This window comes from Neoarius graeffei, chromosome 17 (assembly GCF_027579695.1).
Source record: "Neoarius graeffei isolate fNeoGra1 chromosome 17, fNeoGra1.pri, whole genome shotgun sequence".
NCBI lineage: Eukaryota > Metazoa > Chordata > Actinopteri > Siluriformes > Ariidae > Neoarius > Neoarius graeffei.
In genome coordinates, this window is record NC_083585.1 from 1,179,761 (window position 1) to 1,323,939 (window position 144,179).

Here is a 144,179-nt window from a genome sequence, read left to right on the forward strand (position 1 = left end):
CATTTTGTGATTCCCAAGTGGCCCTCGTGCAGTTTCTGTAGAATGTCTGCTCTAAGCGATGCTGGGATTACTATTCTACAGCCGTAGAGTAGCAGACCGTCATGAACTGTCAGCTCACCTGAGAAGGGCAGATAGGGCTGGAATGCTGGTTGGATGGAGAATTTATCCGGCCAGCCCTCCTTGCAGTATGTTTTCAGTGTGTGGAGTAGAGTGTCTTTGTCCTGATGTGTCTGTATTTCTTCAAGTCTCCTTTCTGTTGCAGGCAGGTTTGCAACGACAGAGTTCACATACAAATTCACCTCTTCCTCCTGCAGTCCATCAGCTGTGCTACGCACTGGTGCTCTGGAGAGCACATCAGCGGTGGCAATGCTCTTGCCTGGCACATGTGAGATGGTGTAAGAGAATCTCATGAGCCGCATACGTAGGCACTGTATGCGAGGTGGCAGTTCGTCCAGACTCTTTGAGCTTAACAAGGGAACTAAGGGCTTGTGATCTGTTTCTACATGGAATTCTTTCCCTATCAGGAACTCAGCAAACCTCTCGCAGGCCCAGGTAGTAGCTAAAGCTTCCTTTTCAATTTGAGCGTACCACTGTTCGGTGTTGCTCAGGGCTCTTGAAGCGTACGCTACCGGCTTCCAGTCTGCTCCATTTTTTCGCTGTAGAAGAACGGCCCCCATGCCATAAGACGATGAATCCGCTGAGACGAGCGTGTCTGCATTCGGGTCATATAGGGCGAGACCCGGCGGTGTTGTCAGCTCTTCCTTGATTTTGTCGAAGGCTTGTTGCTGCTGGGGCCCTCAGGCCCACATGTTGGACTTCCTCAACAGGTCTCGGAGAGGACGCGTTTTCTCTGCTAGATGAGGCAGGAATTTACCCAGGTGGTTGGTCATTCCCAGGAAGTGCCTAACCTCACTGACATTGCTGGGCTCTGCCATGACTTTCACAGCACCCACCTTGTCAGGGTCGGCACTGACTCCAGTGGCATCAATGACTTGTCCCAGGAACTTTATCCTGCTCTTTGTGAATTCACACTTGTCATTGAGTGTCACTCCGGCCTCCTGCAGTCGCATCAATGCCTTCCTCAGCCTCTCGTCGTGCTCTTTCTGTGTCGCACCCCAGATGAGCACGTCGTCCATCTGACACAGAACACCTTCCAGTCCTTCCAGGGTGCGAGACATGCGCTTTTGGAAGTGTTCTGGGGCAGAAGAGATTCCAAAACACAGGCGATTGTAGCAATACCGCCCAAACGGTGTGATGAACGTGGTGAGGAGAGAGGACTCTTTGGAGAGCGGAATCTGCCAGAATCCTGATTTGGCGTCAAGTTTTGAGAAAACCCTGGCGCCGGCAAGCTGTCTTAATGTGTGTTCGACGGACGGCAAAGGATGTTTCTCCCTCAACACTGACTTGTTCAGCTCTGTGAGGTCTGTACAGATTCTGACTTTCCCTGAGCTCTTGGGCACCACGACCATGGGCGCACACCATGCTGTAGGCTCCTCCACCTTCGAAATCACTCCTTGCTGCTCCATACGGCTCAGCTCCTCTTTGACCTTTGGCATGAGAGGGAGCGATATGCGACATGGTGTGGAGAGGGAAAAAGGCTTTGCACCTGGCTTCAGTACAATGGTGTACTCCCCCTCCATTTTCCCTAGTCCAGAGAAAAGCTTTGGGAACTCTCTTTTCACAGTCTCTGTGCTGTCTAGGCTGATGTTGTTTACTCTGGTGACCAGCTGAAGTGTCATGGCAGCTGCTCCACTGAGGAGTGGTGTGCATAGTCCTTCCACGACATACACCTCCTCACGTGTGCTATGCTTGCTGTTGCTGAGGGTGGCTGCGAATTTTCCTTTCAGCTTTAAAGGTATCCCTCCTGGACCATAGAGAATCTTTGTTGCTCTGACCAGCTTGCTGAACTGGCCTTGGACGTACAATTGTTCTGGGACTGCTGTAACATCAGCTCCAGTGTCTATTTTAAACATTGTCTTGTGGTTGTCCACTTTCACTTCAGTCATCCATGGACTGGCCTCTGCATTCTCGGACACAGAGCCTAAAAACGCAACATCCTTGTCGCTGTTCTCATCGCAGTACTCAGCCACAGTGGCTACATTCACTCCTTGTCTCTTTTTTGTTTTGCACACTCGAGCATAATGTCCTTTCTTTTTGCATTGGTTACACACAGCGTCTTTCACTGGGCATTGCTGAGGATGATGCCCTCGAGGGTCTCCGCATCTTGTGCACTGTGAATGTTAATCCTGACTTGTCTTTTGAGACGTCTGTTTACTCTTTTGCTGCTTCTTCCTGAAGCCCGCGGTGCTGGCGCTGCGTGATTGCACACTGTCTACCTGCGTATTGCATGTTTCTGCTTTAAAGTTCGTATTCAGCATTGCAAGCTGCTTTTTGACACTTTCACTCTGTCATGCTTTGTCAATTGCCGTCTCTAGCGTTAGTCTAGAGTCCAGTTGCAATTGTTCTGACAACTTCTTGTCTCTCAGTCCCACGACAAGACGATCCCTCACCATTTCATTGTGCAAAGCACCGTATCCGCAGTGTTCTGCGAGGCAATGCAGTGTGGTGTAAAAGCTGTCTACAGACTCGCCAACTTCTTGTTGTGTCATATTGAATCTTGCCCTCTTGATTATAACATTCCTGCGAGCTATAAAGTGACCATCCAATTTGTTTTTAACTGTCTCATATTCCTTTGCCTCTGCAGGAGTTAGGTGCAGGGAAAGTAAAATGTCCTCCGCTTCTTCCCCCATCGAGTAAATCAATGCATTCACCTGATTTTCCTCATCTTCTTCCTCTAATCCAGAAGCGATGTGAAATCTTTCAAATCTTTTGATCCATTTCGTCCAGTCTTCCACCTTGAAGGAAAACTTCTCGGGAAGAGAAACTCGGTAATGAGCCATGCTGCCGCCGTGTCGGGTATGCTAATTTCTCATCTAGCATAGAGGGTTCACTTCCTCGTTGATGCGAGCGACTTGTGTGAAAAGTGCACTCCAAAACAACACGCTCTACCTATCTAAACACTGGTACACTACAACTTATTAAACATATTAAGCGTCTGACTTATCTTCTGACACCATGTTTAGTTGGCCGTGCCAATATTATTATAATTCAGTCAGAGACCACAACGCGCGTGTCCCGTTGGTACTGGTGTACCTTTTATTATTGAACTCCCCCTTCCGGTCCCCCAGGTAACAATACAAAGGTTCCCCCTTAGTATACCTAACACTACAATAGTAAGACACCCCCATCCGCTTGTTCTGACCCACTGGAGGTAGCGTCACAGTGCTGTTAGCCAATCAGAGGTAACACATTTACATGTCATGAATATTAATGATAAAACCCGCCCCTACCCTCTACCCTTCCCCGCCTCCATGCTTCTCATTAGCAAAATGATGCACTGGGAAAAGGGCTGAAATGGGGCTTTCTCCCAGGAGGCTATATCTACATGCCGAGGGTTCATTTCGAGAAAGGCTGCAGATATAACATCCAGAAAGCTCCACAAGCCCGTTTAAAGCATCAACAAACCACCATGCCATGGGTCCTTTAAATTCTATTCAGATAAATTTTTATTTATTTTTTTTTCAGTTTGTTGTGAATATCTGCCACATATTACAATATCAGTAGGTATTTTATATTTTTAGATGTAAAAATATAAAGTTTTAGTTTGTGGAACGACATGCGACCTTTGACCTGGATTTTCATGTGGTTACAATATCAATTGCCTGTTGACATTGATTGATAAACTACAAAACTAGAAATTAATACAAACAACAATGAATGATTAACCATGTAGCCAGCAGTTCAGGGTTCCTTTAATTTTTTTTCCAACAGGTTGACGATTTCAGGTAAAACCTTCAATCGTGTTTATGTGCTGCTGGAATTTCATTATGTCCTTCAAAGGTTTGACAGTGAAAACAACACTTTTAGCTGTGTCTTGGTTCTATGGTGTAATGGTTAGCAGCCTGGACTTTGACTCCAGTGATCTGAGTTCAAATCTCAGTGGAACCTCTGAAGCCTTTGTTTGTGGCTTCTGAATGCACAGGCTGTCTCAACTGTATGCTCCGTTTGGTCAAGCAAGCTGTCACATCCCAAACCCTTTGTTTCCGTTAAAGTGCCAGTCTTCTGAAAGTTATATTACCCCTGGGAATTATACCTGATAAAACTAGACATGTTTGATAGTTTGCTGTCTAAATTGTATTTTAATACGAGACCAGGAACATGTTCTGTTTATTTGGTAAAGTTTGACTCTTTGAGTCCACCATTACATGAACGCGTTCCTGGTAAGTTACTGTTCGTTCAAAGAAGTGACATCACACACACACATCACATTATCTCTAGCCGCTTTATCCTTCTACAGGGTCACAGGCAAGCTGGAGCCTATCCCAGCTGACTACGGGCGAAAGGCGGGGTACACCCTGGACAAGTCGCCAGGTCATCACAGGGCCGACACATAGACACAGACAACCATTCACACTCACATTCACACCTACGGTCAATTTAGAGTCACCAGTTAACCTAACCTGCATGTCTTTGGACTGTGGGGGAAACCGGAGCACCCGGAGGAAACCCACACGGACAACATGCAAACTCCGCACAGAAAGGCCCTCGCCAGCCCCGGGGCTCGAACCCAGGACCTTCTTGCTGTGAGGCGACAGCACTAACCACTACACCACCGTGCCACCCCAAGAAGTGACATCATATGCGAAATGCTTAAAAGTTCGTTGGCATCTCTGGCTTTGTCTGTTTTGCAAATTGGAGCACGTTTTTAAAGATTTTTTTTATTTATTCTGCAACAAAACTAAAACCAAAGCATGCCTCCTAAGGGGTGTGTCCTTCAAGGCTGTTCAAGTGTCGCCGTTAAAAAAAAAGCAGAATTTTGATCCATTGTAGCCCAAAAGTCAGCAGGACACTTGCGGAATGAATGGGTTTGAATTGTACCAACAAAGAGAGGTAACTTCAAGCCGACAGGACGGTTTGGTGTCTGCTCCATACATTTTGAAAAAGATACATTTGTGAGGCAGATTCACATAGAAGGATTTGAGCGATGTCTGGTACATGGAGCAGTTCCTACGATCTGGAAACAAAAGTCAGATGTGCCATCCCAAAGAGCTCACTGCACAGTAAGTGTCAAGCTTGTGTTTAGCCTGTCGCTCTGGGTGAGGATAAGCAGGGTGGCGGTCTTCTTTTGGTCACCATACATGTCAACCTATACGGAATGTCCGTATTTTATACGGATTTGATTCAATAAACGTAGTATACGGGCGTACAAATAAAGTTATACGGATTCTTTAAAAAAACTTCAATATTTATTTAGAGCTATAATCAATTCCCATGATGATAAAAGAGCACATAACATTTACAAACGTACTGTACACCACAGAAAGCACAGACAGCCAGTAAAGAGTCTTATGAAATCGCGCGTTTTGTGGTAGCGAGACTTCGTTCCACTTCTGATCATGCGCACACCGCATTGCGAGAATCCCGCCAACCGTGAAGTAACATTTTGTTTGAAACGTGTATTTCCACCTGAGCGACTTTCAATAGCGACTGAAAAGATTCTGAATGGGCACTCCGGCAAAGAAATTCAAAACACAATACAGCGGTAGGTTTCTCCCTGTGTAAAGTCAAACTGGTTTTTAATGGTGTTTGTTTACATTTGGGAAACACAGGGGAAAAAATGTGTTTAGAAAACTGGAAAAAAAAAGTGTGTGTTTGAAAGTGAGATCACTACAACTCAGCTGATTGGCTGGAACGAGCATTGCCAGTCAGCTGATTGTCAATTCCAGCTGGGCTCGCTGCAGCTGAGTGTGAGCTGCAAACTGAAGGCTCGTAGGTGTGTTAATCAGCTGATTAGTTGTGGGGTGGTGGGAGACTAGTAAGAGTTACTTTAAAACTGTTGTGCTTCTGACCTACTTGAGCTAACACTGTGCAAATGTGGCATTTGGGAAACTGGAGAGGCAGCCAGTAAGCATTTGTATTTTGTTCTGCTTTATTTAATGTTGAAATTTATTGTGCTGCATCTCTGTGTTTGTATTTGCTTTGACAATGCATGGCCGTGCAACAGTGTTGGGTGTTGGGCTTTCTATTTGAATACACGCAGTGTAGTGTTTGTACTCCATTGTTGGCATCTTATTGTGTGGTTAAGTATAAACCTGGGCCGGGCCAGGCCCGACCCTTACCAATTTGACACCCTAGGCAAGATTTTAAGTGGCGCCCCCTCCCCAACACCAGTTAAAGCCACTGATAGTGTATCTATACTAACAAGAAATGGAATAGCTTTGTCTTAAAACATTCTTTTATTTAAACAAAAAAATTGCATGTTCAAAATACTTAATTAAAGGCATTAAATAAAGAAATTGCACATTCAAAATAGGCGGCATGGTGGTGTAGTGGTTAGCGCTGTCGCCTCACAGCAAGAAGGTCCTGGGTTTGAGCCCCGGGGCCGGCAAGGGCCTTTCTGTGTGGAGTTTGCATGTTCTCCCCGTGTCCGCGTGGGTTTCCTCCGGGTGCTCCGGTTTCCCCCAAAGACATGCAGGTTAGGTTAACTGGTGACTCTAAATTGACTGTGAGTGTGAATGGTTGTCTATGTGTCAGCCCTGTGATGACCTGGTGACTTGTCCAGGGTGTACCCTGCCTTTCACCCGTAGTCAGCTGGGATAGGCTCCAGCTTGCCTGCGGCCCTGTAGAAGGATAAAGCGGCTAGAGATAATGAGATGAGACGTTCAAAATATTTAATACTGAATTAAAGAAACAAATACAAAATATGAACTGAATATATGAAACAATATAAATGGCTTACATAAAGTATTACATTTACAGTACTCCCAAAATAAAAAATTTAAACAAGTGTTGTAATTCGTAAATGCAATATAAATAAGGCATTGCACAAAATAAGATATTAAAGAAACCAGTGTGCATGAAAAATACAAGGATTTAAATAAAAATAAAAAATATATAAAATTGTGATATTAAAAAGACCTCTAGTGGTGTTTTTTGGTACTGCCTTCAACTTCAACTATTGAAAAACTAAATGTAGAACAGGGGGGAAAAACTGTTGATATGTAACTATATGTGTATATGTTGATATTGAATATAGTACAAGGGGAATACTAGTTTACTATATGTTGATATGTTGTGCTGCTTTCCTATTTTTTTTTCTCAGCACTTTGATGTCTGTCCTGTCTCTGTCCATGTATGGGAGAGTGAAAAACTTAATTTCAGTTCCTTTGTATGACTGGTGCATGTGAGGAAATTGACAATAAAAGTTGAACTTGAACAACACCAGCGCGTCCTCAATCTCACATAACCTGCTACAGCTTTACCCTCCTAGTCTTTCTTGCAGCAAAGTCATCTACAACATCATATGATAACTGATTTGAGACCACATGGTTGATGCTTATAATGGCAAGTCCACTGAGGCGGTGCACTCTTTATTATGCAAATTATATTAGTAATTCATACTGTATATTAGTAATGGTAGGCTATCAATTGTATTGTCTAATTGTTTATTACAGTGAAATGCAAATTAGCAGAAGGCAAAGAATTAGTTAACTGCAGTATAATATAGCATGTGAGAATGCCAAGTTATGCTCTAACATTAATTATGTACACTGATATAATGTTATCCATTGCTTTGCTGCATAGCCTAGAAAACAAGTGGTTAATGATGTTATCAATCATGGTTTTGCAACAGAAAAATAATATTGACATCACCTTTACTGAGTGTGACATTACCTCTGTCTTTGTCGCGTTTTTCCTCCTCTTCTTTCCTTTTCTTTCTCCCCTGGGCTCCTGACAATTTTGGACGTTTTGACATTTTTTCAGCTTGCATTAAAGCACAACCATCCTCCCCAAGTAGTAGTCTAGCATAGGTAAAGCCTGGTCGGACAAGAGGGGGCGCCTTGGGAAAGTAACAGGTCTATTAATAATAATAATAATAATAATGCAAATTATATTAGTAATTCATACTGTATATTAGTAATGGTAATAATAATAATAATTATTATTATTATTATTTACTGAATTCCTCACCACCCGCTCGGTGAGTTGCTTTTGTGTCTTCTTCCTTTACAGGAGAGAAAGTGTGCCATTTATGCTATTTGTAAAGAGAACACATCTGAGTGCTTGTTTCGTTTCCCTGCAGTCTTGACGCACTGAGATTGTTTCTTGTTTTCAACGCGTTTATTATATTTTCCTCCAGGAAGCTCTTCGCAACATGGTTGCTTGAATGAGCTGCTAAACTGTCATTTTAATGAGAACACAGATCAACAAAGCAACTTTGTTTTATTAAAAAAAAAAAACGTGCCAGGCACCATTGGAATATCTCGCTGTGAAACGTGTTCGGTGCATAAAAGACCTTTACTTCAGCCCAGACTGCTCAACGACACCGACAGACTGCTCCAAGTGCAGCCATATTCAAAACAAGCAACAGATCTATGTCAGTTATCTATGTTATGCAAAAACACTCTTTAGCCAACAACACTTAGGCTATTACATGGCCAAAACAGAGAATAGCCGCGGATGCGCACTTGCGCACCCGAAGACACACTATAGACAGGGCGAACCACTGTTGAGCGCTTATTGTTTCATGATTAACAACCACCACCCCACCACACTTTTTTTGACAAATCGCACCATGACTACATGCTTTGCTGTACAATTAAATTAGGCTAAGACATTATAATGCTGACTTGTTTTCAGAATAGTGGAAGTCATAATTTTTCTCCCCCTGTTTCTGCGCCTCTGGATGGATGCAGTGCCCTTAGCATTTGCCTATATTGCCTATGCCACGGGCCGGCTCTGAACTGGGCACAGATTCCTTCATTGCAATATTTATCTGCATTATATGGTATTGGTAGTTGCAGTGGATTTGTGGGCTACTTAACGCAGCTGTGAATGGCCAGATTGAGCGTACTGCTATGGCTTGTGTGATTGTATTGGTTCTTCTGGTAGTTTATTTCCTTGTGACTTTAATGTGTATACTAAGTAGTTAAATCTTATTTTTCTAAAGTCATATTTAAGTGTTATCTGGTTTGTAGTTTAAAATATTTATTCTCATATGTCTATTTTGGGGTGGCACAGTGGTGTAGTGGTTAGCGCTGTCACCTCACAGCAAGAAGGTCCTGGGTTCGAGCCCTGGGGCTGGCGAGGGCCTTTCTGTGCGGAGTTTGCATGTTCTCCCCGTGTCCGCGTGGGTTTCCTCCGGGTGCTCCGGTTTCCCCCACAGTCCAAAGACATGCAGGTTAGGTTAACTGGTGACTCTAAATTGACCGTAGGTGTGAATAGTTGTCTGTGTCTGTGTCAGCCCTGTGATGACCTGGCGACTTGTCCTGGTTGTACCCCGCCTTTCGCCCATAGTCAGCTGGGATAGGCTCCAGCTTGCCTGCGACCCTGTAGAAGGATGAAGCGGCTAGAGATGATGAGATGAAATGTCTATTTTGCATAAGTATTTAAGCATACCTGTCAACCCTCCTGTTTTTCCCAGGAAATCCCTTATTTTGACTTATTTCCCGCTGTCTTCCCGTTTTTTTTATTTTCCCGAAAATATCCCGTATTTTCACATTATATAAAAGTCGGTAGGTCCAGAATTCATGACATTGACCTCTGACAAGAGTTTACAGCAGGAAGTTGGGCCATGAATTCACGTCCCTGCCCTCTCCAGTACAGCAGGTGGCAGTCTAGTAATTACACATTGATTTTAATTGCATGTCTGTGAAGAAGACTGTCAGAACCATAGCGTTAGTCTGACCCATAGATTTACATAGAAGACTAGATTCCTCACCGCGTATTCCAGAACGTCCGCACAGGGCGGCCATCTTACCACAGGCAAGGGGTATGAACATAGACATCCTATGGGTATGAAGACTTATGCAAGCACAGCCCAGCACTCACATTATGATTTACAGGAAATCAAAGTACTGACTTTGATGACAAGATGATGTGTGTGTCTGTGTGTGTTTTAATTGTAGATGTTTATATCAGTATGTTTAGTTTTATTTTAACTGCACATTGGAGCCTAGTCAAATGAAATTTCAATCTTCTGTGCTAACATATATTGACTTTGACATGATAATCAGCTTTGAATGTTCTTTTTGTAAATGTAAAGATATCTTTTTATCCTTGGAAGTATAACCACGTGATTAATTAAGTGCTTTTTTGTCACAAACTACCGTGAGTCGCTGTCACTGTTTTATACTATTACTTACTCGGGCAGTGCATTTGTTATTATGCTATGATGCGAGTTTACATTTGTTATTATGCTATGCTGTGTGTGCATTAGGTTTTTGAGGTGGATGAAGTATTTCTGAAGTTTCAGAAGTGAGTAAGCTGTTTATTTAACTTTAGCTTCCCCTACGGCCCTATCACATGTAAAAATATTTTCACTAAAAATTGGAAATAAATTGTATGGTTATTTGTCCTAAGGCCGCAGTTATCCATAAGTATGCAGTGTTAGGCTTCTCACAGCATAGGAATTTCAGCATGCATCCTGTCTTACAGTCTGTAGTATACTGAAATATTTTCGCCAAGCTATGCGTATTTTTTTAAAACATAAAATGATTATTCTTCATTAATATCATAAATACATACTTCCGTTTGTTTTTTTTATATAACAAACCAAACCGTTTGAATATCGATTGAAATTTGAGGAAGTTACGGACATCTAAAAAGTACATATTGCTACCAACACAATGTAATGGGTAAGCCAGCTGTCTGAGGTAAGACGGCCGCCATGTGCGGACGTTCGACTTCGTTGACGGGCAACGGGGACGAGGCATCTAGTCTTCTATGTAAATCTATGGTCTGACCAAGGTCACTGCTCGGAACTTCTCACAAAACTAAAAGATGGTCGTAAATCTTTCCTCAGGGAGCGAGTTTCAGTAGACGGCGAGACTAGAGACATGAATAAAGAAAGGAGCGAGGCAAAACCAAAAAAGGTGTATTGCCACTACTTGCCCAAATGGCAGGACGAATTTAATTTTGTGAAGAAAAGTCAGTTCGATTACCGACTTTCCGAAATTTTCCCTTATTCTGAGTTAAAATCTGGGAAATATCCCTTTTTTTTCAAACCTCAAAGTTGACAGGTATGGGTTAACGCTGAACTTGCAACAGTGTTACACTGTTCGAAGTGTGCCCCTACCAGGAGAGAGAACTCCCGACCAGGATTACCCCCTAAAACAAATAACTAAAAGGCAAAATAATAACCAGTGCACCGAAGGAAAGGCAATACCCAGCTGGAGCACTCTGCCTAACCAGAGACTGCAATAAAGCCAAACAAACCAAACAAATGGGCTCACCTGAGACCACTTGAGTCTATGATCCAAACCAATTAAAACTCCCGGATGAGCCCCCAAATGATGTAACGGCAGGCTCATTTACCATCACGTAATGACGGAGACAACAAAAGTAAGTTTTAAGAAATTTATTTAAACAACAAAAAAAACATGTCTAAGGATAAAATACAGGAGTGAGGTTATGCACGAGTGGATACAAATAAAAAAAGGTCAGTATATAAGATTGTGTTCAAAATAAAAGAATGAGGCACAAGGAGAAAGAATAAGAGCTGAGGACAGAGAGAGAACAAGCAGGTAGTGCCAGTCAAGACAGAGAGAGAGAAAGAGCCTCGTGAGGCCATAGAAGCCAGCCCCTTTATAGCCCCAGCTGGCATTACAGGTGTACCAAATTAGGTAATCAGGTACCAGGACCCAGCCCTACCTGTGCACTGACAGTGCTGGGCCTGAAGGGGGCATAAATGGGCGTAACAATACACATAGTGTATAGTGAATGGTCTAACGGTAAAATAGCACGAGCTATTTTACCATTAGACCAATATTATGGCCTACACAATGCAATGTCATTACGTTGCAAGTGTTTGACTTTGGTGCAGACCCAGCAAATTATTTCAAACTGAGCAAACACAAAAGAAGTTTCTGTTGTGGAGATGAGAGACGGCTGAGGAACGAGCCTAGCTATTTTTGAGTGGCTGCCCTTTTTTGTCCTGTTGTGGCAGAGCCTCAGTGGCCTAATGGATAAGGCACTGGCCTCCTAAGCCGGGGACTGTGGGCTTGAGTCCCATCTGGGGTGTGAGGTCAGCAGAGTGGCGCAGCGGGAGCGTGCTGGGCCCATAACCCAGAGGCCGATGGATTGAAACCATCCTCCAATCATGTAGTCTTGATTATTTCAACTGTTATCCACAGTGTCAAGTGGGTAATGATCTCCCTTATAAGTGCAGAGAGAGAGAGGTTTTGATCTGTGTGCAGTAAATAAAAGATTGTGAAATAAAAAAAACTGAATAAAGAATAGAGAGACACAGCCAAAAAAGAGAAAAAAATCTCTGACTAAGGCACTCCAAATTAAAATGTCTTTAATATTTTAGACAAGTCCTACATGGACAAATTAAAAACAAAGCCCACGCGTAGCGGCATGGGTGCCTTCTTCAGGGCAATATCACAAAAGAACAAGGTAGCTTTGTTCAAGATGTAGAAAAGGACAGGTGAAGACAACCAGAAGAAGAGTGCACGGTAATCAACATCTCTAAATGTGCTTTGACAAAAGACTCGGTGAGTGTACTATCAAAAGGTTTGACCTTTGCCCCTACATGTGATTCTGATGTATTTAAAATTAAGGTGGATCTTTTTAGATTTTATAGAAATCTTCACCTTAAAGTGTGGTACCATCAGAATAATGTACATTTGAATAGGACATCGACACCTATTTCAGACTCCATTCAGGATGCCAAGAGACTTTTTAAACCCAAGTCTAACTTTATGCCCATGTGCTCTAACCCTACCTTGATTGCCTTTACTAAAAAGGTTTCTCATGATATGGACAAAATGTTGGAGAATAGACAAAACAAACGCAGAGACAATCTATCAAAAAGTGAGAGAGATGCACTCAATTGTTTGGCAAAAAATATTATTGTGAAACCAGCTGACAAAGGTGGCGCTGTTGTGGTTATGGATAAGTTACTACATCACTGAAGCTTTGAGACAATTGGAGAACAATGTTTATTATGAACGATTACGGAATAACCCAATTGAAAACATGAAAAATGAACTGAAGGACATTTTACTTCAAGGTAAAGATCGGAACTGGATTTCCGATAATGAATTTGCCTTTTTGTTGAATGAGAAACCCCAAATCCCATGCTTCTACATGCTCCCAAAAGTTCACAAGAACTTGAGACATCCTGAAGGGAGACCCATAATTTCAGGCAATGGATCTTTAACTGAGCCTGGTTCACAATTTGTGGACTATTTCATCAAGCCTCTAGTGCGAGACCTTCCGTCTTTCATTGAGGATACAACTGATGTACTATGTAAACTCAGAGAGATCACAGATGTTTCAAACTGTTATATGGCGACACTTGATGTAGCCTCTTTATATACAAATATTGACCACCAGGGGGGTCTTGTGGCCCTTCAACATTATTTGTCATACAGGTCTGATGTTTTGCCACCTAATTATTTTTTACTCCTCCTCACAGAATGGACTTTGCACAATAATGTGTTTCTTTTCCAAGACTCTTTGTATAGACAACTCAAGGGCACAGCCATGGGTGCATGTTTTGCGCCAAATTATGCCAACTTGTTTTTGGGTTCTTGGGAAGAACAATACATTTATAATCAATCTAAAAATCTTTTCTGCGATAAGATGGTGTTCTGGGGGCGATTCATTGATGATATTCTGTTGATTTGGTCAGGAACTGAGAGTGAGCTTTTGCAGTTTCATGAGTACTTGAACCTTACGAATCCAAACATAAAACTGTCTATTGAATACTCAAGAACATCAATCAGTTTTTTGGATTTGTTGATTTCCATTGATGAGAATGTCTTGCATACTTCTATATATAGGAAGAGTACTGACAGAAATATGTTATTGAGGGCTGATAGTTTTCATACAAAGAGTCTCAAAAACAATATTCCCTTTGGCCAGTTTCAGCGTCTTAGACGCATCTGTGATAAAGACACTGATTTTGAGGAGCAGGCCCAGGATATGAAATCGAGGTTTTGTGTAAGAGGTTATTCGCCTGAGCTAATTGATAATGCCATAGTGAAGGCTCGCTCAATACCTCGCTCTGATATTTTAAAAAAGAAAAATAAGAAAACTGATCGAGCCAAGACCACTACTAGATCATATTTTGTCACCCAATATAACAGTTATGCCCAAAGAATGAAAAGAATAATTACATCTAATTGGAAAATAATGCAGAGTGATCCACTTTTGAGACGTGTCTTTTCAGATCCACCTATTACTGTATTCCAGAGAGCACCAACCATAAAAGATAAACTCGTAAGGAGCTATTTACCAGCTCCCAAACAAAAAACATGGTTACAGACAGAGCTAAGGGGAACTTATAAATGTGGTTCCTGTAAACACTGTGGAGGAGTTGTCCAAAGTAAATGTTTTCATGACCTGAGGACACAGAGAGTACAAGACAAATGGGTTTATTAATTGCAATTCAGAATATGTGGTGTATTGCCTGAGATGCCCATGTGGATGTTTTTATGTGGGTAGGACGAAAAGAAAATTAAAAGAGCGTTTTTATGAACATAAATATGCAATAAGAATTCAGAATGAGGATTATCCTATGGCCAAGCATTATAAAGATGCACATCACAGTGACCCTTCAAGCCTGAAAATCCAAGGCATTGAAATTGTAAAAACATCAATCCGTGGAGGTGACAAACTGAAGTTACTATTACAACGGGAAACTTTTTGGATTTGGAAGTTAAAAGCAATGGAGTTTCCAGGCTTGAATGAGGAAATAGACTACACACCTTTTTTGTGATGGTTTTTGGCTTTGCATGGTTCTATCTGAAAGAAAAGATTTTTATATTTTTTTCTCTCTCTCTGTACCCTTTGTACATGTATGTGGGTTGTGTACACTTGCAGTGACTGGAATATATGTGTATTTTTGATGTTTTTGCAATATTTTGAATGATGGCTGTCTTGGATTGGGAGCCGTGTGAGACGCGGGCCCAAGCCATTGATTGACAGTTTTTGATGAAAACTTTTTAGTGCTGGGAGCTGTGTGAGGGGCAGACTCAGCAATGTGTAGAGCTTCAGGACTAATTATCCAATTGTCTTCACCTGTCCTTTTCTACATCTTGAACAAAGCTACCTTGTTCTTTTGTGATATTGCCCTGAAGAAGGCACCCATGCCGCTACGCGTGGGCTTTGTTTTTAATTTGTCCATGTAGGACTTGTCTAAAATATTAAAGACATTTTAATTTGGAGTGCCTTAGTCAGAGATTTTTTTTCTCTTTTTTGGCTGTGTCTCTCTATTCTTTCAGTTTTTTTTATTTCACAATCTATTTTATGTACTGCACACAGATCAAAACCTCTCTCTCTCTCTGCACACGTGCACTTATAAGGGAGATCATTACCCACTTGACACTGTGGATAACAGTTGAAATAATCAAGACTACATGATTGGGGGGTAACAGTGAAATGAGCGAGCACAGAGAACACATTTAGCTTATTATTTGCTTTCTTTTGTGTGAACATTTGTTCATTTAGTTAAAAACACGCTTGGTAAAAAAGAAATTGGCAAAAACATAAGAGTTTCATTCATCAGTTACAATATTACATATGTAATACTTCCAGATGATATGATATATTATTTTAAACACTTTATATTTCATTAGATTTTGGTTAAAAAGGAACACCATGTGACCTGACCGATTGGATTTAGCAACTCCTAATGTTTATATCGGGGACGTGACTGGTGACATGACCCGGTTATAATGAACTTGCTGAAATAACTCAATATGGTGAGTGTTAGACTGAAGATCTAAAAGTCCCTGGTTTAAGCCCAGGTTTCAGCAGTGTGGTTTGTGTTCATGGAAGCCTTTGACCAAAAGTGTGTTTGAGCTTTTGCCAGGTCGATGCCAGTAATTTGGTGCTGAAAACGATCCCACATCTATGTCTTGGTTCCATGGTGTAATGGCTAGCACTTTGACTCCTCTGATCTGAGTTCAAATTTCAGTAGAGCCTCTGGAGGCTTTGTTTGCAGCTTCTAAGCAACCATATACAGATTGTCTTAACTCCATGCTCTGTTTGGTCATGTCCCAGACCCTTTGTTTCCATTAAAGTGCTTGTCTTATGAAAATTACATTACCTCTGGAAATTATACCTTATAAAATTAGACATGTTAAGTTTACTGTCTAAATTGTATTTTAATATGAGACCAGGAACATGTTCTGTTTAGTTGGTAAAGTCTGGCTCTTTGAGTCCGCCATTACACAAACGCGATCCTGGTAAGTTACTCTTCATTCAAAGAAGTGACGTCATATGCAAAATGCTTGAAAGTTTGTGGCATTTCTGGCTTCGTCTGCTTTACATTTTTAACTTTTTTTTTAAATATTTATTTATTTATTTATTTTATTCCACAATAAATCTAAAACCAAAGCATGCCTCCGAAGGGGTGTGTCCTTCAAGGCTGTATAAGTCTCATTGATAAAAAAAAAAGCAGAATTTTGATCCATTGTAGCCCAAAGTCAGCAAGACACTTGCGGAATGAATGGGTTTGATTTGTATCGACAAAGAGAGGCAACTTCAAGCCGACAGGACAATTTGGTGTCTGCTCCATACATTTTGAAAAAAATAAATTTGTGAGGCAGATTCACATAGAAGGATTTGAGTGATGTCTGGTATGCGGAGCAGTTCCTACGATCTGGAAACAAAAGTCAGAAGACCAATCCCAAAGATCTCACCACACATTAAGTGTGAAGCTTGCATTTAGCCTGTTGCTTGAATTTATGAGCTGTCCATCGGCGTCACCAGACCCATTTTACTGGGACACGTGCCCCAGTATATATCTGCTGTGCCCCAGTAAAATTTCCTGATCACATTTCAGAAACAGTAATGTATTTGGCACTGTGGAATACGACTGATGCGTCCAAATTGCACCCATCTTTCTCTATTAAATTGCTGGTGGAACACTCATCACACAATTAACCCACATGTATCATGTGAAACCACACGACTTGAGCTTCCCAAAGCTGCTACCCACTAGTCGCTGTGATACAGTTTGTGACAAAATTAAAATCAATGAATTCACATCAAATTTAATCATTCTGCATACAGCTCTGCACCCATCTCCATACCCATTGTTATCGACACAATACCTCACTAACTCCTGTGTTTACATGACAAACCATACATCAAAATAAACAACAGTTCCTACCATTTCGAATGGTATAAATTATTCATCTGTGCCTTTTGCCTTTCTCAAGTAATCTGGTTTTGAAGTTACAGCAACAGCAAATTACAGCAACAATTTGTCTCCAACTTCGGACTGATATTCTAATGTAGCGTACATTTTGGAGTTATAGAAAAGCTTGATGTAAATGTGCAAATAATATGATAATCTAGACTGTCCTAAAAAAAAAACATAGATTATATCAAGATAGCATGTAGATGGATGGCCCAAAATCACCATGAGCTTAAAAGATATCAGGAATAAAGTGGATGTTTTTCGACTTCAAGGTGCACCAACGGAGGCAGCTGTCTGTCCCTAAATATAAGGTGCACATTCTGTGTGTCTGTGCGTGTCCATGTGAATGTAGGGAATGCCCATACAACCAAGTGCATGAGATAGGAAGAGGAAGGTACAGTGAGGACATGCAAGTTAACACAACAAAAGGATATATTTTTAAAAGAAGCTGTATGTATTGCATATTTCATATTCAGAAAGCTTTAAAAAATGATAGAGGGAAGGTTTTGGTGGGGTGTTTAAATTTCAAAAAGGTTCAATTCACCTTAAAATCATCTCTCTGTAAAGGGACACCACAAGAAGATCTTAGGTTTTGGAATTTTGAGAAAAAAATATTTGGTTGCAGAGATGATTTTAGTAAAAAATAAAGAACGGTTATAGCGCGCTGACCCCCCCCAGATTGCTTTCTGAAGATTAGTGGTGGTCATGTTCTCCTACGTGCAGATGACCATTGGGACAAAACCTCGTTTGCACGGTGTCCCTGCCTCTCTGGTTTTCAATCAAGCTCCATGACAGCTGCTTTAAAAACAAAATCAGGCATGATCTACATTTCTGTTGACTGTGGAAGCATGGACATTTGCAATTCGTCACGGGGAGGCGGTGTTCCCAAATACCACTTCGTTGCTCATTTACGGAGTGAGGTCAGGTCAACAGGGCTGCACACGGCATCAGAACGCTGCAAAGTGGCATTGACTCTGGAATGGTTCATCATGTCTCAACGAGTATTTGCCGGCCAACATTCAGACACATTTGCTTATTAACTCTCAAACCGTGACTGCACAGTCCTCTGTTTGTGGAAAACATGCAAAGAAGCAGCTTGAAACCAACGAAAGACAAGCACGCAGGTGCCCGTGTCCTTGAAGCATGCCCAGGTTTGTGCAAACCGATGCTATTCAACTGCATGCAACACGAGCGGAAAGCAGAAGGAGCAGCCCTCAGTCACCTCCTTGGCAAGACAGTGACAAGCAACCGATCCATTGCTGCTGTTTCCTCCCGGGTGCCTCGCCATGCTCTCTGCCTTTCATCAGAGAAACGAAGCGTTAAAGGGTGTGCATTGGCCAGGAATCAAACCCCGGTCAACTGCTTGGAAGGCAGCTATGCTAGCCAATATACCACCAATGCTGCATGCCTGGCCTGGGGACAAATGCCTAAGTGCCATGGCTTCTGAATTTGAGGCCCAGGCAACAGCTGATCAATCCTGGAGCTGTGGTTTCTGTAGTGTAGTGGTTATCATGTTCATCTGACACACGAAAGGTCCCTGGTTTGAAACCGGGCAGAAACACCAATGGGTTGGTTCATTTATTTATTTTTTGAGTGACTGCTGAGCTGTGATCTCTGCTCTGACCGTGCCAACTACGGAAGCAAGTGTTTGCTTTTCACCAGCCAAGGTATGGGCACATTTGCTGAACAAATCTTACACAGTGACTCTCCAGTTCTCTGTTTGTGGACAAATAGACACCTGTCGCTTGTTGCCAAAGAAAGGAAAACACGCAGGAGCCCATGTTGTTCACCGCTTCATGGGTCGAACGTACACAGGGGCAAACTGATGTCATTCAAACCTGCAAACAACTACTTACGTCGCTCGTGGAAAGCGGAAGGAACAGTCCTCAGTCACCTCCTTGGCCCGTCCAAACAAGGCATTTGATTTCTTCCTGTGATGTTGTTGCAGCGCTTTTCAATACTGAACCTTGTCACACTCGACCACCAGCTCGACCACAGGAACAACTTGATAAAGTACATCCTGTGTGGAATGTTTACAGTGTTTATGCACAAAATATGTGCCCTCAAGTTTAAGAAATTAGGCTGCAGGTGTGTTGGAAGCAGGAAAACCTGAATCACTGTAAGACAGGAATGGTGATGAAAATTACCATCAGCATTTTAAGTAATATTCAACAAATAAACCATGTCTTTGCTGATGATAGTCTGTTAATGAACAGCATTATACTATGTGTTAAATAGAATATTACTGTTCTGTAGTTCTATGTATCACTCAAATTTAATAATAAACTGTTTAAGTCGTCTGCTGTCTGATCAAAATCTAAACAAGTATTTAATCACAACCCAGTTGACTAATACAGGAAACACCTGAGGAAAATTGATACAGTTAGGCTGATATACAGTGGAATAGGCTCATTAAAATAAACTTTAGCCAAACAGTTAAATTGTGGGAGTTAAGTTCTGTTATGCAGCAGCTCACCTCAACTGGGTGGCACGGTGGTGTAGTGGTTAGCGCTGTTGCCTCACAGCAAGAAGGTCTGGGGTCGAGCCCCGTGGCCGATGAAAGCCTTTCTGTGTGGAGTTTGCATGTTGTCCGCGTGGGTTTGCTCCAGTTTCCCCTGAAGACATGCAGGTTAGGTTAACTGGTGACTCTAAATTGACTGTGAATGGCTGTCTGTGTCAGCCCTGTGATGACCTGGCGACTTGTCCAGGGTGTACCCCGCCTTTCGCCCGTAGTCGGCTGGGATGGGCTCCAGCTTGCCTGCGACCCTGTAGAAGGATAAAGCGGCTAGAGATGATGAGATGAGATTAGAGAATCCACAGAAATTGTCACTAGAGCTCAACAACCTGACCCAAGACTGTCTATCAGACTTCATAAAAAGGAAAAGAAAGTGGATCTGGAGATCTTTCCTGCTGCAGTATCAGACTCTGCACTGTACTACTGCGCCATGGAGCCCACAGGGACACAAAACTCAAACACACTGTACAAAAAGTGCAGACTGATTTTTTTTTCCCTCAGGAGGGAGAGCTGTTTACCTGTTTCATTCAAATACAGTTTTCTGTCTTTGTTCCCAAAGTTTGATATTTATTTGCTTTGAATATCTACAGCCATCATCTTTGGTAATGCTTTCTTTGAGCAATCAATGGAAAACAAACTTTTAAAATGTTACACTTCCTATGATGATGTAACACAATGTTCAGAGACCTTAATATGAAGAAATAGTTTAGGATTCTGATTCATAATTCAACACGATGGTTTCCACCCTCATTATTTAACAGATTATAAAATAGCACTTGATCCAGTACACTGATGTTAGCAGTCAGCTTTCTCAGGCAGCTGTCTGTTCCTCCTATTGATTGTTCCTCAGAGGTCTGAAGAAGAAGAACTGGCAGCACAAGCTCACAGCTAACAAGCAATCAAGTTCAATAAACACAAGGCCTTATTGAATAGAAAAGGCCCAGAGGAAAAGAAAATTAGAAAAGAGCTCTAAATATGTTTCCTTTTTCTTTCTCCAAAACAACTATGAGGTCTGTGTGAAACCAAAATGAGACTATGGCTTATTTCTCATCTCTATCTTTTTTTTCTCCAGAGCAAAAAGATGCACAAAATCTCAAATTAGATTCTAAGTTTCAAAGGAAATTTCATCAAGGTCTAAAATAATTCTCAGATTTTTTCAACTTTAGCGCCTCTTGTTGATCTCAAGCAGAGAAATCTGAGATCTCTCTCTATGAACTCAATCCATTCTCATCCCAGCCTCGTTCATCCGTCTCATGCTGAGCTCAGACAGCAAATAAAGAGCTCTCTGCGAGCACTCACTGAATTCTCATCTAAACTTAATGTTGTTGGGGTTTTTTTCTCTCAGCCCTTCATGCATATCTTGATATCGTGTTGACTTTATTATTATGCACAATTAATTTTAATGATTAAATATGTTACATATGCATCCTCTGGCCATGATGAGGAAGAGGATAATTTGTTTCATATTAGGTACAGTAGGTGAGCTACATTTCACACAATGCCACTGCTTAAAAACAGCTTCTGTTCAAACACAGGGCAGCAAACGGGAGAGTAGAGCCAACACCAGTGCACAGCTTTCTCCTCATCCTGCACTGCGACGACCTCATGCCATCTCTCCTGCACATCTCACATTGTGTTTGTATAAGAGGTCAATTCAGCCTCCTTAGATCCACACTACACACAGATCAACCCCTCTCTCTCGCTCTCATAAGGGAGATCATTACCCCCTTGACACTGTGGATAACAGTGAAATAATCAAGACTGCATGATTGGGGGGTAACAGTGAAATGAGCGAGCACAGAGAACACATTTATCTCATTATTTAGCTTATTATTTGCTCAATATTTCATGTGAACGTTTGTTCATTTAAGTAAAAAACACACTTGGAATAAAAGAAATGCCCCAAAACATAAAATAGCTTCATTAATTCATTACCACATTACATATGAAATGCTTCCTGATGGTACTATATATTATTTTAAACACTCATTAGATTTTGGTTAAAAACAAACACCATATGAGTTTATTGACTGCATTTAACAACTACTAATGTTTACACTACCGTTCAAAAGTTTGGGGTCACTTTGAAATGTCCTTATTTTTGAAAGAAAAGCACTGTTCTTTTCAATGAAGATCACTTTAAACTAATCAGAAATCCACTCTATACATTGCTAATGTGGTAAATGACTATTCTAGCTGCAAATGTCTGGTTTTTGGTGCAATATCTCCATAGGTGTATAGAGGCCCATTTCCAGCAACTCTCACTCCAGTGTTCTAATGGTACAATGTGTTTGCTCATTGCCTCAGAAGGCTAATGGATGATTAGAAAACCCTTGTACAATCATGCTAGCACAGCTGAAAACAGTTTAGCTCTTTAGAGAAGCTATAAAACTGACCTTCCTTTGAGCAGATTGAGTTTCTGGAGCATCACATTTGTGGGGTCGATTAAATGCTCAAAATGGCCAGAAAAATGTCTTGACTATATTTTCTATTCATTTTACAACTTATGGTGGGAAATAAAAGTGTGACTTTTCATGGAAAACACAAAATTGTCTGGGTGAGCCCAAACTTTTGAACTAGGGTGACCAGATTTCCCGAGTCTAAAACCGGGACACATTTGTGCACGCACACGCGTTTTAATGTAAACATGCGCCGGCTCAAACCATGGCTCAGACAGGTGCTGTTATCATTTTGTAGAAGCTCACTTTTATCAACATTTCAGAGAATAATCAAGTATTTTCTTGTTATCTATATGTACTTCTATCACAATTCATCAGTTAAAGTAAGAAAATCAGACAACAGATGTGATGATAGGGAATAGGCCAACAGCTTAAATTTCAACTGATTTATTTCACCTTTGTGAAAACACCAAGAAAATGCATTGCTTGCATATTAACATCAACATTTTATGTGATTAACTTTTTTTTTAAACAATAGGCTATGCATTGTAACAGCAACGAGTGCATGAGCCTAATCGTTGTCACCTCTGAACCTTTACCCCAAATGTCTCTGTTTAATCTTAACCAGTGTAGGCTATTAACGATTTTGAAAAAGTGAACCCTGAGTTGACAACAGCATCAAACAAGTTAAGACAATCTGTGATACAGATTAAAGACACATGAAACAGATGAAAGACAACAAAAAATGTTTCAGAAACACAGCCACCCACCCTAAAGAAGATGCCATTTTATTGTATATATTTACATGATGAGTGAATTTGCTCCAGTAGCGCTTTATTGCCTGAGAGCCTGCTGTGAAACTGCGAGCAAGTATCATCGAAATTGTCCCGGGTAATGAGCAAGGCTTCGAGAGTAGGCACGATCATACAATTCCTCTCATCAGTCCAGATGTTGCTCATGAGTGAAAATATTTGCTCAACTGGAGCATTGGTGCCAGGTAGGCATATGGCAAACTGGCAAAGCTGGCTGACATTGCTGTAAGGAATCTCCCTACTCTTGAAGTGCGCAAACATCTCTGCCCAGCGCTCATCCGTGTGGCATTGTCGCGTAGTAGTTGACAGCCGCTAGCACAAAAAAACATTATAACGCGGCCTCTATATTGCAACACTGTACAAATAGATACATTGTAAGGTTGACTGCGCACACGCACATTGATGCTGAATTGCTAGAAGCTTTATTGACATCTCGTTGGCTATGTATGATCACTGTAACCGGGACAGTTTGTTAGTGTTTGGTGTAAACTGGGAAATTTCAGTGTCCCGATGGACCTTTGTCGGGACTGTCCTGGTCAAACCGGGACATCTGGTCACGTTATTTTGAACGGTAGTGTATATCAGGAATATGCTGTAAAAATGCTCTTCATCTCTTTAGACCCCTTCTTACGAGTGAATTCAGGAAAGCTACATATAGAGACACCGTTTGCTGCTTAAGAGAATCTTTCAACTCTCTCTTTAGCCCTTAAGAGCAACGTTATGCGGAAACCCACCCCAGGTTAGTGAAACTATTGGAGGTGCAGAAAGCTGGTATAGGGTAAGGTGGCCTGGGCCAATCTCTTACACCTTTATAGCTTTGTTAGCCATTGCACACAGGCAGAGAAATGTCTGTCCAACATAGAGAAAACCAGGAAATGGGGAAAAGGTAAGCTGAGCAAAGAAAGAAAAACAGAATTTTTTTCTTTATTTTTTTTAACAAGGTCATAATTCCTAGAACTATTAGAATACCATTTTGATGTATGAAACAGAAGAAACAAGCCCCTGTTTAACTACCTGGTCTAAAAAAAATCAATTTGATATATCATCATCATTCAGAACACCTACCAAACACTCAATTAACACATATTAACAAAAGCTTCCATCATTTTTTATTAAAAAAAAAAAATCCTGAAGGTATTACAATACCAGGTTGATGCAGAGAGCAAGCCCTTATTCTAACTCCCTGTCCCAAAAAGCTGTTTAATATAAGAGTCAAACAAAACACCAGATATTAAACAGATAAAAAAATAGATACTACACTTGATTTTATTCAAAAGACTGAGAACCTCCTATGTTCAATGGCTTTAAATATACCACTTCCAAATATTAAAATCCAGAAAGGTAAACACAGCTAGACTCCGCCCCCAACAGCTGGATCCTTTTGAAGAGAGATATCACCTTGGGAGTGTGTGTGTGTGGTTTCCATACAAAAAGCTTGATATTTCTAACATTTGACCACCAAAAATGTGCAGCTCTACCAGAGCAAAGCCTGCAAAAATAAGCTGAACTCATTAACATTCCTCTCCCCGGAAATCTGTAATATATAGATTGAGGCACTGCCTAAAAGCAGAGCTCCATCTGTTTCTGGGTTGTAGAATTTTCTTATATCATAGCCAGCCTCTTTTGCTTTATTTCTTTACCATTATAGTTACTATACTGTTTCCTTATGTTGTACAAAACATACACAGAAAGAGAATAGCTCTGGCCTGATGAGTAGAGTCAGGGCACTGCGTTTATTTACAAATTTGATTTCACCATTGCTGAGAGAAGAAAACAAAACAAAAAAACATATTGGAAAAATAATATCATATTGAAAACTAGATATAATACAATCAATACGTTTTACGCCACCTGCTCCTGCAGCTCCAGCACTGTAAAGTGAGAGTAAAGGCCTCTGCATGCTCTTGCGGCAAGGCTTTCGCAGATAGCTTTTCGCAGACAGTTGTAATTTATTGTTGAGCGGGGGAATAGGCGTGCGCGATGTTATTCACCGGCACAACGCAAGGGGGCGCGAAGTCGCTAGGAGTAGTTGGTGGGTGTGGTTAGTGGAGTGTTTATCCTCCGGTTACTTATAATGACTAGAACTTTTTTTTTTTATAATGACTAGAACTGGAGTCGTGTAGATGTACGTACTTCCTCACTTCCTCGATCAGCCGCTCTTCATGCTGCTCCATCTTCGCTCGTGTTTTTAAAAATGCCGGTCATGAAAACAAAACAAACCGGGAAAGTAAGGAAGCGGAAGTGCGTGTACAGCGGATGTAGAGTGGACCAATCAGAGCCCTCTTGTCTGCGGCGCTGTCTGCGAGGCTTCTGCGGTGGTCACAATTTTTGGGAGGTGCGCACAGAGCGTCTGCGAAGGTGGGGGGGCTACGCAGACACTGTCTGCGACACTGTCTGCGAGGACTGGGTTGTCAGCATAAATTGGCCTTTAGTGACTATTTACTGCCATTATTGAGCCTTCTGCCGAGCAAGTGAGCTTACAAAGATGACAATTACAAAGAGACACTGCTTTATCATAACTGTGAAGGCTGAACACCAAATCAGTATTTAAAAAATAATAAAAAATAAAATAAAAACCACGCAAACTATGATTTGTACCATGTATTAACTTCCAGGGTTCCAGAAAACAGCTGGTGCAGTTGTTGCTCTTCTTCTTCACGAATGACTTGGCTTGTGTATTCGTCCGCCTCTTTCTCTGTGGCTATAGGTTCTAAATCATCCTCAGACAACTAACCAAAGATTGAGAACGAATTTTTTAGAGCTTTCATGTTTTTTTTTTAAAAAGACTCGGTATCAAGAACGCACGCCACTACAGAGAGGAGTATACTGTAGAGTCCGTGTGGAAACAAAAGAAGGCACTGGCGCAAATGACGTCACGCGTGCAGCGCCGCCGACCTGAATCTTGTCGTTGCCTTTTTGTCCACTGAAACAGGTGCGACGTGATCGTGCATCTAAAAGCATGATTTCTATATAAAATGAATGGACACGGCATGCAGTTATCTCTCACATGTGGGTCATGCACTAGGCTAACTATTGCAATACCCTGGGCAGTGCTTTTACAAGTTTGCAGAAAAGACGGACTTTTCTGCAAACGTTTTACGACAGTGCTTTGACTCGACCTGTCGGGGAGAGAAGCCCTTTCCGTTGAGGACAGATACCTGGATTTGGAACCGCTCCCTCTTTTGCCAGACAAGCTCGGGTAAAAGCCACCACAAACCAAGGCTTCGGCTGCCTATCGGCAAACCCAATTTCAGATGGAGTCAGCAGCACATTCAAAGCAGCATGGGAGACGTCGAGTGGACGTCAAGGACATCACTTTAACCAGGTGGCGACGACTGCACACGGGGCCTCGTGACAGCATGGACCAATGTCAGGAGATGCTTCGCTGCACTTCGTTTCAAAACGCATACGCTTCAGGGAGGCAAAATCCTCAGGTTGGACGTGAACGAGTCTACGACCTAGCCTAGTTGATTCACTGGATGTACAACTGTCTAAGGGCAGCGCTGCTAAATAAATCCAGCGCTGTAAAATGAAACCCTACAATGGACTGCAATTACCAGTTTTCACTCATTGTATGGCAAAGAGAATCTCAAACTTACTCGTAAGCATGCTGAATTGCGTAGGGAATCATCAAGGCATCTGTTTCAGTACCTTAAGATGCAAAACTGCATTTTGGCGTGGTATCAGTACACCATCCCGAACATCAGTAAGCAGGACTTAACAGACCTCAGGATCAAGATAGAAGAATGCTTCTCCACTGGATACCACTAGCCAAACACTGCTCCATAGTCCGCTTGGCTAGACACCAAAGCGAGACGCGTCGTTGACCGCACGCAGGTCTTGTGCTGACCATGTGAGTTGGCAATGTACTTGGGTCACTGCTCAAATACCTATGTGCAGTGATCAAAAGAAGACCACTGCCCTGCTTCACACCAAGAGCACAGGGGCCCAGGCGAAACCAATCCACCGCCAGCCGGACCAATACGGGTAGCACTCAACGGGCCTCAAACGTCACACCGCACATAGCCAGCAAGATTTGAACCTTGTGCAAGGAAGCCCCAATGGACTTCAAATCCATCGCCTTCACCACTCGGCCATGACTAACAGAGGGGCCGCGAGTCATGTGTGACAAAAAAAACATTTGCAGCGCTTACTTTCGCAAAGCCACGTCACAAGGCTGTGTTTGTTTTTTTTTTGCCTGGGCAATGTCAGTATATGCTGGTAATTTGGTGCTGAAAACAATTCTACAGCTATGTTTTGGTTCCATGGTGTAATGGTTAGCACTCTGAACTTTGACTCCAGTAATGTGAGTTCAACTCTCAGTGGAACTTCTGAAGCCTTTGTTTGCAGCATCTGAGCTAACATGCCCAGATTGTTTCAACTGCATGCTCCCTTTGGTCGATCATGAGTTCTACTCATGATTGGGTCATACCAAAGACCATCATAAAAATGATACCTACTGCTGTCTGGCAAGGCACGTTGCAATACAGATGCGAGTGGGGAGACAAACTTTTGCAGTTCTCAGAGGACTAGCCCCCCACTGTAACCTGAGCTATGTAATAGGCGAGAGGCCGAGGGCTACGGAGATCGGTGCTGCCCTTTGCGCCGCATGGTATGGGAAGGATTTTGATTTACAGGTCAGCAGTGCTGCACAGGTGATGTCATTTGCACCAATGCCTTCTTTTGTGTCTACACAGACTCTATAGTATTATTTGCATTGGTGTGCATTCTTGATCCGCGTGAGTGGAGCCCCATAGACAGAGTGTGGATGCATAAAGAAACTCATCAAGTTGTATTCTGATGGTTTCAGTCCCGTGCATGCTTGCCACCATACCAGTGTTATTGAGGTATTTCACCTGACGTCACAGGGTCACGTGACGCCCCGGTGTCCGCCATTTTGAACGTCAAGCTACATACTAACGCTGCAGACAGAGAGGGAGAACCAGCTTGAAAAAAAAACGTTACAGACACCTAGAATACTGTGGGTGGTAGAAAAGGGCAACTGGACTTGCTTGAAGATTCTTGAAAACGTTTCACCTCTCATCCAAAAGGCTTCCTCAGTTCTGTCTGACTAATAGGGAGTATCAGATATTTATCCTCTCCTGGCTCAGAATCAGAATTCTGATGACCAGCTCATCTAAGGTGTCACTGAGGCATCATGTTGGTGTGGGTCGCTGGAGGCTGGGTGTGAATGGCGAGTCATTAGGGTGATCAAAGGATTGCCCGTTAGGGTGATCAATGGCAATCTGACTCTCTCTGTCCTCCTGTGAGTCCCCGAAAACAGCTGGGTCCTGGCGTACACCCAGCCGTCTGGGAAGAGTGTCCAAGACCACCTTGTAGATGGTTGACAAATGATGTCTTAGACCCCCACCTCTGTTCAGTGATGGCTGTTCCAGGTTTACAAAAATGGCTTCTTTGACTCCTCGCTCATACCAACGATCCTCTCTGGCTAAAATGCGTACGTCACAATCCCGAAATGAGTGTCCTTCATTGTTAAGATGAATGTAGACAGCCGAGTCCTGGCCTGAGGAGCTGGCTCTCCTGTGTTGGGCCAAGCGCCTGTATAGCGGTTGCTTTGTCTCCCCAATATACGAATTTGTGCAATTCTCACTGCACTGAATTGCATACACTACGTTGTCCTGTTTGTGTCTGGGTATTCTGTCCTTAGGGTGGACCAGTTTCTGCTTCAGGGTGTTATTGGGTCTGAAATGTACTGGAATGTTGTGTTTGTAGAAGATCCTCCTGAGTTTCTCAGATAGACCAGAAATGTAGGGAATGACAATGTTCTTGCGTTTGTTCCTGTTATCATCCTTGTCAGTTATGTTCCTTTTTATGCTCTTTAGGAAAGCCCAGTTGGGATAACCGCAATTCTGAAGTGCTTTCTTGATATGGTTCCGCTCCTTCTCTTTTCCCTCTAATGTTGTAGGAATGTTCTGAGCCCTGTGTTGCAAGGTCCTAATGACCCCCAATTTATGTTCCAGTGGGTGGTGAGAGTCGAAAAGTAGGTACTGGTCTGTGTGTGTGGGTTTCCGGTAGACCTCGATACTAAGGCTTCTGTCTTGTCTAATGTGTACATCACAATCCAAGAAGGCTAGATTATTCCCACTGACATCCTCCCGAGTGAAGTTGATGTTGCTATCCACTGCATTGATGTGTTTCGAGAAAGCTTCCACCTCCTGGATTTTGATTTTAACCCAAGTATCATCCACGTATCTAAACCAATGGCTCTATCCAGTGCGAAAGCACCCCCCTCCAACCTCACCAGCCAAGAAAGGAGGGCTCTTACAGTGCTTCAAAGAGACCGGAACATCACCATCCTTCCTGCTGACAAAGGGAGATGCACAGTGGTGCTAAACACAGCAGACTACCACTCCAGGATGACCAGTCTCCTCAGTGATACAACCACTTATGAAACATTGAGGAGGGACCCCACAAGTGGTTACAAAAAGAAAGTTGTTAGCTGCTTGCAACAACTAGAAAAGGACTAAGCCATCAACCGAGCTCTTTACTACAGATTGTACCCTGGGGAAGCCGTGCCTCTCATATACGGACTCCCCAAGATTCACAAAGAAGGAGCTCCTCTCAGACCTATTATCAGCAGTATAAACTCAGTCACATATAACATTGCTAAACACCTAGCCACAATCTTGGCTCCTCTGGTTGGGAATACACCATATCATGTCAAAAATTCCCAAGATTTTGCTTCTAAAGTTGCAGACCTCAAACTAGATTCAGATGAAACCATGGTTTCCTACGATGTCACTTCTCTGTTCACCTGCATTCCCACCACAGAAGCAGTCGAGTCTGTAAGAAAACGACTCCTTCAGGATAGCTCCTTACTGGATAGAACGAAACTCACCACGGATCAGATTTGCACCCTGCTTGACCTCTGCCTGACTACCACTTATTTCCAGTTTAATGAAAGTTTCTACAGACAGAAGCATGGATGCGCCATGGGATCACCAGTGTCCCCTATTGTGGCTAATTTATACATGGAGGAAGTGGAACATATAGCTTTGACCACTTTTGCAGGAGTTGCTCCCAGCCATTGGTTTAGATACGTGGATGATACTTGGGTTAAAATCAAAATCCAGGAGGTGGAAGCTTTCTCGAAACACATCAATGCAGTGGATAGCAACATCAACTTCACTCGGGAGGATGTCAGTGGGAATAATCTAGCCTTCTTGGATTGTGATGTACACATTAGACAAGACAGAAGCCTTAGTATCGAGGTCTACCGGAAACCCACACACACAGACCAGTACCTACTTTTCGACTCTCACCACCCACTGGAACATAAATTGGGGGTCATTAGGACCTTGCAACACAGGGCTCAGAACATTCCTACAACATTAGAGGGAAAAGAGAAGGAGCGGAACCATATCAAGAAAGCACTTCAGAATTGCGGTTATCCCAACTGGGCTTTCCTAAAGAGCATAAAAAGGAACATAACTGACAAGGATGATAACAGGAACAAACGCAAGAACATTGTCATTCCCTACATTTCTGGTCTATCTGAGAAACTCAGGAGGATCTTCTACAAACACAACATTCCAGTACATTTCAGACCCAATAACACCCTGAAGCAGAAACTGGTCCACCCTAAGGACAGAATACCCAGACACAAACAGGACAACGTAGTGTATGCAATTCAGTGCAGTGAGAATTGCACAAATTCGTATATTGGGGAGACGAAGCAACCGCTATACAGGCGCTTGGCCCAACACAGGAGAGCCAGCTCCTCAGGCCAGGACTCGGCTGTCTACATTCATCTTAACAATGAAGGACACTCATTTCGGGATTGTGACGTACGCATTTTAGCCAGAGAGGATCGTTGGTATGAGCGAGGAGTCAAAGAAGCCATTTTTGTAAACCTGGAACAGCCATCACTGAACAGAGGTGGGGGTCTAAGACATCATTTGTCAACCATCTACAAGGTGGTCTTGGACACTCTTCCCAGACGGCTGGGTGTACGCCAGGACCCAGCTGTTTTCGGGGACTCACAGGAGGACAGAGAGAGTCAGATTGCCATTGATCACCCTAACGGGCAATCCTTTGATCACCCTAATGACTCGCCATTCACACCCAGCCTCCAGCGACCCACACCAACATGATGCCTCAGTGACACCTTAGATGAGCTGGTCATCAGAATTCTGATTCTGAGCCAGGAGAGGATAAATATCTGATACTCCCTATTAGTCAGACAGAACTGAGGAAGCCTTTTGGACGAGAGGTGAAACGTTTTCAAGAATCTTCAAGCAAGTCCAGTTGCCCTTTTCTACCACCCACAGTTTACTATGACCTGGATGATTGAGAATCTTCACAGACATGACACCTAGAATAGATTAATTTGTCAGTAAGCACTCTATAAATAACCATGGTGTTTGCTTGTTGTGCTGTGGGCTGCCACAACAGACAGGGACAGCATGCAGGACGCTCCTTTTACCGGTTTCTAGTGATGGGAATTTCGGCTCTTTTTCGGGAGCCGGCTCTTTTGGCTCTTCTTACTATAAGGAGCCGGCTCTTTCGGCTCCCAAACGGCTCCTGAGATTTTATTTTTGATTTAATTGCTGCAATTAACTAGTTAATTAATTACATTATTATTTATATTTTATCAATAGGATGTTTTCCATTTTATTTTTTAGTTTTTGTAGCCATTGTAAAGCTTTGTAAAGTATAGCAGTGTAACAATGTTCTAGCTATAGAAATAAAACTTACTTACCAATTAATAAATTATTTTCTCACAAACATAATGCAAAACTGTGTTATATTACCAATATAAAATATACAGCTGATTTTCCCCTCCTCAGGTGCCTCACAGACTCCTCTCCCCTGCGCGCCACAGCTTTAAGCATTACACCAATTTTCGTATTTTCGCAGCTGTGAATGACATCAACCCCCCCAACCAAAAAAAGTAGGCGTACACCATGCTACTTTTTTTCCTTTGAATGGTAATAGACAACACAAAGATGCAATCGGACAGCAACTTTTTTTGTGAAAGTCTCTCTCTCTCTGAGGCACCTAAGGACAAAAAACTATTTCGGCTCCCACCGAAGAGCCGGCTCCCGTCGTTCACTTCAAAGAGCCGGCTCTTTGAACCGGATCGTTCACGACCGACACATCACTACCGGTTTCCTGCTGACCCAGACAAGAGGGCCAAATGGATTGCAGCTGTGAAGAGACAGGATTGGGAGCCAACAGAGTACTCCAGACTTTGCAGTGATCATTTCATTTCAGGTTAGTTTATCAGTTAACGCAATTTTGATAAAATATATAGCAAAAAGTAAATGGGTCAGTGTTTGTTAACCCATCTGAGCAGTGAAACAAGGCAGTGTTAATTTGTCTAGGGTTGCATGTAGCAGACATCAGACATAAAACGCAATAACAGGCTAGAAAGAAAAGGGACACAGAAATAAATAAACAGGGCTCCATACCAAGGCTGGGTACAGTGTTTGTGATAAAAGACAGATCCAATTTAACACGAATCACAGCTTACTTTCTTGTTAAAATGTGCAAAGATCTCCACCATCTCATACCACCTTGCACTGAAGGACTTAAGCGTGCTGTCCAAAATGGCTGCATCACGTGACTTGGTCACGTGGGTGAAATACCTCAATAGTAATTACCAGTCATACACACCGCCTAGTGGTCAGTGTAAGTAATTACCAGTCATATACACCGCCTAGTGGCCAGTGTTATAATAGTAATTGCCAGTCATACACACCGCCTAGTGGCCTGTTAGTCTGGAGGATAAAAATGGTATTATAACTCCCTGCACATCTAGGGGTAAAAGCTGCCAACCATGTTTTTTTAGTTAAAATGGTTCCAAAGAGACAGAAATATGGTGGTTGGCATCTTTGGAAATGCCTGTGACTATCCCTTGGCAGCCATTTTGAAACTGACTATTGGACAATCTTGAATACCTAATGGACTCCTGGAGCAATCTACACCATAAAAGTTGTGGTTAAACCTAAGTTTTTTGTTCAATAGATGTTCTGGTATCTACCAACAAGGATTTTATCTGGTGGCCCTCTTGGAATTCAATATGGCTGCCAGAAATGTAATAAAAACATGTAATTTTACCTTCCAGGAAGATACAAACATGATCTTAGTGTCAAAAATTATATGTCTTTGATGGTTAGAAATAATGTGGTTATATTAAATAACATCCACACTTATCATTAATGAAGAATTTCCAATATAAAATAATGCTAAATTCCAAATTAAAAAATATATATATATCAGATCTGGTCCACCATTCACTTCAAGCATACTGAAATAAAAAACAAAAAAACTACAAATAGAATGTTTTAAAATATTTCAAAAGTCATGGAAAAGCAGAAAAATATAATAATTTAACAACTTTAAATAACCAAAATAACAAGTGTAAGCCATAGTTCATACGGTAACTGCCTACAGGTTGACCATTGAAGCATTATGGGTATCAAATAAATTTCACTCCATTACCTGCAATAGATATTGTTTTTTATGAGTGTGCAACATATGTTATGTTGTCCAATCAGAGACCTCCTTTTATTCGCTTAAAAATATGATACTTCAAACATTTTGGTTTGATTTTTCTTGGAAGAACTGGAAAAAGCAGCCAATAAGGTCACTTGTTCCAGAAGCAGCAATCTAGAAGATCCTAGAAGGTGTGGCAGTGTACCTGAAAACAGAGAAAATCAGTGGCTTTATTCAACATGAAAGTAGTTTTCCTCCGCCAATTAAACACTGATGTGTTTTGTAACATCTCATCTCATTATCTCTAGCCGCTTTATCCTTCTACAGGGTCGCAGGCAAGCTGGAGCCTATCCCAGCTGACTACGGGCGAAAGGCGGGGTACACCCTGGACAAGTCGCCAGGTCATCACAGGGCTGACACATAGACACAGACAATCATTCACACTCACACCTATGGTCAATTTAGAGTCACCAGTTAACCTAACCTGCATGTCTTTGGACTGTGGGGGAAACCAGAGCACCCGGAGGAAACCCATGCGGACACGGGGAGAACATGCAAACTCCGCACAGAAAGGCCCTCGCCGGCCCCGGGGCTCGAACCCAGGACCTTCTTGCTGTGAGGCGACAGCGCTAACCACTACACCACCGTGCCACCTGTTTTGTAACATGATGCATATTATTTATAAAATGGGAGACAAGGTGCAGATGTGATATTGTACAAGACAGTACAAGACAGCCTTACAAGACAGTGTAAACTGGACAGATTGCCTGCTTGCCAGTTTTTAACACAGCCTGGATGAAGACACCTTGGAGCTGGAACAAAGACAAGAACACGTGAATTTGGTGAAGACATATATTTTATATAAAGTAGTAGGTCTCTATAGGAATGGAGCTAACGGATCCAAAGCTACATTAAGTATGAGTTTTTGCACTCATTTCTAAGTCTCACATTTTTAAAAACTGTACACTGAGACACGACTATTTGTATTGTGGATCCCTTGTTTTTTAGTCAGTCATGGAACCCTTATTCAGCTCCAAGAAGAGAAAAAGAGGAAGGGATATTGACTTCAAGAAGTGCTTCATATGTCAACGAGGCTGTGGAAGGAACAAGAATGACAAAACTTTACGTTAAGCAAGTGAATCAGGAATGATGACTTTAAAGACCAAAGCTGAAGAACACATAAGATATAAAGATGAGGAATATTTTGAGTTTTTTGAATATTTACAAAAGCACATGAATCTGGACCCCAATAGCATCAAGTGGCATAAAACATGCTATTCTCAATTCACAAATGCAACAGAAATAACAAGACTGAAAAAGCGGTTTGAAGCAACAAGGTCAAAACCCATGGTGAATGTGAATGGTCCACCAACTGCATAAACAATTGTGACCCTGAGGATGAGTAGAGTATCTAGCTAAGAACATGCTCTTGGGTCAGTGATAATTAAGTGTTAACTGTATAAAATGTACATTACTGAAGCTGTTTAAAAGCATATATTAGTGTTATTAATCTTCAGCCCTGTTAATATTGAAGACATTGCTATGATGTTCACAATAAACATTTCATACTTTGCAGAAATAAATGTTCTTGTATGTTCCTTAATTCTTAATTGGTGTCAATACTGTTAATGTCACAAGTAAATTTATTAGCTGTTGAAATGTGTTTAAACAACAAAATTCTTTATCTCTTTAAAAAATTAATTTCATAATATCGTTCTTGGGCGGCACGGTGGTGTAGTGGTTAGCGCTGTCGCCTCACAGCAAGAAGGTCTGGGTTTGAGCCCCGTGGCTGGCGAGGGCCTTTCTGTGTGGAGTTTGCATGTTCTCCCCGTGTCCGCGTGGGTTTCCTCCGGGTGCTCCGGTTTCCCCCACAGTCCAAAGACATGCAGGTTAGGTTAACTGGTGACTCTAAATTGACCGTAGGTGTGAATGGTTGTCTGTGTCTATGTGTCAGCCCTGTGATGACCTGGCGACTTGTCCAGGGTGTACCCCGCCTTTCGCCTGTGGTCAGCTGGGATAGGCTCCAGCTTGCCTGCGACCCTGTAGAAGGATAAAGCGGCTAGAGATAATGAGATGAGATGAGATACAGTATCGTTCTTCAGCAGCCATATTGGAATACTAACATGGCTGACATTTCATGAAAATGTAAAAACTGTACAATTTTGTCCTCTGTACAAGAAGGATTGTGTTTTGCAGCATATTAATTGTTCTTCATTGCTCCCAAGATCCTATTTTATTAAATATCTATGGCAGTTTCCAAAATGGCTGCCAAAGCAGGGTCATAGGCATTTTCAAAGATGCCAACCACCCTATTTCTACTTGTTAGGACCCCTTCTGACTAAAAAAAAACAGTTGGCAGCTTTTACCCCTAGATGAGCATGAAAGTGTTATGGAGTGCCCTATTGAGAAATAACCACCAGACTATGTGTTAGCGGAGCTCTGGCCCGCATGAGGGGAGCCCCATAGACATAGAGTGTGGATACATAAAGAAACCCATTGAGTTGTTTTCTGATGGTTTCGGTCCTGTGTGTTCCTGCCACCACAGGAAACCCAACAACTAGTGAAGTGAAGTGTGAAGTAGAGTAGTAGTCGGGACAGTATAGTAGTGAGTAACTTGTCGCTGTTGTCGCCCGAGGTCACTGTGTGTCGTGTACTCGCGTACCTGCCATCACAGGCAACCCAATGATGGCGGGAAAATCTCCATGCACGATGTGCGCACGTCATGCTTGAATTTTTATTTGTAATTTTTTTTAAATAATTCTCGATATAAAACAAAAAAGGCTGGCTATGACATAAGAAAATTCTACAACCCAGAAACAGCTGGGAGCTCTGCTTTTAGGCAGTGCCTCAATCTATATATTAGTATTACCAAGACCAGCAGCTGTTTTTTCTCTCACTTTAATGAAATACTCCAGAAAATGTCTGTTATAAAATAAACAACCAAAAATACCGTATTTTGAATTGACTGTGAGATTACACTGCAGACTTTCAGTTTGAAATTGTGTGTATTTAGAGGAGGGTTTCTCTTTCTATCTGCTCAACCCTCTCCCTCTCTCGCTACACATGCGACTCCTGAGATACCAGTGACCCCGTCTTGCCACCATCGCCTTCTGGCTCGATCCTTCAGGATAAATTCTATATATTATATGTAAAATTTATATCTGGAATTTATATATTTCTGTAAAGCTGCTTTGTGACGATGTCCACTGTTAAAAGCATTTTACAGGTAAAATTTAATTTAATTGTATTTTATTGTCATTCTTCTTCCCACCATCCATTTTTATCTGTGCAAAATGGGGCAAAGTGGTAGGGATGAGTGAAAGAAAATAGATAGATAGATAGATAGATAGATAGATAGATAGATAGATAGATAGATAGATACTGTATATAATAACTTCAGTGTGTTAAAGTCTTTCTCCTTTCTACACAAAATGGCATAGTCCGTTATCTTACTGTGGGCCAAGTACTAGGATCCTGCATCCCCCCCCCCCCCAGAGATATAGACTTCTATCATTATATAAATAATACTTTTCACAATTATACAGGCTCGATCTGTTCTTCAGTCATACATACATAGTACATTTATATTCACCGATCAGCCATAACATTAACACCACTGGCAGGTGAAGTGAACTACATTGATTATCTCGTTACAGTGGCACCTGTCAAGAAGTGGGAAATATTAGGCAACAAGTGAACAGTCAGTTCTCAAAGCATTATTGCCAACTTAGTGACTTTTAAAAAAAAAAAATACTAGCGACAAATCTTGTGAGTTTTTGGACAAATCTTTGCTACTTTCGATAGACGATATCTTTGTCTCCAGAGGATTAAAAGGTTTATTCACTCCAGGGCAGATGAGGCCGAATCATCCCTGACTGAAAACGAAACATCCTTCTTGTGGTTGGTTTCCCAGGCAGACAGAGGCTGTGCACTGTGGGAGAGAAAGAATAAGGAAAACACCTTGTCTCTTCAAACTTTCTCTCTGAGTAATCATTTTATATGGAAATATAGTAACTATCACTGCACAGTTGTTTTCTTTAAAATTATGTGTATGCTGATTTTGTCAGATGACACTGAGGTTATAAAATAGGAATTTTCTCGGTGCAGAGCAGCAGCGTGAAAATGGCTCGGATGTGACTGCTGGTGAACATGTTGTTTTAATGGGCCACGTTTTAGTCACTGTTTCATACTCGTTCCATTCTCTGATAACAGAAACAGAAAAAAAATATAAATGAGAACAGCTTTATTGGGAATTAGGCTGTATTAAAATCATGTCTGTCGCCAGCTATAAGGTCACTGAGGTCTGGACCTCAGTAATTTTTTTTAGAACTAAAAAAATAAAAAATAAAAAAAAGTTTAAACATAAAGACAACTGGATAAAAAGCAGACTTCTCTGATAAGATGACTGCATACGTCTGCTCACCAGCCATCATCACATGGTCCCCCTTGAAGTCATTTTTTTATTGATTTTGTCAACTGTGCATTGATAGAGACTTGAATGCAAAGTGTTTTGTGGAAATTGCACACCAAAGACACCTTCAGGTTCTCAGTAATCTCACTGATCTTCAAACTGTCCAAATGGGGCCTTTCTCACCAGCAGAAAGTGGTCTTCAGGTGATGAAGACCACTCACCACTGAAGACTTGCTCACCTTCTGGTATCAAGGTCCTCAATATCCCCTCTTTTGTCTGGATCACCTTTCTCCATTCAAAGTGTCCCTTACAGGCCCCAGTGAGGATTGAACTCACGACCTCTGGTTTACGAGACCAGCACTCTTACCACTGAGCTATGGAGCCCTGACTTTCACAGCAGCTGAAGATTGGGGCCACAGCAGAACCTTGAAGCCCCTGTGTCAATCCTCAAAACAGCCCACAGAAACTGCTGTAACACCACTCACAACTTTAGTTCCTAGCTGCAGTTAGCTTGTTTACTATTTGCCTCGCAAAAAATGGACACACATTTTAAATAATGTGGTGTGTCAATCATAGAGTGGGCTGTGGGCTGTACATTCTGGCTACTTTCTCATTTTATGCCGCTTTTCCACTACAAACGCGGCTGAGCCGTGCCGTGCTGAGTCGAGCTGAGTCAAGCTGAGCGGGGCTGTTGGAGTTGCATTTCGACTACAACCGCGCTGAACCGTGCTGGCTGGAAGTGGGTGGACACATTGGGTGGAGTTAGCGAAAGTGGGTGGACGTCACGTGATGTCGTTAAGCAGTGCAAACAGTGACATCAGTGAGCTTTTAAGCGGTAGTCTCACGACCCGGATAGTAAACAATAAACATGGAGGACATGGAGTCGTTAGTGTTGCTGGTCTTGGTGCTGTGGCTTGTTGTCACCGACAATGCCAACAGATACTGGCAAGAGCGTATAGATGAGGCGAGGCGCATAAGGCTTCAGAAATTCTCGTAGTTCGTAATTATTCTTCTTCCGGGTTTGCGGTGTTTACAGATCCCAGCGCGCTCGTGGGGCGTGTGTGGGCATGTGAGGACACTCCTCCTCACCAATCAGTGCACAGGGGAGTGTCTGCTCACGCCCCCAGCCTCACTCGGCACGGTTTGGCTCGCTTCAGCCCCACTCCAAAATGGTGCGAGTTTTAGGGGCTAAGCAGGGCTGAAGCGAGCCGAGTCGTGCTGTTTTTTGGTAGTCGAAATGCGAGCCATGTCGGGCTGAAGTGAGCTGAAGCGAGCTGAAGTGAGCTGAAAAAGGGTAGTGGAAAAGGGCCATAAGCTAACAAAAAACACTGGACAGGCCAAGCCCTCAAGAAACATGGTTATAAGCACCATGAGTGACTTCACTGACCTTTAGGCTCTTCATGTGGGGCCATCCTCAGCAGCAGCCAGTGGTTTTCAGGTGATGAGAACTCCAACCAAAAAAAGCTGACCAGTGTTTTTCGTTCTTTTAATATGATAATTTCATTTAGGAACTGCTCTGCATACCAGACATCACTCAAATCCTTCTATGTGAATCTGATGAGCATGCAGTTGAGACAACCTGGACATGTTAGCTCAGATGCTACAAACAAAGACTTCAGAAATACCACTGAGATTTGAATTCAAATCAGTGGAGTCAAAGGCCAGATTGCTAACCATTACACCATGGAACCAAGACATAGATATAAGATTGTTTTCAGGACCAAATTACTGGCATCGACCTGGCAAAAAAAAAAATCAAACCTGCCCTTGGGCAAAGGCTGAGACGTACACAACCCACACTCCTCAATGCCAAAACCCAGAATTGAAGCAGGGACCTTTAGTCTAATGCTTTCCCTACTGAGCTATTTCAGCAAGCCCACTATGAGTAGGTCATGTTGCCATCCAAGCAGTTGGATACAACATTTGGTCCTTGTCAAATATATGCAGCAAGCAGAATTTTTTTTTTGAGATCACATTGCATCACATAGCAGGCATTTTACACAAGTGCAAAAGTCAGGTACAAGAAGTGCTGAACTTCTAGAAGACAACTTGTAAGCACTTACATTCAAACTACACTAAATATGCTACAATTAGGGTAACAGCCAGAGAAACGTTGCAGTGCTCACAGGAGACACAAAATTCAAATACACAGATGAGACTGCCTCAAGGAGAAGCACTTATGAATCTCTTAAAAATCAGTGCTCTTCTTTGAATTAAGAACAACTTTATTCATCACACGCTTGTGAAATTCCTCTCTGCAGTTAACCCATCCGAAGCAGTGAACACAAACCTGAGCAATGAGCACACACACAGAGCAGTGGGCAGCCATGCTAACAGCACCCAGGGAGCAGTTGGGAGTTAGGTGCCTTGCTCAAGGGCACCTCAGCCCACGGCCATCCCATATTAATCTAAGTGCATGTCTTTGAACTGTGGGGGAAGCCAGAGCACCCTGAGAACCCATACAGAACATGCAAAATCCACACAGAAGGGCCCCCACCAGCCACAAACCCAGAACCTTCTTGCTATGAGGCAACTGTGCTAACCACTTACACCACAATTAATCTAACTGTGCTTCATTTTGAAAGTAACTTTACTTTAATCAACTATAAAATGTATCTTGAGTTGCTTGAATCACTCAAAAATAGAGTATTTTCACATGTCGTCATCAAACTGAAAGTCAGCCATATTGGAGGCATTGGATACATCAAATCACAAAATGTTGATTTTAACTTTGGCTAGGCTGCGGTTAAACCTTTCTTCAAAATACCTTGCGTATGGGTTTGGTGTATCACAAGACAAATAGCATGTGTAAGGTGTGATGGAGTGCCTGTCACTACAGTTGAGTATGTGCTCTAACTGCCATATCAATGAGCCTGGCACTTTGGTCAGGTTAGCCATAGAGATTTTCTGAAGAAAGCAAAAGTAACATGAACCTGCTTTCCTCCACACATCTCATGCAACCATCTCAAATGTTGAGCAGGATCCTGCAGACATGAAAAGTCAAACCTTTGAAAGATATAATGAAATTCCAGTAGCACATAAGCACTTTTGTGTGGGTCGTCTAGGTTTGTCTGGTATGAGTTTTGCTTCGCTTGTGAGAGGTCCAAGTTTGAAATCCTGGATAAGCCCAGGGTTGACCTTAAATTGTTCACCTGTTAGAAAAAAAAAAAAAAGGAATGCTGGCTGCATCATTCTTAAAGTGCTAGTCTCATGAAAATTACATCATAAACTCTCTGGCTTTCTGTGTGTGATGTGCTCAAATAGGCTGCAAACTTATAGGGCCAGTGGCGCAATGGATAACGCGTCTGACTACGGATCAGAAGATTCTAGGTTCAACTCCTGGCTGGCTTGAAAATTTTAAAGGGTTGTGTAGTGGTTCGCACTGTTGCCTCACAGCAAGAAGGTTCTGGGTTCAGTGGCTGGTGGGGGCCTTTCTGTGTGGAGCATGTTCTCCCCATGTCTGCATGGGTTTCCTTGAGGTGCTCTGGTTTCCCCCACAGTCCAAAGACATGCAGTTAGGCTAATGTGGAGTGCCCTTGAGCAAGGTACCTAACCCCGACTGCTCCCCGGGAACTGCTTTTTGTACAACAGTAGACACAGATGCTCCAGCTGTTTTGGCTATAGCACACTTGGATGAAATGCCAAAAGGAGAAAAGAGTGGTTGTTGAGAGAGTTTATTGTGTTTCCAGGCAGTGTTTGACAGAAGATGGATATGATGTGTTAATAGTAGCTGAAGATACAGTATTAATTGAACAGCGCATATTTTGCTCATGTTGTGAGAGAATCTCTTTCAGAGCCTATAAATACAGAAAAAGTTTTGTGTAGCTTCCAGTAGCCTGAATGACCATGCTGCTCCACAATGTGAGTGGTCAGATGGTTTCACTCCAAACAGCGCTCCAAACATGATTTACCGAGGCTAGTGGAGCTCGTGGACATATTGCTTCTAAATTGTTGTAAACAACCCTAAAGATGCTGAGTGTCAAGCATTTGGGTGTAAAATAAACCTGATCACTGATCATTTTATGTGACATGCTTTTGTTTTTATTCACGGAGAAAAGAGATCTTTTTAGACAGCAAGAATCACACTGCGATGACAACAGGATTGTTTATTAGTATCTGTGTCAGTACTTAACGTGTTATCGAGCCGAGTAGATTTAAGAAGAAGAAGCCATTATTTGTTACGTGTACACTCAAGTACAGACTGAAGCACACGGTAAAATTTCTCCTGTGCATTTAACCAGTCTGAAGCAGTGGACACACACAAGTGAGCATTGAGAACACACACATACCCACAGCAGTGGCCAGCTATGCTACAGCACTCAAGGAGCAGTTGGGGGTTAGCCTAGTAAACTAGATCCACCCGCCTAGTGGCCAAAAATATTTTTGCCTACGAGTGGGTCTAGCCTCGGACCATATCAACAACACACCCCGGGCATCAAATCGTGCCCGCCAATCACAACGCAAGGTTTTTGTTTGGATTCTTTGGGCGGGCTTTTGCAGGAGTGACGACAAGGCTGTGCGATGCTGGAGAAAGCACAACAGGAAAGATGGCTACGGCTATTGAACAGCGCTCTTTTGACTCTGCTTTGGAATCAGTTTTAGACGAATTAGACTTGGAGTTTTCATTGAAACATGAGCAGGAAGAGGCTCTCCGCTCATTCCTTTTCAAGAAGGACATTTCACTGTCACATTTAGTCTGGCTTGCCAGGCTACTCCCCCACTGCTTTCTGTCACTCTGACTACGTCACAGTCACTGTTGCGCTGATTGGTCAGAGCGTTGGCCTATACGCACAGAGACAGTTTGAAAGACAACGGGTTGTTCCTACCCACACCCTTCGGAAATGTCTACGACCGAGACCAGACTAAATATTCACATTTAGTCTGGCTTGCCAGGCTAGTTGGGGGTAAGGTGTCTTGCTCAGGGGCACCTCAGCCCAACCTCAGGCCATGGCTCCTATATACCTAACCACATTTCTTTGAACTGTGGGGGAAACCAGAGAACCTGGAGGAAACCCACACAGACACAGGGAGATCATGCAACCTCCACACAGAAAGGCCCCTGTCAGCCGCTGGGTTCAAACCCAGGAACTTCTTGCTGTGAGGAGACAGTGATAACCACTACACCACTGTGCCACCCTTAACATTGAAACATCAAAACAAAAAATGTTAGGAACATGTAACATCACCTTGTTAACATGCATACCAGTGGCGGCTGGTAGTCTTTCAAACAGGGGAGGCTGGTCGGTTACGATATTTCCAGATTTTAAAAGAAAAAACACATCAATTTTGCCCAGATCAGCCTCTGATCTGGCTGATTGTTGGCAGGGTCACAAACTGTGAAATAACAGGTTCTTTTGGCCCATTAGCCTACTGTCCAATATACATGATGGTGGTGTTGGAGGGGGGGTATATTTTAACATTTTATATTTTAAAATTGTGGCATGTGGTTTAAAAATTGATCATTATTGAAAGCAGCTCTTTGTCAGGAACCTCAGCAGTAACAGCAGAGTGTTCTGGAATAGGCACAAGCACTGACCTTGGGGAGCCAAACATAGAGCACATTTCATTCAGTGACACTTTCCCTATGTTTTACTTATTTTGACTGAGAAATGTTTTATTGACAATTTTGATAACCCTTCACTTGTAATCCAGGTCTGTAGTGTGAAATGTTCTCGGCTGTGTTTTTGTTTAAAAATGTTTTCCAAATTGTAGCTGTGTTTAATTAATATCCAGAAAAATATATATTCCAATATAATATACTCAGCATAAACATTTTAAATAGATTCTATATTTTTGGTCCATCCATGACATATTACTAAAGTAGCCTATTTACTGTTGTTGATGTAGGTCACTTGCTGTTAGCCAATTCACTTTCTCGTACCAGGAGAGCTGAAAGGAACGAGTATTATTCCCTACCTTTTTCACCAAGTCAATTTGAGGCGTTGGTCTACCCTGCTCTTTAATTTTAATTTTTTCCTCGAAAGGAAGACTGGCAAATGGCTTCGCCAAAATTAAATCAGCAATGCTTGGCATCCGTGCGCAGCTTTCTTGCTAGCTGACTAGCCCCCTCAAGTTCAAGTTCAGTCACTCAAATAAACGAAATTTCTGGAACTAAGATAGCAAACTTGACAACACTATATTTACACTTTATTTACAATGAAAATATATACAAACTAAAAAAGCTGGTAGAAACCGTATGTAATGAATGAAATCGAAATGTAAGCTGATCTCTTACAATACACCACAGCACTTGTGAATCTGCATGGGACTGAACTGAGATTCACCGCTGCCTGTCTATATTTGAAACGAGCTGTCAATCAAAGAAACTATCCGGCCACTTTCACCAATCACCAGTCTCCTCGCAGAACGTTTTGCCATGTCCCTCCCACTGTGAGGCTGGGAGTCCGTGGGGCGGGCGTTTTCGCAGTATTTGTCCAATAACCGTCTTGCAATTTGATACTGAAAAGCGCATAGCTCCCAAATGCCATTGAAGTCCACTGAGGGTGGGAGTCCGTGGGGCGGGCGTTTTCACAGTATTTGTCCAATAATCGTCTTGCATTTTGATATTGAAAAGCGCATAGCTCCCAAATGCCACTGAAGTCCACTGAGGCTGGGCTGCATCATGCTGTCACGAGGGGGAAAAACTCACGCACACATTAGGCGAACTGGGGAAAGTTATAACGGAATGATTTTGCACTGTAGCTGGGTTGAGCACATATATTTCTATGATTCTGGATCTGAAATAGCAATGTTATAAAGTCAGCTATAACATAAGCCTAGCGCAATTCATCCTACACGATGTTCGTCATTTTTAGAGGAGGCTGAGCCTCCCTCGTTGTCTTAGAGCAATCGCCCATCGTAGGTACAGCCGATATAGGACTACAAATCCCATCAACCAACTTCCGCAATGGACTATGTCATGCTGGGGCGGGATCACCTACGTCACATCCTCCATGACCCTATAAGTGACTCAGTAAACTTCCGTTCTATCTCTTTGGCTCTGTGAACTTCGTCTACAGACATAAAGAGGCACTCTCTCCAGACTGTTCGAAATCACGACTTCTGCCTGGCAAGAAGGAAGATTCAGCGCGTTTTTTGTTTACCACTGGCCACGGTAAAACTACTTAAATCGCACTATTTCACTCAGATTGAGTTACAACCGGTTTTTACTTTATTTGTTCACTATAAGTAACATTACGACTGCCTCCCAAAGCAGTTAATTAGAAGTTAGAAGTGGCCAGATTCCTTCTGACTTAATCGCTGTGCACATTATTGAGCAGAGACTTTTCTTCACGAACTACAAAGCATCAGACCAAGAATTCTCTGCTTCTTCACGGAAGCGACTCACATGCTCCTGTGGACTCCAAAAGTTTCGGAACATTTCTGCATTCCTACATAGGAGCAAAATTACTGGAAGTAAGACTGGCATTTTGGGAAAAACTAGTCTTAGGAATTAGCTTTATGAAGCAGTGTGAATTTAAACTCAGGAATGGTTTAATTGTGCACACTGTAGATACTCAGATCATTGTTCTATGTGTCCTCTCAGTTGTTTTTAATAGATAGGTTGTTGCATGCTCTATCCCTATCCTTCCTAACACTTTTAATTTCATTATTACACATATTTGGATCTCATCAAGGTTTCAGTGGATTTAGTAATGTTATAAGCTAGTGGGTTAGCTGCCACGGCTAATTCTTTTTGTCTCAAGGCAAGCCACGAGGTAGTCTCACCTCCCCCAACACATAGATAAAATTCCAATCCCTGAAACACACACACACCTTTCTCTCCCTCACACACACATAGACACACCTTAGATAACATTCCAAGGCCTGATTTATTTCAAACTTTACAGTGCATTCTCCCGCACTCACATTCAAACCCTCTTTGTCTCCTCATTCCCATACTGCGCAGTCGCGTACGGGACACCCCCCCTTTTGCTCTCTCTCCCCTTGCACACACACACACAGAGACACACATTCACACACACGCTCATCACGTATATGACCATATTGTACATAATGTATTCAACTGCTATTATTCAATTTTTATCATTGCTATAATAAATTCAGTTAATTGTTAAACTGTGTCTGTTGTTGTACTAATATTTTTGAAGTCACACAATCTCAAAGAACTCCAAAGTGTACATGAGTGCTATTGCCTGTCTATGTAATACGGTAAGTAATACATTAGTGCTGCATCGGTAGTGATCATAATAATTTGGAATATACCATAATCTAGCTGTTTGGTAATTTATTATTAAATGCCAAAATTAATGGTATTATTAATGAGACTGATTCAATGAGACTGATTCAATGGTATGAGTCAATGAGACTGATTCAATGAGACTGATTCAATGAGACTGATTCAATGAGATTAATCGCTTAAGACCAATTGCACCTACAGGCATCTTTTTCGGATGCCTCCTGGACGCCTCCCTGGGGAGGTGTTCCAGGCATGTCCCCCCGGGAGGAGGCCCCGGGGAAGACCCAGGACACGATGGAGGGATTATGTGTCTCAGCTGGCCTGGGAACGCCTCGGTGTTCTTCCCGAGGAGCTGGCCGAGGTGTATGGGGAAAGGGAAGTTTGGGCTTCCATGCTTAGACTTCTGCCTCTGCGACCTGGCCCAAGATAAAGCGGAAGAAGACGAGACGAGACAAGATGATATAGTCATAGAGAATTGATATCTGAATAGTTTAGTAATAAGTAATACACAGTGTATGTATGTATGTGTGTGTATATATATATATATATATATATATATATATATATATATATATATATATATATATATATATAAGGAAGCTCGATAATCAATTTATATTGACTAAAGTAGAGGGGTGGGATTAAATAAGTTTTTAATTCAGCCCACTCCATTTCGGACATGTAAACTCAAAACTGCTTAGTGCGTCCTTGTTTGTATTTTTGTCTTGTTTTCTTTTGATTTTGATATATTATTATTCCCTATATTATTTAAGGTTTATTTTCTAATTTAGTGGCTTTTTACGTGTTCTTGTTGCAAATGCTGTTTTGTTTTTCTTGTTATCTGCTTATTTATTCATTGTTTGTTTACATGTTTGAAATAAACTATCATCATCACTGCAACCGCACTTGCTAATTGACACGGTCGCCAAAAGTGCTTGCTGTTTTTGCGACCACGCCCCCAGAGTGAATATTCATGAGCGAATTGGGCGTGGTGTTTTGCCCAGTGGAAACCTACAGTAACCCTTTGTGTACCGCGCACGGGGCGGGATTTTTTTTCTTCAAACAGAAATATTGGTAGGGACACGCCCACACCGCCCACACCCAATTCTACACCTGTGTTGTTGAGCATGGAGAAAACCAGAAAATAGGGAAAAAGTTAGGGCAGGCAAAATAAAGATTTTTTTTCTTTCTTTTTTAAAATAAGGTAACTATTCCTAAATCTACTATAATACCATATGAGAGTATAGAATAAAAGGACCAAATTCCTATTTTTATTCTCTACTCTAAAAAACCCATTTATCAACTTCATTTAAAGAGTGTGTCAAATAAGAAAAAAAAAATTTCCTAGAACAAAGATAGAGGTACTGCAACATCAGGTTGGCATATGGAGCTGAAAGCGTAAACTCCTATCCCAGCTCCTTGTTCTAAAAAAAACCTGCTGGATATAACACTCTCATTTAGAGAACAAATCAGATATTAAATTGATTAGAATAGATACTACACTTTATCCTAGTCAAAATGCGGAGAAATGATAATTTACTGCAGCTAATGGCTTTAAATATACCACTTCCACATATTAAAATCCAGAAAGATAAACACAGCTAGACTCCGCCCCCAACAGCTGGATCCTTGTGGGGTGTGTGGGAGATGCTTCAATGCAAAAAGATCAACAGTTCTAACATTTATTGATGAAAAATGTTCAGCTCCGCCACAGCAAAGCCTACAAAAATATGTTGAACTCATTAGCATTTCTCTCCACGGAAATCTTTAGTAAAAGGCGAAATATTTATGTGTCAATGAAGAGAAATCTGAGCAAGGGCAGCTGGTGCATAAGGGCGATTGGGAGACGCACTGCCAAAATGAAAAAAAAAGGTTTTTTTTTAAACAAACTTTCACCAGCGCTGCTCTAGGCCATTTTAATCTGTCTCTGGGTATCATTGTCCAATCAGCGTGCTCTTGCTTCTAGAGTACCGCCCCTTTTGGGGCGATTTCAGTCACGTTGAAAATCGCCCAAGAGTTCACTGATAGAGTCCCATGTTAATATATTTTTTTTCTCCTAACTGACACTTCAATGCAATCTCTATGGGTTCCGGGGGGGCTTGCCCTAACGTGCTTACGTCACTGCGAAGTGCAGCAAAGTTGCGTTCGATCCGCTCAGTTTCTGAGGTGAGATGGATGCAGAAAGCAATTCAGTGCGGTCCTTAAAAGAAGTTCCATTTAGTCAGTGATCAAATCGAGCTAAATTGGCAACAAAACAAGCTGGACCCCCTCGACCAAATCTAAACATAAAACAAATTTCGACAAAGGGGGGGGGAAATCGTATACTTGAGGTTTTACTTCAACATGGTCCCAGCGCAAATCCTGGCGAGCTGGCTGCGAGGACGCCTCAGCGGTTTTCTGCTCCCCCTGCTTACTTTTCCACCCTGGAGGGGCTCCACGGACAACACTGCTTCGACGGTCACTGGAGTTTCGGACATGCATCATTTGTTGGAGAAAATAGAAAAACATGAGTCATCAAAGATTCACATGGGCAGCTGCCTGAAATTTTCAGCTTTTGGGAGAGTGAACATCGCTACACAACTGGCTGAGGGCTACAGGCTAGCAGTTCGCCGCCACAACGATGAGGTGAACAAGAACAGGCACATATTAAACCGGCTCATCCAATGCGTGAAATTTTGTGGAGTGTTCGAGTTAGCTCTAAGAGGCAAAGACACCGTGGTGTTTTTCTGGGTTTGGTTGACTTCGTGACACACACTCAGTCACAGAATCAGTTCACTGTTGATGTTTTCAATGTGCATTTTTATATTTGCCACACTTTGCTCTGAGAGTTAGCACTTTGGTAATATCCTTGGTAAATACCAGTAATTGCAAGATCTAAAGATCCACTCGTGCTAACTAGGTCAATTTACTTCAGTCCTGTGGACATTTATGGTCCGTGTAGACATAACAGGGGAAAATTGCCCCCCCTGAAAAAAAATTCAGGAGCCGCCACTGAACCTGAGCTACACTTAACACTGGATCAGGTTAGTGACACTGTATTGGAGGTTCAGAAAGCTGGTATAGGGTAAGGTGGCCTGGGCCAATCTCTTACACCTTTACAGCTTTATTAGCCATTGCACACAGCCAGAGAAATGTCTGACCAACAAGCTTTTTTGAAAGATCGATCGATCGATCGATAGATAGATAAGCAAGTGGGGTGGGGGGGTGTTGAATTTTGAAAAGCAACAGTTGAGTGCTGTGTGATCTGTCCAATATCACAGATGTAGGCCTATAAATTAAATATGAAAACATCAGCTGGAGTTTGATTATTGACAGGAACGCTGTTGACCACAGCAGTAAGTGCTTGCCATACCACATTTTTTATCGATAAGTGAGGGTTATTGCGTCATCCTCGTTAGTATAGTGGACAGTATCTCCGCCTGTCATGTGGAAAACCTGGGTCTGATTCCCTGACAGGGAGGCTTTAAAAATTTATTAACTTGGGCAGCAGGGGGATGGAGTGGTTGTTGCTTGTGAGTTCTTGCTGCTGAGGAAGGTTCAGATTCTTCAAAACCTGTTGCTCTCAAGTCTCTATCATTGAGCCTTTGATACCATTAACAAAAAGGATTCTTCTCATGCTGCACATATGCATTTGTAAATTCCCAGTTACAAAATTCCAATTTTTGACTATATAGCACTAGGAAACTCAGGACAAGAAATCTATGAGATGTACACAGAAAAAGCATGAGGTTGAGAAAATTGCAAGTTAAAAAAGACAAGAAGGCATAGTCATCTACAGTGGTGCTTGAAAGTTTGTGAACCCTTTAGAATTTTCTACACTTCTGCATAAATATGACCTAAAACAACATCAGATTTTCACACAAGTCCTAAAAGTAGATAAAGAGAACACAGTTAAACAAATGAGACAAAAATATTATACTTGGTCATTTATTTATTGAGGAAAATGATCCAATATTACATATCTGTGAGTGGCAAAAGTATGTGAAACTTTGCTTTCAGTATCTGGTGTTTGTGCAGCAATAACTGCAACCGGTAACTGTTGATCAGTCCTGCACACCGGCTTGGAGGAATTTTAGCCCATTCCCCCATACAGAACAGCTTCAACTCTGGGATGCTGGTGGGTTTCCTCACATGAACTGCTTGCTTCAGGTCCTTCCACAACATTTTGATTGGATTAAGATCAGAACATTGATTTGGCCATTCCAAAACATGAACTTTATTCTTCTTTAACCATTCTTTGGTAGAACGACTTGTGTGCTTAGGGTTGTTGTCTTGCTGCATGACCCACCTTCTCTTGAGATTCAGTTCATGGACAGATGTCCTGACATTTTCCTTTAGAATTTGCTGGTATAATTCAGAATTCATTGTTCCATCAATGATGGCAAGCCGTCCTGGCCCAGATGCAGCAAAACAGGCCCAAACCATGATACTACCACCACCATGTTTCACAGATGGGATAAGGTTCTTATGCTGGAATGCAGTGTTTTCCTTTCTCCAAACATAACGCTTCTCATTTAAACCAAAAAGTTCTATTTTGGTCTCATCCATCCACAAAACACTTTTCCATTAGCCTTCTGGCTTGTCCACGTGATCTTTAGCAAACTGCAGATGAGCAGCAATGTTCTTTTTGGAGAGCAGTGGCTTTCTCATTGCAACCCTGCCATGCACACCATTGTTGTTCAGTGTTCTCCTGATGGTGGACTCATGAACATTAATATTAGCCAATGTGAGTGAGGCCTTCAGTTGCTTAGAAGTTACCCTGGGGTCCTTTGTGACCTCGACGACTATTACACGCCTTGCTCTTGGAGTGATCTATGTTGGTCGCCCACTCCTGGGGAGGGTAACGATGGTTTTGAATTTCCTCCATTTGTACACAATCTGTCTGACTGTGGATTGGTGGAGTCCAAACTCTTTAGAGATGGTTTTGTAACCTTTTCCAGTCTGATGAGCATCAACAACGCTTTTTCTGAGGTCCTCAGAAATCTCCTTTGTTCGTGCCATGATACACTTCCACAAACATGTGTTGTGAAGATCAGACTTTGATAGATCCCTGTTCTTTAAATAAAACAGGGTGCCCACTCACACTTGATTGTCATCCCATTGATTGAAAACGCCTGACTCTAACTTCACCTTCAGAAGTATGCAAATTCTCAAGGCACCCCCATATAAAATATATGCAGTCATGCTGACCCCGGCAGTGATGTTGTGACATGGGAAAGGGGGCTGTGAGACAAATTTTGATGATGCGGCAATGATCTGCATTAGTGTAACTATCATTTTTTGGAATTTTAATTCATTTTATTTATTTCAATGTTAGAATAATTTTTTGATGGCACCCCTAATAAAGCCAGACCACACCCCGGTTGAGAAAGGCTGTATTAGACCAGTGCTCTCACCACTGAGCTATGGAGCCCCTGTGCTGACCCTCAAAATGGCCCACAGAACCTACTGGAACATCACTCACAACTTTAGTTCCTAACTGCAGTTAGCTTCTGTTTACTATTTGCCTAAAAAAAAAAAGGACACACATTTTAAATAATGCAGTGTGTCAATTGTAGAGTGGGCTATGGACTGTACATTCTGGCTACTTTCTCAAGTATTTTTCAAACTTGTACATAAATAGATTTTGACTTAGTTTCTAAGAGCAATGTTTGTTTCCGGAGCATATATCCAAAACTATTCATGATATGGATTTGAAACTTGGTATACATATTAAGAAGGTGATGTCGATGTGCCTTTTCATACTAAGAAATTTGAGAAATTTTAATTTTTCATGTTTCCATGGAAACAATTTCAGACTTAGTTTCTCAGGTTAGTCTGAGGGGGAGATTTTGTTTCCGGAGCAGAACGTGAAAATTATGAGTGGTATGGACTTGAAAGTAAGTGTCTGACTACTTGAATAGTTTGCTATGATCATATAGTGGTTAGTGCTCTGCGGTGTGACCGCAGCAACCCTGGTTCGAATCTGGGTCATGGCAAAGGAAAAAAAGCTACTTGAAGAGGCCTAATTTTGGGTTTACTGTCATTAGTCATTTGCACTGTTAGAGTTGATTTGTTTTTATTTATTTATTTGTCTTCCGTTCAATACTGACACTTTTGCACAGTTTTTATCTTCATTTATCACAATTCTTGATTTTAGCACTATTAATGCACAGGCACATGTACAAAGTGCATATTTAGGTTTTTTTATTGTTACATTTTTATCTGTATAATGTAAAGTCAGCTTGTTCTTTTTTTTATTCTATTTTATGTTGCACAGTGTGTCTTTTTCTCTTCACATGTTTGATAACTTGCTGCTGCAACAAAAATTTCCAGCTTGGGAGCTATCTATCTATCTTCGTGATTACACAGCCTGATAATTACAATTCATTTTTTTATACCCCCACTCCAAAGAAGGGGGGATATACTGGGTTACCTCTGTCCGTCCGTCTGTATCTCTGTCCATCCGAAACACCCTTTTTCTCAGCAACCACAAATCATAGCCACTTAGTACCAAACTTCAGCTTGGGGTTTTATATCGTGTATACCGTTTTCAGGTCTGTCCCACATCGACTATCTGTTTACCAAATGAATGTATTTACGAAACATATAGGGTGGATTTACAAAATTTTCGAAACACACTTCTCAGCAACTACAAATCACAACTGTTTGATATTTGGTACTGAGCTTCAGCTGGGGGTTCTATACTGTGTATACCGTTTTCAGGTCTGTCGCACATCGACTATCTGTTTACCGACTGAATGTATTTATGAAATATATAGGGTGAATTTAGATGCTATTTCAAGAAGCAAAATGCTATTTCAAAATGACAGTTTACCAGGATGCTATTTGAAATACCTGGGGAGAACACTGCTCTTTACTTACTTGTGTCAGGGTTAATTATTTGTTGAAGTCAACATTCATAATAAGTGTCCTATTCCTTCAATTGCTTGTATTCTGATATAAGCGAGAGCGAGGGGATACGTAAGTGAGCAGTAGCTCACAGCTGATATTGTTTTGTAATTCATTTCTTCAAATCGTCATAAATATGTATCACGATTTATCATTGCAATATATCATTACATGCTGAGTAAATATTATCATAAATAATGTTACACATGCAAACATTCGTATAAAAGCACACCCATTTGATCTATATAGGCCTTTAAAAGTGGGTGACTGGGAATATCGTGTGCTGGATATTGGATATACACGTGTGGAGTGTAACGAGAGAAGAGCAGGGCTCACCGACTCCACAGCCACACTGGGGGCGAGCCTCTCATCGATCTCCTTCAGCTTGTCAGCAAACAGCTGTCTGTCCTCTGTGGCGATGATGGCCTCTACAGGTGTGCCCAAAACCTTCACACCGTACTGCTGCAGTACGCCAATCTGAAACAGCACCACTCCTACCACTACTCCTAAGCAGGGGCGCAGATAGGATTTTTGAACTGGGGGGGACTGAGCTGTCAGCAAATGATTCCATTTTGTGTATGCATGTATGGGTGCGTGTGTGTATATGTGTATATATATATATATATATATATATATATATATATATATATATATACACTACCGTTCAAAAGTTTGGGGTCACTTTGAAATGTCCTTATTTTTGAAAGAAAAGCACTGTTCTTTTCAATGAAGATCACTTTAAACTAATCAGAAATCCACTCTATACATTGCTAATGTGGTAAATGACTATTCTAGCTGCAAATGTGTGGTTTTTGGTGCAATATCTCCATAGGTGTATAGAGGCCCATTTCCAGCAACTCTCACTCCAGTGTTCTAATGGTACAATGTGTTTGCTCATTGCCTCAGAAGGCTAATGGATGATTAGAAAACCCTTGTACAATCATGTTAGCACAGCTGAAAACAGTTGAGCTCTTTAGAGAAGCTATAAAACTGACCTTCCTTTGAGCAGATTGAGTTTCTGGAGCATCACATTTGTGGGGTCGATTAAATGCTCAAAATGGCCAGAAAAATGTCTTGACTATATTTTCTATTCATTTTACAACTTATGGTGGGAAATAAAAGTGTGACTTTTCATGGAAAACACAAAATTGTCTGGGTGACCCCAAACTTTTGAACGGTAGTGTGTATACATGTTATTTCACCTCCCTCACTGCCATCACCAGGAACTACCTGCAGGCCAGGACAATGATAACATTTTAACATAGCCTAAATCCAAAGTTTACACATTATCACCACGCACAGAAATTGCAAAACTAGTTTTAAAACCGCTAAGTTCCAACTGTTAACCATAGCGAGAGGCTGGGCTACGTGTGTGTGTGTGTGTAAAGTGTAAACCAGTGCATCCTGACTTTCTAACTCTGCCTGTGTGTTGCGTGAGCGGCAGTCAGTCAACAACTCTTCGCAAAGTTTCCTTATGAAACAATATGCTCGCTGAAATTATGGCAGGGAACGCCAGATTAAACATTAAACCTGCCTTCTGAGCACTGTATCTACAGGCTGCCACCGAAAGAAGGAGGCTCCCAGAAAGGCATCTCTACTCCGTACGATTTTACTTTCACTACGACATTACTTTGAACAGACTATCAAAAAATTGCAAGGTGATATGATAAAGTAAGGCACAGTTTACTTACAGTCGTTTTTTTTTTTGAAAAAACGATGCAATCGTTTTCTGCCTTTTGGCACCCTTCATCATGCCGTGTTGGGGTCCTGAACTAGGAGGCGCTGTCCCCGATATGCCTGTCAAACTTGTAACCATAGCAACCAAGCTCGAGCTCGCAACCTGTGCAGTCTGCGCAGTTGCAACTATGTCTGTACTGCTGCTGTGCACCTCAATAAACTTAAACTTACTCTTTTGATTTTTCCCTGAGGTTTGCCTTATGCAAAGAAAGACAGTATAGACGTTTTTTCCTCCCTATAAGTGGGGGGGACCGAACGAGGTGAATTTAAATCCGGGTGGGACGAATTCCCCCCTCTATCTGCGCCCGTGCTCCTAAGTATCTAGAGCTGCGGCTACAATCATCGACACCTTAATGATCTTTTGGCCATTGCAAAAGTAGAAGAGACTTTCAATACGTAAATTGTGCATGAATAGTCACTCAAACTTCCACTGGAAAAAAATAAGTTGATTCCCGATTACTTAGCGTGTCAGATGATGTTACACCGTTCCACAGTTATCGACACCGTTCCACAATTATTGACATCGAGATGAGAATTTTTTTTTAATGGTATGTGGAATTAAGTTAACAAAACAGTTTTTATTTAATTTTTTTATATAGACTTGCATTAAGTCCAAAATATGTTTTATATAAATATATCGAAGTCAGTGCTTAGGTAAATGAGGAAGTAATCCTAATGGTTGTAAACAAATGAACTGATAATGTTTAACCTGTGTCAGAAAATCTTTTTGTTCCACTTTCTACCCACTTTCTAAGTACTTTTGTACATTAAATTTTGTTAAATCACTCATTGTTTTTGCATTAATTTCTAGGTTTGTAGTTTACCAATAAATGTCAACAGGCAATTGATATTATAACCACATGAAAATCCAGGTAAAAGGTCGCATGTCAGTTCTCGAACCAAAACTTTATATTTCTATATCTAAAAATATAAAATGTCTGATATTGTAATATATGGTAGATATTTACAACAAACTGCGAAAAAAAATTCTAAATGGAATAGAAAAACCTGAATATTTCAAGCATGTAATTTATAATACATATATATATATATATATATATATATATATATATATATATATATATATATATATATATACTAAGAATTTGATTTTGGTCTAATTCTATTTATTTCAATCAGATTCCAAATACTCTCTAAGCATTCCATTCTGTTATGAATCAGGAAAAAATTATGATAAATCACAGCACTTATATATTTTTTAAAGTACTTCATCTGCTTCAACAATGCTACACAAAGATCGATCCATAACAGTTGTAAATGTCACTTAATTCCACAGGGTGTCGATAATGGTGGACACCGGTGAAAGTGATCATGATGATCAACACCCCACATGACTTCTCAAACGCGTGATAAGATACAAAATGCCGACTGTCAAATGAAAGAGTAAGAAACAAAGTAGGTTTCGACCAGGATATCATGAAATATCGGTGAATTTGATAAGTAAAAACATGTCCATGATCTTTCCACCATACTTACATGTGATGAGAGCATTCGGGTTTTCCTCAACTTGCTGATCGTGCTAAAAAAAATCCATCTCAGGTAACGAGCTGTGTCATCAGACGACAGGATCAAAGGGCGAGGGGTGTCTTCCGGTTGATTTATTAATCAATAAAAACTGTTGTAACTGAAACTCACCTTTGTAAAATTGTTTTCAATTGGTAAATCTGAAAAGGTGTCAGTAATTATGTACTGTGGATAATTGTAGCTGCCACTCTATATCTACACATGTAGAGATATAATTCAGAACAGGTCTCACCACAGTTGAGTGCCGTTTGTCCGCCCATGGAGAGCAGGATGCCATCCGGACTCTTGGCTTTGACCACCTCCATCACAAATTGGGGTGTTATGGCCAAGAAGTAGACTGTGCCTGCCTGCTTGGTTCCCACATAGTTAGTCTGCACCAAGGCGCTGGTCGGGTTCATCAGCACCGTCTTCAGGTTCTCCTCCTGCACACAGTGCAACATGGTGGATATTTACTCTGTTCCAGTGCAACAGGTCTAATTAGCTAAAAGCTGCATTTCCTCCACAAACTCCATCATGGCAATAAAAGATCATACTAGCATCAAATCTAAAATTCTAATTCTCGCTAGTGTGCAAAGTCAGCTTAGACAGCATTTACTGATATGCTGCTCTGATGAGCTCCGAAGGTGAGCTATCACAGATTCCTTTCAGTTTGCTTGCCTTTATGTCTGGAATTGCCGACTGACCTCTGTATCTCCAACTCACATTTTTCAACAGGGTTGTCATATTCCCACCATCCACTATGAAATTCTAACTCTCGCTTATGTGCAAAGTCAGCTTAGACAGCATTTACAAACTGAAAATACAATGCTTACCTGCTTGTATTCTTAAACCTGCTGGTGAAGAGCAAGCTGCTGTGCTGAAAAGGCACTTTTCACCACCTTCCACCCAACTGCTCTCATTGAACAATGAAGCAACAAATGCTTCCTGAGGCATGCCCCAAAAGTGTGAGAAGCATGCCAGGGACTCCATGTGAGGAGATTGGGTTGTTTTAGTGGCAAAACACTTGAAGCTTACCACCTGGTATTCATGCAAATGGGAGTCAGAATACACTCCCCCAGAACAAAAGTCCGCTTCTGAGCAGTCGCCTACTTGAAAATAAACAAACAACCAATGGAAACTCAGGCATGGTTCCAGAGAGCAATAAGCAGGCCAGGAAGGGCGGGGGCAGGGGGGCTTGTGGTTGTTAGTTGGACAAACCCTGAAACACAGCAGGGGAATTGTCTCAAGTGGTAGAGTGCTTGCTTAGCATGTAAGAGGTAGTGGGATGGATGCCCATGTTCTCCAAAACACCAATTGCCACCTTACTTGCATATTACAGAGAAAAACTTTCTTGTCATCTTGCAAACCATCTGAATCATCTGCACTTTCAGCCAAGTCAAGATCAAATTTCTTTTGCCACATTCAAAGCAGCACATCTGTAAAAACAGCCACTATTTGGATTAAACCCACAACCTTGGCACTGTTTGTAACAATGACCAAATCAACTAACTGCACACTACTTTTCTGCTGATATGCTCCTCTAATGAGCTCCGAAGGTGAGATATCACAGAATCCTTTCAGTTTGCTTGGCTTTATTTCTTGAATTGCTGACTGACCTCAGTATCTTCAAATCACATTTTTCAACAGGCTTGTCATATTCCCACCATCCACTATGAAATTCTAACTCTCACTCGAGTGCAAAGCCAGCTGAGACAGCTTTTACAAACTGAAAATATGATGCTGACCTGCTTGTATTCTTAAACCTGCTGGTGAAAAGCAAGCTGCTGTCCTGAAAAGGCACTTTTCACCACCTTCCACCCAACTGCTCTCATTGAACAATGAAGCAACAAATGCTTCCTGAGGCATGCCCCAAAAGTGTGAGAAGCATGCCAGGGACTCCATGTGAGGAGATTGGGTTGTTTTAGTGGCAAAACACTTGAAGCTTACCAACTGGTATTCATGCAAATGAGAGTCAGAATACACTCCCCCAGAACAAAAGTCCGCTTCTGAGCAGTCGCCCACTTGAAAATAAACAAACAACCAATGGAAACTCAGGCATGGTTCCAGAGAGCAATAAGCAGGCCAGGAAGGGCGGGGGCAGGGGCGCTTGCAGTTGTTAGTTGGACAAACCCTGAAACACAGCAGGGGAATTGTCTCAAGTGGTAGAGTGCTTGCTTAGCATGTAAGAGGTAGTGGGATGGATGCCTGCATTCTCCAAAACACCAACTGCCCCCATGCTTGCATTTTACAGAGAAAAACTTTCTTGTCATCTTGCAAACCATCTGAATCATCTGCACTTTCAGCCAAGTCAAGATCACATTTCTTTTGCCACAGTCAAAGCAGCACATTTGTGAAAACAGCCACTATTTGAATTAAACCCAAATATCTATCAAAGCTCCCCGGGCTCCACGGAGCCCAAATATCTATCATCCAGCTCCCTGGGCTCCCCCCGCTGATAAAAGCTATCAGCGGGGAGGAGCCCGGAGATCTGGATGCAAGCTCCATGGAGCAACAGGTATCTGCTTTCCTGCAGTCCAAGGGAATTCGCCTGGACTGCGATAACATCGAGGTTTGCCACCCGCTACCAAGGAGGAACACCAGCGACAAGCAGACCATCATCATGAGGTTTGTCAACAGGAAACATAAGACTGCACTATTAAAGCAAGCGTACAAGCTAAAGGGATCCAGTGTCTACATAAACGAGCATCTGACCAAACAAAATGCGGGTACAGCCAGGAGTGCACGCATTTTAAAAAACAGAGGAAAATTCAGAACACTTGGACTACAAACTGTAAAGTGTTTATTAAACTAAACGGTATACCTGAGGAGGCCAAAGTATTGGTTGTTAAAAATATCGAGGACCTGGAAAAGTATCAGTGACCATCATGAGCGGGACCATAAGCCACACATCTCAGAGGATTACGGAACAGGATTTATTGGAACTACAATCATTTGTGTACACTGATCACAAATCACAGGATTTGGAATATGATATAGATCCGGACAATAATTTCTTCTCTGCCATTAACAACAACTGCTGTTATTACACTGATGAACAGTTCAATCGGAGCATTAAAGCTGATGGCAAACTCTCAGTTATCCACTTCAATAGTAGAAGCATGTATGAAAATTTCAATCTCATCAAGGAATATCTACATCAGTTTTCACATCCGTTCAGCATTGTAGCCAAATCTGAAACTTGGATACATAACGTCAAAGGCACAGACTTTGAGCTGGAGGGCTATGAATTCAACTACGTAAATAGACAAAACAAGAGTGGAGGGGGAGTGGCCATATTTGTGGATAGGGACTTGAAATTCAGTGTGATGGAAAGTATATCAACAGTAATTGACTACACACTGAAATGCATAACAGTTGAAATTTGCAGAGAGAAACATAAAAATGTAATTGTTAGTTGTATATATAGAGCTCCAGATTCTAGTATTGAGGTCTTCAATAACTGGATCGAGGAAATGTTTTCAGAAGTGAGTCCCAAAACAGTCTTCATATGTGGAGACTTCAATATTGACCTGCTCAATCCAAATAAACACAAAATGACAGACAATGTTATCAACACAATGTACAGTATGGCCTTTTTCCCGAAAATTACTCGACCCAGCAGAATCACCTCACACGGAGCCACCCTCATATTCAATATATTCACTAATGGTTTTAATGACAATTTAGTAAGTGGACTATTGATAAATGATATCAGTGATCATTTACCAGTTTTCTCAGTTTATGAAACAAAATTTGGGAATAATAAACCAGAAAACACAAAACTTTTCAGATGACTTAGATCAGAGGAATCAATTAACACTTTTAGAAATTACTTGCTGGCACAAAATTGGGATGAAATATACCGACTAAAAGACATAAATAAAGCATATGAGGAATTCTTGAGGATATTTATATCATTATATAATAAAAATTGCCCAATTGTTCATTACAGTAAAAAAGTCAAACATACAGTATGTCCATGGATTACAAGGGGTTTACAAAATGTCTGTAAAAAGAAAAATACATTGTATAGAGAGTTCATAAAGCAGAAAACTAAACAGGCAGAGGATAGATAAAAAAAATATTAAAATAAATTAACTAATATTATAAGGGCTGCTAAGAAAGAATATTATAAGAAATTATTAAACGATAACAGAAATAATATCAAAGTAATTTGGAGCACTTTGAACAGTATTATAAAAAATGGGTCAAGATATCTAAATTATCCAAAGTACTTTCTTAATAATGACAAATATGAATATAACCATTATTTTCAACCATTACTTTGTAAACGTAGGACCAATCTTAGCGGAACAAATCCCGGATCCAGGAACATCTGCTGAAAATCTGGGCAATTTAATGGATAATAATTATTTTTTCAATGTTCCTTACAGCAGTGGAAGAAAAAGAAATTGTTGATATTGTTGGGAAATGTATGAACAAAAAATCTACCGACTGTGATGACATTGACATGATGATATTGAAAAATGTTATTGATGGAATATCCAAGCCATTCACATATATATATGCAATTTGTCATTTCTAACTGGTAGATTTCCAAACAGAATGAAAACAGCAAAAGTCATTCCTCTGTACAAAAGTGGGAGCAAACACCACTTCACAAACTACAGACCTGTCTCACTACTTCCGCAATTCTCCAAAATTCTCGAAAAACTTTTCAATAACCGATTGGATAAATTTATTGACAAACATAAACTACTTAGTGACAGTCAATATGGATTTAGAGCACATAGATCAACATCACTGGCTTTAATAGAATTAGTTGAAGAAATCACCAATTCCATAGAGCAGAAAAAACATGCAGTTGGAATATTCATTGATTTAAAGAAAGCATTTGATACAATAAATCATGACATATTAATAAAAAAAACTGGAACGATATGGCATCAGGGGTATAGTTTTAAACTGGGTTAAAAGCTACTTAAGTAACAGGAGACAGTTTGTGAAGCTGGGAGATTGTTCTTCCTGCATGTTTGGACATAACTTGTGGTGTTCCCCAGGGGTCAGTGTTAGGACCAAAGATTTTTATACTATATATCAATGACATATGTAGTGTATCTAAAGTAATGAAGCTTGTCTTGTTTGCTGACGATACAAATATCCTCTTTTCTGGTGATAATTTAATGGAACTATTGCAGGAGATCACAACAGAAATAAGTAAATTAATAACATGGTTCAACAGTAACAAATTTTCATTAAACCTGAACAAATCCAAAGTAATATTATTTGGTAACAACAAAACAAACACACAACTAAATATTCAAATCGATGGGGTTATTATAGAAAGAGTTAAGGAAATCAAATTTATTGGAACAACTATTGATGAAAAACTTAGCTGGAAACCACAGATAAAAAACATACAATCCAAAGTATCAAGAAGTATTGCAATATTAAACAAAGTCAAACAGTTTCTAGATCACAATTCACTCCGGATTCTTTTCTGTTCCCTGGTTTCACCTTATTTAAGTTACTGTGCAGAGGTATGGGGCAATAATTACAAAAATACAATACATTCATTATTCATTCTCCAAAAAAGAGCAATAAGGATTATACACAAGGCTGGTTATCGGGATCATACAAATACATTATTCTTACAGTCAGAAATACTGAAATTTGCAGATCTGGTGGACTATCAAACAGCACAAATATTATTCAAAGCAAACAATAATCAACTACCACATAATATTCAAAAACTGTTCACTGAAAGAGATGGGAGTGATAATTTAAGGGGTTTATTTAAATTTAAAAATTATAGGGTACGCACAACCAAGAAAAGTTTTTGTATTTCTGTTTGTGGGGTGAAGCGGTGGAACAGTTTAAATGAGGAGCTCAAGGGATGTCCAGACATGAAGCATTTTAAAAAGATGTACAAAAATTTGATTTTCACAAGGTATAAGGATGAAGGGGATTAATCATAACTGGCTGTTTATTGTGTAAATTTTCTTTTTTTTTCATTTTTGAGTCTTCATCTATTTGTTCTGTTTTTATTTTGTTCTCCATTGTGAGTGTGGTATTTGTAGTAAACTTGTGTGTAGACATATGGATATACACATATAATTAATTAATTATATGATATAGTTATAGAGAATTTATATCTGAATAGTTGAAGTAATAAGTTATATATATATATATATATATATATATATATATATATATATATATATATATATATAAAAGGAAGCTCGATAATCAATTTATATTGACTAAAGTAGAGGGTGGGATTAAATAAGTTTTTACTTCAGCCCACTCCTTTTCGGACATGGAATGTATTTTTGTCTTGTTTTCTTTTGTTTTGATATATTATTATTACCCATATTATTTAAGGTTTATTTTCTAATTTAGTGGCTTTTTACGTGTTCTTGTTGCAAATGCTGTTTTGTTTTTCTTGTTATCTGCTTATTTATTCATTGTTTGTTTACATGTTTGAAATAAACTATCATCATCATCATCATCACTGCAACCGCACTTGCTAATTGACACCGCAACCACGCCCCCAGAGTGAATATTCATGAGCGAATTGGGCGTGGTGTTTCGCCCAGTGGAAACCTACAGTAACCCTTTGTGTACCGCGCACGGGGCGGGATTTTTTCTCTTCAATCAGAAATATTGGTAGGGACACGCCCATACCGCCCACACCCAATTCTACACCTGTGTTGTTGAGCATGGAGAAAACCAGAAAATAGGGAAAAAGTTAGAGCAGGCAAAATAAAGATTTTTTTCTTTCTTTTTTTAAAATAAGGTAACTATTCTTAAATCTACTATAATACCACATGAGCGTATAGAATAAAAGAACCAAATTCATATTTTAATTCTCTACTCTAGGAAAAAAAAAAACATTTAGCAACTTCACTTAAAGAGTGTCAAGCAAGAATAAAAAAAAAATCCTTTTTTGAGCAAAAGCATTATTTCTGAAGATACTACAATATGAGGTTGATAGGAGCAAACCCCTATTCCAGGTCCCTACTCTAACGTTTTTATTTACAGAACAAGTCAGATAGTAAATTGACAAGAATAAATACCACGCTTAAGCTTAACCAAAAGTCGGAAAAACAATAATTTACTGCCGTCAATGATTTTAAATATATCACTTCTACATATTAAAATCCAGAAAGGTAAACACAGGTAGACTCCGCCCCCAACAGCTGGATCCTTTTGAAGAGAAACATCGCCTTTTGGGGCGTGTGGGAGATACTTCTCTGCAAAAAAATCAACTGTTCTAACATCTCATCTCATTATCTCTAGCCGCTTTATCCTTCTACAGGGTCGCAGGCAAGCTGGAGCCTATCCCAGCTGACTACGGGCGAAAGGCAGGGTACACCCTGGACAAGTCGCCAGGTCATCACAGGGCTGACACATAGGCACAGACAACCATTCACACTCACATTCATACCTACGGTCAATTTAGAGTCACCAGTTAACCTAACCTGCATGTCTTTGGACTGTGGGGGAAACCAGAGCACTCGGAGGAAACCCACGCGGACACGGGGAGAACATGCAAACTCCACACAGAAAGGCCCTCGCCGGCCCCGGGGCTCGAACCCAGGACCTTCTTGCTGTGAGGCGACAGCGCTAACCACTACACCACCGTGCTGCCCCTGTTCTAACATTTGTTGACTAAAAATGTTCAGCTCAGCTAGAGCAAAGCCTACAAAAATATATTGAACTCATTAACATTTCTCTCCAACAATCTTTAGTAAAAGGCGAAAGATTTATACGTCAATGAAGAGAAACCTGAACTGCACTGAACACTGGATCAGGTTAGTGACACTGGATTGGAGGTGCAGAAAGCTGGTATAGGGTAAGGTGGCCTGGGCCAATCTCTTACACCTTTACAGCTTTATTAGCCATTGCACACAGGCAGAGAAATGTCTGACCAACAAGCTTTTTTGAAAGATCGATCGATCGACTGATCGATAGATAGATAAGCAAGCGGGGTGGGGGGTGTTGAATTTTGAAAAGGAACAGTTGAGTGCTGTGTGATCTGTCCAATATCACGGATGTAGGCCTATAAATTAAATATGAAAACATCAGCTGGAGTTTGATTATTGACAGGAACGCTGTTGACCCCAGCAGTAAGTGCTTTCCATACCACATTTTTTATTGATAAATGAGAGTTGTTGCGTCATCCTCGTTAGTATAGTGGACAGTATCTCCGCCTGTCATGCGGAAGACCGGGGTTCGATTCCCCGACGGGGGGACTTTAAAAATGTATTAACTCGTGCAGCAGGGGGATGGAGTGGTTCACACTGTCGCCTCACAGCAAGAAGGTTCTGAGTTTGCGGCTGGTGGGGGCCTTTCTGTGTGGAGTTTGTGTGTTCTGCCTGTGTCAGCTCTGGTTAACCCCCCAGCTCAAAGACATGTAGTTCAGTTAACATGGGGTGGTGTTGGGCTGAAGTGCCCTTGAGCATGTTGTGTGTGTGTATATATATATGAATGACCACATTTTGTGTCAATTAAATCTTATTAATAGTAACAGATCTAGATAAATCCAGTGACTATAGACCATACTTTAATATGCCTAAAGTCAATGTTAATGTCAATTATGACTATTATAAATTGCCAATGGTAGACCCTCTGATGATGTTCTTCTAATAATATTCTATTTCTAAGTCTAGTAAAAGTCAGACGAAAAAATGTTTTCTGTGTTTTTAGCTTTTAGATAAATATCAGAAAATTAAGTTAGCTAATTTAATGGATGCCCGCTAACCTATCTTTGCGCATGGAGCGTTAGCAAACCTCCCTCGTGATAGTGAGAACTGGCAGCCAGGATTTTTCCATTGGCTCACGCGCTCGACCCCCAATCCAATGTTGCTTTGGTTGGCCAAAGTTATGAGGTTGCTGTGGGGTACTAAGACTAGACTAAATAACAAAATTAAACGATTTAGACATCCCTAGTCTCCCGGACACTCTGGGAGTCTGCCCAGGAGCATGTAGACAGAGAGAGGAAAGGCAGGAGAAACTTGATCTGAGTCTTATTTGGAAAGTTGTAAATTAAATTATAATGACTGGCTATTGCTGACAAGGCCGGATTAACTATATGGGCCTGCGGCACAGTTCCCAGGGGCACCAACCACTCACAGCCAGTGGGGGGGGGGGCACCACATGACAGAAACTTTAAAAATATTTTTCGTGAATGTTTGTACACTTAAAATGGTTATACACTTGACATTGTTAAATAGTCATATATAATTCATTATGAACACTAATTTCATAAGAACAACAACAATAACTAGACCGGACAATTCCCCAGGGGAAATTGTGAGAGGATGCAGTGCGTGAAGCAATTTGGTCACTCATGTAAGCTAGCTGTGAATGTGTGACTTGCTATGAGGCTACAAAATTGAGTGATGTGTTAAAAGTAGTAAACTGTTATGCAACTTAGCAAGAGTTACCTGCCTTGGTGAATGAATATCACTAAATTCCCATTTGTTTGCTCCTTGTAGTATCAGCACAATAAGCTGGCATCAAAAGGAGCAACCTGTCAGAAAAACTGCAATAACATTGGGCGAGATGTCAAGGTCAGTCAAACTTGTAAAAACGACAGAATCCTATCCCAGAGAATAATTTGCGAAGATGCAAGTTAAAATTTGCCTTATTTTTGCAGATGCCCCAAAAGTACTGTGCCCAGCCAAAAGTACTGCACTCAGCCTTGAGAAGCACCAGAGGGACATCCACCGGAGGGCCTCGGAGGAACTGCGCCCGGCCACGAGAAGCTTGTAAGGTACCGGACACAGACGTGATGACAGGTTCACAAAGGTACCGCCCCAAGCCACTTGAGGACCACAGAGGTACTTTGCCCAGACAGTACATGGCGCCTCAAAGGTATTACACCCAGCCATGGGTGGTCCTCAGAGGTCCTGTGGGCATTCCCGTTTGCCTCTGGTCATTCCCTGGTGGTCTAGTGGCTAGGATTTGGCGCACTCACTGTCGTGGCCTGGGTTCGATTCCCGGTCAGAGAAAGGGGGTGTGTTTTTTTTTTAACCCCCACCCATCTTTATTACTAAAATAGCATCAGACTCTCTGGCAGAACAAACGCTTCCTTCGAGCCGGATTCCAACCAGCGACCTAAGGATAGCCATCGCAAGCAACTACAGTTCTCTGCTCTTCCAACTGTGCTATCAAAGGGTACCCTGAAGTGCTTTTCTGCTGAGTGAGCCGTCAAGCAACATCTCCAACAGCGCTTGCTTTTAATATACTGCATATATATTGTTTTGTGCCAAAACTCGTTTTGCACAAGCTGGCTTAACCTACCAAATTATGTGCACCCGCAATACGCAACGCAATGAAATAATTTAGAAAATCTATTATAAATAGTGATTTCTCTTCAGTCTTTTAAGGCTGATGAAAAGCTCAGTTTCAAAAGAACAGAAACAAATTAATGGATCGTGTTTGTTTCGGGCATTTTGGCAAATGTGAAAGCAAAATCCAGAGAAGTTGTGTTGACAATGACTGTGATACTCCGTACACAAAACTCCAGTCAGACTCCAGGTTCTATTGAAACAGTATTCATTTTTAGTATTCCGGACCTTGAGGCTTTATTTCCTATTCTGATTTAATCAAATGGATTTATTCAAACGTTGTAGGCTTGTCCTCACCAATTTACCAGTGGCCTTCACAGAGATGAGAGCATGAAGAGAATTGCTCAGTCAGGGCAAAGTGCAAGGGCAGGAAAAGCTTGTTGGTACTTTAATGACATCGTGTGGCCGTACAGTGTAAATGCTTCTAGATATTCTCAAAAAAAGATCTGAAAATTGATCTCTGCTCATGCTGGTAATGAAGTTACTTAAATTTGAAATGCTGACTCGTGTTTTTTTGTTTTTCTTTTTGCGGCTGAGGAACCACGTGACCGCGTATCACTATCATCACCACTGTTGTTTCCACAGTCAGATCTACAATTATTGTCAAAGCTCAGTAAAGAAGGTTTGTGTGATTGTAAAACTGAGCAGTGGGACTTTGCCATTTTTCTGAACTGTGGGAGTTTGCCATTTTTCTGCCTGATGCCCATGGTAAAAAAAGTCAGGACTAAATCATCATCAAAGAGAGAGAGAGAGAGAGGATTGAGAGAGAGAGAGGACTACCAGGAAATACCTTCTTTTGACGCATGTTTCAGGAAGCAGATGTTACTTTATTGTTCAGTGTGAGCAGTTGGGTCGAGGTTGGTGAGAAGTGGTTCTTCAGAGCACATGGTGGCTTTTGGACCACCATGTTGAAGAAGGGAAGTAGGTGTGCATCCTTCTTTCAGATTGTTAAAGCTATCCATGCTGACTTTGCTCAGTAGATAAAATACGTTTTTCAGACTGGATGTTGGGATTTTCATCTCCCTGTGTAAATACTGTATGTGAGTGGGTCGAACTGTGGGCTTCAAAACAATAATCAAGAGAAAAGACATCTGTTCAAGGCAAAGTCACTGCCTCGTCACTATTTAGTGAAGCACCTCAGCAGCCATGACATTTTTTTTCTTTGGCCAGTTAGCTCAGTTGGTTAGAGTGTGGTGCTAATAACCCCAAGGTCACAGGTTCAATCCCTGTACTGGCCAATTCTCTCCTTTACAGGTCCTGTTGTTGTCAGGACAGGGGAAGCCTTTTTCTGTTGAGGGAAATGTTCTGCAAAACAAGAGCTTCTCTGGTTGTTTTGCAAAATGTCAATCGATTCCTTGTATCTGGATGTGCCATTGGAATACAGTAACTCAACTGATTGCAGGACACAGGAAATTCAAATACACGCATGAGATTGCCTCAAAGAGAAGCACTAATGAATCTCGTAAAAATCAGTGCTCCTTTTTCAATTCATCTAATTGTGCTTCATTTTGAAAGTAACTTTAATTTCATAAACTCTAAAAGGTATCTTTAGTTGCTTGAATCACTCAAAACCACTCCAAAACATAGCAATTACTGAAGGATCCAGGAAGGTAGTAGCCATTGTTAGGGTATGATAGACAGATAGATGGTCTTTTTCTTTGTATTTTCTCTTCTCTTATTCACCACTAAATAATACAGTCATTAGCTGACTGCTTTTCCAGAAAGTCCATAGTGAGAATTCACCAGTTGACCACTATTTCATTCTGAGGGGACTGACTCAGGTGTTTTTCATTTAAAGTGCACAGGATCTGATCAGAACTTGAGCTCGTTCACAGCCCAACCCACACAATCCAATGTGGCAACAGAGGGTACAATGGATGGTCCATCACGCCATGTGAGCAGACCAAGTGAGTTAAACATTGATGGGCAGTTATCACTCTGATTTGGTTCTAGGGGCACAGCCAATTATGCTTTCCATCCATCCATCCATCCATTATCTGTAACCACTTATCTTGTACAGGGTTGCAAGTAAGGTGGGGCCTATTCCAGCTTACTATGGGCGAGAGGCAGGGCACACCCAGGACAAGTCACCAGATCATCACAGGGCTAACACATAAAGACAAACAACCATTCACACCTACAGTCAATTTAGACCCACCAATTAACCTAACCTGCATGTCTTCAGGGGAAAACAGAGCACCCAGAGGAAACCCACACAAGCACAGGAAGAACATGCATACTCCACACAGAAAGGCCCCCATCAGTCACTGGGCTCAAACCCAGAACATGCTGGCTGTGAGGCGACAGCGTTAACCACTACACGACTGTGCCACGGCCAACTGTTCTAATGCTCCCTGAGCCACCATGTTGCACCCAAATCCAGACCTATAGTGCCCAATATCATTGAAGCTGTGATGGTACTGGAATAAACCTCAGATCCAAAATCGCAGAAGTGGACCATACCTATCTTGAAGAGAACTTGTTCCATGTTGATGGAAACAAAGGGTTTGGGATATGCAAGCTTGCTCAAAAGCAGCCTTCAGGTGAAATATATTATTTAAAGAGGTGCAAAGAGCAGCTTCAGAGGTTCCACTGAGAGTTGAACTCAGACCACTGGATTCAGAGTCCAGAGTGCTAACCATTACACCATGGAACCAAGACACAGCTGCAAGATTGTTTTTACCATCAAATTACTGCCATATAACTGACCTCACTCTGGCAAAAAAATTTAGTACCCACTTGGTCAAAGGTGTACACAAACCACCAATCCCCATACCCGGGAATGAATCAGGGACCTTCAGTCTTACGCTCTCCCTACTGAGCTATTTCAGCATGCCCTACAGGGTTTAACTCATGGCTTCTTCCATGCAGTCGGATACAGCCTTTGGCCCTTGTGAAATGTATGCAGCAAGCAGCAATTTGTTTTTGAGATCACATTCCATTATATTACATTATAGGCATTAAGCAGATGCACAACATCAACTCATCAGACATGGAGGTAGACCGCCAGATTCAAGCTGCCACCAAAGCCTTCGGTGCTTTACAAAAGCAACTATGGTCTCACCATGACATCAAGAGAACCAGCAAGTTGAAAGTATACAATGCCGCAGTCTTATCACCTCTGCTTTACGCCAACGAATGTATGAGGCTCTACGGTAAACACTTCAAGTATCTGACCAGGCTACAACTGCGACACCTGCATCAAATCCTCAAAATAAGATGGCAGGACAAGGTCCCTGATGTAGAAGTCCTCAGGCGAGCCAAAACAGTAAGCGTGGAAACCCTTATCACAGCCTCCCAACTTCGTTGGGCTGGACACGTCTACTACCCGAAGCCGTTTTCTACGGAGAACTGAGCCTAGGAAAGAGGCTGACAGAAACAAGGAGGACAGAAACTGAGGTACAAAGACGTTTGGAAGAGGAACATGAAGAATGCCGTCATTATCGATCAGACGTGAGAAAGGGATGCCTCGGTTCGAGCAACATAGCGAAGCAAAGTTAAAAGCTCAGTGTTTGAAATTGAAGACAAGCATCAAAGGGAGTATAGGAGAGCTCACGAAACTAGACATTCCATAGCACCTCAACCGGGCCATTCATGCCACCGCTGCGGACGACTCTGTCGCTCTGGTGCGGGCCTCACGGCCCATCTGTGTTTCTGTGCATCCTACTGAAGCAGGCATCATCGCTAGCAATGGACAGCCAACAAAGGGTTGCGGACAACTGGCACCATTGGTGGGGCCCCTTGGGCTATTCTGTTATAAGAGCAGGCCTGCCTGAGATTGATGACCCAGGATTAAGCGTGCAATGGTTGACAGAAATGATTTCAAGTAATCCTGACAAGTCCATTGTGCACTTGTGCAATGAGCTAAGACTGTTGCATGATGCAAACACCGGTGAGGCATTCCCAAACCCAGTTGTATGGGTGAATGGTTTCAAACGGGACATGGATCGTCGCCGATGAGGCATTCGTGAAACTTATGTTGAAAAGTCCAACATGAGAAGACTGATGGCAAACGACAGGGGGGGATGAAGTGCTAGGAACCTGTCTCTATCGCTGTAACGGTCCCTATACGTGGTGCAAATTGACATGGGACAGAAGAAGAAAAGAAACTGGAAACACCTGGATTTGTCTGGACTGAAATGGGCGACACATTTTTACTACTGATGTGCTTCCTCTTGTTTAGCAAGCCAGCCATGCTTCTGCTGCATCCTTGTGTGTACTCTCAATTAATGGGATCTTGGAAATTTTGGTGTTAGAAGAAATCTGCTTTCCCCTCTCTGCTAAACACATGCAATCGCGAATTTCAAAAGCCCCTGGACAAAGCCTTTCTCTCATCAAATTTGACACACAAACACTGGCTTAAGAGTCCAGTGCCTCATCGATGAGGCCAGTGCGGCATAGGCCTTAACCTCAAATGGCCAGCATCAATAGCACTAATGGCCCTTTTCCACTACCCTTTTTCAGCTCACTTCAGCTTGCTTCAGCTCACTTCAGCCCGACACGGCTCGCGTTTCGACTACCAAAAAACAGCACGACTCAGCTCGCTTCAGCCCTGCTTAGCCCCTAAAACTCGCACCGTTTTGGAGTGGGGCTGAAGCGAGCCAAAGCGAGCCGAGTGAGGCTGGGGGCGTGAGCAGACACTCCCCTGTGCACTGACTGGTGAGGAGGAGTGTCCTCACATGCCCACACACGCCCCGTGAGCACGCTGGCATCTGTAAACACCGTAAACCCGGAAGAAGAAGAATTACGAATTACGAGAATTTCTGAAGCCTTATGCGCCTCGCCTCATCTATACGCTCTTGCCAGTATCTGTTGGCGTTGTCGGTGATACCAGCAACACTAACGACTCCATGTCCTCCATGTTTATTGTTTACTATCCGGGTCGAGAGACTACCGCTTAAAAGCTCACTGATGTCACTGTTTGCGCTGCTTAACGACATCACGTGACATCCACCCACTATCACTAACTCCACCCAATGTGTCCACCCACTTCCAGCCAGCATGGTTCAGCGCGGTTGTAGTCGAAATGCAACTCCAATAGCCTCACTCAGCTCGACTCAGCACGGCACGGCTCATCCTGACTCAGCCGCGTTTGTAGTGGAAAAGCGGCATAACACTCATGTGAAGGGGAAACAACAGCCATCTTTCTATTTGGGGCATGAAGCCCCTATTAGCCCCCGTTCTATTAGATATCTGCGTGAACGCAGGTTCATGTCACCTTTGCATTCTTCACAAAATCTGTATGGCTTTACTGATTTTACTGCTTTCAACAAGGGCTGTAACTTCATTGTCTTGGTATGTGATTCAAGTTAGGGAGTAGGACCTGTGATTCCCAGGAGAGACGCTACACTGTGTCCATTATCATAACTAGCAAGAAAATCTTGTGTTTATTTCTCCATGATTTATGACTATTACAATGATTCCATTCACTATATTCTACTGGAAAGAAGGCATCCAAAAAAAACAAAACAAAAACAGGTTAATGGGTGACTTATTATTTACAGGCCCCCGGGGCCATATTCTGAGTTTCTTTCTGAATTTGCAGATTTTATCTCAGATCTGGTTATTTACTTAGACAAAACTTTAGTTGTCGGAGATTTTAATATTCACTTCGATAACCCAGAAGACCCTTTGAAAACAGCGTTTGTGTCCATTTTAGATTCAGTAGGGATTAATCAGAATGTCATAGGTCCGACCCATAATGGTCGTCACACCCTCGATCTAATACTAACATTCGGGTTAAATGTAGAAAATATAGTCATACTTCCACAGTCTGAAGTTATCTCAGATCGTTATCTCATCTCATTCAAAATATGTCTGAGTAATAATAATGCACCTCACCACGCTACTGTATTAAATGTACATTCACGTCAACTACTGCACAGAGCTTTATAAATGATCTCCCAGAGTAATCAACTTTGATTGGGTCACTGTCGGCCCCTGCAGAACTTGATCAGGGAACTGAATGCTTAGAGTCAACGTTCTGCCATACTTGACCTCATTATCCACCATAAGATAATGTAGCTCCTCTTAAAAGGAAAATGTTCAGAGACAAAAAATTAGCACCCTGGTATAATGAAGACACTCACACTTTAAAACAGACCACTTGAAAATTGGAACGTAAATGGTGTCAAACAAAATTGGTAGCTTTCAAATTAGCATGGAAGGAGAGCTTCCTGAAGTATAGAAAAGCTCTTAGTGCTGCTAGATCAACTTATCTCTCCTCCCTAATAGAAGATAACAAAAATAATCCTAGATTCCTGTTTAATACTGTAGCAAAATTAACCAGGAATAAGTCCACTATAGACATGTGCATAGCTCTAGTATGTAGTAGCAACGACTTCATGAATTTCTTTCATGACAAAATTGAGAATATCCGACAAAAAACTCAAACTACTAATTTAAGGTCAGACAATGTAAGAGACCCTGTAGTTAACTGATAGAACTGTATCAGATCAGCAATTAGAATGTTTTACTCCCCTTAGAGAAATTGAATTACTTCCATTAATCTCCACATCAAAAGCCTCAACTTGTGTACCCAGGGGCGCCGCTAGAAATCTTGGGCCCTATGAAAGATTACAATTTAGCCCCCCCGATAAAATTTTCAAGCTCATGCAACTGAATTTGAAGTCTGTTTTTGGCTGGCACTTCTACTTTACTACGCGTGTGATCAGCTACCTAGCAAGTTTAGGTGATACAATTATTTGGTATATGAACATTTTAAATGCAGAACTGTCAGAATTAGACTGAATAGACTGTTGCCTTAAAATGAAAATTCCATGATATATATGGAAGATATATATATATTTTTTTCTTTTATGAGCAACTATTATTAGGCCACTCAGTAGCCTATGGAGTTCATTCAATCCAAATGTTTGTGTTGAGAGAAATTGCATGCATCACTGTATTAGTATGGATTTATAACATTCTGTATGCACATTATGGATACTCCAGAGCCCTCCAGCAAACATCATCAATAATCAGGATTACAAAATGTATTCCTTTGTTTCCACCATTTATTGACTTATTGTATGTGATCAAATCTATGCCTTGATGAATAACTACACTAGTTTTTTGATACAATCACATAGTGCACTGCAAGAAATCCACTAAGTGTTTTTGGTTTCTTTTAGGCATCACACATTTATTAGAAAACACAGCAAATGTTCAAATATTCAAGTAAAATACCTAGCAGCAGTATGAATAAATCCACACATGAACAATAGCAATGATATCTATGACCACAGCTAATGTGCAAAATATTAAAGTTAAATACTTAATATCAACAAATCCGCACATGAACAATGGCAAAACACCTAGACTTAATTATACAATAAAGATACCGATGAAAAAAGGTGATTTTTTTTTCACACACAGTGTGATATCCGGACTTCATAATTTATCACACCTGCTCCTGCTTAGCAACTTCTAGAATGTTCACCTCTGTTGCGCACATAGAGAAACTGACAGCTGCTCTAAACTGCGCTAATCCTGCTCCCAGAATCAGACTGTACCATTAGTAAAAAGGGTGGAGGGGTGAAATGACAATATCATAAATAATTCAAGAAAAATGTTATAGCAAATCATAACCATGTATAATTTGCATATTTTAACAGATGAAATGAAATATTTTATTAAACTTACACAAGGCAATACTATTAAAATAATATTAATATCCCTCACAGGGCCCCCCTGTCAGTGCCAGGCCCTTAGAATCATCCTAACTTTCCCCCCCTAGTGGCGTCACTGTGCGTACCAGATCCCTTGCCTACATGTCTATTCAAAAAGATAATACCCAAAGTAATTGCACCACTTCTAAAAATAATAAATTCTTCTCTTAGGATTGGCTATGTACCCAAATCCTTTAAACTAGCAGTTATTGATTAAAAAACCTGACCTTGATCCCTGTCAGCTGTCCAATATCAAAACTCCCCTTTATCTCCAAGATCCTTGAAAAAGCTGTGGCACAGCAGTTTGCTCATATTTACATAGGAATAACATCCATGAAATGTATCAGTTAGGATTTAGACCTCATCATAGCACAGAGACAGCACTGGTTAAAGTAGTAAATGACCTACTGTTGGTGTCTGATCAAGGCTGTCTCGCTGCTTGTGTTGCTTGACCTTCATGCAGCATTTGATACCGCTGATCATTCCATTCTTCTGGATAGACTAGAAAATGTTGTGGGAGTTAAGGGAACGGCCCTCTCCTGGCTCAGCTCTAATTTAACTGATCGCTATCAGTATGTTGATGTAAATGGTGCTTTTTCTAGACATACTGAGGTAAAGTTACAAGGTTCTGTCTTGGGTCCACTGCTTTTTTCTTTATATATGTTACCCCTGGGTGAAAGTATTCATAAACACTGTATTATTTTCCACTGTTGTGCTGATGACACACAGTTGTGTGGTTCTGCAAACCTGATGAGAGACACCAGCTTAATAGAACTGAGTAATGTGTGAAGGACAGACACTGGATGCTTATTAACTTCCTTCTGCTTAACTCTGACAAGACTGAAGCACTTGTACTCGGACCACATGCAGCTAGAAGTAAGCTTTCTGATTACACAGTAACTCTGGATGGCCTTTCTGTTTCTTCACGTGCAGCAGTAAAAGACCTCGGAGTGATTATTGACCCCAGTCTTTCATTTGAAAATCACATTGATAACATTACCTGGATAGCTTTCTTTCATCTCAGAAATATTGCTAAGATAAGAAATTTAATGTCACTCCATGACGCGGAAAAAAACTAGTTCATGCTTTTGTTACCTCCAGGTTTTATTATTGTAATGCCTTACTGTCTGGATGTTCCTATAAGTGCATGAACAAGCTCCAGTTAGTTCAAAATGCAGCAGCAAGAGTCCTTACTAGAACTAGAAAATATGACCACATCACACCTGTCTTATCCACACTGGATTGGCTCCCAATCAAATTTCATATCGATTATAAAATACTACTATTGACCTTTAAAGCACTGAATAGTCTCGCACCACAGTACCTGAGTGAACTTCTGCTCCTCTCTGACCCACCATGCCTACTTAGATCAAAGGGTGCAGGCTATCTGCTGGTTCCTCATATAGTGAAGGTTGCATCAAGGGGCAGAGCCTTTTCTTACAAAGCCCCACAGTTATGGAACAGCCTTCCAAGTAGTGTTCGGGAATCAGACACAGTCTCAGCATTTAAGTCTCGGCTGAAAACATATCTGTTTAGTCAAGCCTTTTGTTAATTGTGTTTATGAGGTAAAGGTGTAGATCTGGAGGGTCCTCAGACATAGAGTCTTTGGTAAACTGGGATGTATGGATGCTGTCAGTCCCCCACTGGCTTGCTCACTCGAGTCTGTTGACGATGTAGTGGCTGGCTGTTTTATGTCCCGGGGCTCCCTCATGCCTGTATTACCTTCTGGCTCTCCCCTTTTAGTTATGCTGTCATAGTTAGTTTTTGCCGGACTCCCTGCTTGTACTGCGCAATATGTATACAGGTACTGTTCCTACTTATTCAGGTGATATTGGGCATACCTAACAGCCTGCGTTTTCTCTCGCTTCCCCCCCCCCGATCTTTCCATCTGAGTTACATGTCGGTCCTGGGATCAAGATGCCGAACTCTTCTGCTCCTTGGACCTGCCTGATCCATCTTGGTGCCCTGTGTCTGGTTGGAGTCTCATCACATCGTTCCTGTGGAGGATGGCCCCATGTGGACAGTTGAAAGTCACACTTGGAGGATGCTCTGGACACTTACAGTAATGCTTTTATGGCTGAGGACTACAGTTGACTTGCTAACTTTAGGACTACAGTTGGCATGAACAGTTTTGCACCCAAGTTTCCATCAATGAAGAGTTTATAACATCAACGAAACTGACTTCATGTTAAAACTGTTAATGTTATAGTCATGTTGTCTGTTGTTGTCCAAATAAGGATGGGTTCCCTTTTGAGTCTGGTTCCTCTTGAGGTTTCTTCCTCATGTCATCTGAGGGAGTTTTTCCTTGCCACTGTCGCCACAGGCTTGCTCATTTGGGATAGATTAGGGATAAAATTAGCTCATGTTTTAAGTCATTAAATTCTATGAAGCTGCTTTGCGATAATGTTTATTGTTAAAAGCGCTATACAAATAAACTTGACTTGACTTGAAAGTCCCTGCATTTGACTGTGCAAAACTCCCAACACCATTCTGTTAACATATATAGGTGCAAATATCAAGAAATAAAAGCTGAAATTCTGACCTATCACATATAGAAGGCAAGCCAAGAAGCCTTTATTTGTCACATGTAATTCTTAAGCACACAGTGGAATTTAAACTCTGCGTTTAATGCATCTGGAGCAGTGAACACACACCCACACACACAAGTGAGCAATGAACACACACATATAACCAGAGCAGTGGGCAGCTATGCTACAGCACCCAGGGAGCAGTTGTGGGTTAGGTGCCCTTGCTCAAGGACACTTCAGCCTAACCTCAGGCCATGGCTACCCCATAATAGCCTAACCGCATGTCTTTGAACTGTGGGGGAAACCAGAGCACCCAGAGGAAACCCGCACAGGCACAGGGAGAACATGCAAACTCCACACTGAAAGGCCCCCCTCGGCCAATGGGTTCAAACCCAGAACCTTCTTGCTGCGACATGATAGTGCTAACCACTACACCACCGTACCACCCACTTTTGACATCAAATGCAAATGTCGTCAGTGTATGGCAAAAAAAAAAAGAAACAAACAGAATTGTCCTTGCTGTTCCAGTACTTTCGGGCTTGCAGCTGGAAATACTGTCTGAGCTGTTGCTCTCAAAAAATGAATCACTACATTCTGAGCAGCTTTCAGAGTGGTGTGGAGGTGAAATGTGGAGAAAACATATTGTAACAGTTCTAAAGTAGGGTGGAGCACAGAGGACGGCAGGACAGAGATCAGGTTCGTACACAGGGGTTTTTATTGCCACACTTTTCAGCGAACAATAGCTTAATCAAACAGACACACACAACCGGCGTCCGGTTCGGGGACGAGATCCTCTGCTCTCACTCTCCCTCCTTAAATAGGGTGCGGTCACTGGGAAGACACAGACAAACACAGGTTAATTGCCATCAGGTGTAGTGATTCTGCCACTTACCTTCCCTGACTCCGCCCTCCTGTCACAGACCGGCATTTGACCACGCCCCTGCTGCCACATACCCCCACCGCCCAACTCAGGCCAGGCGGCCATCTGGCCCGCAGCCGACTCCCCCCCCCGATGGGAGAGGAAGTCTGCCACGACCATCTGCGCCCCCGGCCTGTGGACCACCTTAAAGTTGAAGGGTTGGAGAGCCAGATACCAACGGGTGATCCGCGCGTTGGCATCTTTCATGCGGTGGAGCCACTGGAGGGGCACGTGGTCCGAACAGAGGGTGAAAGGGCACCCCAGCAGGTAGTAACGGAGGGCGAGGACCACCCACTTGATCGCCAGACACTCCTTTTCAATGGTGCTGTAGCGCCCCTCACGCACTGACAGCTTCCTACTGATGTAGATGACGGGGTTGTCCTCCCCCTTCACCTCCTGGGACAAAACTGCCCCCAGCCCTCTGTCCGACGCATCGGTCTGTAACACAAAGGGGAGAGAAAAGTTAGGGGAGTGTAGAAGTGGCCCCCCACACAGTGCAGCCTTTACCTCTGAAAAAGCCCGCTGGCATTGCTCCGTCCACTGGACCGGATCTGGGGCCCCCTTTTTAGTGAGATCAGTCAGCGGGCTGGTGACATCCGAATAATTAGGTATAAACCTACGGTAATAGCCAGCAAGCCCCAGGAACTGTCTCACCCCCTTTTTGGTCTTGGGCCTCGGGCAGGCCGCAATCGCTGCAGTCTTATTAATTTGGGGACGCACCTGCCCGTTGCCCAAGGGGAAGCCCAGATACCATACTTCCACCCGCTCAATCGCACACTTCTTTGGGTTGGCTGTGAGCCCCGCTCGCCTCAGCGACCTAAGGATGTCCCTTAGATGTTCAAGGTGCCGCGGCCAGTCATTACTATAGATGATGATATCATCTAGATACGTGGCCGCATATGTGGCGTGAGGGCGGAGGACCCTATCCATCAGCCGCTGAAACGTAGCGGGTGCCCCAAACAGCCCAAACGGAAGGGTGACGAATTGGTGTAAACCAAACGGTGTGGAAAAGGCCATTTTCTCTCAGGATAGGGGAGTCAAGGGGATCTGCCAATATCCCTTCGTCATATCAAATCAAATCAAATCAAATCAAGTTTATTTGTACAGCGCTTTTAACAATAAACATTGTCGCAAAGCAGCTTTACAGAATTTGAACGACTTAAAACATGAGCTAATTTTATCCCTAATCTATCCCCAATGAGCAAGCCTGTGGCGACGGTGGCAAGGAAAAACTCCCTCAGACGACATGAGGAAGAAACCTCGAGAGGAACCAGACTCAAAAGGGAACCCATCCTCATTTGGGCAACAACAGACAGCCTGACTATAATATTAACAGTTTTAACAGGTATAACCCTCAACTGTCCTCATGGGGCCGTCCTTCACAGGAGTGGGGCGATAAAACTCCGACCAGACACAGGGCACCAGGATGGATCAAGCAGGTCCGAGGGGCAGAAGAGGCCAGCATCTCAATCCCAGGATCAACATGTAACTCAGAGGGACAGAGGGGGGGGGGGGGAGAGAGAGAGAGAAAGAAAACATGTTGTTAGGTATGCCCTAAAAATGACAAGTATTAAATCTGTGTGGTAGGCTCGCAGAGACGAGAGTCTTTACATCAGGCATGACACACAATGGCATGTTAATATGGTAAAAAAAATATATCATGACCTGCTCTGGCTGGATGCTTGATTGGGTGATGGGAGCACACTCCTCACCAATGATGAGATGCAGATGGGACCCTTAGGCCTGGCCAAGACAATTCAGTTACATTTCACCGGGTCTGGGACATGCGACAGAATGTCTGACGGCCGATTCCCTGCAGGCTACGATAGCCAGTCGAGGTCCACACCGTCTCCACCAAAAGATTTCCTGTTGACTCCATGTAACTCAGAGGGACAGATTTGGAGTGGGGGGGGAGAGAAAGAAAACACAGGTGGTTAGGTATGCCCGATGTCACCTGAATAAGTAGGAACAGTATACATATTGCACCGAGTACAAGCAGGGACTCCGGCAACTAACTATGACAGCATAACTAAAAGGAGAGAGCCAGAAGGTAACACAGGCATGAGGGAGCCCCGGGACATAAAGCAGCCAGCCACTGCACCGTCAACAAACTCGAGTGAGCAAGCGAGTGGGGACTGACAGCATCCATACATCCCAGTTTACCAAAACACTCTATGTCTGAGGACCCTCCAGATCTACTCCTTTACCTCATAAACATCATTAATAAAAGGCTTGACTAAACAGATATGTTTTCAGCCTAGACTTAAATGCTGAGACTGTGTCTGATTCCCGAACATTACTTGGAAGGCTGTTCCATAACAGTGGGGCTTTGTAAGAAAAGGCTCTGCCCCCTGATGTAGCCTTCACTATACGAGGTACCAGCAGATAGCCTGCACCTTTTGATCTAAGTAGGCGTGGCGGGTCATAGAGGAGCAGAAGTTCACTCAGGTACTGTGGTGCGAGACCATTTAGTGCTTTAAAGGTCAATAGTAGTATTTTATAATCAATACGAAATTTGATTGGGAGCCAATGCAGTGTGGATAAGACAGGCGTGATGTGGTCATATTTTCTTGTTCTAGTAAGGACTCTTGCTGCGGCATTTTGAACTAACTGGAGCTTGTTTATGCACTTATTGGAACATCCAGACAGTAAGGCATTACAATAATCCAACCTGGAGGTAACGAAAGCATGGACTAGTTTTTCTGCATCATGCAATGACATTAAATTTCTTATCTTTGCAATATTTCTGAGATGAAAGAAAGCTATCCGGGTGATGTTATCAATGTGAGTTTCGAATGAAAGACTGGGGTCAATAATCACTCCGAGGTCTTTTACTGCTGCACGTGAAGAAACAGAAAGGCCATCCAGAGTTACTGTGTAATCAGAAAACTTACTTCTAGCTGTATGTGGTCCTAGCACAAGTACTTCAGTCTTGTCAGAGTTAAGCAGAAGGAAATTTATAAGCATCCAGTGTCTAATGTCCTTCACACATTCCTCAATTCTATTAAGCTGGTGTCTCTCATCAGGTTTTGCAGAGACATACAACTGTGTGTCATCAGCATAACAGTGGAAACTAATACAATGTTTACGAATAATATCGCCCAGAGGTAACATATATAGAGAAAAAAGCAGTGGACCCAAGACAGAACCTTGTGGAACACCAAACTTTACCTCGGTACGTCTAGAAATATCACCATTTATATCAACATACTGATAACGATCAGTTAGATAAGACCTGAGCCAGGAGAGGGCCATTCCCTTAACTCCCACAACATTTTCTAGTCTATCCAGAAGAATGGAATGATCAATGGTATCAAATGCTGCACTAAGGTCAAGCAACACAAGTAGCGAGACACAGCCCTGATCAGACGCCAACAGTAGGTCGTTTACTACTTTAACCAGTGCTGTCTCTGTGCTATGATGAGGTCTAAATCCTGACTGATACATTTCATGGATGTTATTCCTATGTAAATATGAGCATAACTGCTGTGCCACAGCTTTTTCAAGGATCTTGGAGATAAAGGGGAGGTTTGATATTGGCCGATAATTGGACAGCTGACAGGGATCAAGGTCAGGTTTTTTAATCAGGGGTTTGATAACTGCTAGTTTAAAGGATTTGGGTACATAGCCAATCATAAGAGAAGAATTTATTATTTTTAGAAGCGGTTCAATTACTCCAGGCATTATCTGTTTGAATAGATGTGTCGGTAAGGGATCTAGTACGCAAGTTGAGGCTTTTGATGTAGAGATTAATGAAAGTAATTCAGTTTCTTTTAGGGGAGTAAAACATTCTAACTGATGATCTGATACAGTTATATTGTTAACTACGAGGTCACTTTCATTGTCTAACCTTAAATTAGTAGTTTGAATTTTTTGTCGGATATTCTCAATTTTGTCATTAAAAAAATTCATGAAGTCGTTGCTACTCCATACTGCAGGTGTGCATGTGTCTATAGTGGACTTATTCCTGGTTAATTTTGCTACAGTATTAAATAGGAATCTAGGATTATTTTTGTTATCTTCTATTAGGGAGGAGAGATATGTTGATCTCGCAGCACTAAGAGCTTTTCTATACTTCAGGAAGCTCTCCTTCCACGCCAATTTGAACACTACCAATTTTGTTTGACGCCATTTACGTTCCAATTTTCGAGTGGTCTGTTTTAAAGTGCGAGTGTCATCATTATACCAGGGTGCTAATTTTTTGTCTCTGACCATTTTCCTTTTTAGAGGAGCTACATTATCTAAAGTATGGCGGAATGTTGACTCTAAGCATTCAGTTGCCTGATCGAGTTCTGCAGGGGCTGACAGTGACCCAATCAAAGTTGACAGCTCTGGGAGATCATTTATAAAGCTCTGTGCAGTAGTTGACGTGAAAGTACGTTTAATACAGTAGCGTGGTGAGGTGCATATATTATTACTCAGACATATTTTGAATGAGATGAGACAATGATCTGAGATAACTTCAGACTGTGGAAGTATGACTATATTGTCTACGTTTAATCTGAATGTTAGTATTAGATCAAGGGTGTGACCACCATTATGGGTCGGTCCTATGACATTCTGCTTAATCCCGACTGAATCTAAGATGGACACAAACGCTGTTTTTAAAGGGTCTTCTGGGTTATCAAAGTGAATATTAAAATCTCCGACAACTAAAGCTTTGTCTAAGGAAATAACCAAATCTGAGATAAAATCTGCAAATTCAGAAAGAAACTCAGAATATGGCCCCGGGGGCCTGTAAATAATAAGTAATGGAATTAACTGGGTAGACTTATTTTTCGAGGCTACATACATTATATGAGTATGAAGAACTTCAAATGTATTAAATTTATAACCAGGTTTGTGTGTTACACCTAGATAATCGTTATAAATAACCGCGACGCCTCCTCCTCTGCCAGTTAGACGAGGCTGGTGTATATAACTGTATCCAGGAGGACTCGCTTCATTTAATGCTATATATTCATTTGGCTTAATCCATGTTTCAGTTAAACACAGTACATTAAACTCCTGATCAGTAATGAGTTCATTAACCATTAGCGCTTTAGATGTAAGAGATCTAATATTTAATAGCCCCACCTTTAGATCAAAGGTGCTGGCAGCAGCTGTACAGTCAGTCTGATCTAATTTTATATTGATTAGGTTACTGGAACAAACTCTCTGAAAATTTCTACCTTTTTGTTGAGCTCGGGGAACAGACACAGTCTCGATGTAGTGAGCCCTGAGTGACGACTCTGTGCAGCTAGCAGACAGTCGGTTTAGCCTGTTCGTCTGCTCCCTGGCCTTGGCTCTGGATTGTCAGAAATTAACTAGGCCTGTTCTGAGACTATGACCTATGCTGCAGGAAATGAGAGCAGCACCTTCCCGAGTGGGATGGATACCGTCCCGCCCTAACAGGCCAGCAGTGCCCTCAAAATTAGCCCAATTATCTATAAAGCCCACACTGTTTTCAGAGCACCACCTGGACAGCCAGCAGTTCAGCGACCATAACCTGCTGTAAGCTACATCGCCACGCCGCATTGGGATGGGGCCAGAGCATACTACAGCATCGGACATCGCCTTCGCTAATTTAAACACCTCTACAAAGTTACTCTTAGTAACCTCAGACTGACGAAGGCGTATATCATTAGCTCCTGCATGGATAACTATCTTTGAGAACCTGTGCTTGCCTAGGACCCTAAGATTACCTGCTATGTCCGGCGCCCTGGCTCCCGGTATACACCTGACTAAAGCTGCTGGTGCCCCTAAAGGCTGAGCTAATTTCACGTGCCGTATGATAGAGTCCCCTATAACCAGAGCTCTTTCAGGTTTCTCAGTGGGTGCATCACTAAGGAGAGCAAACCTGTTCGACACGTGACGCGGAGAGGAGTGGTGCTCCCGTGGGCGAGCCTCAGCGGTAGCTTTGGCTCTACGCTTATGCCGCCGAGCCGTCACCCATTCGCCCCGCTGTAAGGGCTCTAATGCCGGAGTTGGGGGATTGCTAACTCCACCTAGGGCGTCCAGACTTTCCCTAACAGAAACTACACTGTTCTCACGCTCACTAACCTGCTCTAAAGCCTGGACACGCGCTTCTAGCACTGAAATCTTCTCCGTCAGAGAGCTAACTAATCTGCACTTATCACAAGTAAAGCTAATAGAGCTATCGCTAGTGACGGAGGAAGAATGACTAAACATCCTGCACTCAGCACACTGAACAGGCTGAAGGTGTGCCATGATGAAAAGATTCACGTACCTTAAATGAAGATCTGTTGATATTAAAGCAGATCAGATGTGGATGGCCTCCGCTTGTGGACTTTACACAGGAGGAGAGAAAAATCCAGTGTCAAATAAAAGCGAGCAGTGCTGAGTCGAGTGAGCAACTCATCAATACAAGGCATTGGGTACACATCGAATTTAGACACTGTGTTGACTTTTCTGTAATCCACACAGAACTGGACTGACCCATCGGCCTTGGGTACCAAGACCACCGGGCGGCTCCAGTCACTGTGGGACTCCTCGACGATGCCCATTTCAAGCATGGTCTCAAGTTCTTCCCGAACCACCTTTTTTTGTGTTCGGGTAGTCTGTAAGGGCGGCTATGCACTACTACCCCCGGGGGCATCTCTATGTGGTGCTCTATGAGGTTAGTGTGACCGGGCAGGGGCGAGAACACATCCGAAAACTTGGTCTGCAACTGGGCAACCTCCGTGAGTTGGGTCGGGGAGAGGTGGTCTCCACAGGGGACCGGAGAGGTACGTGATGTCAATGCCCCTTTTTGAACCTCCGGCCCCAGCTCCGCCTTCTCTGGAACCACCGACACCAACGCCATGGGGACCTCCTCATTCCAGAGTTTAAGCAGATTGAGGTGGTAAATCTGTAGAGCCCCACCCCTGTCTGTTCGCCTTACCTCATAGTCGACGTCCCCGACTCGCCGTGTGACCTCAAAGGGTCCTTGCCACTTGGCGATCAATTTGGAGCTCGACGTGGGCAACAGTACGAGTACCTTATGTCCCGGTGTGAACTCTCTAAGGCGCGTACCCTTGTTGTACAGGCAGGCTTGCCATTCTTGGGCCTGCCGCAAATTCTCCTGGGTTAGGTGGGTGAGCGTGTGGACTTTTGCGCGCAGGTCCATAACGTATTGAATTTCGTTCTTACTTTGTGAAGGTCCCTCCTCCCAATTTTCCCACAGCACATCTAGAATGCCGCGCGGCTTACGCCCATATAATAATTCGAATGGGGAGAACCCCGTGGAGGCTTGGGGAACCTCTCACACTGAAAACAACAAGGGTTCGAGCCACTGATCCCAATTACGTGCATCCTCACTTACGAATTTTTTAATGATATTTTTGAGGGTGTGGTTGAACCGTTCCACTAAACCGTCCATTTGTGGGTGATACATGCTGGTGCGGATCGGCTTAATCCCCAATAACCCATACAGTTCACACAGTATCCGTGACATAAATGTGGTGCCTTGATCAGTTAGAATCTCTTTCGGGATTCCAACTCGGGAGATAACGCGGAAGAGCGCCTCCACAATACTGCGTGCTGAGATATTGTGCAGAGGCACTGCTTCCGGGTATCGGGTTGCATAGTCCACCAGAACTAATATAAAGCAGTACCCCATGCTGACCGATCTAATGGCCTGACGAGATCCATCCCAATCCTTTCGAACGGGGTCTCGATTAATGGTAGAGGGCACAAAGGCGCTTTTGGGACAGCCGCTGGATTTACTAACTGGCATTCGCGGCACGCCGTGCACCACCTACGGACATCGCTGCGAATCCCCGGCCAATAGAATCGGGCCATTATTCGGGCTAGTGTCTTATCTTGCCCTAAGTGTCCAGCCATGGGATTAAAGTGAGCCGCCTGGAATACCAATTCACAGCGGCTCTTTGGAATTAAAAGTTGCATGACTCGCTCTTTAGTTTGAGTGTCCTGCGTCACTCGGTATAACCTATCCTTCATAATCGCGAAGTAGGGGAAGGACGGGGTGGCTTTCGGCTGGAGCGATTGACCATCGATTACTCTCACTTGGTCAAACACATGTCGCAGAGTCTCGTCTAGCTACTGCTCTAATGGGAAATCTGCGAGACTCCCCTCCACCCTGGCAGAGAACTGTGGGACTTTGCCATTTTTCTGAACTGTGAGATTTTGTCATTTTTCCGCCTGATGCCCATGGTAAAACTGAGCAGTGGGACATTGTCATTTTTTCTGAACTGTTGGAATTTGTCATTTTTCTGAACTGTGGGACTTTGCCATTTTTCTGCCTGATGCCCATGGTAAAAAAAGTCAGGACTAAATCATCATCAAAGAGAGAGAGAGAGAGAGAGAGAGAGAAGACTGAGAGAGAGAGGACTACCAGGAAATACAGAAAATAAAAAGACATTAGATTACAGGGAACTAACCATAAGTTTGCTGTTCACTGCCAAGAGAGACAGTCACAGTTGTGGCCAAAACTTTGCTGAAAGCATCCCAACCTTGGACCCACTGAGTAGCACCTGTATACTGGCCAATATTCATATAACAAGTTTGGATGCTTTGGGATAGATTTAACTTTTAATTCCATTTTTCAACATTTTTTATCTAATCAGGCCATGGAACTGCAACCCAACTTCCTAACCCAGGCTGCAACCCAACCCCCCACAGCTCTTTGTCCTTCTTAATGGCCCTTCCTTTGTTTTGGGCTCTCTGGTACACGAGTCTGCCTGCAAAACCTCACTGGAGGCCAATATATCCCATTATTGCCATCTGCTGGTCAGAGCAGGTAATGCAGGGCCACCTCAGCTTCTTCCCTGGAATGGTCAGCAGTGGTGCTGACCTTCCCGACTTAAGTGAACTTAGATTTATTGCCATCTGATGGTCACAGCAGGTAATGCAGGGCCACTTCAGCTTCTCCCTGGTATGGTCAGCAAGTATGCTGACCTTCCCAACTTGAGTGATCTTAGATTTATTAAATGACAATGTAAAAAAAAAAAATCTTATTATTTTTGGGCTGACACTGTACATACTTGGTCAGCAAGTATGCTGAACTTCCCGACTTATGTGAGCTGGGATTTATTTAATGACAATGATGTTTTTTGTGAGTTTTCTGTCAACATGAACCACTTTTTTTCTGGCCACTTTGACCAATTGGACACTTGGACTTCTCAGTATTGGTACTTGCATCGGTAGCATGCGCTGGGGAAAAAATTTTGATTATCTGAAAAAAAAATCATATTCATAAATCATATTCATATTCTTTGTTGGCTAACACTGTGCAGGGGTGTGTAGAACCCTTTCTGATGTTTTTTGTAGGTTCTCTGCCCACTTGCACCACTTTTCCAAAGGCCTTGTCAGCTCTGGCCTCGAGAGCCCTGGCCTGGAGAGCCCGAGCCTTGACAGCACATGCGCCGGGGAGAAAAAAAACATTTCTGAAAAAAAAAAATCTGAAATTTAAGACTCTAGAGGGGTGTGTGGAACCCAAGCCCGACGACCCCTGATGTTTTTATGGTGCTTTTATACATGAAAAGCAGATATGCAAGTGTAAAATCTCATGGGCTTGGTGAGTCAGCATACACCAGCACACTGACTGATCTAACTAAAAAGGGGGCACCAGATCCGGTCCAGTGGACGGAGCAATGCCAGCAGGCTTTCTCTAAGGTAAAGGCTGCATTGTGTGGGGGGCCACTGTTACACTCCCCTGACTTTTCTCTCCCCTTTGTTTTGCAGACGGATGCGTCGGACAGAGGGCTGGGGGCTGTTCTGTCCCAGGAGGGGGAGGGGGAGGACTGTCCAGTGCTGTACATCAGCCGGAAGCTGTCGGTGCGTGAGGGCAGCTACAGCACCATAGAAAAGGAATGCCCCGCCATCAAGTGGGTGGTCCTCGCCCTCCGCTACTACCTGCTGGGGTGCCCTTTCACCCTCTGGCCAGACCATGCGCCCCATGCAGTGGCTCCAACTCATGAAGGATGCCAACGCGCGGATCACCCGTTGGTATCTGGCACTCCAGCCATTTAAGTTCGAGGTGGTCCACAGGCCGGGGGCGCAGATGGTCATGGCGGATTTCCTCTCCCGTCAAGGGGGTGGGGAGTCAGCTGCAGGACGGACGGCTCCCCGGCCTGAGTCGGGCGGTGGGGGTGTGTGGCAGCAGGGCCGTGGTCAAGCGTCGGTCTGTGAATGGAGGGCGGAGTCAGGGAAGGTAAGTGGCAGAATCACTGCACCTGACGGGAATTAACCTGTGTTTGTGTGTCTTCCCCAGTGACCGCGCCCCATAAGAGGAGAGGGAGAGCAGAGGCAGGGGGCTCTCCCCCAACCTGAACACTTGTGTGTGTGTGTCTGTGTGTGCGTGCGTGTGTGGAAGAATAAATGTAAAGCTTAAAAGCTAAAATAAAAGGTTTTTTGCGAGCTCAGTTCTGGCCTGCCGTGCTTCTGTGCTCCACCCACCTTAACTATTTCTAGATGCATGTATAACGGCAGTTTTTGTTTGCATGTTTTGGTTGATGGATCTTTCTCCTAACTTTCTCCTAACGTTTGTAAAGTGGGAACCTCGGGAGAGCTTTTGGAGAACGTTCCCTTTTGGTTGTATTAAAGTTCCCCTTACTACTGCAATGCAAGAAAACTTTGGAAAACCTGATGACAATGTTCCAGTTGGGTTCTTTGAGCGTTAGCTACAGACATACAGTCAAGAGTGAATTTGAGTAAATAAAAGTCAAATTGGAGGGTGAGATGAGGACATACAGTCAGTAGTAAACTGTTATGCAACTTAGCAAGAGTTACCTGCCTTGGTGAATGAATATCACTAAATTCCCATTTGTTTGCTCCTTGTAGTATCAGCACAATAAGCTGGCATCAAAAGGAGCAACCTGCCAGAAAAACTGCAATAACATTGGGCGAGATGTCAAGGTCAGTCAAACTTGTAAAAACGACAGAATCCTATCCCAGAGAATAATTTGTGAAGATGTAAGTTAAAATTTGCCTTATTTTTGCAGATGCCCCAAAGGTACTGTGCCCAGCCAAAAGTACTGCACTCAGCCTTGAGAAGCACCAGAGGGACATCCACCGGAGGGCCTCGGAGGAACTGCGCCCGGCCACGAGAAGCTTGTAAGGTACCGGACACAGACGTGACGACAGGTTCACAAAGTTACCGCCCCAAGCCACTCGAGGACCGCAGAGGTACTTTGCCCAGACAGTACATGGCGCCTCAAAAGTATTACACCCAGCCACGGCTGGTCCTCAGAGGTCCTGTGGGCATTCCCGTTTGCTTCTGGTCACTCCCTGGTGGTCTAGTGGCTAGGATTTGGCGTTCTCACTGCCACGGCCTGGGTTTGATTCCCGGTCAGGGAAAAGTCTTGGCTTGGGTGTGTGTGTTTTTTTTAAACCCCCACCTCCCATCATTATTACTAAAATAGCATCAGACTCCCTGTCGGAACAAACACTTCCTTCGAGCTGGATTCAAACCAGCGACCTAAGGATGGCCATCGCAAACAACTACAGTCCTCTGCTCTTCCAACTGAGCTATCGAAGGGTACCCTGAAGTGCTTTTCTGCTGAGTGAGCCGTCAAGCAACATCTCCAACAGCGCTTGCTTTTAATATACTGCATATATATTGTTTTGTGCCAAAACTCGTTTTGCACAAGCTGGCTTAACCTACCAAATTATGTGCACCCGCAATACGCAACGCAATGAAATAATTTAGAAAATCTATTATAAATAGTGATTTCTCTTCAGTCTTTTAAGGCTGATGAAAAGCTCAGTTTCAAAAGAACAGAAACAAATGAATGGATCTTGTTTGTTTCGGGCATTTTGGCAAATGTGAAAGCAAACTCCAGAGAAGTTGTGTTGACGATGACTGTGATACTCCGTACACAAAACTCCAGTCGAACTCCAGGTTCTATTAAAACCAGTGCTGGGCACATTACTTTGAAAAAGTAATTAGTTACAAGTACTAGTTACTTCTCCAAAAAAGTAATTGCGTTAGTAACTGCGTTGCTTCACTAGAAAAGTAAGTAGTTACCAGGAAAAGTATTTATTGCGTTACTTTTTTTTTTTGCTTACAGATAAACGAGGATAACTGTTCTTTTCTAGTGATGTAACGCAGTTACTAACGCAATTACTTTTTTGGAGTACAGAGTACAGAGTCAGTGAGCAATTAAGTCCTCACAGTTTACAGCATTATGATAACCTGGTTTATTACAGTTAGCTTAGCTTTCACCATTTACAATAGGTCAGGAAGATCTTTGATAGTGTTTTTAAGGAAGCATCCTAAACAAAAATCACAGGCAAAATAACATAACAGATCAAGGATGAATACCCTGTTTATCTGTTATGTTATTTTGCCTGTGATTTTTGTTTAGGATGCTTCCTTAAAAACACTATCAAAGCTCTTCCTGAGTACTAAAGAGGACTTAATTACTCACTGACTCTGACGGCTACTCAAAGTGTGTAGACCCTTACAAGGTTATAATAGCAGTAACGCTGCTTGAACTGCTTGAGGGTAGTGATGGGTTTAGTACATTGTTTATCCATTTCACATCTCCACAAACTAAAGCACTGATGCCGACTTGCCAAACATTTATTTATTCAAAATGAATACTAGATTGCAACCCACAACAGAAAATAAAATTGAAATACTGAAAATGCAATATTTTTGGAAGTTAGCCTACTTGAATTGGTTGAAAATGTAAATATTCTTTGATTTTGCATTTAAGTACAGGTAAACGATTGGTAACAAAATAATAGGCCCTGATGATGTCTGTAAATTCTTATTCTATTAGTATTATTGGGGAAAAAAAACAATAAAATATCTGACTGTAGCTTAAATTCTTATTAGACTTATACATTTTCTGAGTTATCATCAACAACATGACTTACAATCATTTGAAGTAGGCCTATACACCCTTCATATTAAGGCACAGAAATCATCTCATCTCATTATCTCTAGCCGCTTTATCCTTCTACAGGGTCACAGGCAAGCTGGAGCCTATCCCAGCTGACTACGGGCGAAAGGCGGGGTACACCCTGGACAAGTCGCCAGGTCATCACAGGGCTGACACATAGACACAGACAACCATTCACACTCACAGTCAATTTAGAGTCACCAGTTAACCTAACCTGCATGTCTTTGGACTGTGGGGGAAACCGGAGCACCCAGAGGAAACCCACGCGGACACGGGGAGAACATGCAAACTCCACACGGAAAGGCCCTCGCCGGCCCTGGGGCTCGAACCCAGGACCTTCTTGCTGTGAGGCGACAGCGCTAACCACTACACCACCGTGCCGCCAGCACAGAAATCAACAAAGGGAAAAATAATAAATTAAATTAATAAATTGCTATTTTTAACAAACGGAGCTGAATGGAGCTTATTGTAATCATTCAATGTACTAACAGTAATAACAATGTACGCATCACTACAACATAGCCCACTTATCTAGCGGCTGAACCACAAGTTGTAGCGTAGAAGGAGAAGCTTTTCAATTCTTTTGTCAGACAGTCCGTTTCGCTTTGGGGAGAAGACAAGCTTTCCCAGACTGAAAAGTCTCTCAACAGGTGCACTAGATGGCGGAGCAGCATTGTAACGTAGTGATATTTTCTTGATGAGAGGAAATCCATTCAAAGTGATGAATTGTTGCGATGGAGATCTTAAATAATCTTCCACCTGCCTTTCTGTTGAAGAGAATGTATCCTCCTCGTCTTCCTCAAAGGAAAAGAAGGAGTCCTCTTTAGCCAAATCGATGTGCTGTGTAGATGTGCTTGTAGTACCTGGCTGTAGTTCTGGCTGTGGTTCTTCAAGGGCAATTTTTCGACACTCTGCCAGCAAACTTGCTTTGGCCTTTTCCTTTAATTCCTGTGACCGCAGCCAGCGAAGTTTGAATTTTGGAAGTGCCACGGCAGCAATGACAGCCTCTTCACTGCCCAGCACATCAGCAAATCTTGTTTTGATTGCCTGAAATTATACATAGACACATTCAAGCTTTGCATACATACAAATTATTATTATTATTATTATTATTATTATTATTATTATGCTATTATTATAAGACTCTTACTGTCACTATAGCATCAGGAAGATCCTTCAACTTTTGCAGGCCATCTTTAAGGGCTTGTGTTTTCACCATCAGCATCTCCAACGTTGGTAATAGAGTACCATGGAAGCAATTTCCTTCTCCTTGAAGTATGTCTAAGGCAATGGTAAGGGGCTGCATCACAGTACAGTACTCCTTTATGAACTGATGCTCCCGTTCTGTAATAGCAGCCAGTCCTAATTTTAGGGAGATGGTACTGAGATCTGCCATGGATATTTCTGAGATGCGAGCCAGGGCATCGTAAAAAGAGTTCCACCGTGTTGAGCAGGGTACAAGCAGCTTTTTTGAGATCACCTCATCAAGTGCTTCAGCAGCCAAAGTTGAGCGACTGGCCTTATTCCAAAGAGTGGTGCATTTTGCGACAGCACTTCTGTATGCCGCTTTTGTGTCAGGCTTTGACAAGAGCCACTTCTCAACATCTGTGCATGATATTAGATTGAGGGTGTGGGATGCACATCTATGATGGGGGGGTAGAGCGATCACCACACCATCACCATCTTGACTCTCGTTTGAATGCAGAACATCATTCACATCAGTAAATTGGACCTCATCTTCACCATCCTCAGAATCACTCTCAACTGGCTGATACATTTTAAATGCTTTGACAAAATTAGACCCATTATCTGTGACTGTTGCCGTGATTTTGTCTGTAATGCCATACATTGAGTGTATGTCATCAAGCTCGACTGCAATTGTATCGTAAGTATGCCGCCCATTAAATCGTCTGCAGGCAAGGGCTGTTTTATTTCTTTCCATACTGTTGGGATCTATCCAGTGTGCCGTTACACCTATATAACTTTTATTGTGGGCAGTCCAAATATCTGCTGTAGTGGATATGTACTGCAATTCCTCGAAAGACTTTTTCAGTTCCACGTTCATTTTTCCATACTCGTTGTCTATGTATGCAGCAAAAGTTTTTCAGCAGAGGGGTGTACTCTTTTCTCTTCCACGAGAAGGAATTTTGGCAACAAGAGCCCTGAACGACTCCGACTCCACTGTGGATAAGGGCAACATGTTTTCGACAACATACCTGGCTATTATTCTGTTGAGCTCAGCCTTAGACACTAGCGTCTGTCCTGCGAAGTCAAGTTTGGCTTGCTTAAGAGCAGCGCTTCCGTCTCCCTCTTCGCTAGAGCTCAAACTAGCTGCACCAGGGCTAGGGGGTGGGTTAGCAATAGCAGTACTCAGGGGTGTCCCATGATGATGCGATGCTGTGAGGTGCTTCAGCAGGTTGGAGTTGCTTGATATCCCTGTGGACAGAACTTTGTTTCCAGGGCACAGTTTGCATTGGACATAAACATTATTGCCTTTGACTTCAACCAGCGTGAAATTATGCCGGTGTTTCCAGTTCGAAAATGCGACTTTGCGGCTTGGTGCTGCCATTGTCTCTTCCCCATCTCTGTGTGCGCGTGTGTGTGCGTAGCGGGAAAACACAATCGACTCCACCCACCTAGAACATCTTAGCAAATCACGATTTGTTCTCTTGCATTCAAAGGGTGAATGGGAGAATGTAAAAGCCATATTGGTACATAATTATTATTATATATTGCGGTACCGTGTTGCCAATGCTCATGTTGTCAAGGCACCCATATCAAATTGTAACGCATCACGTTACTTCCCGAGTAACGGTAATGGCGATACAAATATGGATTAAGTAACTAAGTAATTATTCCGATACCCAAAATGTGGCTCCGTTAGTAACGCCGTTATACTCTAACGCCGTTATTCCCAGCACTGATTAAAACAGTATTCATTTTTAGTATTCTGGACCTTGAGGCTTTATTTCCTATTCTGATTTAATCAAATGGATTTATTCAAACGTTGTAGGCTTGTCCTCACCAATTTACCAGTGGCCTTCACAGAGATGAGAGCATGAAGAGAATTGCTCAGTCAGGGCAAAGTGCAAGGGCAGGAAAAGCTTGTTGGTACTTTAATGACCTCGTGTGGCCGTACAGTGTAAATGCTTCTAGATATTCTCGAAAATTGATCTCTGCTCATGCTGGTAATGAAGTTACTTAAATTTGAAATGCTGACTCGTGTTTTTGTTTTGTTTTTCTTTTTGCGGCTGAGGAACCACGTGACCGTGTATCACTATCATCACCACTGTTGTTTCCACAGTCAGATCTACAATTATTGTCCTAGCTCAGTAAAGAAGGTTTGTGTGATTGTAAAACTGAGCAGTGGGACTTTGCCATTTTTCTGAACTGTGGGAGTTTGCCATTTTTCTGCCTGATGCCCATGGTAAAAAAAGTCAGGACTAAATCATCATCAAAGAGAGAGAGAGGATTGAGAGAGAGAGGACTACCAGGAAATACCTTCTTTTGACGCATGTTTCAGGAAGCAGATGTTGCTTTATTGTTCAGTGTGAGCAATTGGGTCGAGGTTGGTGAGAAGTGGTTCTTCAGAGCACATGGTGGCTTTTGGACCACCATGTTGAAGAAGGGAAGTAGGTGTGCATCCTTCTTTCAGATTGTTAAAGCTATCCATGCTGACTTTGCTCAGTAGATAGAATACGTTTTTCAGACTGGATGTTGGGATTTTCATCCCCCTGTGTAAATACTGTATGTGAGTGGGTCGAACTGTGGGCTTCAAAACAATAATCAAGAGAAAAGACATCTGTTCAAGGCAGTCACTGCCTCGTCACTATTTAGTGAAGCACCTCAGCAGCCATGACATTTTTTTTCTTTGGCCAGTTAGCTCAGTTGGTTAGAGTGTGGTGCTAATAACACCAAGGTCACAGGTTCAATCCCTGTACTGGCCATTTCTCTCCTTTACAGGTCCTGTTGTTGTCAGGACAGGGGAAGCCTTTTTCTGTTGAGGGAAATGTTCTGCAAAACAAGAGCTTCTCTGGTTGTTTTGCAAAATGTCAATTGATTCCTTGTATCTGGATGTGCCATTGAAATACAGTAATTCAACTGATTGCAGGACGCAGGAAATTCAAATACACGCATGAGATTGCCTCAAAGAGAAGCACTAATGAATCTCGTAAAAATCAGTGCTCCTTTTTCAATTCATCTAATTGTGCTTCATTTTGAAAGTAACTTTAATTTCATAAACTCTAAAAGGTATCTTTAGTTGCTTGAATCACTCAAAACCACTCCAAAACATAGCAATTACCGAAGGATCCAGGAAGGTAGTAGCCATTGTTAGGGTATGATAGACAGATAGATGGTCTTTTTCTTTGTATTTTCTCCAGAGGTGGAAAGAGTAGTAAAATATTATACACAAGTACTGTTACTCTGATGAAATTTTACTTAAGTACAAGTAAAGTTACCAGACAAAAAATCTACTCAAGTAAAAGTAAAACGTAGATCATTTAAAATGTACTTTGAGTAAAAGTAAAACGTTACTTTTAACAATGGGTGTTTTCTGCCTCCATTGTGTTGTGCAAAAATGAAAAAGAAGAGGAAACAAGGATATATGTACATCTCAACCCAGATGTTTTATTTAAAGGAAGTATATCAAATTGAATGCTTAGGATAATGCTGCATTAAAACTGAGACAAACAAAAAAGGTCAATACACACAGTCATGTCGTTTACATCGCCCTGACCACACACAAAGCATTGCACACGAAATATGAAAGTGAAATGTTGCACTGAAATCTCGTAGCTTGCCTGTGTGCACTGTGTGTTATTGAACAATTCAATTCAAACATTATTTGTTTTCCTTAGTATTCCTTTCTGGCCTGTTGGATGTAGAATGGTAGGAGGACTGATCACGTCAGGTTGGCGAGCTAACTTGCTTGCATGATTAGCCAACCAAATAACAGACTAGTTACCGTTATGTTACAGTACCAACAGGTTGCTACTTCAACATTAGCAATGCCATCCACTATTTTTGGAATATAACCAGCCTATTGTCGGTTTTACTATGGAAAGGAAACATTATGATCAGGGGCACAGATACGTTCTTTGAACTGGGGGGGACAAAAAACTGGGGGGGACAAAGCTGCCAGCAAACCAACCCCAACCCCGATATGCCTGTCAAACTTGTTGTGGGTAACCATAGCAACCAAGCTCGAGCTCGCAACCTGTGCAGTCTGCGCAGCTCAACCAACCGAATATCAGTCTTTGTTTTGTTTTATGTGAGTTGTTGCAACTATGTATACACTGCTGTGCACCTCAATAAACCGAATGGTAATTAGTCTTTTGATTTTTCCGTGAGGTTTGCCTTATGCAAAGAAAGACAGCATAGACGTTTTTCCTCCCTATAAGTGGGGGGGACCGAACAAGGTGAATTTAAATCTGGGTGGGACGAATCCCACCCGTCCCACTCTCTATCTGCGCCCGTGATTATGATGCCAATGACAATACTTACCTCAACATGCTTGCGCAGATTAGACGTCGAATTTTTGTATGCCGCAATGGTTGTCTTCTTGGGCACACATAATTTGCATTGCATAATGAAACTGTCACCCCTTTTCTCTACGAAGCTGAAGTGATCACATATGTAGGGCCAGGGGTGCACTTCATTACTGGAAGAAATTGCGTTTTCTGCAGGGTCGTCCACCACAGGTTCCTCGGTCTCCTCCATGTCCGCAGGGGCGCTTTATCAACACCCGTGGCCCAGGGGCTAGGCCCCTCATAGGCTACCTGTCAACCCTACCCTTACCGTTGGCCAGGAAAACACTCTTATTTTATTTGCAATACGTGTCAAGCATTTACAGTGTAAGCACGTAATTAGCCTAGAAGCCTATGATAGGTTACGTTTGGCTCAGCGTAGCTGCGCAAGGCCCACGCTCACATCGCTCAACACATCCGACCACAGAGGGAGAGAAGAACGCGCGCATTATCATTACAGAGCCGGTTCTGATTATTACCACAGACAGGACAGTGATACTGCATAACTTTCACGCAGGGGCATGGCCAGAGATAACCACACAAGCCTGCATGCGCTATAATGTAGACCTATGTGTTATAAACATAAAACACACACACCTACAGACAAGTCCTTTTAAAAAATAAAATACATAAAAATAGCTCGGCGGCATGAAAACAAACATTCACTGCAAGTCAAGGTACTTGGCTCAGCGGCCACATGAAACGTAAACACCATGGACAGCGGCCAAACTCATAACTCTACAGACCGAAATACATGAAACCAAGTCCTACTAGGGTCTATTTTACCGATCTATGTTCAAGCATCATGCAAGTCTTCCTTCTCCTTGAATGAGACCGTGCATTCAACTGCCTTTTTGACATGACAGCATCAAAATACCACTTGCAACAATATTTCACGCTAGGGCTGTGCCGATAGACGATGCCATCGTCCATCGACGATGGTGGTCATCCATCACGATGGAGAGCCACCATCGTGATACCACGCCCCCTCCTGTCATAATCATGCATATACAGTATCATCTGGGCCTATTTAACCTAAAAAGTTAGTTTTTTGTTAGTTTAGTTAGTTAGTTTTGTTTAATATATAAATATATAACATATTATAAATACATAATTATATAAATCATTATAAAGTAATATCCTATTACCGCTTGTTCATGTAGGCTATGGTGCAGGGACGTGCTAGTGAACATAACATGTGGTTACACAAATACAGTATGCTACTAATAATAAATTTTGACTTCATTTTTTAGCCTACACTATACTTTCAATGTAAAATTTGTCATGTTGTTCAAACAAATAGCCACTATTAATAGTCGGGAAATATTTCACCTTATCAAACGGCAGTGAAGCGCAGACTTCGGCAGAAGTCAAATAACTTTAATCTGGTAAATAGGCCCACTTTCAGACTCAAAATGGTCCACTCTAAGCCATAATGTCAAACCAAATGGAAGAATGAAGGTGATTCTGACAAATGTAAAGACAGTAAAAAAAAACCCCAATATTAAATCATGATTTTAAAAGCTGGTGCAATAATTCAAACACTAATAAATTGGAAAAATTAGTGCGTTTAAGTGCGCACTAAAGGCCGAAACGCATCTTCAATTGATATGGTGTAAATAAACAATGAGTAATAGCTTAAGTGTAGTTTCTTCTCATAGTTTGAATACTAGTCTTTCATTGTTATAGCAGATTAATATCTTACCGTGATCAGTGAGTGCTCGGGGAGGTTCATTTCCACCTGCGCTTTGCGCAGCTCATTTCTCCAAAGCCAACTGTGGGCAAATGCAGTGTTGACTGCTCGGCAAACTCCAAACGCTCGGTCTATACTGGCCCTCTGTTGCACAAGCGAGTTGGTTATTGCCAGGTTCAAATTGTGCCCAAAACAACTTAACCACGGCCATTTCAATTGCCTGATGGCTGTGACAATATTCGCCCCGTTGTTATACAGGCGATCTTTTTCTCCTCTATTTTCCATTCGGCAAGTGTCTCGCGCAATGCGTCTTCTAAATGGTCCGCTGGATGTGTCTCTGGCATGAAACTCGTCTGCAGGCATTTGGACTGCATTGCCCACTCTCGGTCCACATAATGTACGGTAGCTGACATATAGGGCATCATGTTGCAGCTGGACCACATATCCGTTATCAAGGCCAAATATTCCACATCACCTAGCGCTTTTTTTTCTTAACGTGCCAAAGCCTCGGATGAGTATCTAATACTTTTAATAATAATAATAATAATAATAATAATAATAATATATTTAATAATGTGGTATTAAAATCCCCCCCCATGATATGATCGTCCATCACGATGTTTGCACTGTAAACATCGTCGATGCCAATTAAGGGGACATCGCACAGCCCTATTTCACACACTCCATCAAGAAAAAAGTTAAACATGATGAACACGGGCATACTGTTTTGAGCATACGATTTTTTAAAAAGAAACTAGCTACATCAAAGTCCTTCAATAAACCCATCCTTTAGCGCAAATGAGCTTAACCTAGTTCAAAGCATGATGCTAGCAGTAGCTGCATAAGGCAAAATCATGTGGGCCTTTCGTCAACAACAAGCCACGGCGGGCAAACATTAATAATCAAGCGTCCTTACCTTAAAACGCTGTCTTGACCACAGAACTTCTCAAGTATTTCACTTAAATCCACACGGGTTAACAACACACCCAACACAGCTAGCGAGAAATGTGGATCTGCGCTAGCTTTGTATTGCTATTCCCCTCAGTATGCTTACTCTGTCTGCTGCCCGAACTGTGAACATTATAGCCTACAATCTTTTCATCAATTTCTTCAGTAGATGCCATTTTAGACATTTTATTATCCCCATCGAAATATGCTATCATACTAACAGGATTATAACCAGGGCTTTGAACCGGTTCAAGGAACGAAAACGAAAACCAGGAACTTTTTCTATTTCACATGGAACAGAAACAAAACCAGAAACTTTATTATTTTTTATGTTCCGGAACAGAAACGCTTATTAAAAATAATGGTAACCGGTTAATACCGGTTTTTATTTCGTTCCTCAAAGTTTCCGTAGCCTACAAATAAAAAAGCCATTCTTCTCCTGCGCAAGTTTCTATGACCCGCTGGGGTTCACTTCCTGTGTGACGTTCGCTGACTGAATGGAGAGAGCGGGAAGGTGGACTACTATCATGTCTCCACGTGATAATAGTTGAGTAAGTGCATTACTGAGTGTCTGAGCAAAGAAGAGCCTGAACGATGCAACCTCCCTATTGGCTGTTTGTAAAAATGTATCAATTGTTGCCCTTCCCACGGGAATCATCACGGGCTCGAGAGACGAGACCTGACGAGTTAGTTCGTTGGTAGCAGAACAAAATGTCTGGACACAAATCGGGTTTTCAGAAAAGGAAAGAAAATAAACGGAGGGTTGAAAATACAAAAAAGGAGGCAGAAAATGCAAAACGAGTTTTAAGGTAGGACAAATGGTTACTTTTTAAGGCAGCCCGCCGTGGCTGCAGGCCTTCAGTTGTGTCATTGAATGGTTACTTTTCTGAGGCAGCCCGCCGTGGCTGCCTGCAGGCTTATTTATTATAGCCCATTTAGTTAAAATAGTTGATATAAAATGTTTATAGATATAGTTATGTGATGGTTGTCCTGATTTAGACTGGTGTTTTTTTTTTTTTTTTTTGGGGGGGGGGGGGGGGGGGGGGGTTGCGCGATGTTGCACCCGGGTCCAGATTAGGGCAGAACCGGCCCTGGCTACATTTCAGGTGTAGTTTGTTTTATGTATGTATGTACTTGCATAGATGTGTACTTGGTCTTCCAATATGGCGCCTAACAAAATCTCGCGGCGCGGTGACGTCATGTGGTAGCCCTCTATAGGGCCTGACTAGCCTTTGGTAACACACTAAACGAATTATCTTTCATTTTTGGCACTTTTTCTGTTTGTGTAGATGGGAAGACATACTGAGAATCCAAATCGCCAACATTTGAAATAATAATTGTTTTGAATTATTTCTTGTCTTATTTAATGAAGGTTGTAATAGAATTAGCCTACATTTGGCTTAAGCTGGATGAGACAGAGACATAATTTTATAGCCATTTGTTAAACAGCTGACAGGGAATGTAATTAACCGTTCCAGGAACGAAATTTTTTTGTTCTAACCGGTTCGGGAACGTCTATTTAATGGTGGAACCCAAAACCGGAAACGTTAAAATTCCGTTTCTGTTCGGAACGAACCAATAGGAAAAAAATTCTGGTTCAAAGCCCTGATTATAACTCAAATCACACGGTCCCCACATTCTGAGGGGACTGACTCAGGTGTTTTTCATTTAAAGTGCACAGGATCTGATCAGAACTTGAGCTCGTTCACAGCCCAACCCACACAATCCAATGTGGCAACAGAGGGTACAATGGATGGTCCATCACGCCATGTGAGCAGACCAAGTGAGTTAAACATTGATGGGCAGTTATCACTCTGATTTGGTTCTAGGGGCACAGCCAATTGTGCTTTCCATCCATCCATCCATTATCTGTAACCACTTATCTTGTACAGGGTCGCAAGCAAGGTGGGGCCTATTCCAGCTTACTATGGGTGAGAGGCAGGGCACACCCAGGACAAGTCACCAGATCATCACAGGGCTAACACATAAAGACAAACAACCATTCACACCTACAGTCAATTTAGACCCACCAATTAACCTAACCTGCATGTCTTCAGGGGAAAACAGAGCACCCAGAGGAAACCCACACAAGCACAGGAAGAACATGCATACTCCACACAGAAAGGCCCCCATCAGCCACTGGGCTCAAACCCAGAACATGCTGGCTGTGAGGCGACAGCGTTAACCACTACACGACTGTGCCACCGCCAACTGTTCTAATGCTCCCCGAGCCACCATGTTGCACCCAAATCCAGACCTATAGTGCCCAATATCATTGAAGCTGTGATGGTACTGGAATAAACCTCAGATCCAAAATTGCAGAAGTGGACCATACCTATCTTGAAGAGAACTTGTTCGAAGTTGATGGAAACAAAGGGTTTGGGATATGCAAGCTTGCTCAAAAGCAGCCTTCAGGTGAAATATATTATTTAAAGAGGTGCAAAGAGCAGCTTCAGAGGTTCCACTGAGAGTTGAACTCAGACCACTGGATTCAGAGTGCTAACCATTACACCATGGAACCAAGACACAGCTGCAAGATTGTTTTTACCATCAAATTACTGCCATATAACTGACCTCGCTCTGGCAAAAAATTTAGCACCCACTTGGTCAAAGGTGTACACAAACCACCAATCCCCATACCCGGGAATGAATCAGGGACCTTCAGGCTTACGCTCTCCCTACTGAGCTATTTCAGCATGCCCTACGGGGTTTTACTCATGGCTTCTTCCATGCAGTTGGATACAGCCTTTGGCCCTTGTGAAATGTATGCAGCAAGCAGAAATTTGTTTTTGAGATCACATTCCATTATATTACATTATAGGCATTAAGCAGATGCACAACATCAACTCATCAGACTTGGAGGTAGACTGCCAGATTCAAACTGCCACCAAAGCCTTCGGTGCTTTACAAAAGCAACTATGGTCTTGCCATGACATCAAGAGAACCAGCAAGTTGAAAGTATACAACGCTGCAGTCTTATCACCTCTGCTTAACGCCAACGAATGTATGAGGCTCTACGGTAAACACTTCAAGTATCTGACCAGGCTACAACTGCGACACCTGCATCAAATCCTCAAAATAAGATGGCAGGACAAGGTCCCCGATGTAGAAGTCCTCAGGCGAGCCAAAACAGTAAGCGTGGAAACCCTTATCACAGCCTCCCAACTTCGTTGGGCTGGACACGTCTGGCGCATGCTTGACACGCAACTACCCGAAGCCGTTTTCTACGGAGAACTGAGCCTAGGAAAGAGGCTGACAGAAACAAGGAGGACAGAAACTGAGGTACAAAGACGTTTGGAAGAGGAACATGAAGAATGCCGTCATTATCGATCAGACGTGAGAAAGGGATGCCTCGGTTAGAGCAACATAGCAAAGCAAAGTTAAAAGCTCAGTGTTTGAAATTGAAGACAAGCATCAAAGGGAGTATAGGGGAGCTCACGAAACTAGACATTCCATAGCACCTCAACCGGGCCATTCATGCCACCGCTGCGGACGACTCTGTCGCTCTGGTGCGGGCCTCGCGGCCCATCTGTGTTTCTGTGCATTCTACTGAAGCAGGCATCATCGCTAGCAATGGACAGCCAACAAAGGGTTGCAGACAACTGGCACCATTGGTGGGGCCCCTTTGGCTATTCTGTTATAAGAGCAGGGCTGCCTGAGATTGATGACCCAGGACTAAGCATGCAATGGTTGACAGAAATGATTTCAAGTAATCCTGACAAGTCCATTGTGCACTTGTGCAATGAGTTAAGACTGTTGCATGATGCAAACACTGGTGAGGCATTCCCAAACCCAGTTGTATGGGTGAATGGTTTCAAACGGGACATGGATCGTCGCCGATGAGGCATTCGTGAAACTTATGTTGAAAAGTCCAACATGAGAAGACTGATGGCAAACGACAGGGGGGGATGAAGTGCTAGGAACCTGTCTCTATCGCTGTAACGGTCCCTATACGTGGTGCAAATTGACATGGGACAGAAGAAGAAAAGAAACTGGAAACACCTGGATTTGTCTGGACTGAAATGGGCGACACATTTTTACTACTGATGTGCTTCCTCTTGTTTAGCAAGCCAGCCATGCTTCTGCTGCATCCTTGTGTGTACTCTCAATTAATGGGATCTTGGAAATTTTGGTGTTAGAAGAAATCTGCTTTCCCCTCTCTGCTAAACACATGCAATCGCGAATTTCAAAAGCCCCTGGACAAAGCCTTTCTCTCATCAAATTTGACACACAAACACTGGCTTAAGAGCCCAGTGCCTCATTGATGAGGCCAGTGCGGCATAGGCCTTAACCTCAAATGACCAGCATCAATAGCACTAACACTCATGTGAAGGAGAAACAAAAGCCATCTTGGCCATCTTTCTATTTGTGGCATGAAGCCCCTATTAGCCCCCGTTCTATTAGATATCTGCGTGAACGCAGGTTCATGTCACCTTTGCATTCTTCACAAAATCTGTATGGCTTTATTGATTTTACTGCTTTCAACAAGGGCTATAACTTCATTGTCTTGGTATGTGATTCAAGTTAGCGAGTAGGACCTGTGATTCCCAGGAGAGACGCTACACTGTGTCCACTATCATAACTAGCAAGAAAATCTTGTGTTTATTTCTCCATGATTTATGACTATTACAATGATTCCATTCACTATATTCTACTGGAAAGAAGGCATCCAAAAAAAAACCAAAACAAAATAGGTTCATGGGTGACTTATTATTTACAGGCCCCCGGGGCCATATTCTGAGTTTCTTTCTGAATTTGCAGATTTTATCTCAGATCTGATTATTTACTTAGACAAAACTTTAGTTGTCGGAGATTTTAATATTCACTTCGATAACCCAGAAGACCCTTTGAAAACAGCGTTTGTGTCCATTTTAGATTCAGTAGGGATTAATCAGAATGTCATAGGACCGACCCATAATGGTCGTCACACCATCGATCTAATACTAACATTCGGGTTAAATGTAGAAAATATAGTCATACTTCCACAGTCTGAAGTTATCTCAGATCATTATCTCATCTCATTCAAAATATGTCTGAGTAATAATAATGCACCTCACCATGCTACTGTATTAAATGTACATTCACGTCAACTACTGCACAGAGCTTTATAAATGATCTCCCAGAGTTATCAACTTTGATTGGGTCACTGTCGGCCCCTGCAGAACTTGATCAGGGAACTGAATGCTTAGAGTCAACGTTCTGCCATACTTGACCTCATTATCTGCCATAAGATAATGTAGCTCCTCTTAAAAGGAAAATGTTCAGAGACAAAAAATTAGCACCCTGGTATAATGAAGACACTCACACTTTAAAACAGACCACTTGAAAATTGGAACATAAATGGCATCAAACAAAATTGGTAGCTTTCAAATTAGCATGGAAGGAGAGCTTCCTGAAGTATAGAAAAGCTCTTAGTGCTGCTAGATCAACTTATCTCTCCTCCCTAATAGAAGATAACAAAAATAATCCTAGATTCCTGTTTAATACTGTAGCAAAATTAACCAGGAATAAGTCCACTATAGACATGTGCATACCTGTAGTATGTAGTAGCAACGACTTCATGAATTTCTTTCATGACAAAATTGAGAATATCCAACAAAAAACTCAAACTACTAATTTAAGGTCAGACAATGTAAGAGACCCTGTAGTTAACTGATAGAACTGTATCAGATCAGCAATTAGAATGTTTTACTCCCCTTAGAGAAATTGAATTACTTCCATTAATCTCCGCATCAAAAGCCTCAACTTGTGTACCAGATCCCTTGCCTACATGTCTATTCAAAAAGATAATACCCAAAGTAATTGCACCACTTCTAAAAATAATAAATTCTTCTCTTAGGATTGGCTATGCTCCCAAATCCTTTAAACTAGCAGTTATTGATTAAAAAACCTGACCTTGATCCCTGTCAGCTGTCCAATATCAAAACTCCCCTTTATCTCCAAGATCCTTGAAAAAGCTGTGGCACAGCAGTTTGCTCATATTTACATAGGAATAACATCCATGAAATGTATCAGTTAGGATTTAGACCTCATCATAGCACGGAGACAGCACTGGTTAAAGTAGTAAATGACCTACTGTTGGTGTCTGATCAGGGCTGTCTCGCTGCTTGTGTTGCTTGACCTTCATGCAGCATTTGATACCGCTGATCATTCCATTCTTCTGGATAGACTAGAAAATGTTGTGGGAGTTAAGGGAACGTCCCTCTCCTGGCTCAGCTCTAATTTAACTGATCGCTATCAGTATGTTGATGTAAATGGTGCTTTTTCTAGACATACTGAGGGAAAGTTATAAGGTTCTGTCTTGGGTCCACTGCTTTTTTCTTTATATATGTTACCTCTGGGTGATATTATTCGTGAACACTGTATTATTTTCCACTGTTGTGCTGATGACACACAGTTGTGTGGTTCTGCAAAACCTGATGAGAGACACCAGCTTAATAGAACTGAGTAATGTGTGAAGGACAGACACTGGATGCTTATTAACTTCCTTCTGCTTAACTCTGACAAGACTGAAGCACTTGTACTCGGAACACATGCAGCTAGAAGTAAGCTTTCTGATTACACAGTAACTCTGGATGGCCTTTCTGTTTCTTCACGTGCAGCAGTAAAAGACCTCGGAGTGATTATTGACCCCAGTCTTTCATTTGAAAATCACATTGATAACATTACCTGGATAGCTTTCTTTCATCTCAGAAATATTGCTAAGATAAGAAATTTAATGTCACTCCATGACGCGGAAAAAAACTAGTTCATGCTTTTGTTACCTCCAGGTTTTATTATTGTAATGCCTTACTGTCTGGATGTTCCTATAAGTGCATGAACAAGCTCCAATTAGTTCAAAATGCAGCAGCAAGAGTCCTTACTAGAACTTGAAAATATGACCACATCACACCTGCACAGCTCAGTAGATAGGACCAAGGTTCAACATTCTTTGAGTTACATTTAGCATTTTCTGAACCTAAAGCGTCCTTCAAAAAGGCCACCGAAACCTGTTTTCTGAAAGCTATCTCTGACAAAGCTCAGCTCACAGTCTGACCATGGGCTGTGACCAGCAACCAAAATTAAATCAGGTTGCAAGATCTTGAAAGCATTTAGCTGCAAATTTGCGCTTAATAAGTAAAACTGCCTTGGGATGAGCAGAGAAAATGCAATCATGACAAAATATTTAACAATTTCATGAGCAGATGACCATTTGCAGATGGATCTTTGACTTTCTGACAGGCAGACCCCAGGTGGTGATAATCGGTAGCCACACGTCCTCCTCGCTTATCCTGAACACAGGTGCGCCACTGGGCTGTGTGCTCAGTCCCCTCATGTACTCCTTGTTTGCCCACGACTGCACTGCTAAATACAGCGCCAACATTGTCATCAAGATTGCTGACGACACAACCATCTTGGGCCTCCTTACGGACAACGATGAGACAACATGCAGAGAGGAAGTGAAGGCGTTAGCCAGCTGGTGCCAGAACAACAACCTCTCTCTCAACGTCAGGAAAACTAAGGAGCTGATAGTGGACTACAGGAGACAGCAAGGGAGGACACACTAGGCCATCTGCATCAACGAGGATGAGGTCGAAAGGGTCAGCAGCTTCAAGTTCCACACTGTGGTCAGGAAAGCTCGCCAGCGGCTGTGCTTCCTGAGGAGGCTGAAGAAGTTTAGCATGAAGGTAAACATCATTTCAAACTACTACAGGTCCACAATCGACATATCACAAGACTCTGTTTATATCACAAGACTCCGTTTACATATCACCAACATATCTCAAGACTCTGTTTCCATATCACCAAAGCATTTACATATTTACTGTTTCCACATTTACCCACACATATCAAAACTCTGTTTACATGGTCAGTACTTCATTGGTCTTCAACAAAGTGCAATTACTGGTAGCCACACGTGTCAATTTTTCCGATGTGCAATACAGGTGCTTGTGCTACACCCCCTCCCCACACTACCACCCTGAGACAATGCATGCATACATCTCAGTTATTTCTATTTTCACTTGAATTTAACTTCCGTTGTTTTTTTTTATCTTTAGGACTTTGAATCTTTTTTTTAACTGATATTCTGTTAAACTCCTGTTGGGCCCCAGTGCTGAGAGACTTGTTTCTGGTTCTTATCTGGTCCACTGCATTTCATTGCAAGTTGGCCATGTGTTAACATAAAATGAGCAATGAAAATGAACTGAACTAAAAAGCTGACTGTTCTCACAACACCAGGCCAAAAGTGGGCCGGGATGGCCCAATCCATGTCTAGCCACTGAGTTTGTGGCAACGCGATCAGGCACTCTGCCCTTGGGAGGTGGAGTGGTATGATAGTATAGTGGTTAGTACTCTGCGTTATGACTTCAGCAACCCTGGTTTGAAGCTGGGTCATGGCATTGTGCTTTCCATCTCACTATTGAACAGTGACTAAATGGAAATTCGTACGTAGTTTGGATCTCACTTATCATGGCTCTGCTTGGGTCAGTGGTGCAATGGATAACAGGGCTGACTACAAATTAGAAGATTCTCTGTCAGATGCTTGGCTGACCACCAAATGCTTCAACCAGCAGCTGGTTTTCTGGTAAGGGAACACAGATAACTCAGAGTCTGGAGAGCTGTAATCAGAGAAGTGATTGGATTCTGTTCTGGCATCTCCGTAACCTTGGTCGGAATCTCGGTTATATCATAGATTTTTCAGTTTCACTGAGTCACTCTTCATCTCTGAGTTTGTCCATGAATAGCAACTGTTAGCATGGCTTGTGAGGGATAGCAAAATGAGAAAGGATCACCACTGCTTGAAACCTTACGTCGGCTTGGGGCACGATGGTTGGTGCATACAGCACTTTGTACAAGACTTGTTGTTCACACTGACAAAGGTGGAAGCTTCTGCTCAGAGTCTGACCATGGGCTGTGACCAGCAACCCTTTGAGAGAGGGAAAATTTTCTTACAGATAACATCTCCACTCAGTTCTGCATCACTCTTACAGTGGTGCTTGGAACTTTGTAAACCCTTTAGAATTTTTTATATTTCTGCATAAATATGACCTAAAACATCATCAGATTTTCACACAAGTCCTAAAAGTAGATAAAGAGAACCCAGTTAAACAAATTAGACAAAAGTATTATACTTGGTTATTTATTTATTGAGGAAAATGATCCAATATTAGATATCTGTCAGTGGCAAAAGTATGTCAACCTTTGCTTTCAGTATCTGGTGTGACCCCCTTGTGCAGCAATAACTGCAACTAAACATTTCCGGTAACTGTTGATCGGTCCTGCACACCGGCTTGGAGGAATTTTAGCCCATTCCTCCATACAGAACAGCTTCAACTCTGGGAAGCTGGTGGGTTTCCTCACATGAACTGCTCGCTTCAGGTCCTTCCACAATATTTCCATTGGATTAAGGTCAGGACTTTGACTTGGCCATTCCAAAACATTAACTTTATTCTTTAACCATTCTGTGGTAGAACGATTTGTGTGCTTAGGGTCTTGCTGCCTGACCCACCTTCTCTTGAGATTCAGTTCATGGACAGATGTCCTGACATTTTCCTTTAGAAATCGCTGGCATAATTCAGAATTCATTGTTCCTTCAATGATGGCAAGCCGTGCTGGCCCAGATGCAGCAAAACAGGCCCGAACCATGATACTACCGCCACCATGTTTCACAGATGGGATTATTTTATTAGGCTGGTATGCAGTGTTTTCCTTTCTCCAAACATAACACTTCTCATTTAAACCAAAAAGTTCTATTTTGGTCTCATCCGTCTACAGAATATTTTTCCAGTAGCCTTCTGGCTTGTCCATGTGATCTTTAGCAAACTGCAGATGAGCAGCAATGTTCTTTTTGGAGATCAGTGGCTTTCTCCTTGCAACCCTGCTATGCACACCATTGTTGTTCAGTGTTCTCCTGATGGTGGACTCATGAACATTAGCCAATGTGAGAGAGGCCTTCAGTTGCTTAGGAGTTACCCTGGGGTCCTTTGTGACCTCGCCGACTATTACACACCTTGCTCTTGGAATGATCTTTGTTGTTTGACCACTCCTGGGGAGAGTAACAATGGTCTTGAATTTCCTCCATTTGTACACAGTCTGTCTGACTGTGGATTGATGGAGTCCAAACTATTTAGAGATGGTTTTGTAATCTTTTCCAGCCTGACTAAATAAAATAAAAAATAACAGCTACTTTTCTGGAAAATGCCTGAGTTCTCACCAATGGCCTAAGCACTTCAAAGGTGACCTTTACATGTCAAGGCTGTCCCATATGGTCTAGTGGTCAGGATCCCTGGTTTTCACCCAGGTGGCCCGGGTTCGACTCCCGGTATGGGAATGTTTCTTTGTTGTGTCACTTGAGTTGCAAGTCACATGACCTTGAGTGAAATCTTCATTCTATAGGCTCTTGCTTTCATGAGTCCTTTTGGTGTCATGATGGGACAAGAAGTCTCAGGACAGTGCAGAAGATTCCAGAATTCACACTTGGCTTACTCAGCTTAGCTCTCTCTTACCCCATCTAAGATCCTGGGCCCGGCTTTTTGTTAACTCTAAGAAAGGCTGTAATCTGAATCTGACCACAGCAGGCAGTGTTCAGCGTTACAGCTATTTTTTTAACACCGTGGGCTCAAACCTGTACAGAGGGAAAGGGTAAGGGTCTGGGTTTTCACTACACCAGGCCAAATGGGTGCCAGTGCATCCAGCTGTTCTTCCAACATCTGATGTAGGGGTGGCTACCATGCCCATAACCATAGTAACCCTTTCACAGTACAGTTTGCGATTCCATCCAGATTGAGGACCTGACCAAAGATAATCATGTCAAGGCTGCATCACCCACATCTCGACCCCATGCAAGTATCACAGAGACTATCAGGGAGACAGTCACCACAGAGACAGTCATGGAAACACTTACAAAGACCTCACCAAAGTCTCGCTCTTCTGATTTTATTGTACCATCTCCGTCTCCCCCCTGCATGGATTTCCCTAATAGTATGCAGAGACTGCTGCCAATGGCTACACTCTCTTTTTCCAGCCCAAATCTGTCACGACAAGCAGTGTACCCAGCTCATCAAAAATCAACCAACAGACTGAACTGTGTTCACCCAGGACTTTCAGCTGGCTACCAATCTTTTTCACCATCTAAAAGATACATGACATCTCCAATCTTTACACCCTCAAACCAAATGGAACATACAGAGAGTCTTGGATGACGTGCTGTGGGTCCCTGCATTGGGTGTAGTTTTGAAAACAAGCTGGGACCCAGTATGCCTATGCCATTCTCTATTCCTGTGTTGATAAGAAATAGAAAACATAGAGCATATTTAACCCAGGGGGTAAACCAGTCTAGTCTCCTTCCTGTTTCAAAACAACATCAGAGTGCCCAAGCGGATATTACTTCTAGACTTTCTGTAAAGCTAGCTCTTCTGAACATTAGATCACTTTCAAACAAGTCATTTTTAATTAATGATCTTATCTGCAAATACAATCTTGATTTTTTGCTTCTAACTGAAACTTGGCTGGATCAAGCAAATAGTGCTACCACCCTTATTGAAGCAGCTCCCCCAAATTTTAATTTTATGAATGTTACCCGACAGGGAAAAGGTGGAGGGATCGCAAATATATTCAAAGTTTCTTTTCAATGTAAACAATCCTCACTTGGTGATTTTACATCCTTTGAACACTTATGTGCACTTGTTACATGCTCTCCTAACATATTGTTATTAACTATTTACAGGCCTCCGAGACATTCAGCCAAAGTTTTTCTGGAAGAGTTTGGTGAACTGTTGTCAGTCATTTGCTTAGAGTTTGACTGTCTTATTATATCTGGGGATTTTAACTTGCATGTAGATAATCCTGCAAACACTTATGCCAGAGAACTACTTGCACTTATTGACAACTTCAACCTAGTACAACATGTACAGGGGCTGAGCCACTCTCGTGGTCATACCCTTGACCTCGTCATCACAAAGGGTCTTACTGTTTCTACTACTGTTGTTGACCTGGCTTTATCTGATCATTTTTGTGTTTTCGCTGATGTTTCTATGTCTCCTCACATTCAGAACAGCTCAACAACTATGGGTAGGAGAGTCATAAACGACAACACGTGTTCTCTTTGAGCAAGCTCTCTCTCGGATCTCAACCAAAATGTCAGAGTCTGTAGATGATTTACTGGAAATTTTTAATTTAGATATGACCCAAATTATGGATGATATTGCTCCATTCAAAATCAAAAGAGTCAATGACAAGCAGAAAGCACCATGGAAGCAATACCCAGCTGTTAAATTGCTAAAGAGAGAAGGTAGAAAGGCTGAAAGAAAATGGCGCAAATCTAAACTTCACATCCATTATCAAATCCATAAAGAGATGCTTTGTAAATATAATTATGAAATTCGTAAAGCAAGACAGTCTTTCTTCTCCAACATCATCAACAGGAATATGAACAATGCCCGTGTGCTATTTTCAACAGTAGAGAAGCTAACTAATCCCCCCACCACAATTAGCACCTGAACTTCTCTCAGTTAATGCAATGAGTTTGCATCCTTCTTCAAAGGTAAAATTGATAAAATACAGCAGAATATTGCTCATAATATATCTCAGTTGCAAATAATTGAAAAACTGCAATCACCAGTGACACAGACAGATAACTTCAACACAATGTCAGAATTTTGTTTAATTGATTATGAGACTCTTGAAAAAACTGTACAAAATCTCAGTTCCTCAACATCTGAATTGGACATTCTGCCCACCAACTTTTTTAAGTCTGTTCTTCATCTTATAATTACAGATGTGCTTCAAATCATAAATACATCCCTAGAGACTGGCATTGTTCCTGTGTCCCTGAGAAAAAGCCGTTGTAAAGCCCCTACTTAAAAAGAATAATCTGGATGCTTCAGTATTAAACAACTACAGTCCAATATCAAATTTACCATTCATCGGGAAAATCCTTGAAAAAATTGTCTTCAATCAATTAACTGCCTTCTTGATATCAAACAGCTGTTTTGATAACTTTCAGTCAGGATTTCGTGCCAATCATAGCACTGAAACAGCGCTGATTAAAGTTATAAATGACATACGTCTTAATACTGATGCAGGCAAAACATCGGTCCTGTTGTTACTGGACCTCAGTGCAGCTTCTGATACTGTTGATCACAACATACTGCTATATCGACTTGAACACTGGGTTGGGTTGACTGGTAAAGTTATCAATTGGTTAAAATCATACTTAAAAGATAGAAGCTTCTTTGTTACCATGGGAAATTGTACCTCAACATCAATGTCCTTGACCTGTGGTGTCCCCCAGGGGTCGATTCTTGGACCATTACTATTCAACCTTTATATGCTCCCACTTGGGCAAATTATCAAGAAAAACTCAATTTTGTATCACTGCTATGCAGATGACACCCACATTTATTTTGCTCTATCGCCTAATGATTATACCCCCCTTGAATGTCAATACCAGTGTATCGACCAAATCAATAACTGGATGTCACAACATTTCTTCAGCTGAACACAGATAAAACAGAAGTAATTCTATTTGGGGAAAAAAGATGAAAGACTCAGGATTACCACTGTTCTTGACTCAAAGGGGATTAAAACAAAAGAAATGGTTAAAAATCTTGGTATTTTCATTGACAGCGAGCTAAACTTTGACAGTCACATGAAAGCACTCACTAAAATGGCATTTTATCACCTTAAAAACATTTCCAAACTAAGAGGACTTATGTCAAAAAATGATCTGGAAAAACTTATACATGCCTTCATCTCTAGTAGGGTTGATTACTGCAATGGCCTTTTCACAGGCCTGCCAAAAAAGACCATCAAACGACTTCAGCTGGTTCAAAATGCAGCGGCTAGGTTTCTCACATGAACAAAAAGAGCAGAGCACATTACTCCAATTCTAAGGTCCCTTCACTGGCTTCCAGTAAGCTACAGAATTGACTTTAAAGCATTGCTGCTGGTGTACAAATCTCTAAACGGTACAGGGCCCAATTACCTCTCTGATATGCTACAGCGGCCTAACCCAATCAGATCTACCAGATCGCAGCAGAAAAATTTACTGGTAAAACCTGTTGTTAAAACAAAGTGTGGTGAAGCAGCTTTTAGCTACTATGCAGTACAGCTATGGAACCAACTGCCAGAGGACATCAAAAATGCTCCTGCTGTTGGCAGCTTCAAATCTAAATTAAAGACCAAGCTGTTTTCAGATGCTTTCTGCTAAATAATTAATATTGTCATCTCTACATGTTTTAAACTCTTAACTTTTACAGTCTCTGCATGTTTTAAATTTTACTTTACTTTTATTCTATTTTATCCTGCTGTTTTTTTTACTGAACTTTTACTTCATTTAATTATTTTATTTCTACTATTGTTTAATTCTTATTATTTTTCTTCCTCATTTATTTTATGTAATTTTATTTTCTATTGTTTACTGTTTTGCTTTTACTTCTGTAAAGCACATTGAACTGCCACTGTGTATGAAATGTGCTATATAAATAAACTTGCCTTGCCTTTCCTTTGAACACACCAATCTCTGTACTCGACGCCATGTTCTATCTCTGCCCATTCTTCTGAATCCCTGTAACGGTATTGGACAGAGACGATACCAGATACCAAATACAGTGATGTCACGACTGCTATAAACCAGTGGCGGCACCAAAATTCTGTGTCTCTGGCGGTGGATTTCCTCTCTGGCGGTGGATTCCACACGTGAAAGAGAAGCCGTGCATTGGCGCTACAGAAGGACAGAGAACGAGGAACCAGCTATTGATACCGGACTTTAGCCAAAGTTCAATGTATTTGACCTTCGCAGAGTTGTAATAATAATTGAACTGGTTAGTTACTGCAGCCCACGCAGTGTTTCAAAGAGAAAAGGCGACCGGATTCCTTTTCCCTTTCTCAACATCAACAAATTATAAACAAGATTCCTTCTAGATCAGGGGTGTCCAAACTGATCCATAAAGGGCCGTGTGGCTGCAGGTTTTCATTCCAGCCATGCAGCAGCACACCTGATTTGGCTTATTCAATCAACTGACACACCCACCCTTTAATCAAGGGTGGGTGTGGCTGCAAGTATTTGACTGTGTGAAGACAGTTCAGTTGATTGAATGAGCCAAGTCAGGTGTGCTGCTGCATGGCTGGAATGAAAACCTGCAGCCACACGGCCCTTTATGGATCAGTTTGGACACCCCTGTTCTAGATTATCAGACAGCCAAAGGGACACCGAGGATCTTCAGCTGATGAGCTGTAAGGAACAAAACCGTCTTCATCCTGGATCTGCATCCCGCACTATCTTCGGAGAAGGCACACTTCAATCGCTAACAAGAGCGATCACCCAAGTGAGGCTAGCATCTGGGCAAAATGTGTTAGTTTTTACTTGCAGTTAGTTAATAGTGTTCTTTATTTGAATTCATTTATGATTTAAATGTACACATTTTGATTCACATGAAAGTCAGTCTTAGACCACGTGTTGTTTGATTTACTTTATTTACGATCTGTATTTAGTTATTTTGTGCATGCATTCTCTCTCTCTCTTTTTAACTCCCTCCATCGTACTTCACTCCTCAACATTGGGATTTGAGTAGAATTTGGGTTTAAGGCCAAGCCAAGACTAGTTTGAACTACTTTGTTCAATTTCACACGCCCTTTCTGTGCTGACCATCCACCTTTTGGGCACGGCTGCATTCCATTCGCATTCCAGACACACACTCTCACACCCACACCCACCCACAAACACATGGTTTCCCTATCACATAATTAACATCCACTCACCCCTACACTGCAAACTTGGATATAGCTTATTATTTCTGATCACCATTAGTGCCTTAGTTATCATCCTATACACTACTGATTCTTATTTGCACATATTGTATCACCAGTTATATTGAACTATTCCTTGGCTGCTATCGTTGCTATATCCAATCAGTATTAGTTCGCTAATTCATGTCAGCTATTTCAATAAATGGTATCTTTGGAATAAACTCTCTCTCTCTGTCTCTCTCTCAATATATATATATATATATATATATATATATATATATATATATATATATATATATTTGTCCTGGGTATGGCTTTAAACTGCAACCGGTGATAGGGCCATGGTCCGGCTGTGGGGAGAGTGGAGTGACCCCTTAGCTATCACTACTCCCAGGCTCGCTCTGGCCTGGAGTGACAGCACCTGTCAAGGGCCCCAACTATGGGTAAATAGTCTCACTGCCTTGTGAGTGCTAGGGATAGTGGAAGGCTCAGGAAGTAAACCCTGACAGAAAACTCAGAGCGGAGCCCCGTTAGGCGGTTTGACCTGGCTACCAGTCAACTCTTCCGGCAGCTCCTGCAGCCAAGTTTGTGGCAGATGTACTGCACTGCTTTCCTCTGGAACACATCAGTGAGGCCGAGAGGGGGGTCCTGACGCTTGGGCAACTCAGGATCTTCATAACCCTCCCCAGGCATTTTGCATCATGGAGAGGTCACTCCATCTTTTTGGTTACAAGCAAGGGCACAACATGGGAGTCAGCAGTTACGGGTAATAAGTCCTATTTCAATTGGCATAGAAAAAGAACGCCACCGGCTGCCTCTGATGGTGAGAGGAGCCACCACGCTCCACTGATCAGCTACCGCCCACCTGAAGCTGGGCAGCCCCCAGTCAATAGGGTGCTGATCCGTCACGGTCTGCTGCTCCTTTGGGTGTAAGGGGCTTAGGGTGCTCGCGCTTGACAAGCAGGCCGATACTCAGCACACCTGCTCACACAAAGCAAAGGAAGTCTTCAGCACTTCGTATAGCAAGCTGGAATGTTAGGACAATGTTAACAGGATGGTCAAATGACTTACAACTTATCGATGACAACCGAAAAACAGCTGTCATTGATGCTGAACTTGCCAGACTAAACGTGGACATTGCTGCACTCCAAGAAACTAGACTTGCAAATGATGGCTCATTACAAGAAAGCCAATACACCTTCTTCTGGAAGGGGAAACACCAGGATGACAGACATGAACAAGGAGTTGGGTTCGCAGTAAGAACATCTCTCCTAACCATGATAGAAGCACCTTCTGGCAGTACCAAACGGCTACTGTGCCTTCGTCTAAGCTCCACAAACAGTCCAGTAAACCTTGTGTCTGTCTATGCACCCATGCTTAAGTCCCTACTGAGACAAAGTACAAGTTCTACAATGAGCTCGATGAGCTTATTAGTCAAATGTCTCCAACAGAGGACATCTACCTGCTTGGCGATTTCAACGCCAGAGTTGGCGCTGAGCATGATGTCTGTCCGGCATGCATCGGCCACTTTGGAGTGGGCAAAATAAATGAAAACGGACAGAGACTTTTGGAACTATGTTGCGCCAGGAACTTATGTATAACAAATACTTATTTCCCAAACAAGGAAAAGCACAAAGTCTCCTGGATGCACCCCAGATCACATTGATGGCACCAGCTTGACCTCATCTTTTCCAGAAGGAAAACACTCCAAACGATGCACAGCACACAGAGCTATCGCAGCACTGACTGTGACTCCGATCATTCCCTTGTTATCAGCAAAATAGCACTACAAGGAAGAAAACTGCTGCACCATGCGAGGCCTATGAGTCTCCCAAGGATAAATACTGCCCGTACTAAAGATATTGACAGCAAAAACAAATTCCATTCCCTTATCAATGGCCTGAGACTGGCCAGGGATGTTGTGTCAGCAGAAACACGATAGCAGCACCTCAGCGCTGCTATAGACAAGTCTGCTATTGCCGCATTTGGGAGGAAAGAAAAGAGAAATGTTGACTGGTACGAAGCCAACCTTATGGTTATGGACCCAGCAACCCGGGCCAAAAAAGAAGCATTAGTTAAATGGAAGAGGGACCCCACTTTGCACAACTTACTCTTGCTAAAGAATGCTAAGGCTAGTAGTCAAAAACTAGCAAGGAAATGCGCAAATGACTATTGGCTACAGCTTTGCTCCTCCATAGAACATGCATCCTTGACAGGCAATGTTAGGGCCATGTACGACGGCATTAAGCAGGCCACTGGTCCGACCATAAAGAAAACAGCCCCCTTAAAAGCAAAAACTGGCGACACCATCGCTTACCGACAGGGACAGATGGATCGGTGGGTTGAACATTACTCGGAGCTGTACTCCACGGAGAACACAGTATCCAAGGAGGCCATAAACAGCATTCCATCAATGGCAGTCCTCAAAGAACTAGATACAGAGCCTACTATGGCAGAGTTAGAGAAGGCAATTGATGCCCTCTCTAATGGAAAAGCACCAGGGAACGATGCAATCCCACCAGAGGTAGTTAAGGAAGGAAAACCAGCGCTTCTCCCACACCTTTATGAACTTCTTTGCTTATGCAGGAACAAAGGTGAGGTGCCACAGAGCATGCGGGATGCCAATATTGTGACTTTGTACAACCCCGATTCCAAAAAAGTTGGGACAAAGTACAAATTGTAAATAAAAACAGAATGCAATGATGTGGAAGTTTCAAAATTCCATATTTTATTCAGAATAGAACATAGATGACATATCAAATGTTTAAACTGAGAAAATGTATCATTTAAAGAGAAAAATTAGGTGATTTTAAATTTCATGACAACAACACATCTCAAAAAAGTTGGGACAAGGCCATGTTTACCACTGTGAGACATCCCCTTTTCTCTTTACAACAGTCTGTAAACGTCTGGGGACTGAGGAGACAAGTTGCTCAAGTTTAGGGATAGGAATGTTAACCCATTCTTGTCTAATGTAGGATTCTAGTTGCTCAACTGTCTTAGGTCTTTTTTGTCATATCTTCCATGTTATGATGCACCAAATGTTTTCTATGGGTGAAAGATCTGGACTGCAGGCTGGCCAGTTCAGTACCCGGACCCTTCTTCTACGCAGCCATGATGCTGTAATTGATGCAGTATGTGGTTTGGTATTGTCATGTTGGAAAATGCAAGGTCTTCCCTGAAAGAGACGTCATCTGGATGGGAGCATATGTTGCTCTAGAATCTGGATATACCTTTCAGCATTGATGGTGTCTTTCCAGATGTGTAAGCTGCCCATGCCACACGCACTAATGCAACCTCATACCATCAGAGATGCAGGTTTCTGAACTGAGCGCTGATAACAACTTGGGTCGTCCTTCTCCTCTTTAGTCCGAATGACACGGCGTCCCTGATTTCCATAAAGAACTTCAAATTTTGATTTGTCTGACCACAGAACAGTTTTCCACTTTGCCACAGTCCATTTTAAATGAGCCTTGGCCCAGAGAAGACGTCTGCGCTTCTGGATCATGTTTAGATACGGCTTCTTCTTTGAATTATAGAGTTTTAGCTGGCAACAGCGGATGGCACGGTGAATTGTGTTCACAGATAATGTTCTCTGGAAATATTTCTGAGCCCATTTTGTGATTTCCAATACAGAAGCATGCCTGTATGTGATGCAGTGCCGTCTAAGGGCCCGAAGATCACAGGCACCCAGTATGGTTTTCCGGCTTTGACCCTTACGCACAGAGATTCTTCCAGATTCTCTGAATCTTTTGATGATATTATGCACTGTAGATGATGATATGTTCAAACTCTTTGCAATTTTACACTGTCGAACTCCTTTCTGATATTGCTCCACTATTTGTCAGTGCAGAATTAGGGGGATTGGTGATCCTCTTCCCATCTTTACTTCTGAGAGCCGCTGCCACTCCAAGATGCTCTTTTTATACCCAGTCATGTTAATGACCTATTGCCAATTGACCTAATGAGTTGCAATTTGGTCCTCCAGCTGTTCCTTTTTTGTACCTTTAACTTTTCCAGCCTCTTATTGCCTCTGTCCCAACTTTTTTGAGATGTGTTGCTGTCATGAAATTTCAAATGAGCCAATATTTGGCATGAAATTTCAAAATGTCTCACTTTCGACATTTGATATGTTGTCTATGTTCTACTGTGAATACAATATCAGTTTTTGAGATTCGTAAATTATTGCATTCCGTTTTTATTTACAATTTGGTACTTTGTCCCAACTTTTTTGGGATCGAGGTTGTATAAAAACAAAGGGGATAGAACCGATTGCAACAACTATCATGGGATTTCGCTTCTCAACATAGTTGGGAAGGTCTTTGCTCATGTGGTTCTTGTCACACTACAGGTACTAGCCGACCGTGTGGACCCAGAGGCACAGTGTGGGTTCAGAGCGGGGCGCTCCACTATCGACATGGTATTCTCAGTGAGACAGTTACAGGAAAAGTGTCAGGAGCAGCGGAAACCCCTCTACCTTGCTTTTGTCGACCTCACAAAGGCTTTCGATCTCATAAGCCGTAGCGGACTGTTCAGGCTACTTGAGAAGATAGGTTGCCCACCAGAGCTGCTCAGCATAATCAAGTCCTTCCACAGCAACATGAAAAGCACTGCCAGCTTTGAGGGTAGTACCTCCAAGCCTTTCCCGATTCTCAGTGGAGTTAAACAGGGCTGTGTACTTGCCCCAATGCTGTTTGGGATCTTTTTCTCACTGCTCTTGATGTATGCCTTCCAGTCCTCCAACGATGGGGTCTACATCCACACCCGCCATGATGGCAAACTTTACAACCTGGCCCGCTTATGCGCCAAAACAAAGGTAACACGCATGCTCCTTAGGGAGCTACTATTTGCTGATGACGCAGTCCTTGCAAGTCATACACCTGATGGACTCCAACGCCCGATAGACAGGTTCTCAAATGCCTGTAAAGAGTTTGCCTTAACAATCAGCATAAAGAAGACTGAGGTGATGGCCCAAGATGCTCCAAGCCCTCCGGTAATATCGATCAATGGCTCATTGCTTGCTGTGACTGATCGATTCGCATACCTGGGATCCACTGTCACAAACAACTTGTATCTGGATGCTGAAATAAACACAAGAATTGGCAAAGCAGCCTCCATTATGAGCAAACTCAACAAAAGAGTTTGGGGAAACAAAAACCTGACAATAAACACCAAGCTAAAGGTGTACCAGGCCTGTGTGCTAAGTACTCTCCTCTATGGCAGTGAAACATGGACGACATATGCCAAACAAGAGGCAAAGCTCAATGCCTTTCACATGCAGTGTCTTCGCAGGATCCTAGGAATTAAATGGCAGGACAAGGTAACAAAAACTAATGTTCTCGAGATGTCCAGTTCCAGGACCTTATTTGTAATGATCAGTGAACGCTGCCTGAGATGGCTTGGACATGTTCACCATATGGGGAAAGGACGTGTTCCAAAAGATCTCCTATATGGCCAGCTTGAATGCGGTTCACGTCCAACTGGTCGCCCGCACCTGAGGTACAGAGATGTGTGCAAGAGAGATGTTAATTCGGCTAACATCGACGTAAACTCATGGGAGGAAACAGCGATTGACCAGTCAGCATGGAGACAAATTGTCAAAGCAGGGGTGAAGGAAGCTGAAGCTACCAGATCCCAACTCAGAGACCAGCGGCAACAGAAGGCACCTTCTGCCAACACCACCACATTCAGTTGTGCAGGATGTGGCAGAGACTGCCACTCTAGAATTGGCTTGTTCAGCCACCAAAGAAGATGCCGACCATGACCGAAACCCATCGTCTCTTTACGACGGACGGAGGCCAATGATATATATATCAAGCTATGTTGATTCAGAGTGCCACAGGGTCATTTTCTCACACAACAATCTGCATATTCCTAAAGGAATATACTGTCTTGCACAGTGCCTTGCAAAAGTATTCATACCCCTTGAACTTTTTCACATTTTTCCACCTTACAACCACAAACTTAAAAGTTTTTTATTGAGATTTTATGTGAGAGACAAACACAGAGTAGCACATAATTGTGAAGTGAAACAAAAATGATAAATGGTCTTCAAAATTTTAAACAAATAAAAATCTGAAAAATGTGATGTGCATTAGTATTCAGCCCCCCTGCATCAGTACTTTGTAGAGCCACCTTTTGCTGCAATTACAGTTGCAAGTCTTTTGTGGTATGTCTCTACCAGCTTTGCACATCTAGACACTGAAATTTTTGCCCATTCTTCTTTGCAAAATAGCTCAAGCTCAGCCAGATTGGATGGAGAGCGTTTGTGAACAGCAATTTTCAAGTCTTGCCACAGATGCTCAATGGGATTTAGGTCTGGACTTTGACTGGGCCATTCTAACACATGAATATTCTTTGATCTAAACCATTCCATTGTAGCTCTGGCTGTATGTTTAGGGTCATTGTCTTGCTGGAAGGTGAATCTCCTTCCTAGTCTCAAGTCTTTTGCAGCCTCCAACAGGTTTTCTTCCAGGATTGCCCTGTATTTAGCTCCATCCATCTTCCCATCAACTCTGACCAGCTTCCCTGTCCCTGCTGAAGAAAAGCATCCCCATAGCATGATGCTGCCACCACCATGTTTCACAGTGGGGATGGTGGGTGCAGGGTGATGAGCAGTGTTAGTTTTCCACCACACACACAGCGCTTTGCATTTAGGCCGGCAAGTTCAACTTTGGTCTCATCTGACCAAAGCACCTTCTTCCACATGTTTGCTGTGTCCCCTACATGGCTTCTTATGCCTGTCTTTCAACAATGGCTTTCTTCTTGCCACTCTTCCAAAAAGGCCAGATTTGTGGAGTGTACGACTTATAGTTGTCCTGTGCACAGATTCTCCCACCTGAGCTGTGGATTTCTGCAGCTCCTCCAGAGTGATCATGGGCCTCTTGGCTGCTTCTCTGACCAGTGCTCTCCTTGCTCGCTCTGTCAGTTTAGGTGGATGGCCATGTCTTGGTAGGTTTGCAGTTGTGCCATACTTTTTCCATTTTTGAATGATGGATTGAACAGTGCTTCTTGAGATGTTCAGAGCTTGGGATATTTTTTTATAACCTAACCCTGCTTTAAACTTCTCCAGAACTTTATCCCTGACCTGTCTGGTGAGTTCTTTGGTCTTCATGATGCTGTTTGTTCTTCAGTGTTCTCTAACAAACCACTGAGGCCTTCACAGAACAAGTGTATTTATGCTGAGAGTAAATTACACACAAAGTCAAAAAGTCCCATATACATTTTTTGTACGCATGTTGGGGAATGCCTGTTAGAGAGCACACTCTGTCTAGGCCATCAGCATGGTGGCCAGTTCGTTTCCTCACCGCCTTTAACTTCCCCAGCGTTTCCACCAGGTCCCCAGTCACTGCTGGGTGGATAGGAGGCAAGCCCCAGATCACCGTCTGAGGAAAAGCTCGAACCAGGGACCCTTCGCTTAGCAGTCAAGCACTCTAACCACTTGGCCACCTCACCTCGTAAATTACACACAGTAGGACTCTATAAACTAATTAGATGACTTCTGAAGGCAATTGATTGCACTGGATTGTATTTAGAGGTATCAGAGTATAGGGGGCTGAATACTAATGCACACCAGATTTTTCGGATTTTTATTTGTTTAAAATTTTGAAGACCATTTATCATTTTCATTTCACTTCACAATTATGTGCTACTCTGTGTTGGTCTATCACATAAAATCTCAATAAAAAACTTTTAAGTTCGTGGTTGTAAGGTGGAAAAATGTGAAAAAGTTCAAGGGGTATGAATACTTTTGCAAGGCACTGTAAATGTTCAAATGTCAAACAAATGCTCAAAATGAGCAAAATGTTCAGCAAATCACGTCGCAAATGAAAGACAGGACGCGTATGACCATTACCTTAATAGAATCTGAACGTGGTCATTGGTTGGACTCTTGAATTTTTGGTGTTGCATTTATGTCAATTCATCGCTCAAAGCACTATATCAATACAATTAAACAAAAGTGAATTTTTGAAAGAGTTGTTCACTTGTTGCCCAATCTGGGTTTTCCTTGTCGAATAAGGAAGCTGGTTCACTTTTAAGAAATTCGAACACTTTCATGAAGAAGCTAACCTGAATGCTAACAGAAATAAAATGAGATTCTTATTCAAACTCTTCCATACTGATTTACAACTTTCTTTTTTTTTTTAAATGTTTTTAATCCAAGTTCTTACCTGAAATAAAATGCTCGCTGCAAACATGAGTATTCACAAACTTTTCTGGAGTTTTCAGGCTTAGATCCTCTTGTTGCATTCTTTCTAACCACTCATTTCTTCATTGTTCTTGAAGCATTTGCTTCTCTTTCACATTTTTCTTGATAGCAGGCATATGATAAACCTTTTTATCTATTTCTTGATTTGAACGATTTGAACAACCAAAAAAAATGCAAAAATGAACCATATTGAAGACAGACCAGGCCTTGCTTGCACAAAAGACTGTGTTTGTTTGTCACCCAGGTGAAATTATCACGTGATGCATCAGGTTGTGCACAAAGGGTCTATAGGAAATCGCAATAAGACATGGTTTGTTTGGATAATAATAAAGGAGAGGGAAAAACAATTCTGGTACAATGAAAGCAATGTCTTGCACAATTTGGTCAGATCATGAGAGTATTTGGCACAGGCCAGTATAGCTGTATATCCAATATAGCTGTAAACACTTACAGATTGAACACGTTTAATTTAATAGTGTCCAATGATAATTTATCATTAAAGATTAGCTATGATTAACAATGAATAAACAAGGGTTAGGCTAATCACTAATTAAGGACAACAAGGAGCCAATAAAAAAACAACAAGTCATTGATTTTGTAAGTTTAACCCAGCATTGCACTCAATATAACCAAAATATTGGGTTGAAATAAGAATACAACCATTACATCAATTTAAATTAATGGCCTTGTTAAAGTAACCCAACCTGCCAGGTGAAATGCATAACTCTTTTCACTGAGTTAAAATGACCCAGCGTTGTTAAAATGCCACTTACTTCTTTAAGTTACCAGCAGCAGCACAGAAAGGAATGCAATAACAAATATCAGACCTTACTTTATCAGCTCTCTCAAATGCAAAATTTAATACAGAATCTATAAAGTTCTAAATTAGCTGCATTTTCACCAACACTAACCTCATTCTTACACTCCAAGTTTCATTTACAGGGAAATCTTATTCATTTCACCAGTTGGGCAAAATAAACCAACATGCAAAACATCAAACCCATCTATCAAAATAAAGCCAGCGCTCTAATGAGCACACTCAGCACTGTCTACTCCCAGGCCTTTTCTCTTCTATAAACACAATGCTCACAATAAATGGTGTGTTAAAGCCTATCGTTTTTCAAATCTGTGTTACAGTAAATGTATATACATGTACACTCTGTTTTGACCAAAATACCATAGGTAAACCAAAACTGTACCTCTACACGTACAGCTGAGCATTGCAAAAGATGTTTTGCGTTTGCTTTTCTCACCAAACCTAGGAGAAATTAAATAGTGCTGATGTTCAGAATTATTGAGGTACGGTAATATGTACAAATGAAGGAGTAAGATTATGTATATGATAAAGTGCATGAGTATTGCACATAGAGGAATATTGTACTAGTATGTTATTGCACTAGTGTTGATATAATAATATACAGCATAGAATATACAGAACCGGTCAAATGCCATGGGCTGTATTGCACAGTAGTATAGCAGCAGTGAGTGAGTGGAGGTGTGCTGTTCAGACCTGTGGATTAGTTGGCAGAGGCAGTGAGTGCTGTGAGTTCAGTAGTGTGATAGCTATGGGGTAAAAACTATTCCTCAGCCGGGTTGTGCGGGCGTACAGAGTTCTGTAGCGCTTTCCAGGTGGTAAAGAGTCCGTGTCCAGGATGGGTTGGGTCCTTGATAATGTTTTTGGCTCTGCGAGTGCACCGGGAGTGATGGATTTCTCCCAGTGATGGAAGTGGAGTGCCTGTGATCCGCTGAGCTGTTTTTATGATGCGCTGCAGGGTCTTCTTATCTTCCAAGGTGCAGCCCGAGTGGTGCAGTGCGTGATCAGTGACTCTATTGTGCACCTGTAGAAGTTCATCAGCAGCTGTTGAGGCAGTTTTGCTTTCCTCAGAGTCCTCAGGAAATGGAGCCTCTGAAGACCTTTTTTAGCCAGTGCTGAAGTGTTTGGGGTCCATGATGGGAGTCAAGAGCCACGCAGAACAACATGCTGCGCTGTCTAAAAGACCCATTATTATTTAATTTAGTAATCAATCTTCAGCATTTCTCTGAGCAGGGACAAACTGTCAATAAAGACACAATATAAAATCTCCTGCACCGAACATCAGTTGACACCACCAGCTAACAACTTGAAGGCAGGGTTCAACTTGCACTGAAAAGAACCTCAGTGCATTTCAGGTCCAATGCATTAATCCCTGACTGATTGCCAAAATGGAGCAAAGTCAAGGCTGAAAGGGTCAATCCTTGTCTTGGTTTTTTTATTTTTTCGGAACTGTCCATGATCTATACAAGGTGGTGACCTTTGTCCTCGTTAGTATTGTGGCCAGTATCTCTACCTGTCAGGCAGAAGACCAGGGTTTGATTCCCTGATGGGGAGGGTATATTAGCTGTGAGTGTAAGAAGACAAAAGGGTTTTCTGCCTTCATGGATGGTTTCCAAGCAACTTGTGCTGCCCTCAATTATATTTTCTCTTCTCCTGACACACCTCATTCTATTCTTCTGCTAATTACCAGCAGTTCTGGGGGAAGTGCATACGTTTGATGAGGAAACAATATCAAATCTACTGCACCGAACATATTCTGGGACCACATTTGTGAATCAGGGATTTCCACAAATCTGACAGCATTCTCATTTTCAAAGTTCTGTAATGTAAATGAAATAGATGACACCCTTGGTGAAATTAATTGGCAAACACTATAAAAGAGTCAGTTGACACCACCAGCTTACACCATGAAGGCAGGCTTCAACTTGCACTGAAAAGAACCCCAGTGCATTTCAGGTCCAATGCATTAATCCCTGAGCGGTTGCCAAAATGGAGCAAAGTCAAGGCTGAAAGTGTCATTCCTTTTCTTGGGGCTTTTTTATTACTATTATTTTTATTCGTGGTGAATAAGAGAAGGGAACATACAAAGAAGAAGACCATCTGTCTTTGATTTTGTCACAAATGATACCCTAAAAATGTCTACGACTAGATGGGCTAGTGTGTCCTCCCTTGCTGTCTCCTGTAGTCCACTATCATCTCCTTAGTTTTACTGACGTTGAGAGAGAGGTTGTTGTCCTGGCACCAGCTGGCTAACGCCTTCACTTCCTCTCTGCATGCTGTCTCATCGTTGTCCGTAAGGAGGCCCAAGATGGTTGTGCCATCAGTAAACTTGTTGATGATGTTGGTGCTGTATTTAGCAGTACAGTCATGGGCGAACAAGGAGTACATGAGGGGACTGAGCACACAGCCCAGTGGCGCACCTGTGTTCAGGATCGGTGAGGAGGAAGAGTGGCTACCGATTATCACCACCTGTCCGATTATCTGCCTGTCAGAAAGTCAAAAATCCATCTGCAAATGGTCATCTGCTGATGAAATCATGAAATATTTCGTCATGATTGCATTTTCTCTGCTCATACCAAGGCAGTTTGTACTTATTAAGTGCAACTTTGCACCTGTTTGCATCCTTCTTCAAAGGTAAAATTGATAAAATATGGCAGAATATTGCTCATAATATATCTCAGTTGCAAATAACTGAAAAACTGCAATCACCAGTGAGACAGACAGACAATTTCAACATAATGTCAGAATTTTGTTTGATTGATTATGAGACTCTTGAAAAAACTGTACAAAATCTCAGTTCCTCAACATCTGAATTGGACATTCTTCCCACCAACTTTTTTAAGTCTGTTCTTCACCTTATAATTACAGATGTGCTTCAGATCATAAATACATCCCTAGAGACTGGCATTTTTCCTGCATCCCTGAAAAAAGCTTTTGTAAAGCCCCTACTTAAAAAGAATAATCTAGATGCTTCAGTATTGAACAACTACAGGCCAATATCAAATCTACCATTCATCAGGAAAATCCTTGAAAAAATTGTCTTCAATCAATTAACTGCCTTCTTGATATCAAACAGCTGTTTTGATAACTTTCAGTCAGGATTTCATGCCAATCATAGCACTGAAACAGCGGTGATTAAAGTTATAAATGACATACGTCTGATGCAGGCAAAACATCAGTCCTGTTGTTACTGGACCTCAGTGCAGCTTTTGATACTGTTGATCACAACATACTGCTATATCGACTTGAACACTGAGTTGGGTTGACTGGTAAAGTTATCAATTGGTTAAAATCATACTTAAAAGATAGAAGCTTCTTTGTTACCATGGGAAATTGTACCTCAACATCAATGTTCTTGACCTGTGGTGTCCCCCAGGGGTCGATCTTTGGACCATTACTATTCAACCTTTATATGCTCCCACTTGGACAAATTATCAAGAACAACTTAATTTTGTATCACTGCTATGCAGATGACACCCAAATTTATTTTGCTCTATCACTTAATGATTATGCCCCCCTTGAATGTCTCTACCAGTGTATCGACCAAATCAACAACTGGATGTCACAAAATTTTCTCCAGCTGAACACAGATAAAACAGAAATAATTCTATTTGGGAAAAAAGATGAAAGACTCAGGATTACCACTGTTCTTGACACAAAGGGGATTAAAATAAAAGATATGGTTAAAAACCTTGGTGTTTTCATTGACAGCGAGCTAAACTTTGACAGTCACATGAAAGCAATCACTAAATCATCATTTTATCACCTAATAAACATTTCCAAACTAAGAGGACTTATGTCAAAAAATGATCTGGAAAAACTTATACATGCCTTCATCTCTAGTAGGGTTGATTACTGCAATGGCCTTTTCACAGGCCTGCCAAAAAAGACCATCAAATGACTTCAGCTGGTTCAAAATGCAGCGACTAGGGTTCTCACACGAACAAAAAGAGCAGAGCACATTACTCCAATTCTAAGGTCCCTTCACTGGCTTCCAGTAAGCTACAGAATTGACTTTAAAGCATTGCTGCTGGTGTACAAATCTCTAAATGGTACAGGGCCCAATTCTCTCTCTGATATGTTGCAGCGGCCTAACCCAATCAGATCTACCAGATCGCAGCAGCAAAAATTTACTGTTAAAACCTGTTGTTAAAACAAAGTGTGGTGAAGCAGCTTTTAGCTACTATGCAGTACAGCTATGGAACCAACTCCCAGAGGACATTAAAAATGCTCCTGCTGTTGGCAGCTTCAAATCTAGATTAAAGACCAAGCTGTTTTCAGATGCTTTCTGCTAATTGATAAATATCATCATCTTTACATGTTTTAAACTTTACTTAACTTTCACAGTCTTTGCATGTCTTAAATTTTACTTAACTTTTATTCCATTTCATTCTGCTGTTTTTACTGAACTTTCTCTCTTCGTCCCCCTTTATTTTATGCAATTTTATTTTCTATTGTTTACTGTTTTGCTTTTACCTCTGTAAAGCACATTGAACTGCCACTGTATATGAAATGCGCTATATAAATAAACTTGCCTTGCCTAAATCCTTTCAAGATCTTGCAACCTGACTTGATTTTGGTTGCTGGTCACAGTCCATGGTCAGACTGTGAGCAGAAGCTTTTTTTGAAGAAGCTCATTTGGGTGATAACAGATAGTGTGATTATATATTTTTTTACATCGAGTCTGTTTTGTTGATGTTATAAACTGTTCATTGATGGAAACTTGAGTGCAAAACTGTTCATGACAACTGCAGTCCGAAAATTAGCCAGTCAACTGTAGTCCTCAGCCATAAAGCATCCCTGTACCAGCCATTTCCATCCTTTATTGGATGTGTTGTTTTCAGGACAGGAAGAAGCCTTTCCCTCGGTGATCGCCAAGGCTCCAGTCTTTTAAAACTACCTAATTTCCTGACATGGGATCCTTGGCCTGCTTCTCCTTCTTTTGACGCATGTTTCAGGAAGCAGATGTTGCTTTATTGTTCAGTGTGAGCAATTGGGTTGAGGTTGGTGAGAAGTGGTTCTTCAGAGCACACGGTGACTTTTGGACCACCATGTTGAAGAAGGGAAGTAGGTGTGCATCCTTCTTTCACATTGTTAAAGCTATCCATGCTGACTTTGCTCAGTAGATAGAATACGTTTTTCAGACTGGATGTAGGGATTTTCATCCCCCTGTGTAAATACTGTATGTGAGTGGGTCGAACTGAGGGCTTCAAAACAATAATCAAGAGAAAAGACATCTGTTCAAGGCAAAGTCACTGCCTCGCCACTATTTAGTGAAGCACCTCAGCAGCCATGACATTTTTTTTTTCTTTGGCCAGTTAGCTCAGTTGGTTAGAGTGTGGTGCTAATAACACCAAGGTCACAGGTTCAATCCCTGTACTGGCCAGTTCTCTCCTTTACAGGTCCTGTTGTTGTCAGGACAGGGGAAGCCTTTTTCTGTTGAGGGAAATGTTCTGCAAAACAAGAGCTTCTCTGGTTGTTTTGCAAAATGTCAATCGATTCCTTGTATCTGGATGTGCCATTGAAATACAGTAACTCAACTGATTGCAGGACGCAGGAAATTCAAATACACGCATGAGATTGCCTCAAAGAGAAGCACTAATGAATCTCGTAAAAATCAGTGCTCCTTTTTCAATTCATCTAATTGTGCTTCATTTTGAAAGTAACTTTAATTTCATAAACTCTAAAAGGTATCTTTAGTTGCTTGAATAATTCAAAACCACTCCAAAACATAGCAATTACTGAAGGATCCAGGAAGGTAGTAGCCATTGTTAGGGTATGATAGACAGATAGATGGTCTTTTTCTTTGTATTTTCTCTTCTCTTATTCACCACTAAATAATACAGTCATTAGCTGACTGCTTTTCCAGAAAGTCCATAGTGAGAATTCACCAGTTGACCACTATTTCATTCTGAGGGGACTGACTCAGGTGTTTTTCATTCAAAGTGCACAGGATCTGATCAGAACTTGAGCTCATTCACAGCCCAACCCACACAATCCAATGTGGCAACAGAGGGTACAATGGATGGTCCATCACGCCATGTGAGCAGACCAAGTGAGTGTGAGGGAAATTTAATGGACGAACATTATTATTCTCTGTGTTCCTGTATGTTGAGCTCAAGTGACTTAATGGATGAACATTATTATTCTATGTGTTTCTGTATGTTACTGAGTTACTGAGAAGAGATGTTTTTCCACATGCTGTAATCGCTTTTCTGTGGCCTTGGTGGTAATGAGCAGGGTGCTTGAGTTCGTACTAACTATGCATCTTCTCATGATGTAACCACCTTTCCTGACCTCGGTGGTGATAAGCAGGGAGCTTGAGCTCTCCCTTACTCGCATCTGCCTGCACATACCAGAGCACGCCAGGTGCACACTTTAACAAAGCTTCATAGAAAATCTTGAGCCAATCATGTGAAGACACAAGCAGTGAGCGAATGCTTTCAGAGTATAATAGATAACATTCCTAAAACACAACTCAGAGTGCGCATACTCTCGGCATCATCAGAAGTGATGTCTTCTTCTATTCTTCTCTTTCCTTTCCTATTTTATATATCTTTATATGATCTACTATAATAAATGACTGAAAAGACAACTGTTAAGCGTTCTGAAGTGTTTATTAGAAATTTCCATTACAATTTGGCGTCCCCTGGGTGGGCCCTATGCGTCTGATCCTTGGACGACGGAACACTCCCAAGGCTATGATGCGGAGCTGAGAACTCGGACGAGAGACCAGGCCATCAGGGCTCACCGAACCAGTAAGTGATAACTTTGCATTCTTGTGTAAAGAAATTAGTGGAAACAGTATTTAAAGAATAATACAAGAAATGGACAGAGATTTGTCCTAGTATTTAAAGACTGATATAAGAGACGGACAGAAGTTTGTCCGAGCCCAGGAGGACTGCTAAGCTGTGGTACCATCAATATGTTTGCAGACAATGGATAAAACACAATTTTGAGACAATAAACCGCGAGTAGTTTATTGGGTTGTGTAAGAGAATTATCCGCCTAAGTGACGACTGGGTAATCGCTCGCCTACTTGAGGAGGGGAAGTACGGGTGCGTGTTTCGACGGATTCACATTCACCGATTTGTGGGAATTGAATCTTGCTCCCTTTGTTCTGTGTGAACAACTGGCCCGTCGGAGGAACGGGATAGAGAGGTTCGATCGCAAAAACGCAAAGACACACCGGTGTGCATGCAAAATATTGATGAATTAACAGAGTACTGTCCTCCTCCAAATTCTGAAACAGAGAAACAGATTTTGTACACATGCGTGAGTTGTCTTTGAGGTTGTTGTGCTACATGATACCTACTTTAATTTAAGGCAAATGTCAGATAAATTGTTTACTAATAAGAACACACCTAAAAGATTATTGTGTCGCATTTTTGGACATAGTCCAACCTGCTCTTCTTGTGATCCTAATAAAAACTCAGCCATTGTTGTCATAACCTATTGATATAACAGTGTACAATGAGGAACAGAAACAGTAAGTTAGGGAAAGAAAAGAAAAAGCAAGTAAGTGTGAAGCTACATGTGCTATAATAAGAATTGGATGTTCCTATGAGAGCCCAAACATCCAGTTTATGAAAACCTCATATGGCGAGGATTATTTGGCACAGTTTGATATATGGGTAAAGGTCTTAGGATTCCCTGGAAAGGGCAGTTTTAGTCCCAGGCAGATAGGACAGTTAGAAGAAAAGTTGAAACAGAAGGAAAAAGAAGAGTCTGCAGATAATGTTAAGTTCTTAGGGGACTGGAGGGTGTTTTCTGCATGGAAAGAAGAAACACTTAAGAGAGAGTACAAAAGAGAGAAACGACAGGCAGGGCTCTCACCCTCTTCTCAGTGTTTGAAATTTCAGATGGACCCTGACCTGGAGTCTGCCCCACCACCCCAACACACACTGCCTCCTCAGCAAGGCGGAACATCATTCCCACAAGCACTTCACCCACAGAAAGGGGGAGAAGTCGAGACAAAGAAGAAAAAAAATACTGAGCCTCTGGAATCTCTCTCAGCCTACCAGCTGCCTCCAGCATCAGCGCCTCTCAGCGCTTCTCCATCACACACGAGATCCGGTCTTGCATATGGTGATGGAAAAGACACCCTCCTGGACCTGACCACGTGCGCACCAGTGGGTCCACAAGGCCATAATCTAAAGTCTGAAGTCCTTCATCTTCCAATGATGGAAGTGGCTGGAGCTGACGGCATGCCTTTAGTCCACAGACCCTGGATGACAGCTGATATCAAGGAAAGCATGGCTTCTCTTCCCAATGTGAGAGAGGTAGGAGGAAAGAGATTTGGTAACAAACTGTTGATATTTTGCAGAGAATTCCGGCCGACCATCCATGAACTTCGCTGCCTAATCATGACCAAGATGGGTATAGATTGGAACAAAGTTTCCAAAGAGTGGCCGGAAGCTGACCAGCGAATGACTACACCAGACTGGAGCGTGGCTGGCAATGGTGAGTATAGAGATACTATCACTGCTCTCTGTGCTCATCTGGACAGTGCTTTTCCTTTGAACATAGACATGACTAAGATCAGTATGTGTAAGCAAGAAGATGGAGAAGGTGTGTCAGCGTTTCTCGCCTGTCTCACCGCCATGCATGAGAAACACAGTGGCCTGACCAGGCCCGTGAACCTGGCTGCAGTGGAGGGCACTCCTGAGCCTCACCAAGATCGAGCAGTATGCTGTGCATGCAGAAAAGCTGCTGAAAGAGAAGGAGAAGACAAAGTCAACACAAAGAGACCAAGATCTACACGCCGCCACTCTCACTCTTTTCCAGACTGTTCAGCCTAGAGAAAAAGGAACAAGAGCAGGAAGAGGTCGAAGTAGGGGCCGAGACAGGACAACCTGGAGTGACTCGTCCTGGATAAAAGGTGCAACCTGCTACAACTGCAATCAAAAGGGACACATTGCTCGAAATTGTCTCCACAGTAACAGGCAGAAGCCCCGTGAGGAGTACAGCAAAGCAGACTGATGGGCGGACTCCGGGAACGGGCCGCACACAGAGAACAGGGGAGGTAACACACACACACACCTGATGATACACATACACATAGACAGGAGCATTCACATAATGTTAAACACATTAGTAGCAGCACCTGCATGCAACAGCAAGACTACACAGAAACGCCCAATACACCAGTCCAAATAAATACACCTGAAGTTGCATTAAGTTTGTTAAAATACACAACTACTCCCTTTTCTAAACTCCCTTGTATGCCCCTCACTGTGTGTGGGCATGCGTTAGCCTTTTTAGTAGATTCTGGAGCAGCACACTCAGTGATACAACATGGGGTACTTCCAGTAGACCCACTGCTCAGCTCAAATTCTATTCAGACGATGGGCATCTCAGGACGACCTGTAACCGAAACTTTCTCAGTCAACCTCCCATGTGAAAGCGAGGGAGGAATAGTTACAGTACGACCCACTCATTTCTCATCTCACATACATGTCCAGTAAATTTGTTAGCACGTGATTTAATGTGCAAATTAGAAGTAAATCTCACATCCACTCCAGATGGGCTAACTATTGAAGTAAGTGAAATGTGCAGTGTGCAGTATGGGTTTGGAAGCCACCTGTATGTGTATGTCTGGCAGCTCTGCTCAGATCAGCTCACACAAACTCCAAAACAACTTGTACAGCTCGCACACTTGAACACCTCATCAGTTGACACAGATTACGGTATATGAAAGAGGAAGATTTACATTGTACAGCACATGTTCACCAAGGGCAAGATGTAGAGTTTGAAAAGACTTGGTTTGCAGACCCCCATGCACGTGAAAGATTGACCCTCAAACTATGTATTGGTCTAAACATTATTGCGCTGTGCAGGTCCATTTTACTCGTTGTCCAAACAGCTGCATCAATGTTCATCGCAGTGTTCTCAAACATGTTATACGCAGCTTCGTGTCAGAGGACTCTGAGGTCGGCTGCTGCCAACATGATTTCTTTGACATCATTAATTCTAAATCCCATGTCTCATTACCAAGGCCAGGAGCCGCCCATTGGAAAGACGTGGGGAAGTGGGTCAGGAAGTGTGCAGTCGATGGCAATGAATGGTCCCAAACAGAGGACCCTAATGTGTTGTTTTGTCAAAGGCTTGGGGTCTACAAACAAAGTCATGCTATGTGTGTGTATGTTAAGCGCAGCGTAATATTAGCCACTGATGACCAGGGTCCTGGGGACCCTGGCCATAGTGGCCTGTTTGTCTCTGTTTCCACAGGCATAACTCCAGCAGAGGTGCACCCCAAATTGGTGGGAGTTCCAAATTCCGTTTGGGCAAAGGGTAAACATGATGTGGGCCTAATAAAGAATGCTGAACCAGTGGTGATCACCCCCAAATCAGATTTCAGTCCTAAACAGACCCAGTATCCACTCAAACCAGAAGCAATCGCAGGTATAAGACCAGTCTTTGATTCATTGCTGAAGGCAGATGTAATTGTCCCTTGCCAGGACTCTCCAGTGCGCACTCCTATTTTTCCAGTTAAGAAGGCAAGAAAACCGTCCCAGCCCGATGAGTGGAGGTTTGTCCAAGATCTGCAAGCAGTCAATGCTGTGGCTGTCCCGTGCACGCCTGACGTCCCTAAAGAGCGCTCTGCAGACCACACCCACTCTGGGACTGCCTGACCCCAATAAACCATTTGTTCAAACTGTCGATGAAAAGAAGGGTTTTATGACCTCTGTTCTTTTGCAGAAACACAGGGATAGATTGAGACCTGTAGCCTACTTCTCCAGCAGGCTGGATCCAGTGGCGGCTGGACTTTCTTTGCCTGCGTGCAGTTGCTGCAGCTGAAAAGGCGGTAACTGCCTCCAGAAATATTGTGGGGTATTCTAACCTCACCCTTTGGTCCCACATGCTGCCTCCCTGCTTCTGTTGGAGAAAAGACGTCACTTTTGTCAGCACAGAGATGGTTGAAGTATAACACTGTCATACTTGATATGCCTAACATCATTGTGAAACATTGTTCTGTTCTGAATTCTGCCTCTCTTCTCCCTACAGAGGACGATGGAGAACCACATGACTGTGTTGCTCTCACTAAAGATTTTTGTTCCCCCAGGGCAGACTTAAAGAGTGACCCTTTTGGAAAATCCAGACATGATCCTCTATGTGGATGGTTCAGCCTCCAGAGACCCAGAGACAGGAAAGAACAAAGTAGGTTTTGCCATAGTCTCAGATCACGAGGTCCTCAAGGCGTCGTGTCTGCCCTCAAACCTGTCAGCACAGGCCGCAGAGCTCTGTGCCCTTATCGAGACATGCAAATTGGCTGCAGGGCAATCTGTCAATATTTTTACGGACAGTAGGTATGCATTTGGCATTGTGCACGATTTTGGCACCATTTGGAAACATAGAAATTTTCTCACTAGCACAGGATCTCCCATTGCACATCATAAACTGGTCTCTGAGTTGTTGGATGCTGTTCTACTCCCTAGAGCCATTGCTGTGTGTAAGTGTGCTACCCATACTAACAATACTGATCTTGTGTCTCAAGGGAATGCCAGGGCGGACGCGGCAGCTAAGTGTGCAGCCTCGGCTTCCAGTTCACCCTCTAACCTTGCCTTTCCTCAGGTTTCTACCCCTTGTTTACAGCTAGCAGACCTTCAGAGCACTGCTACCCAGGACGAGAGACGAGTCTGGAAACAGGCGGGATGTATCCTTGCAAACTCAGTCTGGGTTTGTCCCTCGGGCCGTCCCTGTCTACCAAAATACATGTTCCCTTTCTATGCAAAATTGGCACATGGGCTCACCCATGTGTCAAAAAGGGGGGATGGTAGCAGAAGTAACAAAGAGATGGTTCACAAAGGGGTTTTCAAATCATGCTGCGAAATTTTGCAAGCAATGCTTGATATGTGCACAATATAATGCAGATCAAGGTATCAAACTAACTCAAGCAGCATACCCAATACCAGACAAACCATTTGATCACCTCCAAATGGACTTCATTGAACTGACACTTAGAGAGGGAAAATGGGTCACTTAAAAATAAACTAAGCAAAGTTTGTGCAGAAACAGGGCTAGGATGGACAAAGGTCCTCCCTGTAGTACTCACACAAATGAGGATGCAAACTAGGCCTAAACATGGGTTAAGCCCATTCGAAATTCTGTTTGGACGAGTACCCAACACGGGGATAGGGCCAGCTCAAGGAACACTGCTGGACACCACACTGTGTGATGATGCAATGTTGAATTACTGTGCAACGTTGTCCTCTGCTTTGAAATCTATCCACAAACAGGTAAAGAAGCACTTCCCAAACCCGCTGAGGGACCTCTGCATGATCTACAACCAGGGGATTGGATCATGGTGAAGGACTTCCAACAAACCAAGTGGAACAAGCCACGGTGGAATAGCCCATTCCAGGTCCTGCTCACGACCCCAACGGCAGTGAAGGTCACAGGCAGAGTGACGTGGATCCACGCTAGCTGCTCCAGGAGGGTTCCTGAACTGGCTGAGCAGGAGGAAAAGGAAGGCCTAAGTGACCAGACGCTGACTAAAGCTCGTGAGGAAGAAAGGCATCACTGCATGGAACAGTGTGAGTATCACATCAATCACGCACGCACCCTCAATAGGGAAGAGTATTTCAGTGTCTAGCTGATAGATAAGTCTTAGGGTTTTGAGTTTCCTCCAAGTCCCGGTGAGGTGGGTCGAGGGCTGATAGGGCGTGCCCGCCCTCTGAGCACCAATACACGTCAAGAAGGGCAAGGGTTAACTCGGTAACCTCATTGAGGCACTGAACAAGATGCGCAAGGTTGCTGAACAATTACGAGCAGATGAACATGGAGGAGTTGAAGACAGCTGATCGTGTTAGTTCAGTGGATGGAAGACTCTGATTCTTTCCACCATACCGGTCCTGGGCTTAGTGATTGTGATGCTGTTTGCTCCCTGTTTTCTGTCAATGTTGTATGTCTGTGTTTCAGAGGCAGCTGACAAATATTGGTTACCAGATGGTGAGAATAGACTCAGATGACTTGCCTGACTGGCCTCCAAACCCACATGAAGACTATAACCCACCGTTCGATGACATCAGCACAGTTGACATGAAACTAGCCCTAACTTAAAACACTTTCATTATGATTGTTTCCTGTTCTATTATTCCTGATCTATGTATATGGCTTGCTAGCATTCATTTAAAATGTCTATGTCTTATAAAACCAGCCTTAGCATTATCCCTGTACACTCAATGACGTGTTAAGTCGCATCTCTCTGAGAACTCTTATCACTGAAACTGTGTACAGTTCTTTTCTTTCCTTTTAGCAATTTATCCTATAGGATAAAAAGGGGTGGCACGGTGGTGTAGTGGTTAGCGCTGTCGCCTCACAGCAAGAAGGTCCTGGGTTCGAGCCCCGGGGCCGGCGAGGGCCTTTCTGTGTGGAGTTTGCATGTTCTCCCCGTGTCCGCGTGGGTTTCCTTGGGTGCTCTGGTTTCCCCCACAGTCCAAAGACATGCAGGTTAGGTTAACTGGTGACTCTAAATTGACCATAGGTGTGAATGGTTGTCTGTGTCTATGTGTCAGCCCTGTGATGACCTGGCGACTTTTCCAGGGTGTACCCCGCCTTTCGCCTGTAGTCAGCTGGGATAGGCTCCAGCTTGCCTGCGACCCTGTAGAACAGGATAAAGCGGCTACAGATAATGAGATGAGGATAAAAAGGGGGGAATGTGAGGGAATTTTAATGGATGAACATTATTATTCTCTGTGTTTCTGTATGTTGAACTAAAGTGGCTTAGTTACTAAGAAGAGATGTTTTTCCACATGTTGTAATCGCTTTTCTGTGACCTTGGTGGTAATAAGCAGGGAGCTTGAGCTCTCCCTAACTCGCATCTGCCTACACATACCAGAGCACGCCAGGTGCACTCTTTAACAAAGCTTCATAGAAAATCTTGAGCCAATCATGTGAAGACACAAGCAGTGAGCGAATGCTTTCAGAGTATAATAGATAACATTCCTAAAACACAACTCGGAGTGCGCGTACTCTCGGCATCATCAGAAGTTGTGTCTTCTTCTATTCTTCTCTTTCCTTTCCTATTTTATATATCTTTTATATGATCTACTATAATAAATGACTGAAAAGACAACTGTTAAGCGTTCTGAAGTGTTTATTAGAAATTTCCATTACAGGCGTTGTTCCTGTGTCCCTGAAAAAAGCCGTTGTAAAGCCCCTACTTTAAAAAAATAATCTGGATCCTTCAGTATTAAATAACTACAGGCCAATATCAAATCTACCATTCATCGGGAAAATCCTTGAAAAAATTGTCTTCAATCAATTAACTGCCTTCTTTTTTTTGGAAAGGACAGTGTAGAGACAGGAAATGAGCAGGAGAGAGAGATGGGGAGGGATCAGGAAATGACCTAGGGTCAGTGGCTTGCCCTCTCCAGGTTGGTGGAGAAGTCCTGCCTCAAGTGGAAGAGTTTAAGTATCTCGGGATCTTGTTAACGAGTGAGGGAAGGATGGAGCGTGAGATCAACAGGTGGATCAGTGCAGCCTCCGCAGTGATGCAGTCGCTTTACCGGTCCGTCATGGTGAAGAAGGAGCTGAGCCAAAAGGCGAAGCTCTCAATTTACCGGTTGATCTATGTTCCGACTCTCACCTATGGTCATGAGCTTTGGGTAATGACTGAAAGAACAAGATCGCGGATACAAGCGGCCGAAATGAGTTTCCTTCGCAGGGTGGCTGGGCGCTCCCTCAGGGATAGGGTGAGAAGCACAGTCACTCGGGAGGAGCTCGGAGTAGAGCCGCTGCTCCTCCACATCGAGAGGAACCAGCTGAGGTGGCTCGGGCATCTTTTTCGGATGCCTCCTGGACGCCTCCCTGGGGAGGTGTTCCAGGCATGTCCCCCCAGGAGGAGGCCCCGGGGAAGACCCAGGACACGCTGGAGGGACTATGTCTCTCGGCTGGCCTGGGAACGCCTCGGTGTTCTTCCCGAGGAGCTGACCGAGGTGTCTGGGGAGAGGGAAGTTTGGGCTTCCATGCTTAGACTGCTGCCTCCGCGACCCGGTCCCAGATAAAGCAGAAGAAGACGAGACGAGACACACCACCTAGTGGCCAGTGTTAGTAATTACCAGTCATACACACCGCAGAGTGTGCCTTGGAGCCTTAACTCTTTCACAACTGCTGAAGCTTGGGGCCACAGCAGAACCTTGAAGCCCCTGCACTGGGGTTATGACTGTGAAAGTGTTTTCAAAATTTCTACTTTCCTGATGTTGCATTTTGTGAACTTTTACTCATATATTACTTTTTTGAAGGGTGGCACGGTGGTGTAGTGGTTAGCGCTGTCGCCTCACAGCAAGAAGGTCCTGGGTTCAAGCCTCGGGGCCGGCGAGGGCCTTTCTGTGTGGAGTTTGCATGTTCTCCCCATGTCCGCATGGGTTTCCTTGGGTGCTCCGGTTTCCCCCACAGTCCAAAGACATGCAGGTTAGGTTAACTGGTGACTCTAAATTGACCGTAGGTGTGAATGTGAGTGTGAATGGTTGTCTATGTGTCAGCCCTGTGATGACCTGGCGACTTGTCCAGGGTGTACCCCGCCTTTCGCCCGTAGTCAGCTGGGATAGGCTCCAGCTTGCCTGCGACCCTGTAGAACAGGATAAAGCGGCTAGAGATAATGAGATGAGATTACGTTTTTGCAGTTATTTTTATTGGGTCATGCAAAAACCTCCTGCACCCAACATCACCTCACTTTTGATAAATACATGTATATTAAAGAAATAAATCATGATTATAAAATAAATTCATTGAAAAATGTGTAAAGTATTTCATCTCATCTCATTATCTCTAGCCGCTTTATCCTTCTACAGGGTCGCAGGCAAGCTGGATCCTATCCCAGCTGACTATGGGTGAAAGGCGGGGTACACCCTGGACAAGTCGCCAGGTCATCACAGGGCTGACACATATGGCCCTTTTCCACTACCCTTTTTCAGCTCACTTCAGCTCGCTTCAGCTTACTTCAGCCCGACACGGCTCGCGTTTTGACTACCAAAGAACAGCACGACTCAGCTCGCTTCAGCCCTGCTTAGCCCCTAAAACTTGCACGGTTTTGGAGTGGGGCTGAAGCGAGCCAAACCGAGCCGAGTGGGGCTAGGGGCATGAGGAGACACTCCCCTGTGCACTGATTGGTGAGGAGGAGTGTCCTCACATGCCCACACGCCCTGCGAGCACGCTGGGATCTGTAAACACCGTAAACCCAGAAGAAGAAGAATTACGAATTACGAGAATTTCTGAAGCCTTATGCGCCTTGCCTCATCTATACGCTCTTGCCAGTATCTGTTGGCGTTGTCGGTGACAACAAGCCACAGAACCAAGACCAGCAACACTAACGACTCCATGTCCTCCATGTTTATTGTTTACTATTCAGGTCATGAGACTACCGCTTAAAAGATCACTGATGTCACTGTTTGCGCTGCTTAACAACATCACGTGACATCCACCCACTTTCGCTAACTCCACCCAATGTGTCCACCCACTTCCAGCCAGCACGGTTCAGCGCGGTTGTAGTCGAAATGCAACTCCAACAGCCCCGCTCAGCTCGACTCAGCCCAACTCAGTACGGCACGGCTCAGCCCGACTCAGCCGCGTTTGTAGTGGAAAAGCGGCATTAGACACAGACAACCATTCACACTCACATTCACACCTACAGTCAATTTAGAGTCACCAGTTAACCTAACCTGCATGTCTTTGGACTGTGGGGGAAACCGGAGCACCCGGAGGAAACCCACGCGGACAACATGCAAACTCCACACAGAAAGGCCCTCGCCGGCCACGAACCCGGACCTTCTTGCTGTGAGGCGACAGCGCTAACCACTACACCACCGTGCCGCCTAAAGTACTTTTATATAACAATAAATTGCTTAGCAATTTTTGTAATAATAATTATAATTGTTAATTAAGTATTAATTAACAATTATAATTATTATTACAACAATTGTTAAGCAATTTATTGTTATATAAAAGTACTTTACACATCTTTCAATGAATTTATTTTATAATCATAATTACTATTTGCCTCACAAAAAAAAAAAGGACAGACATTTTAAATAATGCAGTGTGTCAATGGACTGTACATTCTGGCTACTTTCTCAAGTATTTTTCAAATTTTTACATAAAAAATAGATTTTGACTTAGTTTCTAAGAGCAATGTTTGTTTCTGGAGCATATATCCAAAACTATTCATGATACGGATTTGAAACTTGGTATACATATTAACAAGGTGATGTAGATGTGCCTTTTCATACAAAGAAATTTGAGAAATTTAAATTTTTCATGTTTCCATGGAAACAATTTCAGACTAAGTTTCTCAGGTTAGTCTGAGGTTTTGTTTCCAGAGCAGAACTTGAAAACTATGAGTGGTATGGTCTTGAAAGTTAGTCTATGCCTATCTCTGAGTAATTCGCCATGATTGTATAGTGGTTAGTACTCTGCGTTGTGGCCGCAGCAACCCTGGTTTGAATCTGGGTCATGGCAAGGAAAAACAAACAAAAAAAAAAGCTACCTGAGTAGGCATAATTTTGGGTGGCATGGTGGTGTAAGTGGTTAGCATGGTTGCCTCACAACAAGAAGGTTCTGGGTTTGCAGCCAGAGGGAGCCTTTCTGTATGGAGTTTGCATGCTCTCCCTGTGTCTGGATGCTCTGGTTTCCCCCACAGTTCAAAGACATGCGATTAGGTTAATATGGGATGGCCTTGAGCAAGGCACCTAACTCCAAACTGCTCCCCGGGCGCTGTTAGCATGGCTGCCCACTGCTCTAGGTATGTGTGTGGGTTCACTGCTTCCGATGGGTTAAATGCAGAGAGGAAATTTCACAAGTGTGTGATGAAGTTATGCTTTCTTTCTTCTTTTTGTGTGTTGATTAAGTAATGTATATGTGCCTTTTGATACTAAGAAATGTGAGAAATTTTAATTTTTAGCTCACCTGGACCAAAGGTCTGGTGGGCTTATGCCATGGGCTGCTGTGGTCAGTATAAAGAGGTAGGGTTGGTTTCCTGCAGCAGAATTTGAAAAATGTGACAAATAATGTTTTGAAACTTGGTATATAGTTGGTATATAGGGTGGGGGATATAGATGACTCTGTCTTCTTGTCTTTTTTAACTTGTAATTTTCTCAACTTCATGCTTTTTCCATGTACATCTCATGGAGTTCTTGTCCCGAGTTTCCTAGTGCTACCGTATGTAACCAGGAACTTACAAATATTTACAGCATTACAAGAATCCTTTAGAGCTTTAATTGAAGTATTTTTGTTGGTGTCAAAGGCTCGATGATAAAGACTTAAGTGTAACATGTTTTGAAGAAACTTCTCCTTCCACAGCAGCAAGAACTCACAAGCACCACTTCTCTCAGGTCCCAATATTTTTAGATCAGAACCTGAGACGTGATCTTTCTCCCTTCAGGTCTGTCAAAGGCCCCAATGAGAATTGAAGGAGGAAATAAGAAACACAAATAAATAAAACACCCAGTTTCTTTCTCTCTCTCTGTGCAACCTTCACTCAATCCAGCAAACTTCACACACAAAATGCATCACACCTCTTAAGGCCTAATGGCTTGGTGGCATCTTTCATAATATTACAAAGAGCAGCAGCTGGTTTGTTCCTCACCTCAGTGAAATAACAGACTTCATTATTACAAAGTCAATAAATCAATCACATTGTAATAATAATAATAACTTGTCATGCTAAATTATTTGTCATGATTTATACTTATTTACAGCAATTTCAGATCAGGCCAAATCTCCTAATGCAGCAAAACCAATTTTAAAACAAATATAACAGGGAATTTAAACATTTAATAATGTATTGATTAGATTATATTTTTACAGATTAGAATGATTGATTTTTCTTAATTATATGAATTTTGCTGACAGTCGGAGTTGAAGACAGGTTCCCCATGTGAGGCTGAATGTAAAGCCAGGATGCTTCAGTAAGAATCAACAATCTGTCAGTAACAATGGTGACACTGTCATGTGGTGCTGTTGGCGGAGCTTCATGAACCTTTATGATGTGAACATATCATAGTACAGAAAGAATACTTTCACTCAGCTGAGACCATTCATCATGTTCACTGTTATATTCATGTGTCTGTGGCTTTCACTCGGTGAGTTAACTTTGACCTTTTTTGTCACTGCAGAAATATTAAGTGTTGAATTAGTGATTTATTCTTCTGTGTGGTGGGAAGAAAAATCAGAATGTGCATGCTCTCTTCTCCATGTTAGGTGACTCCGTGGCAGCTTCAATAAAGCCACTTTTCACACATACAATTATAGATGAAGGCAGTGATGTTACTCTGTCCTGCAACTACGAAGCAAGTGGTACAGGAGACTACCTGCAATGGGACAGACAAAATCTAAACTGGAGTTCCTTCTTTTTATATCCCAAAGTGGACATAAAAGTGATTCAATCCCACCACGTCTCTCTGCTGAAGTTGATGAAAAGAATAACCAAGTGGATCTGCTCATCTCCTCTGCTGCTGTATCAGACTCTGCACTATACTACTGTGCTCTGCAGCCCACAGTGACAGGAAATCCAACTGCACTGTACAAAAACTTTCACACAGTTATGTTATACTGAAGGCTGATCAACTGCTAAGGTTACACAATTCCAGATGATATAATATCAATTATATGATCAGTTAAAAATAAATAAATGGATGGTTTGAGAGGTCAATAAAAATATACACTCACCTGCCAGTGTAATAGGAACTTGTTCTTGATTTGAAGATTCCTGTTCTTGGCTGCAGGAGTGGAACCCAGTGTGGTCTTCTGCTGTTGATTGCTGATCTGCTTTTCTGCTCACCATGGTTGTAAAGAGTTGCTGTGAGCTGCTATATCCTTGCTAAAAGCACTAAACAAGTTTTCAATAAGTTCATATACATCCCACTTTCTAAAGTCAAGATCCTGCAGAGTCTGAATTTTACAATGATATTTGTGTGTTAGCTTTTTGTAATCCACAGTGATTTTACACAGTGAGGTGTGTTTTAGTGAAATGAAGTCATTATTAAGAATTTCTGATATATATTAGCCTGGTGGATACACAGTACAACTAGGAACAGCTATTACACATATAATCTTATACCTTTTATATATTTACTTAAAAATGAGAAAATTGCCATGCTTGTGTGCAATCTACTTTCAGTGTTTCCTCTTTTTATAATAAACTGTTTATTTGTGAATTATTCTTAAATGCTTCAATATGTCTCAAGGCTTGTAAAAATATTTCTGCGAACAAAGACTAAACGATGGGAGAAAATCTTTCAGCAACATTGGTAACAGCCGAACATTGGCACCAGTTACCAGTTCTGTTCATACGAACTTTCATTTCTGAGAGGATCCATAAGCAATACTCTTCTTTAACATAATGAGAGCATGAAAACTGATTCCATAATTGTCTTGATTGTTGGATTTTAAGTCATCCTTTTCATGTACATCTTATGTATAATGGCAGTTTTTCAATGAAAAATACTGTTTCACAAAAATGTTAAGTGATTCCTTGATGACTTCTGTTAAAAGTGAGTTTGGATATTTGGGGTTTATATTCTTTTTTCAGTTTTTTTTTACACAATCTGTTTTTTTTATTATACCAACACAAAAGCTATACAGTACAACAAAACAAAACAAAGACAACAGTGCACAAACAATGAACACAAGATGTGCAATGAACCAAATGAATAGGTAGATTTTCAAAAGTGCAAATTAAATCATTATGTGATTTATACAGTATCAGTGATTTCTATCATTTTTTTCTATTACCATTCTCTACACTGCAGAACAATACTGGAGACACCAAAACTTAAAAAAAAAAAACATATGGAACACACACAGA

The 144,179-nt window shown here is 42.3% G+C and overlaps 1 protein-coding gene, 14 non-coding genes and 1 pseudogene across 15 annotated transcripts; 8 read left to right on the plus strand and 8 right to left on the minus strand.

Annotated features, from left to right (window-relative positions):
• The first annotated feature begins 3,936 nt into the window (after positions 1 to 3,936).
• trnaq-uug (transfer RNA glutamine (anticodon UUG)) lies at positions 3,937 to 4,008 on the plus strand. Its single transcript has one exon. It is a non-coding gene; the product is annotated as a tRNA-Gln (tRNA).
• Positions 4,009 to 18,706: 14,698 nt separating this feature from the next.
• On the plus strand, positions 18,707 to 18,779 carry trnav-gac (transfer RNA valine (anticodon GAC)). The gene has a single exon. It is a non-coding gene; the product is annotated as a tRNA-Val (tRNA).
• A 5,285-nt stretch (positions 18,780 to 24,064) lies between these two features.
• On the minus strand, positions 24,065 to 24,234 carry LOC132865122 (U2 spliceosomal RNA; annotated as a pseudogene).
• A 9,908-nt stretch (positions 24,235 to 34,142) lies between these two features.
• On the minus strand, positions 34,143 to 56,629 carry LOC132864545 (carbamoyl-phosphate synthase [ammonia], mitochondrial-like). The gene is made up of 3 exons (XM_060897988.1): positions 56,422 to 56,629; positions 53,244 to 53,401; positions 34,143 to 34,217 (listed from the first exon to the last, which is right to left on the minus strand). Exons 1-3 carry the CDS (start codon positions 56,627 to 56,629, stop codon positions 34,143 to 34,145), a joined length of 441 nt encoding a protein of 146 aa, XP_060753971.1.
• Positions 38,128 to 38,200, minus strand: trnat-cgu (transfer RNA threonine (anticodon CGU)). Its single transcript has one exon. It is a non-coding gene; the product is annotated as a tRNA-Thr (tRNA).
• trnar-acg (transfer RNA arginine (anticodon ACG)) lies at positions 41,095 to 41,167 on the plus strand. The gene has a single exon. It is a non-coding gene; the product is annotated as a tRNA-Arg (tRNA).
• LOC132865117 (U2 spliceosomal RNA) lies at positions 47,356 to 47,549 on the minus strand. The gene has a single exon (XR_009650291.1). It is a non-coding gene; the product is annotated as a U2 spliceosomal RNA (small nuclear RNA).
• Positions 47,718 to 47,832, minus strand: LOC132865125 (U5 spliceosomal RNA). The gene has a single exon (XR_009650295.1). It is a non-coding gene; the product is annotated as a U5 spliceosomal RNA (small nuclear RNA).
• A 7,186-nt stretch (positions 56,630 to 63,815) lies between the features above and the next one.
• LOC132865129 (U5 spliceosomal RNA) lies at positions 63,816 to 63,927 on the minus strand. Its single transcript, XR_009650299.1, has one exon. It is a non-coding gene; the product is annotated as a U5 spliceosomal RNA (small nuclear RNA).
• A 387-nt stretch (positions 63,928 to 64,314) lies between these two features.
• trnad-guc (transfer RNA aspartic acid (anticodon GUC)) lies at positions 64,315 to 64,386 on the plus strand. Its single transcript has one exon. It is a non-coding gene; the product is annotated as a tRNA-Asp (tRNA).
• Positions 64,387 to 67,651: 3,265 nt separating this feature from the next.
• On the plus strand, positions 67,652 to 67,725 carry trnai-aau (transfer RNA isoleucine (anticodon AAU)). The gene has a single exon. It is a non-coding gene; the product is annotated as a tRNA-Ile (tRNA).
• A 1,346-nt stretch (positions 67,726 to 69,071) lies between these two features.
• Positions 69,072 to 69,143, minus strand: trnaq-cug (transfer RNA glutamine (anticodon CUG)). The gene has a single exon. It is a non-coding gene; the product is annotated as a tRNA-Gln (tRNA).
• A 19,852-nt stretch (positions 69,144 to 88,995) lies between these two features.
• On the minus strand, positions 88,996 to 89,083 carry trnay-gua (transfer RNA tyrosine (anticodon GUA)). Its single transcript is given in 2 exon segments — positions 88,996 to 89,031; positions 89,047 to 89,083. It is a non-coding gene; the product is annotated as a tRNA-Tyr (tRNA).
• A 5,245-nt stretch (positions 89,084 to 94,328) lies between these two features.
• trnai-aau (transfer RNA isoleucine (anticodon AAU)) lies at positions 94,329 to 94,402 on the plus strand. The gene has a single exon. It is a non-coding gene; the product is annotated as a tRNA-Ile (tRNA).
• A 14,462-nt stretch (positions 94,403 to 108,864) lies between these two features.
• On the plus strand, positions 108,865 to 108,936 carry trnae-uuc (transfer RNA glutamic acid (anticodon UUC)). Its single transcript has one exon. It is a non-coding gene; the product is annotated as a tRNA-Glu (tRNA).
• A 19,752-nt stretch (positions 108,937 to 128,688) lies between these two features.
• trnai-aau (transfer RNA isoleucine (anticodon AAU)) lies at positions 128,689 to 128,762 on the plus strand. The gene has a single exon. It is a non-coding gene; the product is annotated as a tRNA-Ile (tRNA).
• The last annotated feature ends 15,417 nt before the right edge of the window (positions 128,763 to 144,179 follow it).

Coding starts and splice junctions, on each gene's coding strand:
- LOC132864545 (XM_060897988.1), bottom strand. CDS start 56,629: ATGTTGCACTGTGTGCAGGAGGAGAACCTGAAGACGGTGCTGATGAAC. Junction 53,402..56,421: donor ACAAACGGCACTCAACTGTG/GTGAGACCTGTT, acceptor GAGTAGTGGTAG/GAGTGGTGCTGTTTCAGATT. Junction 34,218..53,243: donor CCAGTGTGGCTGTGGAGTCG/GTGAGCCCTGCT, acceptor TCTTTGTTCCAG/CTCCAAGGTGTCTTCATCCA.